Genomic DNA, 140,250 nt, shown 5'->3' with positions numbered 1-140,250 from the left:
CTTCCCCACTGTAAACCCATCAACTGAATTTGGGTGCATTTTTCCCCCTTTTGGAAGACCATCCAAGTAGTTTAGTACATGTACATCAGGGGCTAAAGCCACAGCCACCAGGAGACCAGGGAAGGCAGAGTCCATGGGGGACAGCAGGGAGGCTTTTTTCCTTCTCTGGGTTCTCACCCCAGGGTTGGTGCTGCTACCCCTCCCTGTGTGCCTCCTGGCCTCCAGTGAGCACCTGGGTGACCTGTATGGCTCCATGGCCACCATGCCACCGTGACTCTACACTGCAGTCCTCAGTGCTTTTGGCCACACCTGCACTCAGCACCCCCTTCCCTCCCACAGGACCAGGTAGGACAGTGACTTAGGCACTTGTGCCCAGCAGAGATATAAAAATTTGAACCTCTCCTCTTTGAAAATACCCCAGGAACTTCCCTGGTGGTCCAGTGGTAAAGAATCCGCCTTACAGTGCAGGGGATGCGGGCTCAATCCCCAGTCAGGGAACTAGATCCTACATGCCGTGGGGCAACTAAGTCCACGTGCTGCAACTACTGAGCTTGTGCGCCTCAACTAGAGAGCCTGCGTGCCGCAAACTACAGAGCCCACACACTCTGGAACCTGCACGCCACAACTAGAGAGAAGCCCGCACACTGCAATGAGCCTGTGCGCTGCAACGGAAGATCCCGCATGCCTCAGTGAAGACCACATGTGCCGCAACTAAGCCCCGACGCAGCCCCCCCAAAAAAAATTAATAATAAATAAATTAATAAATCTAAAAAAAAAGAAAATATCCCAGCTTACTTGAACAGCATGTGGCCTTTGGTCCCCCTTGGGGACAGGGAAGCTTGGTCCCTCCTGGAAGCAGCTGCAGTTGGGATAAAGAGGAAAGGAATGTGGAGAATGCTGCTCTGTGCCAGTATTTCTCGCTTTGCATTTCTCACTTTTTTTTTTTTTTTTTTTTTTTTTTGCGGGGCCTCTCACTGCTGTGGCCTCTCCCGTTGCGGAGCACAGGCTCCGGACGCGCAGGCTCAGTGGCCATGGCTCATGGGCCCAGCCGCTCCGCGGCATGTGGGATCCTCCCAGACCGGGGCACGAACCCGTGTCCCCTGCATCGGCAGACGGACTCTCAACCACTGCGCCACCAGGGAAGCCCCAGCATTTCTCACTTTTAAGTGGCTGCCTCATGGTTCAACCAAAGGAACTTTGGTTTCTGAGTGTTTTCACTCCTCAGAAAGTTCTGTCTTCTTTGCTGACATTTACTTCAGCTTTGCAGACCGCTTGGCTAAGGATCACCTTTCAGCTTGACTGCAGAGCTGTCTGTCCCATTGTCAGAGCATTCTCCCCTTGTCTCCTGGAAGAAAGTAAGCAACAATCAAGGCCACATCTAGGGGCTTGTTACAATCCTACCTCTCACCAGTCAGCCTATAAATTTTTATCAAGAGGTAGGACAGTGGGGCCCCACTGGGCGAGAACATTTTCTGATAGATCCCAGTACCATATCCCTGGAACTGGCCTATGGGATCCTTTGCCCTTCTTCCAGAAAGCCATGTCTTTATCACAGCATCACATCCTCATTGCCAAAGGAACATTTAGAGGGATGCTTAGGACTCATGGTGGATTGTCCACAAGTAAAGAAGAGAGACAAGGAAAAAATCCAAATATATGATGTTGGTAACAAGAACAACCAGTCTTTTGTAGGTGAAGAAATCAGAAACGTAGATAATTTGCCCATGTTCACACAACTAATAAGGGGTGGTACTTGGATTCAGCTTGGTATTCAGGAATAAGGATTCCAGGGTAGCATACTGAAGGTTTCCAAGGTGGAAACCTCTGTGATAGGGCACTGCAGAAATAGCACCTGGCAAAAATTTGTGCTTTCTGTGCCTAGAAAGGCCCTTTCCTTATTACTGGGGGTGGGAGGGGCATGGAGGAGGAAAGGGGGAGATCCTTTAGCCAAAGAGCATCACAGGAAGCATACACTGAAATAATGCTATGACTAACTGGGTCATTTGGGGCTTGTCATGGTGGTGGACCACCAGGAAAGCGAAGAGCTATCATATGTAAGTAATCAACCTTGATCATCATGAGTTGCTGACATTGCTTCTCCCCAAGGGGAAGGGAAGAGTACATCTGATCCCAGGGGATTCTCTGATGTGCTTCATACCCAGGGATAATCTTCAGTGGACCCTCACAGCAGTCAACTCTTACATCAGGGTGAAACATGTAAGGGATCAGACGGTTTAGAGATAAAGGTCTGTGTTTCCCCAGTATATAAGCATCTTAGACCTGTAAGTGCTGACTCCGGGGAGAGGAATTATAATATGGTTGGTAAAGGATGGAGATAATAAGAATCAGTTATGACCTCATGTCTAGTTGCAGTAGTGGGAAATGGCGGGGGGGTTCCCCACTAATCGGCTTATGTTGTGTATTAAATAGAGATTGTGGCTCACCAGCATCTTGCCTGGCTCTGAGATATGCTGAGCTACACGTAGACCAAAGCATGAACAGGGAAGGATGGCCTTGGACAACTTGTATACTCCATTTCTTGGCCACATCCTTACCATGGCTGTTGCTGAACCCAGGTGAAATCAGAGAGCTCCTTAAGTCCATTTCTCTTGTGTTCATCCCAGGAGCTTCTCTACTGATGTGGTGCAGGAAGCCTTTCTGGCAATACGCAGATTTGGACCTGCAGGGGAGTTCAGTCTTCCTGTGGAAATGCTTAACAATGGATGATGGAAACCAGTGGGCAGGTCCCCAGCTTCTTGGTCTCTGATGGGAGGGAGAGGACTTCCAGCTAGATAAGAGGCCAGTTGTCCGCAGTGGTGACCACCTCAGTACCCCTTTCTTGGGTTGGCTTTCTCTTCGCTGTTTTACTCTCCCAGTGCCTCCACTCTTATTTTCTGAGATCACTTCCCAGAATAAACTAGCTACATATAAGCCCTCATTTCCTGCTATGCTGTTATTTCAGGAGAAAAAAAGGCCACTCAACTGTGGCTACACTGCCAGTAACCCAGTTACCACCCAGTCTTCCATAATAGTACCTTTGTAGCGACAGGCAAAGCTGAAAGAGGAGAAAGACTCCATGAAAGTCTCATCTTGTCCACAGTTCCCAGGCCTGTGAGTTAAAAATCTTAAACCACTAACTACATGACCAACCCCCCCCCACCCCCGCCCAGCCCACCTGCTTATGCAAAATGCTCTGAGAGAGACAGGAGGAGCCAGTTACTCCCAGGACCCCAAATAAGTGTGTAGCTCTTGATGCCCACATGGAAGAGACTTATCTCTGTTTGTGAGAAAACTTTGGACCACAGAGGTTTATATATAACATGCTTTTCAGAGGGACTCAATCACATGAGGATTGTGGCTTCTACTTCTAGGGGGAAAACTGCTGGAATTTCTCAACTTCCATCACTTTTTTTTTTTTTTTTTGTACACGGGCCTCTCACTGTTGTGGCCTCTCCCATTGCGGAGCACAGGCTCCGGACATGCAGGCTCAGCGGCCATGGCTCACGGGCCCAGCCCCTCCGCGGCATGTGGGATCTTCCTGGACCAGGGCACGAACCCGCGTCCCCTGCATCGGCAGGCGGACTCTCAACCACTGCGCCACCAGGGAAGCCCCATCACTCTTGATTTAACTCACTAACGTGTTTCCTTAAGCCTCCAGCCCAGCTCATTTGAGCCACACACCCTCCCTGCCCTACCCTGCCCTCTGCTCCTTTGGAAACCTTCTTCCTCGGTCATCCAGGCTTCTCACTGTGAGAGACTCAAGCAGTCTTGGTCCTCCAACCCTGAATCCTAGCTTTGTACTCCACTGAGCTGGGCTTCTGTCTGAGCTGTCAAAGGGCCTATTTTATTTTGTTAATGCGTTCAATGAATCAAAGTTCTATTTCTGCTAGACTAATATTACAGTCACTTTTATAAGAAATCAGTCGTGTACTTTGGCCATGGTGCCGTTTCTGTGTTCTACATTCCCTACAGAGGACAGGAATGCTTACTTTAACCTCAGCATAAAGAGTGTGAGATCAACTTACGTGATTACATTTGGTTTCAACTGCTCTTGGTAAAGTGGTAACTAGAATTGTGTCCTACCCTAATCATAATCTATCAGCTATCTCTACGCATTACCTAAGTTTATATATGAGAAAGCCACTTTTAACTGTACAGTCTTGTCAAAAACATTGTCAGTAATTAAATGTGCTAAAATAGACAAAGGAAAATAGTGTGAGATTAAGTCATACACTGAGAGGTGTGATTAACTTAACTCTTTCTATCTGAAATCCAAAGAAAGAGAAGAAGAGATCATTTAAATTGTCATTTATTGAGATCTTGGGTTTTTGACCTTATGTGCATGAGTTAGTTTAATCCTCACAGTAACTCTGAAAGTTAAGTATGACTTTCTCATTTAACAACTGAATTGAGTGGAGACAAATATAGCTAAAGTCACATAGCTAGAAAGTGATAGAACCAGGATTTGAATTCCGATCTGTCACCAAAGCTCCAGCTTCTAATCCCTGCACCTCCTTTCCAAACAACTTGAGAGGAAACACTGTGTTCACCCACACATTCTACCTTTCAAATAACTCAGAACACCCTCACCCCAACCACAATCTCCAAACTGCCGACCTGTTCATTCGTATCTTCTTGTGCACACAGGTTTGCCACCAAGTGGGAACCCTCCATTGTCCTCTCTGTCCATTTGTTTTTTGTGTCCAGTTTAATCCTTGGATGATTGTGTCAACTATTTACTTGCTAAGACTAAATATTCCTTGTCCCTTTGATCTTTCACCAAGCCTGCTCATGAAATCCCTGATCTTGGATGATTCCACCAATTGCACATTTCATGGCTGCAACTCACCACAACACATGACAAGGCATGCAACTCATATTCCAAATACAGGGTCACAGAGTTCTTAATTTGCCCTCAGAAATGCCTCGTAATTCTATGTCTCATGAGTCAGTTCCCTTTCCCATGCTTCATAAGTATTATTTCAAACCTTTTCATGCTTTATGAATTTCATCTTTCCCCTCACTTTCAATAGATGGCTTTGACTCCTGTTTGACAAATGAAAGAGATATTGCTGAAGAAAGAGCCAACATCCCCACAATGAAACATGCAAGCATTCCTATGCCTCTCTCCTATAGTGAAGGAGGAGCTATCTTTAATTCCAAAATTGACCTTTTCCTCTAAAGTGTGTTTGCGTCCTAGTCCCTCCTGCTTCTCAGGAATTTTAATGATTCTAAATTATATTTATTGTAAACCAATCCGTCTCTAATGACTCTACTTCCTTAGCATTTAAGCATGTTCAAATTATTACTATTCTGAAAAATTCTCTTCTAATCCCATTTTCTTTCCATCTACTGTATCTCTTAACAGACTTGGAAGTAATCCCCATTTATCCACTCTTTCATCCCAAACACTTCTCAGTCCTCTCCACTCTTTTCTGCACCCACCATTTAGTGGACACTGTTGTTGGAGCCCAGCAATATTTTTTAATCCCCCTTTTTGCTCAGTCTTCATTTCTCTTGCAGCCTCAGCAGAATTTGATTACCTTTTTCTTATTCCTATCCTCTCCCCACACTCCTTCAACTGTTTTCCAGCTTCTGTGGTCACCCTAAGCCTTTTGTAGGGTACTTCACCACCACATGCTAGATTGTTTCAGTCCCAGCATTCTCCTGCCTCCCCTCCACTCTGTGCACTCTGTTTGCCAGTCACATCCATTCCCTTCACTTAAATCTCTAGTCATTTCACTCTACTCAGTCACCAAGGATGTCTTCTCTACAATGGCCATATAAGTGGGGACTGAGGGGCACGTGGAGCAAGAAATATTCACAGGTACAGAGCTTTAAGGATTAGATATGAAAAATGGAGGGAAGGAGAGTGCTTCTTCTGGCTGCTTACCGATAGCTGGGGCTCCTGATCAGTCTCTCTTGTCAGTTTGCCTGGTGTTTTCAGCTGGCCTTTGGTTAGCTTTGGGGGGAGAATGCCGCCACTAAAATATCCCACATGTTGCAACTAAAAAGGACCTGCATGCTACAACTAAAGATTCCACATGCCACAACTAAGACCCGGCACAGCCTAGATAGATAGATATTTAAAAAGAAGAAGAAAAAGAAACCAACCAGTCTCCTCTTGAATGGTGAATGTGCACGCCATACCGTAATGGGCTGCTGAGAAAATGGGGGTGAGCCTGTCAGTGCAGACAACTGATATGGACTTGTCTGTACAGAGATGAAGAAACAGGTAGCCAAAGGGGAAAATGAGGTTAAAATGATTTTGAAAAATGGGAGACACCAAAACATGTTTGAATTCAAAGGGGAAGGACTCAGTGGAGAAGGGTAAAAGTGCAGTAAAGACTAGACAACCAAAAAAGCAAGGAGATGGGATTCAGAGCAACATGGAAGGACTGGCTTAACAGGAAGCAGGACCCATCCTATGTTGTAACAGGAAGATAGAAGAAGATGGGAGCATATGTAGACATACACTTACAGATTCAGTTGTAAGAAGATTCTCTAAGACTCCTAGGTATCCCACTCTAAACCCACAGGTAGTACGACAGTTATAAATGCTTCAACCCACTGTCTTCCACACAAAGTAAGCTCCCTACCACTCCAGAGCTGCCGCTCTTGCCAAGGTCACAGCGATCTCCATGCTGCCATACTTAGGGGGTACTTTAAGGGCTTCATTATTCTGGACTTCTCAACAGCATTCAACATTGCTTCATTATCTAAACACTCTTTTCTCTTGACTTTCCTGATCCACACACCCTCGGTTTTTTCCTTCCTTCTCTGGCTATTTCTTCATCTCCTTTGTTGGCTTGTGCAAGTATTTGTTTTCATAAGTTCTATATAAATTCAAGGCTCCTCACTACTTTCAGTTTGTAGATTGTCATGGTAATGGCCCCCAATGATTCATACCTCCCACTGTCCATGCCCTATGTGTGGATTCTGGGCTTGGCCATGTGACTTGGCCTTTGTCAATGGGATATCAGCAAACATGACACAAGCAGAAGCGTGATGAGCTTGTGAATGGGGGCCTGCTCTCTTGGAACCTTGAAACAACCATGCTATGAAGCAGCTCAGGATGAAAGACCACATTGGACCCAAATGCTGAATGCAGCCATGTGAGTGAGTCCCAGTGAGCCCAGCAGAATCACCCAGCCAATCCACAGACACATAAGAATGAATCGTTGTTATTGTTGATGTTTTTTAATATTTATTTATCTGTTTATTTTTGGCTGTGTCAGGTCTTAGTTGTGGCACATGGGATCTTTCACTGCGGCACGCGGGCTCTTTGTTATAGCGCATGGGCTTCTCTCTAGTTGTGGTGTGTGGGCTCTGTAGTTGTGGAGCACGGGCTCCAGAGCACATGGGCTCTGTAGTTTGTGGCACATGGGCTCTCTAGTTGTGGCGCATGGGCTCGGTAGTTGGGGTGCGCGGGCTTAATTGCTGCATGGCATGTGGGATCTTAGTTCCCCGACCAGGGATCAAACCCATCTCCCCTGCATTGGAAGGCAGATTCTTAACCACTGGACCACAGTGACATCTCTAAGTCATTGTTTTAAGCCACAAAATCTTGAGGTGATTTGTCATGCAGCAATAGATAACTGTCATCCTCAGCTACAGCAGAGACATGGCTAGCTTTAGTGGCTTTGTGCAAATCAGAAAAAAAAGTGAGTCATAACAATATGCCTCTACTGGGCAGACATACTTTTGTTCAAACGAAAGGTGCCCCTTCTTCCAGGATGCAGCCCTGTGCCAGGTGCACAGCATGGATTTGAGCCCACAGTCAGCTCCGTCACTGGGTGCCTCATGCACTACATAAGCTGCACACTGTGTGTGAACCTCCTGGGAGATTTCTTCACGATTCTCCCTTTTTTTAAAAAAATTAATTTATTTTATTTATTTATTTTTGGCTGCGTTGGGTCTTCGTTGCTGTGCGCAGGCTTTCTCTAGTTGCAGCGAGCGGGGGCTACTCTTCGTTGCAGTGCACAGGCTTCTCATTGTGGTGGCTTCATCTTGTTGTAGAGCACAGGCTCTAGGCGCGTGGACTTCAGTAGTTGTGGCATGTGGGCTCAGTAGTTGTGGTTCGCGGGCTCTAGAGCACAGGCTCAGTAATTGTGGCGCACGGGCTTAGTTGCTCCGCAGCATGTGGCATCTTCCCGCACCAGGGCTCGAACCTGTGTCCCCTGCGTTGGCAGGCGGATTCTTAACCACTGTGCTACTAGGCAAGTCCCACAATTCTCTCTTTACTTAGCATAGACCAGAAACTTGACTTCAGGACAGATTTAATTATTCCAGTTAGGGATAGAGAGACAGTACATAGAGTAGTGCTCCCAGCCTGCAGGATTCAGTAGAATACTGACTTTTATTAAGGAAAATAGACCAAATGTTGCTAATACGGTCACTGCATTTTTCAGGCAAGTCAGTTAGGCAAGCCCCTCCTTGAAAAAGGATGAACAGTTCTCAGAAAAAAAGGAGCCATCATTCCTCTGAACCACCCATGAACATTCCAGAGAAGAGGTAGATAGAGAGTTAGATTCTAGAAGAGGTAGCAGTGAGGAGCTAGGCTCTTATGCAGGTGGCGGTGCCCAGCAGAGATGGCACAATAAGCCCCAGGCCTCCCTGGTCCTAGGAGAATGCTCTGGACCAGAGGTCTGCGAGAAAAGGCTGGGCAACACCATCACTCTTCACAGACCAACAGGCCTGCGTCAGGTTGGCCCTGGGCCTCCTGTTCCAGCTGCAAAGTGGATGCCTCCCTCTGGATTGTAGTGCACAGGGCCACAGCGCAACTGGGGCTCCTCTTCCTCATACCAGCGCTGTTCACTGAAGTCGGGAAAGAAGGCTGCGATCTCTCTACTGGCTGAAACCACAGAGTCTGTAAGGGGAGGTAAAAAAGAGAAGGGGTTCTCATAGGGAGTTTAGGATGGAGGCAAGAGGCAATCATAATCAGGTTCAGAAACCAGAGCCTATACTTCTCCTGCCCCTAAGTCCTGGGGCCGCATCTGCTGAGGTGGCCACAAAGGGCCAGAAACACAACTGGGAAGAAAGCTCACTGAGGGACCTGGCTCTCAACCCCACCATATGCCTGCCCACCAATCTCAAACCAGCTTCGCTTATTAAATACAGTGGACACAGGAGGCAGACTCACCTGAGCCATGGGTTGTATTACGGGTGTCAGTGAGGCCGAAACTCCCACGAATTGAATCTGGGGCCACGTGGCGTGCTCGAAACACTCTGGTGGGTCCCATCACTGTCCTCCAGAGCTGGATGGCATCCTTGTGGGCGAGGATGTAGGCTCGGATTGGCCCACTGTGAATAAATGGAGCACACGTCAGGAATCTGGCTATCGGGTCCAGGAGGGCATACCATGAGTAGAGCACAAATAAAGGCACACTGGACATCCTGAGAGTCTCCTTGCCTTTCTAGTTGAGTGCCAATACTGCTTCAAATAAAAGGTGATGGAAGGCCACTGCGGATGATCAAGAAAGGCCACAGGGATCAGAAGAGTTGCTAGGCAGCATTCAACAATACTCTTCTACAGCCCCTGGAGCAGTTAACTACCATGGGACAAGTGGCCACAAGGTCAGTGTTGGCCCAAGCCCATGTTTCTTCAGACACTTGACACTGGTTACAAGTTTAAAGAGTGGCAAATAAAATTAACAAATCTATTTAGGGGGCAGGGGAAATAAGTCTCAGTGGATGAAGATGTTATAACCAAAATGAGAAATACCTGGCCATGAACTCCACCAGCCGCTGATAGAAAAAACGCCCTGCAAAGAGAGTACCTTCATCAAGACACTGGTGCCAAGAGAACTCTTTATACTTCTGACTCCCTATTTGGAATGATAAAAACTGTTTTAGAGAAAAGAACAAGGACCTTGGCGTCTGACATACCTGGGTCTGAATCCAGGCTCTCCAACTTGCAACCTGTGTAGTTTCGGGTAAATCATTAACTTCCCTAATTTAGTTTTCTAATTTGTGTGCTGGGGACATAACAATACCTACTTCATGGGGTTGCTGGGGAATTAAAAGAAATCATGAGCCTTTGGACAATGTCTGACAGAGTAAATTGGTAACTAGTGATAGTATCAGGACATAAAACTAAGTTACTTGTTGGGACCATGACGTAGAACCCTCCTAGAAAACATTTAAAAAATACTGATAATCATGAAAAGTTTGTGTATAAACCAAGATTTTAGAAGACTGGCTGCAATTTTACGGTTCGTAGGTCAGAGAGAGCCTGACATTGTGTGGCCAGGTAAAATCTCTCTTGTGATAGAGAAGCCTCCCACTCAAGAGGACTGTTGGTCCTACCTTCATGCTCTTGGTAAAACTTCTGGCAATCTTCCTTTCTCCACAGAAGCTCTCTCATTCGTACAATAAGGAACTTGTTGCTCAGAATCTGCTGATGAACAGCCTGGATAAACACCACCCCAAAGATAAAAGTCAGTCAGAGGGACCATTTGAGTGAATGGGAGACCCAGGCAGACCAAAAGAACCCTGAGGACCCTTCAGAGCCTAGGACTTGAGGGTCTGTCCCATTGGTGGGTCAGAAGAAAAGAGACGCCCTGTTGCTGTCTTGAAGACGGAGTGAGCCATGTGATGAGGAATGTGAGTGGACTCTAAAAATGGTAGGCCCCACCTGAAGGCCGGCAAGGACATGGGGGTCTATCTCAGTCCTATAACCACAGAAACCAAATTCTGCCAACCTGAATGAGTATCAAAGTGGATTCTTCCCCAGACCCTTTAGATAAGGGCCCAGTCAGCCGATACCTGGAATTTGGCTTTGTGAAACTCTAAGGAGAGAACCCAGCCCTCAGCCAAACCTACTGGACCTCTAAATTCTAGAACTGTGAGATAATGAGTGTTGTTTTAAGCTGCTAAGTTTGTGGTAATTTGTTACACATTAGTAGAGAACTAATATACGTACACTGTCTTGAGGTTTGGTTTTTATTATTGTATTGGATCCTTTCTTATATTTTATATCTGTCCCAGTTCTCCAGTAGATTTTTAATGTATATTTTTGGCTGTGTTGGGTCTTCGTTTCTGTGTGAGGGCTTTCTCTAGTTGTGGCAAGCGGGGGCCACTCACTAATCGCGGCCTCTCTTGTTGCGGAGCACAGGCTCCAAACACGCAGGCTCAGTAGTTGTGGCTCACGGGCCCAGTTGCTCCGCGGCATGTGGGATCTTCCCGGACCAGGGCTCGAACCCGTGTCCCCTGCATTGGCAGGCAGATTCTCAACCACTGCGCCACCAGGGAAGCCCTCCAGTAGATTTTTAATCTCCTTATGGTCAGAGTCATGGCTTCTAACTTTGCCTCCACACCATCTAGCACAGGACTGTGTTGTCAGTCTTCGCAAATGGCCCTATGGCACCTGAAACAAAAGCAATGCCTCCGACATACAGTAGAGTCTTAGGACTTGTTCTTACCTCCAGAATCAGTGGGTGAGCAACTGCATCAGGCTTGATCAGAGCCAGAGTAAGCTGGAGAGCCTGAGGGCTCCGTAATATCGAGGTCATCTCCCTCCTGCCATCAGAGAGTCAGATAAGAGACCCGTCAGTGCTGCACTCCCCACCCTTCCTATTCTGGAGCCGAGCAGTTTTGCAAGTCAACCAGGGCTCTCACTCTTACACTGATGAAGCACACGACAGTTACTTAGTATTTAATTTGCCCATTTGGGTTCATGGAGCTGAGGGAAGGGAGTGGTAGAGGGGCCATTCAAGTTGCCCAGTGGAGCACATAATCTGGTTAGTGCAACTGTAAACCTGTGAAAGAGTGACCCATTCAGAAGTTCAAGTTTAAACACGACCTGTCTCTGGCGATACTCCTGTCCCTTCCTTTCTTTTGTGTTTTACTGAGGATTTACAATTTACATTCCTAAAGAGCAGCCACAAGGGTACAATAACTGTTCCCACAGTGCCCTTCCATCAATTATAGAATTTGAAGATTGGATGGACAAGAATTGGGATCTTGCCAGGATACACCCCAAAAAGTCTGCTGGATACATACCATTTCTTACCTAATCTTACAGATAAGTCAGGATCTATCACGCCCAAATCAAACCCTTTAATACACTCAGCTGTCCTCAATGGCAGGGTTTGCAGACATGCAACTCCAAGGTCAAAGACAAGTTGTAATCATTTTGTATCTGAAGCAGCTAAAACTGCGTGGCACAAAGGTGCTTAATCAATTTTATTGACTAAATGAACATATACAGTCTTATTCTATTCATCTTCAGAGAAAAGAACAAGACACTATTTCTAGTGTCTAATCATGATGGTGTAAGAGCTCAATAAATAATTGTGAAGATGATATAAAGAACATAAAAGTATTTTATAAACTGGACTAAGAAAACTTGAGATCTCTTCCAACTTTGAAATTCTATTTACATGTAAGAAATTGATCATCTCTGCAGGACTAAGGTGTCAAAGATTATCTGGTGGAACCCCTAAATTTGCCAACAAATACAGAGAAGGCTTCCATGAACACACAGGGACAGAGTCTGGACAACTGTCTCTTTATTCTTAGCCCGAAAGTAGCCTGACAATCACATTAAAAGCAGTGCTAGGGGGCTTCCCTGGTGGCGCAGTGGTTGAGAGTCCGCCTGCCGATGCAGGGGACACGGGTTCGTGCCCCGGTCCGGGAAGATCCCACATTCCGCGGAGCGGCTAGGCCCGTGAGCTATGGCCGCTGAGCCTGCGCGTCCGGAGCCTGTGCTCCGCAATGGGAGGGGCCACAACAGTGAGAGGCCCGCGTACCGCAAAGAAAAAAAAAAAAAAGCAGTGCTAGGGTCTGGCCCAAACGGAGAAACTGTGCCAAGGTCTCTCCTATTCATGTCCCTTCTACAGCATTCAGCTTGATGCTCTACTCAATCCACAAAGCTAAGCACAGTCTAACCAGTACAAGATCAGCCAACCCAGTTTCCCTAACATCCCAGGTGGTGAGTAACCCAAAAGCGAGCAGAATCTTTGCCATATATCTAGGGAGCGACACCCTTGGCACCTCCCCTTCCTCACCCTCCATATCCATGATATCACTGAGTTCTGGCAATTTTACCTAGCCAGTGTATCTCAAATCCATACAATTCTCTCCTTCTTAACTGCCACCACCACAGTCCAAGACATCATCAACCCCCTCTGGACTTCTGCAACAGCCTCTTCAGTAGTCTCCCAGTTTCTACTCTTGCTACCCTCTACAATCTGTTCTCCACATAGCAGCCACAGTGAACTAAAAATGCAAATCTAGTCATATCATTTCCCTCCTTAACCCTTCAAAGTGTACCCTGCTTTTATGATAAAACCCCAGAGCCTTATCATGTCCTACTAGGCTTTGCATGATCTTATCCCTGCATACCTCTCTAGCCTCATCTGGAACTCCACACTCCTTAACTTGCTTTTGCTCCAGCCTCACGGGCCTTACAGCTCCAAGACATTCTGGCCTGACAGCCTTTGCCTGAGAAGTTTTCACAGTCCAGAAAGTGCTTCCTCTGGTTACCTCCTAGTCACCCACTAGATCTTAGTTCACTTCCCCTGTTATACATTCTCATGGCTCCTTTCACGTTTTCTTCAGTTAGCTCTTCCCAACTAGAAGGTCAGCTCTATGAAAGCAGGGATCTGTTTCGCTCACCATCGTATCCTCTGTACTTATGCAGAGTGCCTAGCACATAGATGGTTCTCAACAGTATTTGCTGAATGAATCAATGAATGAATCTGATTCAGCTATTCCAAGACCAGAATGCTAGGGGCTATCCAGCGGAGGACATGGTTCCTTTCCTAATGCCAGCTAAGTTATGCCTGTCTTGGACCTTGGTTTACAACAAATGTTAACAGGTCGAGAAACTTGCTCAACATAAAAGTCACTCGATTAGAGAATTATAAATTTTAGAAATTGCCTGGGCGTTTGCCCCCACAACAGAGGCGCCTATTCTGCTTCCTGGAAGGCGCCAGTCATGCCTCTCATCCTCCCAAGCGTGTCGGAGACCTGCAACCCGTCAACTCGGCTTTCTGCTTCCAACACCTGAAGCCCCGCCCCCCAGACTCACAGCCTCAGCTCTAGATACCGCCCTTTTCCCCACCCTGCTCTTCCATTTCTCTGGGCCTGCAGCTGCGCGACCCAGGCCCCTTGTACCGAGACCTAAGGCCACGCTAGATTCTGAGCTATTCGGAGCCCCAGTGTGCTGGAGTTCGGGTCCGAGTCACCTGATCCTCCCGCCGCGCAGGCCGGCCACCAGGCACTGCGATAGCTAGCCTTCGGTACTAGCGGGGTCCTTCAGGCATTCGGCCGGGCAGCCTGCCTCAGGGTCCTTGCCCGGTGAGGCGGAGTGCCCCCCAATCCAGGAGGCCCTGCAGCAGGAAGGCCCGCCTTCTGGTGGCCCTTGCTTCTCTCCCGCACTTGGTCCGAGCCTGGCTCAGGCGCCCCCAGGCGGAAGGGAGGGCCAGGCCTGCGGCCCTGCTCGGGGAGGTGGCTCAGAGAGGACAGGATGGGCGTTTCAAGGTGGCAGCCCGGTAGAGAACATGCGCGCCAGCGGGGCCGCCGGAGTGGGCCTGGCCCCACTCGATCTCTCTTTTATTATTTATCTGGGGTAGTGCCTGGCATATGGTTGGTGCCCAGTATTTGTCGGAGGGACGCGGGAGACAAAAAACTTGTGTGCGCTGAATCACAAGTTCAGAGGCAGCCATTGAATCCTCTTGCACTGTTGGTGGGAATGTAAATTGATACATCCACTATGGAGAACAGCATGGAGGTTCCTTAAAAAAATCAAAATAGAACCACCATACGACCCAGCAATCCCACTACTGGGCATATACCCTGAGAAAACCATAATTCAAAAAGAGTCATGTACCAAAATGTTCATTGCAGCTCTGTTTACAATAGCCAGGACATGGAAGCAACCTAAGTGTCCATCAACAGATGAACGGATAAAGAAGATGTGGCACATATATACAATGGAATATTACTCAACCATAAAAAGAAACAAAATTGAGTTATTTGTAGTGAGGTGAATGGACCTAGAGTCTGTCATATAGAATGAAGTTAAGTCAGAAAGAGAAAAACAAATACTGTATGCTAACACATATATATAGAATCCCCCCCCCCAAAAAAAATGGTCATGAAGAACCTAGGGGCAAGACGAGAATAAAGACGCAGACCTACTAGATTTGAGGATACGGGGAGGGGGAATGGTAAGCTGGGACAAAGTGAGAGAGTGGCATGGACATATATACACTACCAAACGTAAAATAGATAGCTAGTGGGAAGCAGCCGCATAGCACAGGGAGATCAGCTCGGTGCTTTGTGACCACCTAGAGGGGTGGGATAGGGAGGATGGGAGGGAGGATGGGAGGGAGGGAGACGCAAGAGGGAAGAGGTATGGGGACATATGTATATGTATAACCGATTCACTTTGTTATAAAGCAGAAACTAACACACCATTGTAAAGCAAGTATACTCCAATAAAGATGTTTTAAAAAGTCTTTGAGCACAGAGGGATATGTGGATGCGAAGGAGCATAGCTAATATGGGGGTGGTGAGGGAGGATTCTTGGTTGGAAAGCAGGTGTACATAGAGCATGAGGGAAACTAGTCATAAGGCCCTTGAACATGTCGCTAAGGAATTTGGGGTAGGGTGTGGGATGGGGTTACCATGGAGTCCACTGAAGCAGTCCAGGGTGAGGGGATGAGAACTGAGGGTATTCGTGGTGTGTTGTATAATGTATGGAGAGGGTGATGACAGTGGGTATGGAGAAGGGACAGTGTGGCAGGTTGAATAAGGGTGGTACTTTTTTTTTCTTGGAGAGAATCACTGAATTTGAGAAGAGTGAAAACAAACTATAAATGTCATCAATTAAAAAACATTTTTTTAAACTGATTTTGTGCCTGCATGTACATGTGTTGCACTCCTGGAATGTTGGAAGGAGGGTCTGTGGTTCTGGCAGCTTGTTTCCACAAGGTGTCTTTGGGAGAGTCCATTTCTTACCTGTCTGGCTGGTGAAGAAGGCACATGTCCATTGCTGCCTTCAGAGGATGAGAGTAAACTTACCAAGTCCCACTAACCCAACATTTAGTTTTAGCCTTTTTTCCCAAATGCACAGGGTCCAACTTTGTTTCCCACCTTGATCTTCATTTACATGCCTTTGGGCTATAGAGATTTTGCTGATTTTTAGGCCATGGCCATTAATTCACCTTTGTGTCTCTCTGTCTTACACACACTGTAGAAGGTTTTAGTTCCATATTTTATAGTTGCTTTGACCATCCTCAAGAGTAAGCCTATGTTATGAAAGTACGGGCAGATGTGATTTTAGGGGGAGACTCAATAAATAACACCCTTTTTCTAAACCGGGGCTCATAACTAACGGAAATAGAGGAACGGCAGGCAGGTGGAGACTAAATGTCAACTTTATACTGATGGAGCTGTTGAAGAATATAACTTAGTGTGAGAACCTAATGCACCTGCCTTCTAACCGTGTGCTACCCAAGTTCAATACCTAGTCTCTTATAAGCCTCACTTAAAACAACAGCAACAACAAAATCTAAATAGTTGACAGGACCTATAAAATTATCACAGCATTCCCTCACATTCACAAAATTACTCCCCAGCTCCTAGCAGATATAGCAGGGAAAATTTTGTCCCTAGAAACCTGTCAAAAGATACTCAGTTATATCTGTGGGAAGGTGAATAAGCTGGAAAATTCTTGATTCAGTTTTGCTGGGACTGAAGTAATTCTGTACCAGTTATGACTCTGAACTTGTAAGTTTGAACTCAGTTGGGAGAATCACCCATTAAGAGGTTAATTATGACTTACGTTCATTGTATCCAGAGGGACATCTACCTGTGTCTAGTCTTGTCTCTAGATAGTGGTATTTAAGACAATGCTGCCTTCGTGCAGTGTTAATTTACAGTCGTAGCAGCAGCCCCAACCAGGTCTTCTTTGAGATTTTTGAGATGTCTTTCTTTTTCATCCAGCATATTTAAATTACTTAATACCATTTCCCCTTTGGGTCCTGTGTTTCTGGCACCCCAGGACTGCCTTGAGGGTGGGCTCTAATGACACAGCTTCCCTAGCCCCCTGTGAGCAGTCCTCAGGGGCCACTGCCTTCTGCTGTGGAGTAGCTCATGCCCAGGACACCTGTCTCCTGTGGGGGGCTGGGGGGTGGAGTTCCTTTATCCGGCATGTTTCAGTTGAGACTCATTCTCAGCAGGTTTTTTTTTTTTTTACCTGAATCTGCTGTCCTGAAGTTTGTTCTTCCAGGGACCCAGTGAGAATCAAAACCTTTGCTATGTTTTCCTCAAGATACTGTCCTCATCTTCTGAATGTGTCAGGTGAGGAGTAGCATTGCTTATAGGCACTTCTCTTTGAGGGTTTTTCTCTCTACTGTCCCTGTACTCCTTTCCAGAAGGCTCATTGAGTTTCTAACATTTTATTGTTGGAGAGAAGGAAGACCCATAGGGCTGGCCCTTTGCTGGACTGTGGATGGTGGGGAGGAAATGCAATTTGCCTCTCAGCTGTTTTCCGAGATGTCAACTTTCTCTTAAGAAAATATCTCTTCCATTGTTTTCATTCTTGCACTGCTCCTAATCTGATATGGCAGGTTTCTAAAGCTCTGCCTTTCTTCCTGAACATATGTGATTCTTTGAGACAATGTTCAGGCCTAGGTTTTTCTCATTATCTTTTCAACTTCTGTGGCTATAGTCATCTCACTGAATGTTTTTTCTACTTTAGTCTAAGAAGATGGCATGTTTTGGTGGTAACAGGGCACTGTTTCTTTTTTGTTATAAATAAAACCTACCACTCTTTTACAATTGAAGCTGCAGTGTAAATCTCAGAACTGTAAAACCATGGCCAGAGTTTTTGAAAAACAGACCATCAGGCGGGGAGTGACCCTTAATCCATGTAGGAAAAAAATGCATGCGTTCCTCCAATTTTGTCCTTTGGCCTTGAGTATGGCTGAGAACATAAGGGATGGAATCTGGGACAACCTTTCCATGCTGCCTGCTAGGCTGGTACTAAAGTTCGGAGCTTACACACTTGTGTTCTTAGCATATGTGGAACTTAATTGTGACTTAAAGCCCCTGGCCTGTCAAACCAGCTAAAAATCATAGTAAAGGGCCAAATAATTGTTTTGCCTCTGATGTCTAAAAGGCCTGTAGAGGGAAAGACTTCCCCACAGTCAAATCTGTGCCTCAGCAAGGCTGCTTCACTGAGATCCCCTCTGGTGCTCAGGGTCTGCAGATGCCCCACAAGGCTATGGGTGTGTGCTAATGAAACCGTGTGAAACCGTGCACCTCAGATTGGGACTTGAACCCACGTGCTGGGACTCAAACCCAGCCTAAATCCAGAATGGGACATGCGGCCAGGACTCGAACCCGGCCAAAACCCTGATTGGGACTTGAACCCATGCAGCCGGCCAAAACCCACAGTCTTCCAACTGAGATCACACACCTGGTTTCAGGACTTAATGAAGCTCAGGTTCTTGATGTCTCATCGCAGAAAGAATTCAGTGAGAGACAAAATGATAGGTAATAAGTGGATTTATTTAGAGAGAAACACTCCACGGACAAGAGTGTGGGCCATCTCAGAAGGTGAGAAAGGCACCAGACTATGGGGTTGTCAGTTTTTATAGGGGTGGGTAATTTCATAGGCTAATGAGTGGGAGGAATATTCCAGCTATTTCAGGAAGGGGTGGGGATTTCCAGGAATTGGGCCACGCCCACTTTTTGATCCTTTTGGTGGGTCTTGGAACTGTCGTGGCACCTGTGGGTGTGTCATTTAGCTTGCTGCTGTGTTACAGTGAGCATACTCAGAGGCTCAAGGTCCAGTGGAAGTTGACTTGCCCTCCATCTTGGACCCATTTGGCTCTAATCAGTTTATGTCATGTCCTCGGGCTATGTCATTCTTTTGAAGGTTGTGCCCTGCCTCCTTCCCTCCTGTTTCACTAAGGCCAAGGCCAGTGTTGGCCTTACATTCAACATGGCTAACTTGAAAAGCATTTGAAGTGCCTCAAATACTGGTCCCATCATAGCCTCAACTTACATGTGATGTTGTGATCCCCACATTTCCTTACCTGGTCTATGTTTTTTACATTCTCTGCCAAATCATCAGATCCTAACATTCCTTTGAATAAATCTTATTCCTCCACCCCTGCCACGGGCAGCGCCTACTCCTGTAAAACTTGCGACACAGAGTAGCAGAATCTGTGGCTAAGTGGTCCTCGAAATAAGGGAGGAGGAAGGAGCCATGCTACAATTGCCTGGCTCTCTGTCCCTGAAGCTTCAGCCAGGAGAGCAGAGGTGTGCCAAGAGGCCAGGAGTGTTCAGGGGAAATCCTTCCTCGTGGACCCAGGGGATCAGGCCAAGAAGCATTTATTTTCTAATAGTAATAGTATGAAAATAACATACAGACAAGTTGCAACCGGTATGTTTGGGAATTAGTCAAAAGCTTGACTTCAAGAAGAAAATAATTTCAGTTTGGGATGTGGTGAGTTTGCAGTGATAGTACATTCAAGCAGAACTAGCTTGTTGGTGATTGAGTAAGGTTAGGTTTAGGAGTTGTCAAAGAGGGGATGGTTGGAAATATGTGTGGACTTAAAAATTATTCACAACCTAAAAGTTATGTTTCATTCGGTAGGAATTTTTAGGACCTCAAGCCCAGGAGGCAGCATCTCAAGTAACCCTGAGAAAACTGCTCCAAGGAGGCGAGGCAGGGAGCCAGGTTATATAGACGTTTTGTAACAAAGGGCAGGTAGTCAGGAAAATCAAAACATTATTGTTAATTAAAGAAAACCAGATATCCCAAGTTAAGGAATTTAGCGCTTTTCTATGTACAGGAAGATGCAAGAGTCTGGGCTCACTGAAATCATACCTGTGATACGCACCTCAGCTATCTGGGGCTAGTATCCTGTATTTTCACATCCTGAGTTCCCTCAGAGCTCACCAGCTCTCAGGAGGGCTGCAAGTGCAGATGACTGTGACATCCTTTGTTTACTGATATGGCAGGAAATATTCCATTTCTCATATGTCTGAAGAATTGACCATGGGAGAAAATGCAGACAGAAAACAGAAGGCCAAGAACCAATCCTCCCCTTGTCATAGAATAATTGTAAAACTTTTACTTTATACAAGGGAAAACGATTGATTGATTGATTGATTTAATCCAGCAAAAGCGAAAACAGGATTTCTATAAGAGAAAAAGTAGAGAGGGAAGAAGGAAAATTGCATATAGTGTTACCAAGTCCAAGCTCCGTCTGCTCGCCACACGACAGGCCAATAAATCGGAGAGGTGTTGAGGCAAGAAATACGACTTTATTCAGAAAGCCAGCAGAGGGTTTTGGATGCCAGTTTCTTTTCTAGCACAGAGAGGGGGAGGAGATGAGGAAGTAAAGTAAAAAGACATACGTTTTGCAAATATCCCCTGTAATGGCCAGCCTCAGGGAGGGGATGTGTTAATTTCTTCTTTCTTGCAGCCATCCACAGGTGGAACAGGGTCCGGATGTTTCCCTGAACAAAGGCACTTTGGTTTAACATTCAGGCAGAGGGGCAGGGTTCCTGAGTCAGGCCATTATGTATAGACAGTATACTTTTAGTGAACAAAAGTAATGAGAAGCAAAGGTTAAACTAAAAGAAACAGATTCAACATGTTGTCAGACTTGTCTCTTCCTTGTTACAGTAGTTTGAAAATTGTGGCTTTTGTTTTCTGCGGATAAGCTGCTGATTAGCTAGCAGCCAACAAAGAAGCCAGTTACAGTATTCTGCCCTGGAGCAAGTGGATGGATTACTAAATAATACAGCTTCACTTGGTTGTAGTTTCTCCAGAAGACCTTAGAAGATTGGCTCAAGTGTATGTGTCAGGCAGTCTCTGGATAAATACTGTCTATCAATATGCTTTGTAAGCACCTTCATCATAGTTCTGCCAGGTCTGTACTATTTCCCTTATCAGAATTTCTGAACTTCTGCCTTTTAGTCAGCTTCAGCTCTAATCCAAATTGGCCCTGAGGACTTCGTGTCCTTCTGAGGCAGTAACATGAATTGAATGTTGTGTGAGGGGAATGGCTGTTTAACAGTATTTAGACCCCTGAATATTAAACAGCAGAAGATGGCAAAAAGAGCAAGGGAATCCTAAATACTGTTCAACATATTTGGAACCCATTTCATATCCAGCTTACTCATTGATCTGTGTAATCAGGAGAATAAGTCCCAAGGATTGGTTTAGTCAAGTTTAGCTAATGAAGTGGCTTGCTTTCTCAATTGATTGATTGTTTTACTTCTGTAATATAAACGCTGGTATTAAAAAAATGTTAGCAGTTGCACAGTCCGCATTTTAGCAGGTCAGTATGTAGTTGAAGACTGTCCTAGCCAGTGAATTTATTGTAGTCTATTGGGCCTCCAAGGTTTGAAATACCTTAATTTGCTAGGGGTTTTTTTTTGTTTCTGGTTTTTTTTGGCCACGCCATGTGGCATGTGGGATCTTAGTTCCCCAACCAGGGATCGAACCCACGCCCCCTTCAGTGGAAGCGCGGAGTCTTAACCACTGGACCGCTGGGGAAGTCCCTTAATTTTCTGTTTGAATCATAGTTGAATTATGAGTCACCTAGCCAGGGTAAAAGGTCTTTGTACAAATCAGTGAAATCCAGTGTCTTTGGTCCCTTTTGATGAGTAACCGTGTTGGTCTCTCAGTAACATGAGAGTAACTGAGGGTTTTGTTTTGAGTACTTGGAAAAGCTAGATAATAAATTGAAGAGTTGGAAATTGGCAGTGAAGGACAAAAAAATTAACATAAAAGGAAAGAGAAAAGAAAAGGAGGAAGAGACAAATAATAAAATATAAGGGAGGAAACTGTCTACCAATAGTATTATCTTCTTGATTGGTAAAATAGCAAAAGGAAACTGTCTGCTTCTAGAAGCCATCTGCTTCTGGAGGCCCTTTAGTGAGCCTCAAAGTTGGATCACTACGTGTTTAAACTAGGAAGCTTATATCCTTGGTTGTATGTCTAATAGCTTAAGAACAGTATTTGTGATTAAGAGCACCTGAAATAGTCCTTTCCAGTGAGGTTCTAAGACTGACTGATTGTTCCTAAGTGTTCCCACCTTATCAAAGAAGAGACACTGATGTATCTTAGTGTGTTTGTGTCCTCCTGTTTCTAATAGGCCAGCCTCTACCCAAGGTGGCCAAAGCAGACATCTCAGTAGCACTCCCAGGGGAGCCAGATGCTAAATGGGACTTAGCCTTTTATAAAATAGGTGTTACAGCCAGCCCCAATCTAACAGGTCTAACGGCATTAAATCTTTCTCACTGCATCTATAGAAAAGACAAAGCTTTAAAACTTAAGTTGTTCAAGAGTAATTTTTTGCTTCTTACCTTATAACCTAGTCACCAAGGCCATTAAATTTTTAGGTAAAATTTTTTTCCTGATTTCTAGCTTTAGGAAAAAATAATCCTAAAGAGCCAACATTAAGAAATTTTAAATTTTTTAATATATATGTAAAAATATACATATGTGTGTATATGTGAACACTTAATACAGCAATATTCTTTCTAAAAGACAATTAGAATAAGATCTTATTCCATTAGATTTTAAGATACCTCCTAATCTTATTTATTAATTCCCTTCAGAGGCAGACAAGGAGTATTTGTTTATTTGCTCCAAATTTTTGTATTTATAAAGTGGAAAGTTTTATCAACTTCTGAACAAGTTAGAATAGTTCACTGTGACAAGAGCAGAATCTGTAGAAATAAGTTCTGTTATCTACCTCAAATGCTGATTACGTACATCGCAGTCAGGTCCTTCTGAGTGGTTTTATGGTTGTATTCTGAATTTGGCACAAAGTGTGTACTGTCAGCAGGACTTCTGTGTCAGATTCATACATCACCAAGATCACACTACACAGTGCTTAGATTGCACCACCGGAATGAGAAAGAGACATCATCATGTAAAACATGCTGGGACTTTTTTTTTTTTTTTTTAATGTTTATAGACTTTGTATTTGAAATCTCACCATACAGCTTCAAGGTGATATTAATGTAATTCTAGAATTAATTCATATTAGAATATTTCAAATGCAAAGGAGCAAAGCTGAATTTACTTGTTGGCACTGTGCTTAGTTTGAGTTCACTGTATAAATAGTACCTTAGATAAACTGGTGAGCGAACCTTATTTCCAAGGCAACTCCACCAGAGTGAACCTAGAATAGGAGAATTATTTGAGAGTCAGTGATGCTTTTGTTTAAATGTTTTGACTAGTTGTTAGGAGACATAGTCCACTATGGGCCCTGAGCATCCCTGTACATTCTGGTTGAGTGTTCCCGACTGCAAGGCTGACCCATTTCTGCTACTGAGAAGTACCTGTCGTGGGTCATATAGGCAACTAAGTAGGTCAGAGTGACCACCACATAACTGCTCGTTTCCAGGGGAGGGATTCTGACTGACTGACTGCTTGCTGCAGTGTTTGCTGCTTGCTCAAAAGAGCTGTGCCCTTGTCCCTGGGTTCCTCTCTTGTAATGGAACCCACGGTGTGTGTAGCTGTTACCTGGTCCTCCACATTGCCCTGTGGGAATCGGGGCTTAAGGAACCAGAGCAAATAACCTGACATTCTGGATATTACTTTTGCTGAGAGTAATAAACTCTTATCTCTGATTCAGTTTTGTGACTTAACGTCAGTATTTTTGAAACTAGGGTAAAATCCATGGCTCTTCACAATTCTTGACAATAGTTACCCTGAAAGTAGGAAAGGGGAAGATTAAAATAGAGGAAATGGCATGAATATTCACACAATGAATAGATAATAAGCCCCTGATTGAGAGAGATTATTTGTTTTAAAAACACTAATAGACATTTCTGTCTAGCTTTGAATCACCATCTCTGCTGACAACTGCTAAAACAAATATTTTCTGCGGAAAAAAAAAAGTACACTTACAATACCTTCACACTCACGTTTTTTTTTTTAATTAATTAATTAATGGCTGTGTTGGGACTTCGCTACTGCACACGGGCTTTCTCTAGTTGCGGTGTGTGGGCTTCTCATTGCGGTGGCTTCTCTTATTGTGGAGAACAGGCTCTAGGCACACGGGCTCAGTAGTTGTGGGTTGCGGGCTCTAGAGTGCAGGCTCAGTAGTTGTGGCGCATGGGCTTAGTTGCTCCGTGGCATGTAGGATCTTCCCGGACCAGGGCTCGAACCCGTGACCCCTGCATTGGCAGGCAGATTCTTAACCACTGCGCCAGCAGGGAAGTCCCCCACACTCACTTTTTAGATGAAATGTATATTGTTTTCTTTTGCCGTTAATGTTGTAAACTGAACTTCTGATCCCTTGAACTCAACTCCTGTCATTAGCCGTCAAATTTTCCAAAAGACTCAGGCATAATTCTTGGTTCCTTTCTTTGCTTCATTCCCCTCAACAATCTGTTAGCCAACCTTTTGGTTTTAACCTTCAACTGTATCCTGAATCTCATCCCTTCTTACCATTTCCTAGCCCAAGTCAGCCTCATCTCTACATGGATTATCTATTCTTACCCTTCTGTGGCTTATTTTTCATACAACCACCAGATTCACCTTTTTAATGCATAAAGCAGTTCACATCACTCCTCTGCCTAAAGAAACTGCTGTGTTTTCCCATTCTACTGAGAACAAATCCAAACTTCTCACCATGGCCCTTAAAATACTGTGTGACTTGGCCTTTGCTGACCTGTGTGCCTTCACAAACCACTCTCCCCTCACTCCTACCGTTCCACTACCTTGTTCCCACCTCAAGGCCCCCGCAGGAAGTGCTCACTGCCTGAAAGCTCATCTCCCCAATATTTGCTTGATTCACTCCTTGGCCTTGTGTCATCTCCTCAGAGAGGCCTGGCCAGACTTTACTATCTAAAGCAACACCCTTTCTCATCATCCTCTTTCCCATTACCCTTTTCTGTTTTTATTCTGAGGACTTGCACCTAACTTTGTTGCTTTAGCCCACCCTTTCTTCTGGCCTTACTAAAGAAGAGAGCAGAATCTGGCTAGCAACCCTCTAGCCGTATCACTAGCTTCCTCTCTATATGTGTGGATGTGTGTGTGGATATATGACTAGAAATCTACTGAACACAATTAGTAAGATTGCAGAGTGCTTCAGAGGAGAAATGGTGGTTTCCCTGAGCCAAGTAAAGAGGACCCCAAGAGCCCGACTTGCAGATACAGGATAGTGCCTGCAGGAGAGGGAGATTGGCATATCCCTCCCCTACTGATTCCTTGAATCTCAGGGCCTGGTGTTGTCCTGGTCAAAAGGGGCGTGCAATTAGAGAGTTGGCGTGAAACCTTGACATGTTATCTCCTGGAATTTGGGGCTTATGTGACCATAGAACCTGCTGCCTTCTGTCTACTTGGAGAACCTGCCCAAAGCAAGGAAAAAGAGGGAGTTACCCTCACCCTGCCTCCCTAACTGTAACAAATCCCAACCCTAGTCCCTAACCTTACCCTAAATCTTATTTCCTAAGCCCCTAACCCTATCACTGACAGTGATCTAACTTATTTGACTTGTAACCTAACCCTAGCTCATCAGACCCTGACCCTGACTCATTCTCTTCTGAAGCTGACGTTGAAACCATGATGCTTGTCCTTAAACTCAAGTCCTAAACCTTAGGCCCTTGGTGCTGCTCTAGCATCTAACCCCACCCCAGTCCCTAACCACCACCCAAATATCTGACCCTTGATTTGGACACTTTTGATCCCTGACCACCACTCTAACCTTAATATCTCTGATACAAATTTCCAACCCTAACCCAAGCCCTAGCCCCTAAACTCATAACCCTTTAACCCCTAGATTTTGTTTCTAGATTCTGAGCCACTGATATCCTCTAACCTCCTAATCCCAACCTCTAATCCCTAAACACCAACCCATAAATTCTAACCTCTGATTCTGGAATCCTAGACTCCCAACCCTGACTCCACAAATGACAAGCCAGTACTTCACTCAGCTATGAGCCACAGACAAGGGGAGTTGTAGCAACTCAGATTATGCACAAGTCAGATGACACAGTGAGTGAAGGCCAGCAAATTAATCCACCCAACACTGAACATGAGACAATAGGAACCCTAGTAAGCCAGAAAAACTTCCCCAAATACAGGATATGATGGATAACAGCAAGCCTGAACAAACCTCCAAGTCTCAGAAGACGGGCAATGAAAGTCCCAGTCATTGTGGCCACACCTCTATGTCCCAACACAGCAACCTCACTCAGCAAGTCATCCCAACCTTCCCAAGATGGAAGAGAATAGTCCTTAGTAAGTTGCAAAGCTCTCAGTCATGAGATGGGTGGCTCAGTAAAGCCCTGCCCGAGGGCACAGCAAAAGAAACCTCAGCAACACAGTAACCACCATGACCCAGGAAATAAGTTAGGCAGCATGGCCACCGCCACCCCGTCTCCCTCGCACAATCATGTGGACTCCAGGAGAAGCCCTAGCAGACCAGCTAGCAACCCAGCTGAACAGGAGACAGGAACCCTATGTGAAACGAGCTCCTTCCCCAACTCATTAGGGAAAATAAAACAGTCCAATTTTACAATGGGCAAAGGACCTGAATAGACATTTATTTTAATTTTTAAGTTTTACTTTAATACATACATATTTTTATTACAAAGATGTGATCAATAAAATGTTTTTCAAACATAAAAAGTATTACATTTGGATAACATTTTATGGGGAAGTGGAACATAAATATAAGTTATAAAAGAACAGTGTAGAATTACCGAATTTTAAAGAGCTCATTCATATAATTTTATTTTTTTGAATTTTTGAATTTTAATTAATTAATTTTTTATACAGCAAGAATAGACATTTTTCCAAAGAAGATATATGAATGGTCAACAGGTACATGAAAAGATGTTCAACATCACTAATCATAAGGGAAGGGCAAATCAAAACAACAATGAAATATCGTCTCACACCTGTTAGAATAGCTGTTATTGAAAAGATAAGCGATAATAAATGCTGGCAAGGATGTAGAGAAAAGGGAACCCTTGTGCACTGTTAGTGGGATGGTAAATTGGTATAGCCACTATAGAAAACAATGTGAATATTCCTCAGAGAGTTAATAGAACTATCGTATAATCTAACAATTCTGCTTCTGTGAATATTTGCAAAGGAAACGAAAACACTATGTTATACAGATATCTGCATCCCCATGTTCATAGCAGCATTATTTACAATAGCCAAGACATCATGGAAACAACCTAAGTGTCCATTGATGAATGAATGGATAAAGAAGTTGTGAGACCGTGTGTGTGTGTGTGTGTGTGTGTGTGTGTGTGTGTGTGTGTGTATGAATAATTCAGCCATAAAAAAAGAAGGGAACCCTCCCATTTGCAACAACATGGATGGACCTTGAGGACATTATGCTAAGTGAAATAGGTCAGACAGAGAAAGACAAATACTGAATGATCTCATATGTGAGATCTAAAAAACAAACACACACAACAAATTCATAGAAAAAGAGAATCATTTACTGAAGAAGCAAATCAGTGAGTTTGATCATAGCTATTGGTTCCCTCCAGCACTAGCATTCTCCTCTAAAGGGATATAAAGGCAGTCGTGTTTCACTTGATCATCTGGGGATTCAGTAAGTTCTTTAACGGTAAGTTCAGGATTTTTCCTGCAAGGGAAATATGTGCTTAGATAAATTAAATTTGGGGAAATTAAGAGAAAAACTACCATACTGGTAACTATACCCATAGTCCATCAAGAGGAATGCTGAGCAATTATTCTATGAATTAAGGCAGTCTAGAGACATCCTAGACATTGAAGAAGAACAAAAGCACAAAATGGAATGGAATGAGAAGAGTAGAGCTATGTATGTGGATGCTTATGTGATTCTTTGGACCCCAGAAGAGCCTATAGGAAATTCCATGGGGCAGAAAAGGTGGAGGGTAGACAGTGGAGTTGACATGAAGCAGAGTCTGGTCAGAGGCACATAGACTGTTATTTGAGGCATAGAAAGTGGTGTAAAAGAATAGAGTCTAGAACTGACCCTCCAGGTTCAAGACTCAGCCCTGCCAGTCCCTGGCTCTGTGGCCTTGGGTAAGTCACATCTCCCTCTTGACCTCTGCATCTCTGAATATGAAATGCAACTAACAGCAACATCTGCCTCATGGTGGGGGCTGTGAGAAACACAGGAGAGGAGGTGCAGGCAAAGCATGTGACAGTGCAGGACACATGGTTGACTATCAGTCAGTGATACTTGTTAGTCCCCCTGTGGGAGATACCATATTCTTTATGATCTTGTCAAGAACAGAGTTTCTGGGGGAGGGCGGGGAGGGATAAATTGGGGGATTGGGATTGACGCATACACACTACTATATATAAAATTGATAACTAATAAGGACCTACCATATAGCACAGGGAACTCTGCTCAATACTCTGTAATGGCCTATATGGGAGAAGAATCTAAAAAAGAGTGGATATATGTATATGTATAACAGATTCACTTTGCTGTACACCTGAAACTAACACAACATTGTAAAGCAACTATACTCCAATAAAAATTAAAAAAAAAAAATAAACAGAAACTGGAAAAAAAAGAGTTTCTGTTCTGCTTTGGTGAAGGACTGTGGGGAGGGGCTGCTATTCATTTGTTCATTCATTCATTCATTCCCTTTCTCCTTACACCATAGCCAGCCATTTTAATGATTTCAGTGCATATCATTTTGTTTACATGTGTTTGTGCAAAATATATATTTGTGTTTGTTTATTTTTAACTTACGTTACAATGTTGTGTTACTTGTATTAGTCCGTCCCTTGCTTTTTCTCTCAGTGCAATGTTTTGATATCTACCATATTGCTAAGTATACATCTGATTTATTCTGAAAGCTGCATAGAACTCTATACAGCTCTAACCTTGATTTCTTGACTAGTCTCACCCAGGCTGCCCCCGAACCTGCCGCCTGCCGCCATGAATAACTGCGGTAAACAAGTATGTCACTTTACAAGTATGAGAGAATTTCTTTGTGGTAAATGCTAGACCATCAGATACATATATATTTAATTACTTACTTTGCATCGGAAGTGGTAGATTGCTCCTCAGAGTGACTGTAACAGTCTTCCCTATTACCACAGATAGTGAGAGTACAGATATTTTCAACGCATCACCAGCATTGGACATTACCCAGCCTTTTGATTTTTGCTATAACAGGTGCAAATTGGTATCTCATTGTTTTAGTTTGAATTTGTCTGGTTATCCATATTTTGAACATCCTTCATATGCTAATTAGTCTTTTATCTTTATTATTCTATAAAACCATGGCCTCTGCCTATTTTTCTATTGGTTTATTGTGTATTTTCTTATTGCTTTTTTGCATATACATTCCACATACTAGCTTGTTGTTTTTAGGTGTGGCAAATATCTCCTCTTGTTCTGCCAGCTGTCTACTAACTTATCCATAGTGTCCTTCATTTATCAAAGATCTTCAATCCAACTGCAATATTGATTGGGAATGAAATGAACTTTTAGAAGAGTATAGAAACTAGCATAGTCATAATACTTAAGTTATAATCTAGGAGCATGGACTGTCCATTTATTCATATATTTTCTCTTTGGAAATCTTGAATATTCTTATTCTTTTGATTTATTTATTTATTTTTGGCTGCATTGGATCTTTGTTCCTGCGCGCGGGCTTTCTCTAGTTGCAGCGAACAGAGGCTGCTCTTCGTTATGTTGCACAGGCTTCTCATTGCAGTGGCTTCTCTTGTTGCAGAGCACGGGCTCTAGGCGAGCGGGCTTCAGTAGTTGTGGCACATGGGCTCAGTAGTTGTGGCTCGTGGGCTCTAGAGCGCAGGGTCAGTTAGTTGTGGCACACGGGCTTAGTTGCTCCGCGGCATGTGGGATCTTCCTGGACCAGGGCTTAAATCCATTTCCCCTGCATTGGCAGGCGGATTCTTAACCACTGTGCCAACAGGGAAGTCCCAGGAAAAGAGTCCTTTGAATCCCAAACTTTTACAGGCAATAAGCAGACTTCAAAAACTACTCAGCTGGGCTTCCCTGGTGGCGCGGTGGTTGGGAGTCCGCCTGCCGATGCAGGGGACACGGGTTCGTGCCCCGGTCCGGGAAGATCCCACATGCCGCGGAGCGGCTGGGCCCGTGAGCCATGGCTGCTGAGCCTGCGCTTCCGGAGCCTGTGCTCTGCGACGGGAGAGGCCATAACAGTGAGAGGCCCGCGTACCGCAAAAAAAAAGAGAAAAAAACAAAACAAAAAACTACTCAGCTACAAAATTGGGCTACCATATATGGAAAAGGAAAGATGACTCAGAAGACAGAACCAAAAGCCTAGAGTGAAGCCAAGAGTCATGAAGAATCTTTCCCAGGCCTTTACTCCTAATAATGCCAGCATGTTCTCTATTGGATTTCAAATTTTCTGTGTAGAGGTGATTCCTTGGTGTTTCCCACCACCCCAAACCACCTAATTTTTCCACTTTCTCCTTTTTGAATGTGAGTGTCTATAATGTTATCCTGTGCCTGCCCTACCGTTGTATTTCGGGAATGTAGGGGACAAAAATTCGAATACTTAGTTCTAAGATTTTCACATCAAGATGAACTGAATCTAAAGAGCCTCACCTAGGCCTAGATCCTATATTTTGAATGATGTTGTAATGGTATGAGATACTTGGGGGTATTGGGAAATAGTGAGTGTATTTTTTTTTTTTTTTTTTTTTTTTTAGCGAGTGTATTTTGAATGTGGGAGAGAGGTAAATCATTGGGGGTACAGGGGGTACTATGTCAGCCAGCCTTTAAGATGGCCCTCAATATTCCTTGTCCTATAGTATTCATGATCTTATATAGTCCACTCCTGCGTTGAATAGGGCTGACTTTTGTAACCAATACAATATTGTGGAAATGATGGTGCATAACTTCTGAAGCTAAATCATAAAACACTCCTTCTCAAGTCATTGGCTCATAGAAAGCCAGCCACAATGTTAGGACACTCGAGAAGCCCTACAGATAGGTCTGTGTGGTGAAGTACTGAGGACTCCTGCAGTAGCCAGCACACATTCGCCGGCCTTATGAGTGAACCATCTTGAAATTGGAACTTGGCTTCAGCCTCACAGGAGACTGAGCCAGAACTACCTAGCCAAGCTGCACCTGAACTTCTAACTACCAGAGATAACAAAAGCTTGAGATAACAAAAGCTTGTTGTTGTTTTAAGCCACCCAATATCGGAATGATTTATTATACAACAGTAGATAATACTACACAGGCAAACTGTTACAGTGTTAGGAATCAAAATAGTGATTACATTGGAAGGTTGGGAGAGTTAGTAAATAGAGCAAGAACAAGAAGACTTAGAAGCAGTTATATTGATCACTTTGTAATAATTTATTGAACTTTGTTCTTTGCTCTTGTACGATATACTTCACAATTTTTAAAAGGCTAAAGAAAAGTCTAGAAGGGAAACTCTTCTGTCTTGATTGCAATGTACAAGGTTGTTGACAGAATAACAATTATAATAGTTGATGACTTTGAACTCTTACAGTGTACCTGGCAGAATTCTAAGTATGTTTCATGTGTTGTGAAATGTAATACAACAGCTCTGTAAGAAGCCACAGGGGTAACTTGGGGAATATCACACTGCTAGTAAGAGGCAGAACTGATTTGAGCCCAGGTAGTCTGATGGTTCTTTATATCAATCATGTAGTGAGTTCCTGCCTTGGAATATATTGCATAGTTCCTTTTCCATGTTCACTACCTCTTAAATAATTGAGATGTTTAAGAGAACTGTCTGCTTCTTTTCCCAGAAGCAAGAAATGGATCTAATTTGGAAGAGGCTTCCAAATAAACAGTGGCAGGTACTACCAAAAGCAATCCTACAGGTTTAATGTGATCCTTATCAAATGACCCATGACATTTTTCACAGAGCTAGAAGAAATAATCCTAAAATTCATATGGAACCATAAAAGATCCAGAATTGCCAAAGCAATCCTGAAGAAAAAGAACAAAGCAGGAGGCATAACCCTCCCAGGCTTCAGACAATATTACAAGCTATAGTAATCAAAACGGCCTGGTATTGGCACAAAAACAGACATATGGATCAATGGAACAGAATAGAGAGCCCAGAGATAAACCCACACACCTACGGTCAATTAATCTTCAACAAACAAGGCAAGAATATACAATGGGAAAAAGACAGTCTCTTCAGCAAGTGGCGCTGGGAAAGTTGGACAGCCGTGTGTAAACCAGTGAAGTTAGAATACACCCTCTCACCATACACAAAAATAAACTCAAAATGGCTTAAAGACTTAAACTTAAGACATGACATTATAAAACTCCTAGAAGAGATCATAGGAAGAACATTCTCTGACATAAATCATACCAATGTTTTCTTAGGTCAGTCTCCCAAGGCAATAGAAATAAAAACAAAAATAAACAAATGGGACCTAATTAAACTTACAAGCCTTTGCACAGCAAAGGAAACCATAAACAAAACAAAAAGACGACCTACAGAATGGGAGAAAATATTTGCAAACGATGCGACTGACAAGGGCTTAATTTCCAAAGTATACAGACAGCTCATACAACTCAACAACAAAAAACCCAACATCTGAATCCAAAAATGGGCAGAAGACCCTAAATAGACATTTCTCCAAAGTAGACATACAGATGGCCAATAGGCACATTAGAAGATGCTCAACATCACTAATTATTAGAGAAATGTAAATCAAAACTACAATGAGGTACCATCTCACACCAGTCAGAATGGCCGTCAGTAAAGAGTCTACAAATAACAAATGCTGAAAAGGGTGTGGGAAAAAGGGAACCCTCCTACAATGTTGGTGGGAATGTAAGTTGGTGCAGCCACTATACTGGAAAACAGCATGGATGTTCCTCAGAAAACTAAAAATAGAATTAACATATGATCCAGCAAGCCCACTCCTGAGCATATATCCAGACAAAACTATAATTCAAAAAGATACATGCACCCCTATGTTCATAGCAGCACTATTCACAGTAGCCAAGATATGGAAAAAACCTAAACATCCATCGACAGAGGAATAGGTAATGAAGATGTGATACATTTATACAATGGAATACTACTCTGCTATAAAAAAAAGAATGAAATAATGCCATTTTTAGCAACATGGATGTAACTAGGGATTATCATACTAAGTGAAGTAAGTCAGAAAGAGAATGACAAATACCATATTATGTCACTTATATGTGGAATCTAAAATATGATAAATGAGCCTATCTATGAAACAGAAACAGAATCATGGACATAGAGAACAGACTGATAGTTGCCAAGGGAGAGGGCGTTGGGGGAGGGATGGGGTGGGAGGTTGGGGTTAGCAGACGTAACTATTATATATAGAATGGATAAACATCAATGTCCTACTATATAACACAGGGAACTATATTCAATATCCTATGATAGGGACTTCCCTGGTGGCGCAGTGGTTAAGAATCCGCCTGCCAATGCAGGGGACACGGGTTCGATCTCTGGTCCAGGAAGATCCCACATGCCGGGGAGCAACTAAGCCCATGCACCACAACTACTGAGCCTGCACTCTAGAGCCCGCGAGCCACAACTACTGAGCCCACATGCCACAACTACTGAAGACCGCGTGCCTAGAGCCTGTGCTCCACAACAAGAGAAGCCACCGCAGTGAGAAGCCCATGCACCACAATGAAGAGTAGACCCCGCTTGCTGCAACTAGAGAAAGCCCGTGTGCAGCAATGAAGACCCAACACAACCAAAAATAAATAAATAAATTTATTAAAAAATATATATATCCTATGATAAACTGTAATGGAAAAGAATATTTAAAAATATATATGTATAGGGCTTCCCTGGTGGCGCAGTGGTTGAGAGTCTGCCTGCCGATGCAGGGGATATGGGTTCGTGCCCCAGTCCGGGAAGATCTCACATGCCGCGGAGCGGCTGGGCCCGTGAGCCATGGCTGCTGAGCCTGCGCGTCCGGAGCCTGTTGCTCCGCAACAGAAGAGGCCACAACAGTGAGAGGCCCACGTACCGCAAAAAATATATATAGATATGTATAACTGAATAACTTGGTTGTACAGCAGAAATTAACACAGCATTGTAAGTCAAGTATACTTCATTAAAAAAAAACACTTGCAGAATGAAACAATGGCAGTAGGTGTGAAGAGTTCTTTGAACACGTGAAGTGTTACTCTCATTCTTTAGGGTACTATGATCTGGTCAAGCCCAGCAGTCTAGTATCATGCATCTGGTGACCCTCCTTCAGATGCATCTTGCATTCATGGTGGATTTGGAGGGAAGTGTCAAAGTGTGGAATTGTTGGGATGAGGATGTTCTGGAGATCCTCACCCTGCCTCAGGCCTGTTTTTCCCTGGAAGCCTTTCTCACAAATTATGGCCCATTGCTGATGGTAAGTGAACCCTGCATCCTGAGGGGGCCCACAAAACAAAATGCCTGCTGCGTTGACAAACGTTGTGGCCCTATTACATCACAATCTGTCTTCTTTGAGTTATTCTTATCACATACCCTGAGGGTCACAGTATACCAATGAATGTTGGCCATGCAAACCTCCATACCATCTTGGCCTCTGATCTGCTTCAAGTACATTTCCCCAGTCATTCTTCTAAAAAACATTTTCTCTGAATTATTTCATACCTATGTCTCTTCTTTCAAGTGTGCATTATTGTATAGTACATGAACTTGGACATGGACTATGTGTGGACAAGGCAGTATGGTTTTGGGGACACTCTGAGATAAAACAATAGTATTGATGTAACAATGAGTGAGTAATTATCCTTGAGAAGAGTGCTTTGGTGCTTAGAAAGTATTATTTCTTGGGATTATCCCAACAACTTTGTGAGGCAGGCTGGTCAGAGTTGTTTTTTTGTTTTTTTTGTTTTTGGCGGCATTGGGTCTTCTTTGTTGCACGTGGGCTTTCTCTAGTTGCAGCAAGCGGGGGCTACTCTTCGTTGTGGTGCACGGGCTTCTGCATGGTGGTGGCTTCTCTTGTTGCAGAGCATGGGCTCTAGGCACGCGGGCTTCAGTAGTTGTGGCACCTAGGTTCAGTAGTTGTGGCGCACGGGCTCTAGGACGTGCAGGCTTCAGTAGTTGTGGCGCACAGGCTTTGTTGCTCTGTGGCATGTGGGATTTTCGTGGGCCAGGGATCGAACCCATGTCCCCTGCATTGGCAGGCAGATTCTTAACCACTGCGCCACCAGGGAAGTCCCTGGTCAGAGATTTTAATCTCCATTGTGTGATTAAAGAAATAGTAGCATATCTTGCAGCTGACAGTACTGTCTCCTGTATAGTTTAGGATTTCATGTCTCTTTCCATTGACATGATAGTGATGCTTTGGTTTCAGGTAGGCAATTGTGAAGGTGACATCTACACATGGACAGGGCCTGAGTTAAGGAAAGTTTCTAAAGTTAATGCATTTAGGGACTTCCCTGGTGGCGCAGTGGTTAAGAATCCGCCTCCCAGTGCAGGAGACACGGGTTTGATCCCTGGTCGGGGAACTAGATCCCACATGCATGCCGCAACTAAGAGTTCACATGCCGCAACTGAGGAGCCCTCGAGCCGCAACTGAGGAGCATACATGCTGCATGCAACTAAGACCCAGCACAACCAAAATAAATAAATAAAATAAATTTTTAAAAATACCTTGGTTGTTTAGTGCAGCATTAGTTGTAATTGCTGTTTAAATTACTAGGGTATAGCCACATAATGGACTATTGTGCAACTGGATTTTTTTTTTTTTTGAACATGGGCGAATTCTGATTAGAAAAGAAGTTATTTCCAGTGTTTTTGAGGCAAAATAAAGTTTTTAAATATACATAATTAATATATAATTAAGCTTAGCAGATTTTCTTTCATATTAAAAAAATAAATTTATTTATTTGTTTTATTTTTGGCTGTGTTGGGTCTTTGTTGCTATGCGTGGGCTTTCTCTAGTTGCAGCAAGTGGGGGCTACTCTTCGATGCAGTGTGCGGGCTTCTCATTGTCATGGCGTCTCTTGCTGCAGAACATGGGCTCTAGGCGTGCGGACTTCAGTAGTTGTGGCACGCGGGCTCTAGAGCGCAGGCTTAGTAGCTGTGGTGCATGGGCTTAATTGCTCCACGGCATGTGGGATCTTCCCAGGCCAGAGATCGAACCTGTGTCCGCTGCATTGGCAGGCAGATTCTTAACCACTGCACCACCAGGGAAGCCCTCTTTCATATTTTTTGCTCTCTGATTCATATGTAATAAAACTTAGACTACTCTGAAACATAAAGACCTATTTCCTTTCAATAATTTTATATTTTTCCATTTATATAAAAGTCTTTTAAAATCAATTTTCTAAATTGAAGTGCAGTTGATTTACAACGTTGTGTTAATTTCTGCTGTACAGCAAAGTGATTCAGTTATACATATATATAGATTCTTAATATTCTTTTCCATTATGGTTTTTTTTTTTTTTTTGGCTGCGTTGGGTCTTCATTGCTGTGCACAGGCTTTCTCTAGTTGCAACGAGTGGGGGTTACTCTTCGTTGTGGCAGGTGGGCTTTTCATTGCAGTGGCTTCTCTTGTTGCGGAGCACAGGCTCTACGCACGTGGGCTTCAGTAGTTGTGGCACATGGGCTCAGTAGTTGTGGCTCGCAGGCTCTAGAGCGCAGACTCAGTAGTTGTGGCACATGGGCTCAGTTGCTCTGTGGCATGTGGGATCTTCACGGACCAGGGCACGAACCTGTGTCCCTTGCATTGACAGGCGGATTCTTAGCCACTGTGCCACCAGGGAAGTCCCTCCATTATGGTTTATCGTAGGATATTGAATACAGTACCCTATGCTATATAGTAGGACCTTGTTGTTCATTCATTCTATGTATAATAGCTTTAAAGTGCTAAACCCTACCTCCCACTATATCCCTCCCCCAATCCTCTGACACTTGGCAACCACCAGTCTGTTCTCTATGTCCATGATTCTGTATCTATTTCATAAATAGGTTCATGTGTGTCATATTTTATATTCTACCTATAAGTGATAACATATGGTATTTGTCTTTCTCTTTCTGGCTTACTTCACTTAGTATGATAATCTCTACTTGGATCCATGTTGCTGAAAATGGCATTATTTCATTCTTTTTTATGGCAGAGTAGTATTCTATTGTATATATGTACCATGTCTTCTTCATCCATTCCTCCATTGATGGACATTTCTGTTGTTTCTATGTCTTGCCTATTCTGAATAGTACTGCTGTTAACATAGGGGTGCATGTATCTTTTTGAATTATAGTTTTGTCTGAATATATGCGTAGGACTGGGCTTGCTGGATCATAAGGTAATTCTGTTTTTAGTTTTCTAAGGAATGTAAACACTGTTTTCCATACTGATTTCCAATATAGTTGCTGGAACAACTTACATTCCCACTAACATTGAAGGAGGGTTACCTTATCTCCACACCCTCTCTAGCAATTGTTATTTGTAGACTTTTAAAAATGGCCATTCTTTCCGGTATGTGTTGGTACCTCATTGCAGTTTTGATTTGCATTATCCTAGTAATTATCGACCTAGAGTATCTTTGGTAAACTTTTGTTTTCAACAGGGCTAGTAAACTTAACCTTTAGAAATTCGTTTCTTGAAGGTTGGTCCTCTTTTGAATTCCTTTTCGATTACCTGCCCCAGGACATTTCTTAAGGGCAGGCGTCATTTACAGCCCCACAGGCCTTGTGAATATTAAGGGCACAGTAGGCACCGGTTTTCAAGTTGCTGTTACAAGAAATGGCCACAAGGTGGCAGCATTTCTTCCTGCCCAACTCGTAACTCGGGCAACCAGAGCCTTAGGGAAAAGTCCTGTACCTGGGTTGTAAATTAGAGTGGGCTGTGCCAGAACAAACACCCCAGGGCTTGTGTCTCTTCACATCTTTCCCCTTAGCCTTCACCCTCCAGGCAAACCCCCACCCCTGAAAAACCGCCTCACTGAGGGTGCTGTCATCCGTAGGTGGGGCAACTCAAAGGAAGGAGGCTGGAGGTGGGAACCGCTCACCAGGAGACGTGAAACCAAGAGACACTATTGCTGCCCAGAGGGTCCACTGTCCTTTGGGTGCACTAGGCTTCATGTAGCTGTTGGAGGGTCCGGCTGGATCTGGAGACTGTGGTCCCATACAGAGGGGACCAGGCACTTCAGGTGCAGGGGGGGCGCTTTTGCTGGCACATCCTCCCCAGCTTCCCAGACAGTCCAGCACTGGGACCCAAGACTGCTCTGGCTCCAGGCATGTGACACCAATCCAGTTCAACGAGGGCTGATGGGCATATAATACGCTCTTCTTTCCTTCTTTTCTTTTTTTTTTTGTTGTTGTCGTTGTATTCTTTAATTGAATTTTTATCTTATATTGGCATATAGAGGATTTCCTGTATTGTGTGTGTTTTCAGTGTGCAGCAACATGATCATGTATACCCATACATGTGTCTGTTATTTTTCCACATTCGTTTCCCACACATGTAAAGGTTATTGCAGATGCTGAAAGGGCTCCTCGTGCTCTACAATAGGTCCCTGTTGGTTATCTGGTTTACCTATCTTAGTGTGTGTATGTTAACCTTAGCCTCCCAATTTATCCCTCCTCATCCCAACTTTCCCCTTTGGTAACCATAGTTTGTTTTCTAAGTCTCTGAGTCTGTTTCTGTTGTGTAAATTAGTTCATTTCTATCAATTTTTAGATACCACGTCTAAGTGATATCCTGTGATGTTGGTCTTTCTGTGTTGGACTCAACTCAGTTAGTATGATTATGTCTGCCTCCATCCATGTTGCTGCAAATGGCATGATTTCATTCTTTTTGATGGCTGATTAATCTTCCGTTGTATACATGTACCACATCCTGTGTATCCATTCATCTGTCGGTGGACATCTTGATGGCTCCCGTGTTTTGGCTATTGTACATATGCTACACTGAACATTGGCGGGCATGGGTGTTTTCGAGGGCTTCTTTTCTCCAGGTATATGCCTAGGAGTGGGACTGCCAGATCATATGGTAGCTCTCTTTTTGATTTGGCAAGGAACCTCCACACTGTTCTCCATAGTGCCTGCGACCAGTCTCCATTCCCAGCAACAGCGCTGGAGGATCCCTTTTCTCCACGCCCTCTCCCGCAATCATTCTTTGTAGACTTTTGATGAAAGCCATTGTCACTAGTGTGAGGTGATACCTCGTTGTACTTTTGATTTGCCTTTCTCTACTTATTAGCGATCTTGAGCATCTTTTCCTATGCTTTTGTTTTCAACAGTGGGAGTAAAATTGCCCTCTTGGAATTGGCTTCTAGAAAGTTGGCCCTGCTTTGAATTGTTTTTTGATTACCTACCGCAGGACGTTTCTTTCTTTCTTTCTTTCTTTTTTTAGGTTTTTTTATTATTATTTTGAATATTTGAATTTTATTTTTTTATACAGCAGGTTCTTATTAGTTATCTATTTTATACATATTAGTGTATATATGTCAATCCCAATCTCCCAATTCATCACACCACCCCCCACTCCCCCCGCCACTTTCCCCCCTTGGTGTCCATACATTTGTTCTCTACATCTGTGCTGCAGGACGTTTCTTGAGGGCAGGTGTCATTTACAGCTGCTCAGTCCTTGTGAATATTGAGTGTCCTATAGGCACCTGCTGTCAAGTTGTTGTTATGGGAAATAGCCACAAGGTGGCAGCATTTCTTGGTGCTCAACTCTGGTAACTCGGGCAATCGGGGCCCTATGGAAAAGTCCTGTTTCTCGGTTGTAAATTAGAGTGGGCTGGGTGAGAACAAACACTCCAATGCTTGTGTCCCTTGCCATCTTTCCCCTTACCCTTCACCCTCCAGACAAACCCCAATCCCTGGAAAACCACCTCGCACAGAGTGTTGTCATTTTTAGGTGGGGAAACTCTAAGGAAGGAGGCTGGAGGTGGGAACCCCTCGCCAGGAGATGTGAGACAAGGAGACCCTCTTGTAGCCCAGAGGGTCCACCGTCCTTTGGGTGCACTAGGCTCTGTTTAGCTGTTGGAGGGCCCGCCTGGATCTGGAGATTGTGGTCCCATACAGAGGGGACCAGGCACTCCAGGTAAAAGGGGTTCTCATTTGCTGGCACATCCTGCCCAGCTCCCCGACAGTTTGGCCTTTGGACCCAAGACTGCTCACGCTCCAGGCATGTGACACCATTCTGGTCACCGAGGCCTGCCCAGAATATAGTAGACACTTCTTTTTCTTGTCTTTAATTGAATTTTTATCTTATATTTGAGTATAGAGGATTTCCAATGTTTTGTTTGTTTTTGGTGTGCAGCACCTTGATTCAGCTATACCCATACATGTGTCTGTTGTTTTGTGGATCTTTTTCCCACATATATCAAGGTTATTTCAGAGTGTCAACAGGGGTCCCCGTGCTATACAATAGGTCCATGTTGATATATCTAGTTTACCTTAGTGTGTATATGTTAATATTAGCCTCCCAATTTATACCTCCTCACCTCCTCAACTTTCCCTTTTTTTAACCATAATTTGTTTTCTATGTCTGTGAATTTGTTTCTGTTTTGTAAATTAATTCATTTTATTTCAGTTTTTAGATACCACCTCTATGTGATATTGTGTGATATTTTTCTGTTTCTGCCTCACTCCACTTAGTATGATAATGTCCAGGTCCTTCCATGTTGCTGCAAATGGCATGATTTCATTTTTTTTTCCAGCTGATTAATCTTCCACTGTATACATGTACCACATCTTTATCAATTCATCTGTCGGTGGACATTTTGGTGGTTCCTGTGTCTTGGCTATTTTACATTGTGTTGCAGTAAACGTTGGGGGCATCGGTGTTTTGGAGTGATGGTTTTCTCCAGGTATATGCCCAGGAATGGGACTGCCGGATCATATGGTAGCTCTCAATTTTTAATTCTTTAAAGAACTTTCATAATGTTCCTTATCGTGGCAGTACCAATTTTCTTCCCCACCAACAGCGTAGGAGGGTTCCCATTTCCCCATGCCCCCTCTGGCATTTAATGTTTGGAGAGTTTTGGATAATGGCCATCTTTCTAGTGTTATGTGATATCTCGTTGTTTTATTTTGCATGTCTCTTACAGCAATTTGAACATCGTTTCATATGCCTGTGTCTATCTCTATGTCTCTTTTGGAGAAATGTCTATTTCTGTCTTCTGCCCATTTTTTGATTGAGTTGCTGTTTGGTTTTTTTTGCTTGTTTGTTTGGTTTGTTTTTAATTGAGCAGTATGTGCTATTTGTAAATTTTTGATATTAATCCTTTGTGTTCGAATCATTTTCAAATATTTTCTCCCATTCTGTGGGTTTTGAATTTAATTCGGTCCCATTTGATTTTTTTGTTGTTGTTGTTCCCATTAATCTAAGAGATGGATCAAAAACCTTATTGCTGTGATTTCTTTCAAAGTGTTCTGCGTATGTTTTCCTCTACGAGTTTTATAGTATCTCATCTTACATCTAGGTTTTTAATCTATTTTATTTTTTTTGTATGGCGTTAAAGAAATTCTGATTTCATCGTTTTACATGTAGCTGTCTTGTTTTCCCAGCACAAATTATTGAAGATACTGTCACGTCGCCATTGTATATTCTTGCCTTCTTTTCCTAGATACATAGACCATATGTGTATGAGTTTATTTTTGGGCTTCCTATCCTATTCCAATGATGTACATTTCTGTTTTTGTGGCAGTACTATACTCTCTTGATTACTTTAGCTTTGTAGTATTGTTGAAGTCAAGGACCCTGATTGCTCCAGCTCCCTATTTTTTTCTGAGGATTGCTTTGGAAATTCTGGGCATTTTGTGGCTCCATGTAAATTTTAGGATTCTTTGTTCTAGTTTTCTGAAAAATGTTATGGGTAATTTGATAAGGATCGAAATAAGTCTGTAGATGGTTTGGGTAGCATGGAAATTTTAACAGTATTCAATCTTCCAATTGAAGAGTATGGGATATCTGTCCATTCCTTTGAATCATCTTCAGTTTACAGTGTTTTATACTTCTCAGCATCTAAGTGTTTCACCTCCTTGATCAAGTTTTTCCTAAGTACTTTTGAATGCAATTTTAAAAGGGAATTTTTTTTAACTTTTTCTTTCTGATATTTTTAGTGTAAAAAATGCATTAGATTTCTGTATGTTAATCTTGTATCCTGCTACCTTAATGAATTCGTTTATCAGTTCTAATTGTTTTTGCAAGGAGTCTTTTGGGTTTTCTATATAGCATATCATGTCATTTTCATATAATGACAATTTTACCTCTTCCCTTTTAATTTGGATACCTTTTATTTTTTTCTTATCTGATTGCTGAGGCTAGGGGTTCTACTACTATGTTGAATAGAAGTGATTAGAGTGAACATTTTTGTCCTGTTCCAGCTTTTAGGCAGAAGACTTTCAGGTTTTCACCACTGAGTATTATGTTGGCTGTGGGTTTGTCCTAAATGTCTTTTATTATGCTGAGATATGTTTCCTCTATACCCACTTTGGTGAGTTTTTATCATGAATGGATGAATTTTATCAAATACATTTTCTGTATCTATTGAGATAATCATGTGGTTTTTGTCTTTTCTTTTGTTGATGTGCTGTATCACTTTGATTGCTTTGCGTTTGTTGACACTGGGATGGATCCAACTTGATCATGGTGTATGATCATTTTTATGTGTTGTTGGATTTGTTTTGCTAATTTTTGTTTAGGATTTTTGCATCTATATTCATCAAAGATATTGGCCAGTAATATTCTTTTATGATAGTGTCTTTGTCTTGTTTTGGTATCAGGGTGATTGTGGCTTAATAGAATGACTTTGTCTGTGTTCCCTCCCCTTCAGTCTTTTTGAAGAGTTTGCTAAAGATCAGTATAAGTTCTTCTTTGTATGTTTGATAGGATTTCCCAGTGAAGCCATCTAGTCCTGGACTTTTGTTTGAAGGGAGTTTTTTAAATTACGGATTCTGTTTCACTTCTAGTGATTGGTCTGTTCAAATTATCTATTCTTTTTTAAAAATAAATTTATTTATTCATTTATTTAATTTTTTGGCTGCATTGGGTCCTCGCCGCTGCACACAGGTTTTCTCTAGTTGCTGAGAGTGCGGACTTCTCATTGCAGCAGCTTCTCTTGTTGCGGAGCACGGGCTCTAGGTGCACAGGCTCAGTAGTTGTGGTGCATGGGCTTAGTTGCCTCAGGGCCTGCGGGATCTTCCTGGACCAGGGCTCAAACCTGTGTACCCTGCATTGGCAGGCGGATTCTTAACCACTGCGCCACCAGGGAAGCCCCTATCTATTTCTTCTTGATTTAGTTTTGGTGGGCTGTATATTTCTAGAAACTTGTGCATTTCTTCTAGGTTTTCCAATCTGTTGGCATATTACTGTTCATAGTATTTTCTTACAATTTTTTTTTTGTTTTGTATCTGAGGTGTTGGTTGTTATTTCTCCTCTTTTATTTCTTATTTTGTTTATTTCAGTCCTCTCTCTTTCCTTCTTTGTTAGCCTGGCCAGAAGCTTGTTAATTTTTTTTTATTCTTTCCAAAAACAAGCTCTTGGTTTTATTGATTTTTTATTGTTTTTTATGTCTATTTTATTTATTTCCTCTGATCTTTACTATTTCCTTCCTTCTGCTTTTAGGTTTTGTTTGTTCTACTTTTACTAATTCTTTTAGGTGGTAGGTTAGGTTAGGTTAGGTTTTTCTCATTTTTTGAGGAAGGCCTATAATGCTATGAACTCCCCTCTAAGAACTACTTTTGCCGCATCCCATAGATTTTGTATGGTTGTGTTCTCATTGTCAGTTGTCTCAGGTATTTTTAAATTTCCTCTGGTTTCATCGTTGACCCATTGGTTTTTTAGTAGCATGTTGTTTAGTCTCCATGTAATCCTTTTCCTCCTTTCTCTTTCTGTGGTTGATTTCTAGTTTCATGCTGTTGTCATTAGAAAAGGTGCTTGAAATAATTTCTATCCTCTTAAATTTGTTGAGGCTTGTTTTGTCACCTAGTAGGTGGTCTGTCCTAGTGCACTTGAAAAGACTGTGTATTCTAGCTTTTGGATGTATTGTCCTGAAACTATCAATTAACTCTAACAGTTCTATTGTGTCATTTAGGGTCTCTGTTGCCTTATTTTTTTTATATAAATTTATTTATTTTTATTTTTGGCTGTGTTGGGTGTTCGTTTCTGTGCGAGGGCTTTCTTTAGTTGTGGCAAGTGGGGGCCACTCTTCATTGCGGTGTGCAGGCCTCTCACTGTCGTAGCCTCTCTTGTTGTGGAGCACAGGCTGCAGACGCGCAGGCTCAGTAGTTGTGGCCCATGGGCCCAGTTGCTCTATGTGGGATCTTCCCAGACCAGGGCTCGAACCCATGTCCCCTGCATTGGCAGGCAGATTCTCAACCCCTGCGCCACCAGGGAAGCCCTCTGTTGCCTTATTTTCTATCTGGAGGATTTCTCCACTGATGTCAGTGGGATGTTTTGGTCTCCTACTATTACTGTGTTCCCATCAATGTTTCCCTTTATGTCTGTTACTCTTTGTTTTATGAATTTAGGTGCTCCTATATTGGGTGCATATGTGTTAATGAGTGTAATATCCTCTTCTTTTATTGATCCTTTTTTATCATTATATAATGTCCTTCGTTATCTTTTTTTATGGCTTTTGTTTTAAAGTCTTTTGTCTGGCATGATTATTGCAACCCCCAGTTTCTTGCCATTTCCATTTGCATGAAATATCTTTTTCCATCCCCTCACTTTCAACCTACCTGTCTCCTTTGCCCTAAAGTGGGTCTCTTGTAGGAAGCATATTGTAGGTTCTTGTTTTATTATCCAGTCCACCACTCTGTTTTTTGATCAGAGCATTTAGTCCATTGAGATTTGAGGTAATTATTGATAGGTATGTATTTATTAAACCTTGTTTTCTAGTTGATTTATTTCTTCTTTTCTTTTTCTTGTTTTTCCTTTTGTGATTTGATGGTTTTCTTTTGTATTACACTTGAGTTCTCTTCTTTTTCGTGTTTGTGCATCTTCTGTAGGTTTTTGATTTGTGGTTACCCTGGTTTTCGACTATGTTAACTCATTACTTTATGTACTTGCTTTAGACTGATAGTCATATAAGCTCAAACACAGTCTAAAAAACATCTATATTTTCTTACTCCCCTCCCCCACATTTTATGATTTTGATGCATTGTTTTACATCTTTGTGTTTATCCTTTTGCAGTTTATTATAGTTATAATCATTTTCATAATCTTTGATTTTTTTAAATTTAGGTACTGGCTTATTTAAGTGATCTACAATCCTTTAATATATTTGCTTTTCCTATTGTGATTTTTCCTTTCCTATCGGTTCTTGCTTCTTTTCTATTTAGAGAAGACCTTTCAATATTTCTCTTAGGAGAAGTTTAGTATTGCTGTATTCTTTTAGTTTTTGCTTGTCTGAGAAATTATTTATCTCTCCTTCTATTCTAAATGATAATCTTGCTGGGTAGAGTATTGTAGGTTACAGGTTTTTCCGTTTTAGGACTTTGAATATATCTTGCCACTCCCTTCTGGCCTGCAACGGTTCTGTAGAGAAATCAGCTGATAACCCTATGGGGATTTCCTTGTAACTAACTCTCTGTATTTCTCTTGCTGCCTCTAGAACCCTCTTTATCTTTAATTTGCCATTTTAATCATAACATATCTTGGTGTGGGTCTGTTTGGGTTCATCTTGTTTGTGACCCTCTGTGCTTCCTGTACCTGGATATCTCTTTCCTTCTTTAGGTTTGGGAAGATTTTAGCCATAATTTCTTCAAATCCACTTTTGATCCCCTTTTCACTTTCTTCTCTTTCTGGGATCCCAATTATGATTGGCACCTTTTACGTTATCCTATAGGTCTTGTATATTGCTTTCATTTTTTAAATTTGTCTTTGTCTGCTCTTCTGATTGATTTCTATTGTTCTTTTTTCCAGAACACTTATTGATTTTTCTGCATTATTTAGTTTGCTGTTTATTGCCTTTAGCTTGGTTTTCATGTAGGCAACTGAGTTGTCTAATTTTGATTGGCTCCTTTTTACAGTTTCTACCTTCCTATTATAGGAACTGCATTTCTATTGATAGCCCTTCTTAATTCCTTCAGCATTTTTATTGCCTCCCTTTTGAACTTGAGGTCTAATAGACTGGAGGAATCTGTTTCATTGTTCTTTCAGGGGATTTTTCTTGTTCTTTTAATTGGGAGTGGTTTCTCTGCTGCTTCATCTTACTTCTATTTCTGACTCTGTGAATTTAGGAGAAATAGTTATCTGTGGTCTCAGAGGGCTATTTTTATGTGGGAGTGTCCCTGTGTAGCCTGCATGAGTCGAATGTGTTTGATGTGAGGGCTGTCCTCGGTATGGATGCCTGCCATATATTTCTTAAGGGCGTGCTAGCCATTATCCTCTTGATAGGGTGTGTGACTGTTGTTGTGCTGACCAGAGCTTGCACAGGATATTGGGTGCGGGCAACTCTTTGCTCTGTGGTTGTCACAGCCCTCTTGGGGGTAGGGTTTTCTCCCCAGTTGTTGGCATACAAGCCCCCAGATCTGGTTCTAAACTGTAGTTTGAGGTAGGCAGGACTGGAGCACTCCCATTGGGAAAGGAGCCATGAGTACTCCCCTGCAGGAGCTGTCCACCAGGGAGTGCTCTCTGAGATGTTGCCTGTCACCCAGAGTGCACACTCTTGTTGGCATGCCCTTAGCCCCGCCTCAGCTGTGGGAAAGCTGGCAAGGACGTCCCTTGGGCACTATGCTCACAAAGCTGCCAGGGTAAATCCCCAGAAGCAAGCATCCACTGGGAATAGGCTCAGATTGCGGCCCCACCTCCGCGTGTGGACAACCCACCTTGCGTGCTCCCAGAGCTCAAAGAGGCAGAGCTGTGCCCACTGTGAGCAGAATGAGTCTGCTGTGGTGGGCCCCGCCCCTCCCTTCATGCATGCTTTTGACAATGTGGCTCCTATGGCGGACCCAGGCTCTGTTGTGCACACACCCCTAATTGTGACCCAGACCATTCTCCAGGCCCTTCAGGCTGTCTCCACGCAGCCAGACCTAGTCCTCACACTGGGTCTGCCCGCTGAAGCCTGAGTTTCAGCACCCAGCCCGTGCGCTCCAGCAGACATGCATCTCAGGCTGGGGAGTGCAGCGAGGGGGCCAGAACCTCTGGGCTGGTCTCTCTGTCCTGCCTGCAGGAATCCAGCTGCTGCACTCTCCTCTGAGCCTCTGAGGCTGCCTATCTGTCTGGGCTGATCTCCCAGCTGGTGAAGAGGGAATATTCCCCCTTTCACAGCTCCCTCCCAGGGGCACAGGTCCCATCCCCAATTCTTTTTCTTTTTTCCTTTTGTCCTACCGGTTACATGGTGATCTTTCTTGCAGCTTTGATTGTATGAGATCTTCTGCCAGTGTTCTGTAGGTATTCTGTGAGAATTGTTCCACATGTAGGTGTATTTTTGATGTCTTTGTGGGGAGAGGTAAGCCCTGTGTTCTTCTATTCTGCTATCTTGATCCAATAAATTCTTACTATATCAGTAAGTGAAATCATGGAGGGATAACTGGAACCAGCACAGTGCAGAAGAGTCATAGTGAGGGTGAGAGTGTGAAGTCAGATATTAGAAAAAGAGCACCAAAGAGGGGAAAGTGTAGAAGAGGGCGTGTCAGGAGTGGAGAGAGAGCTAAAGAAGCGAATTTGATGGAAATGTGTGAGGAGAGAGTAAAAAAGGAAATACAAGAAGAAGAGATTTTTTTCACAGTTAAAATGAAATGAGACACAAAGTGAGGCAGCTGTAGCTAAGATTAAAAGCAACGCAGGAGTAAATGAATAAGAAGAAGGAAGAGTTGATTCAAAGAATTAGAGGTGGGGGAAGGAATTTTGTGATAGAAAATATGCTAAGGTGAGGGAAGCGAGAGGAGACAAAAATAATAGAACAGCATCAGAAAAGGAATGTGAGAGGAAATGGGTGTGTAAAGTCACGGAGGCAAGAAGACAAGACAGGAGGAGGCCTTTGTAAGGAAATTCAGCCAGTTTACTGATAAGCAGGCACACGTGGATGGGAAACAGGGCAAGGAAAAGAGAGGGATGTGCAGCAGCTGGCACTGCAGTGATGCATTAAGTAGACCTGATGACATTAACGTATGAGACAAGAAGTGAGAACAGGCGCATTAAACCGAACCTCCATAATTTCTAAGCATAGGAAAAGCTGGAAATGGGAACAGAGCAAAGTGAGTACAGAGCCTAGGACAACGTAAGGAAAGAAAGCAATGGATGGTAAGGATACGGGCGGAGAGAGGGGCAGGCTCAGGGGAAGGACAGAGGAGGGGGGACAGGACAGGAGCTGAGCAATAAAGAATCAATGTCAAGCAAAGACAATATAGCCACCCCTGCACTTTTGCTGTTGGCTGGTGCTGCTCAGGCAGTTGACCTGCATCGGGTGATTTCGGCCTCCAGAGGCCGGTCTTTGGGAGGAGAGGCAAAAGCCCTCACCACGGTCAGGCACGTGGGTGGAGGCAGAGCTGGTTGAACCTGGGGATTCTGACGACAGCAACGTTGACCAAATTGCTATATAACCCCTCAGAAAGCATCTATGACAACTAGAATAAATAGAGGTCAGAGAGCAAAGGTGGAACAATTTACAAAGTTTCAAGAGTAGGATGGCTTTAGAAAACAGGAAAAGAAATAAAAAGAATGCAATGGTCTTAGTAGGAAAAGAGAAGAATGGTTAAGAAAAGGTAGTGAGAATAAAAATTGACATGGGTTAAACAAAGAGAACAATGAGAAAAATAGAAAGTAAGATAATACGTGAGAAAGATGACAGAGAATACTCAAATGGAAGGAGAATGAAGAGAACATTTTCAAAGGTTTTGAAAGAGAAATGAGAGAAGGGGCTTCCCCAGAAGTGTATCCCCAGATCTCCAGCTCAGGCCTGAGAAGAGAGACTTGGCTGGCTGGTGTCCCTGAAGCTGAGAATGCTATGGAGAGTGATCACATGGTCTGGGGGACAGGAGGGCAACCTCATCCCACAGTGGGATGTGATTATTGTGTCACCCAAAGTGGATCTTACCAGATCATGGTAAGGTCTCTAACATCGCGTCAAATTAGCCTAGGGTGAATTAGCCTGCCAAAAAGCCTACTGTGAGATATAGAAGCTAATTACATTTTGGGGACACCACCTTTTCCAGATGTGCATGTTGTGTGAATGAAAACTCTGATATAAACTCAGGATATAAGTCTATTCTGTTGAAGTAATACGTTACAAGTCAACTTGATGAAATACAATATACAATTTTTAAAAATGATTAGCTAACTTCTGCAAATATATGAACTATTTAAAGGAAAATGAAATAGATTCTAGTATGGCATTTAAATATCTACCACAATTATTTAAAGGAATATTCATTTATGGTATACATATAGGTATAACTGAATCACTTTGCTGTACAGCAGAAATTAACACAATGTTGTAAATCAACTATACTTCAATAAGAAAATTGCACAAGGAGAATATTCGTGTATGTGGATAATGACAGAAAAATGTAAACAAGATAATATTGGAGTGGGGAATCCATAAGTTTGTCGACTTATTTTTTTTTTATAAATTTATTTATTTTATATTTTATTTTTGGCTACGTTGGGTTTTCGTTGCTGCACGCAAGCTTTCTCTAGTTGCGGCAAGCAGGGGCTACTCTTCATTGTTGTGCGTGGGCTTCTCATTGCAGTGCCTTCTCTTGTTGCCTAAGCATGGGCTCTAGGCACTCTGGCTTCAGTAGTTGTGGCTTGCGGGCTCTATGGCACAGGCTCAGTAGTTGTGGCATGCGAGCTTAGTTGCTCCGCAGCATGTGGGATCTTCCCAGACCAGGGCTCGAACCCATGTCCCCTGCATTGGCAGGCGGATTCTTAACCACTGCACCACCAGGGAAGTCCCGATACTATAGTTTTTAAACTATAGTTGATTTACAATGTTCTGTTAGTTTCAGGTGTACAGCAAAGTGATTCAGTTATATATGTGTGTGTGTGTGTGTGTGTGTGTGTATATATATATATATATATATAAAAATATGTGTATACATACACACACACACCTTTTCAGACTCTTTTCTATTTATTAGAAGATATTGAATATGGTTTCCTGTGCTATACAGTAGGCCCTTGTTCTTTTTTTTATATATAGTAGTGTATATATTTTAATCCCAAACTCCTAATTTATACGCCTTCCCCTTTCCCCTTTGGTAACCATAAGTTTGTTTTTGATGTCTGTGAATCTACGTCTGTTTTGTTAAAGAGTTCATTTGTATCACTGTTTTCAATTCCACATATAAGTGATATCCTAGGATATTTGTCTTTCTCTGACTTACTTGACTTAGTGTGATCATCTCCAGGTCCATCCATATTGCTACAAATGGCATGATTTCATTCTTTTTTATGGCTGAGTAATATTCCATTGTGTGTGTGTGTGTGTGTGTGTGTGTGTGTGTGATATATGTATGTATATGTCATCTTCTATATCCATTCATCTGTTGATAAACATTTAGGTCACTTCCATGTATGCACTATTGTAAACAGTGCTGCCATGTATGTTGGGGTGCACGTATCTTTTCCAATTAGAGTTTTCCAAACATGATCAGGAGTGGGATTGCTAGATCATATGGCAGTTCTACTTTTTTTTTTTTTTTTTGCGTTACACGGGCCTCTCACTGTTGCGGCCTCTCCCATTGTGGAGCACAGGCTCCAGACGCACAGGCTCAGCGGCCATGGTCATGGGCCCAGCCTGTCCGCGGCATGTGGGATCTTCCCAGACCGGGGCACGAACCCGTGTCCCCTGCATCGGCAGGCAGACTCTCAACCACTGCACCACCAGGGAAGCCCCTAATTTTACATTTTAAGGAACCTCCATACTGTTCTCTATTGTGGCCATTACCAATTACATTCCCATCAACAGGGTAGGAGGGTTTGCTTTAATGATATTGTATCTTTAATTAAAAGAAATAATGGAGGTTAAAAACTCATTCAAATAAATTTATATAATACTCTTACCAGAATATTGCTTTCAGGAGAATTAACATTTTTCTTTCTTGATGTTGTAAAATGTACCTCAGATTAATTGACATAAACTTGATAAGTAGAATAAAATGAAATATTTAAAAAACATAATTTTACAAAATTGAGTTATTTGTAGCAAGGTGGATGGACCTAGAGACTGTCATACAGAGTGAAGTAAGTCAGAAAGAGAAAACAAATACCATATGCTAACACATACACATGGAATCTAAAAAAAAAAAAGTTCTGAAGAACCTCGGGGCAGGACAGGAATAAAGGAATAAAGACGCAGACATAGAGAATGGACTTGAAGACATGGGAGGGCGGAAGGGTAAGCTGGGATGAAGTGAGAGAGTGGCATGGACATATATACACTACCAAATGTAAAACAGATAGCTAGTAGGAAGCAGCCGCATAGCACAGGGAGATCAGCTCATGCTCTGTGACCACCTAGAGGGGTGGGATAGGGAGGGTGGGAGGGAGACGCAAGAGGGAGGAGATATGGGGATGTATGTATATGTATAGGTGATTCACTTTGTTATACAGCAGAAATTAACACACCAGTGTAAAGCAATTATACTCCAATAAATATGTTAAAAAATAAAACAAAATAAAATAAAAACCATAGATTTAAAAGTAGTAAAATCTGTTAATATGGAAATGAATATGTTTCCGGAGTTACAATGACTTCTAAAAAGAAAAGAAACTGTAGAAAATGTGTGACTTGCTGATAAGAAGGACAAAACCATTCACTCAGAAGCCCAGCTTTTAACTGTACCTCACTAACTCCTTAAAGGAAATTATCACTTGATAATTTACACAATAGATGTTGAAAGGTATTCAAATAGACTTTAAGGGAGGAAGTTATTACTAGAAATAAAATGTTCAAAATGATAAAATGATCAAAACAGAAAGATATACAAATTGTAAATATTTATAACTCGTTTCAAATATGTGAACCAAAACTTGACAGAAATAAAGGAGAAATACATGAAGCTACTGAAGGGGCGAGGAGTAGAAAGGAAACCACAGGACTGAATGAAGTACAAGGAGATGGTGGAAGAAGCAAGAAGCACAGAAGGACCCGCACTGGGCCACCCAAAACTGCTCCAGTAATGGAGACAGGAAAGCACAGGGGCCCAGACCACATGCACGAGCCTGAGCACAGGTACACTCATAGGGAAATGGTAAGCGTGGAGGAGAAGGAGAGGCAGTAAATGGTATCTGCCCTCCTGAAGCCAACTACAAGAGGTAAATTTTACACCACCACGTTAAAAAAAAAAGGACATGAAAAGATCTTCAGCATCCTAATTCTTAGAAAAATGCACACCAAAACGACCACAAGGTATGATCGGGCACTAGTCATCATAAAGTCTACAAACAAAATGCTGGAGAGGGTGTGGAGAAAAGCAAACCCTCCTCTGCTGCTGCTGGGAACGGAAATGGCTACCAGCCACTATGGAGTACACTATGGAGGTTTTATAAGACACTAAAAATAGAGCGATTATAAGATCTGGCAATCCCACTCCTGGGTTTATGCCACGAGAAAACCATCCTTCGAAAAGACACCTGCAGACTTCCCTGGTGGTGCAGTGGTTAAGAATCCACCTGACAATGCAGGGCACACGGGTTCGATCCCTGGTCTGGGAAGATCCTACATGCTGCAGAGCACCTAAGCCCATGCGCCACAACTACTGAGCCTGAGCACCTAGAGAGCCCGTGCTCTGCAACAAGAGAAGGCACCGCAGTGAGAAGCCCACGCACTGCAATGAAGCCCCAATGCAGCCAAAAATAAATAATAACAACATAAAAAAAGAGAGAGAGAAAATTAACCCTTTGAAAAGAAGAAAAAGACACCCACAACCAACATTCATTGCAGCACTATTTAAAATACCCGAAGCATGGAAGCACCCAAAATGTCCATCGACATAGGTATGGCTACACAAGACATGCTACATATATAAAATGGAATATTTCTCAACCCTAAGAAAGAATGAAATCATGCCATTTGCAGCAACATGGATGGACCTAGAGATGATCCCACTAAGTCCCACAGAGAAAGACAAATATCATATGATATCACTTATAGGTGCAAACTAAAACTTGATACCAAGGAACTAATTAACCAAACAGAAACAGACTCCCAGACGTAGAAAACTAACTTAGCGTGACCATAAGGCAAGTTGGGGTTGGGGGGGAGATAAATTAGGAGGTGTGGATTAAAACATACACCCTAATATATGGGATAATCAACAAGGACCTACTAGACAGCAAAGGGAACTCTCCTCAACACTCTCTAATAACCTGGAATGGGAACAGAATCCGAAAAGGAATAGAAACATGTATAACTGAATCAGTTGCTGTACACCTCAAACAAACACAGCATTGTAAACCAACTGTACTTCAATAGAAGATACAAATTACATTAGAAGAGAAAAATGAAAACAAGTGCCTACTCTAGTCCCCTCAGGCCTCAGCGGTCTGGGCTGGTGTCACATCCCCGGAACCTGAGCAGGCCTGGGTCCCAAGGCTGGACTGTCGTCGGGCTGAGGGGACTGGGGAGGATGTGCCAGCAAATGAGCCCCCCCGGGGACCTGCAGTGTCTGGTCCACTCGAAATGGGACCACAATCTCCAGATCCAGGCAGGCCCTCCTATAGCTCAACCAAGCCTAGTGCACCCAAAGGGGGGTGGATCCTCTGGGCTGCAAGAGCTTTGAAACGTCACCTGGTCTCCACATCTCCTGGCGTTGGGGTTTCCACTTCCAGCCTCCTTCCTTAGAGTCGCTCCAACTACCTAGGACATCACCCTCAGCACAGCACTTTTGCAGGGGTTGGGATTTGACTGGGAGGGTGAAGGGTAAGGGGGAAGAAGTAAAGAGGCACAAGCCCTCGTGTGTTTCTTCTGGCACTTTGCACTCTGATTTTCAACCTGGGAACATGACTTTTGCTAGGCTCAGGTTGCCCGAGTTACCAGAGTCGGGCATGAAGAAATGCTGCCGCCTTGTGGCCGTTTTCCGTAACAACAACCTTAAAACCAGTACTTAGGGGAACTTAATATTCACAAGGCCTGTGGGGCTCTAAATGACCCCTGCCTTCGAGAGATATCGCGCGGTAGGTAATAGAAAAAGAATTCAAAACAGGGCCGACTTTAAGAAGCCAGTTTCAAGAGGTAAAATTATATTCACATTAAAAAAAAAACCCACATGAAATGATCTCAGCATCGCTAGTTGTTAGAGAAATGCAAATCAAAACGACAACGAGGTATCATTGGGCACCAATCATCACAAAGTCTACAAACAATAAATGCTGGAGAGGGCGTGGAGAAAAGACATGCCTCCTCCGCTGCCGCTGGGAATGGAAATTGCTACCAGCCACTATGGAGGTTTTATAAAACACTAAAAATAGAGAAATCATGAGATCCGGCAATCCCACTCCTGGGTGTATGCCCGGAGAAAACCATCCTTCGAAAAGACATCTGCACCCCAACATTCACTGCAGCACTATTTACAATACCCAAAGCATGGAAGCACCCAAAATGTCCATCGACATAGGTATGGCTACACAAGATGTGCTACATATATACAATGGAATATTTCTTAACCCTAAGAAAGAATGAAATCATGCCATTTGCAGCAACATGGATGGACCTGGAGATGATCCCACTAAGTCAAGTAGGGTCACATAGAGAAAGACGAATATCATATGATATCACTGATAGGTGCAATCTAAAACATGATACCAATGAACTAATTAACCAAAACAGAAACAGACTCCCAGACTTAGAAAACTAACTTATCATGACCAAAGGGGGAAAGTTCGGGTGGGGGGAGTGATAAGTTAGGAGGTTGGGATTAATACACACACACACACACACACACACACACACACACACACACACAGAGATATATGATAATCAAGAAGGACCTACTGGATAGCACAGGGAACTCTACTTGATAATCTGTCCTAATCTATAAGAGAAAAGAATCTGAAAAATAATGGATATACAAATATGTATAATGAATCATTTGTTGTATACCTGAAACTAGCACAACATTGTATATCAACTATACTCCAATAACATTTTAAAATTTTAAAAATAGGTAAGCTTGGGGCTTCCCTGGTGGCGCAGTGGTTGAGAGTCCGCCTGCCGATGCAGGGGACACGGGTTCATGCCCCGGTCCGGGAAGATCCCACATGCTGTGGAGCAGCTGGGCCCATGAGCCATGGCCGTTGAGCCTGCGTGTCCGGAGCCTGTGCTCCACAACGGGAGAGGCCACAACAGTGAGAGGCTCGCGTACCGCAAAAAAAAAAAAAAGTAAGCTTAAACACTTTTGTACAGCAAAACGTCCATAAACGAAACAAGACACCATATGGTTTCGGAGAAATTATTTGCATATGATGGAAATTTGAGGGATTAATTCCCAAAATATACAAAGAACTCATACAGCTCAACGTCAAAAAAACAAACAACCCAATTAAAAAATATGCAGAAGACTTAAGTAACATTTCTCCAAGGAAGATATCCTAATTACCAGCAGGCACATGAAAAGATGGCCAGCATCACTGATTATTAGAGAAATGCAAATCAAATCCACAATTGATGTATCACCTCATACTCGTCAGAATGACCATCGCCAAAAATTCTACGAATAGGGACTTGCCTTGTGGTCCAGTGGTAAAGAATCTGCCTTACAATGCAGGGGACGCGGGTTCGACCCCTGGTCAGGGAAATAGGATCCCACATGCCTCAGGGCAACTAAGCCCTCGCACCGCAACTACTAAGCTTGTGCACCTCAACTGGAGCGGGCGTGCAGCAAACTACAGAACCCACGTGCTCTGGAACCCACGCACCACAATTACAGAGCCCACACACCCTGGAGCCTGCACGCCACAACTAGAGAAAGCCTGCACGCCACAACTAGAGCAAAGCTCACGTGCCACATGATCCTGCATGCCTCAGTGAAGATCCCGCATGCCACAACTAAGACCTGACACAGCCAAAAATTAAATAAATAAATAAATAATACATCTTAAAAAAAAGTCTACAAATAATAAATGCGAGAGGGGGTGTGAGGAAAACAGAACCCTCCTGTACTCTTGGTGGAAATGTAAATTGGTGCAGCCACTATGGGGAATGGTATGGAGGTTCCTTAAAAAAGTAAAATAGAGTTACCATATTTTCCAGCAATCCCACTCCTAGGCATACATCCAAAAAAGATGAAAACTGTAATTCAAAAAGATACACCCACCCTAGTGTTCATAGCAGCACTATTTACAATAACCAAGAAATGTCCATGGACAGATGAATGGATAAAGAACATGTGGTATATGTATACAATGGAATATTACTCAGCCATGAAAAAGAATAAAATAATGCCATTTACAGCAACATGGATGGACCCAGAGATTATCATGCCGAGAGAAGTGAGTCAGACAAAGACAAATATCATATATCGCTTATATGTGGAATCTAAAAAAGTGATACAAATGAACTTATTTACAAAACTGAAATAGACTCTAGACATAGAAAACAAACTTACGGTTACCAAAGTGGAAAGGAGGGAGGGATAAATTAGGAATTGGGGATTAACAGATGCATACTACTACATATAAAATAAACTGAAAGGACTTACTGTATAGTGCAGGCAACTATATTTAGTATCTTGCAATAACCTATAATGGAAAGAATCTGGAAAAAAAAAAACATCAGTTACTTTGCTGTACACCTGAAACACTGTAAGTCAACTATACTTCACTTAAAAAAAAAAAAAAAAAGATACGGAGCTCCTGGTCCTCTAACTGGATAATTACTCCGATATTTAAGTTGGTGAAAGTTCACTTAATGAAGCAAGTCACTCCCTAATCTCTTTAAGGTGTCCCCAGTGATGAGAAACGAAGGTCCTTTGCATACTAACATGTTTTATGGGTAATGTAGTAGGTGAGGGCACTCTGCAGTCTTGATCAGAATAAGATTGATCAACCTGAATGACAAAATGTCCTACACTGAAATTGTGGCCAAGACCCAATTAGAATCCTTAAGTTCTGTCAGGTTTAGAATCTCCACTGGCAGCTGTGGTGTTTGAAGACTTGTAAGTTCCTGTCTTACTGCGCAGGTTTGTGTTCTTTGTATCTTTTACTAGAACAACATTCTGTGAGGGCTGAGACATGATAGTGAATGACTCAACATGTTCAATAGTCACAGCTGCCAGGCGTGCAGGTACATGGTTTTCCTCTCCCCAGAGCCCTCACCTACCCTGTTATAGGCCTCCTAGGACCTGTAGGGGCCTGAGCCCTGAACAGAGGCACGAGTCTTTCACGGCCCCTGTGGTGTCAACCAGGCTCCCTCCCTCTCTGGGCCTGCTCGACGTCCACTCCAAACTGAATTCCCCATTAGCCCTGCTCCCTGAGACTGTCACAATGGGGGATCAACTCCATGGTTTGGCCAGAAGGAGTCAGACCCATTCTGAGCCACTACAAAGACCTGGCAGGAGCACGCATTTGAAGTACTAAAGCTCACACACCGGAATGACAGTGCCTCACTGCTGGCTGACCTGCCTCTGACTGTGGTCTGGACATCAGGCAGAAATGAGGAGGGAAGGACATTAGAGCAGAGAATAGCAGTGGTTACTACAGTGGGCATGGACACACCAATGTGGCTCCTGCCATCTTAGGGACGAGGACCTTGAGAAGGCATTATTTAGGGCCAATAAGAGGGAGGGAAGAGGACTCTTCCTGGACTCATATCAGCCTGTGTCTCTTCAAACCCCCAATGAAGACCCCTAAGTTGGGAGGTGGGGCCTCTGTGTCAGAGGGGAAGGAAGGCTAGGGGGTCTCTGGGCTATAAGCAGAGAGCCATGGGGGAGAACCTTGTGAGGACCTGAAGGCTGGAGGGCCATGGACTCACCTCTGTTCAGTAGGCTCACCTCCTGTGGAGGCCAAGGGTGGTCTCAGTCAAGGGGGCATCAACCCCCAGCCGTGTAGACCCAGCCAGCAATACAAGATCCAGCTGAGACAGTCTCGAAGCTCACCTCCAGCTACAAATCAGGAAACCCAAACAAGGTGGCCTTGACGCAGGCAGACATTTGGGTTATCTGCACCCAAAATACCTTGACTTAGAAGACAACCCAGTAACCAGAAGCCCCTCAGAACAGCCCAGGCTACAGGGGTTCAGGGCGTCTAGAAACTACTGAGGAAAAGGGCCCCAAGATCCACACCACCTGGAGCAGTGATGCCATCCTTTCCCAGTTCCTTTCAAAACAAGTGCAACAGGAATGGAGAAATTTGAACACTCAAATTGCCGATAAGGCAGACCTTGAAGAAACCACAGACCCCTGCACCTTGGGTTTCAGGCCCGCCAGCCCCATCCTGGATGGGGTTCTCACTTCCTTCACAGCAGCTTTGACGCCAGCAAGCCCCGTGCAGGAGTCAAGGAGAACCCAGCCAGCCCTGTGATCTGGAGCATTCTGTGGGTGCCATGAGACCTCCCAGAGGCTGCAGATCCCATCTCCCCATGGTGCCTGCCAGGCACAGCTGCCACCCTCCAGCTAAGGGAGGGCTGGGCCAAGCCCACATCTCAGACACCAGACAGTGTGTTATCCTTTAATGAAGAGCCAGGTCAGTAGGGCCACCATTCTCCCCGAGGCCCCCCTGCAGCAGACACCCCTCACTCCTGGCTGCCTCGGTGGCAGGGTGGCCCTGAAGCAGCCAGCCCTGCTGAGAGGTCAGTTTGCAGCAGCCTAGGAAAGGCATTCATCTCTCGGACCTAGGAAAATGGCAGCAGCAACATGGCCAGTGGCGGCTAATGAGGTCAGGGATGGTGGAGGAGGAGGGCGGGACAGGAAGTGGGGGCTCTCCTCCTTCCTCTCTGAATCCCCTGGGATAAAGGCCAGTGTTCAGGAGCAGTACAGTCTCCCCAGGGGCTGGAGGCCCTTCCAGCCACTCTCTGGAAGCCCTTAGTCCCCAGTTTCCCTCAGACTAACATCACACAGAAAGTAGCCCGCAGGGTCACTGGCCTCAGGGTCACCACTCCATCAGCCTCAAGGCCCCACGCCTGCGAGATGTCCAGCAGGGCCCAGGCCAGAGCCACCAGGAGACTTGGAGCCACCTTCCACTAACTCCGCTGGGCAGGCACTACAGGCATCTAAGAAGGTGGTCTCTCCCTCGTGGTTCCGGGGCTGCCCAGGCGGGGCTGAGGCACAGCAGGCCAGGGGCTCTCCAAGTCCCTACAGATCTGTGACCTTGTTTTCTACAGCCGCTGCGATCTGCTGGAGCCGATAGCCCAGCTGCATCTTCTGGGCCGTGCCATCTTCCTCCAGGGCAGTGATGATCTGAAACACAGAGACCAACTCAGCAGGGGGAGACCGTCAGCCTGCCGTCTCGTCTGCCTTTGCCACAGACTTCAATAGGCCTCCACAGCTACTGCAGCAGGTGTGGGTAGGGGCCCGAGAAACCCTGTGAGCTGCCGCACTCACTTCCTCAGGGCCCCCTCGGGGAGGGGATGATGACAGCAGAGTCACTGTGGGGTCTTAAGGATTAGTGAGGTAGGGAATGAAGTACTTTACTCAGTACCTAGCACTCACGGTAATGCATATCACCTCCCCAGTAAAATCGTTTGAGGCCAATTTCACCCACCATGCTGGTCTTCTCCGCCACAAACCCCCTGGAAGCCCTGCTCCACCCATCCTGGCTCCCCCGCCCACCAGGCAACAAGCAGTTCCTAAATTCCTACATGCCGGGTGCTGGACAAGGAGCAGGGACCCAGCAGTGATGACAGGTACGATCCCTGCCCTCGTGGGGCTCACTGGATGGGAGACAGGTATTGACCAAACACGGACAACTACATAACCACAAGGGGGGCTGCCACAGAGGGAAGGGTGGGAACAGGAGGGGCTTGCCGGCCACGCCTCCACAAGGGGACAGCTGTGTCACACAGCCCCGCCTCCCCCACACCGGCACCCACACTGTTTGGAGCAAGGCACCTGGACTTCACGCTTGCGCATCACTCCTGTGTCAAATGCCTGTCCCCACTCCAGGCCTGAGCCATGAGGCAGGGCCCTCATCGCTCAACAGCAACGGCCACATCCCTGGGGCCACGCAAACATCTGGGTAGATGATTCCAGCAGGCACTCAGTGGGTTGATCGGTGGGCGCTCTGATCCTGAGGCCCAGCCCAGGAATCCCCCAGAAAGCCCCCTTACCGGCTCTGTTGTGCCCTCATCTGCCCCAGACCCTGTGCCCAGACCCTCCTCTCTGGCAGCGCATGCAGCCCAGCCAGGCCCACCCCCCCCAGAGATGGCCTGCACAGCACACTGCCACATGTGGTCTCAGGTAGGGCTCTGAGGGAGCACAAGGTCGGGGCACAGGTGGCCGCTGTGTGTTCCTCCCAGCACATCCTGCACACCATCTCCAGGCCCTGGTAGATCCCCAGCCATCCATCACCACCACCATGCCCAGGAGCCCGGCTGAGGAGCCCGGATGGGAAGGGCGGCAGCAGGTAAGAGCCGGGCCACTACCAGGAAGCACACCTGAAGAACACTTCCCGAGCACAGGGCTCAGCCCCCCTCCACCACTCTGTGCCTGGGGGAGACCCGAAGGCCCCACACTTGCGTCACAGAGCCAGTCACCCTCTCGCATCGTCCTGACCATGCCCAGGTTCTGCCCACCTGGTCATAGTATTTGTTGATATACTTGTAGAGTTCGTGCAGGGCCACTCGCACCCCCAGGTCTCCAGAGTAGTTCTAGGGAGGAGAGACAAGAGGTTACAGAGATAGGGGGTGCTGCCAGCCACCAGAGGAGGCCCAGGACCCCAGGCAAGGGGAGTGGGGAAGAGGGGGCTGGGAGGTAGAGGAAGGAACAGGGCCCTGCATTGGGAAGCAGAGCCCCTCCACAGACAGGGGATGCCAGGCTAGACGTGCTAAGCTGGGGACAGGATAGGACCAAAGGGCCTCCTTGGTGGAGAGAGCCTGGATCTGTAGTTTCACCATGGCCTGGGGTCTCCACTGGGGCTCGGCCTCTCTCCCCCTCCAGGCTCCAGCTGGGACCCTCTGGCATCCCAGGCAATTGCAGAGCCAGGCAGAATAGGTGCTGCTCACAGGCTGTGACCCAGCATAGTTCTGCTGTGATCTCAAGTCTTTCCTGAGGTCACACCCAGGTCCCTCCATGGGGACATCTCTGAACCTCAACCTCTTCAGGACAATGGAGTTGATATCACCTAACTTGTAGAGCTTTAATGGGAATCAAATGAGAAGTAATCAAAGCCCCCACGCACGGCAACACCCCAAAACTGTAGCTGCTATTGTTATTGTGGTTGTGGTCATCATCATCGTGGTTTCAGATTTACATTGTTTATAAATTCCCCGGACTGGACTGTTTGGAGGCTGTTTTAGGAGTAGGTGGGGGCATGTCTATAGTGCCAAGGAAAGCAGAGCAGTAGGAAGACGTGGACAGGCTGACCCAGGCAGTCCTGGGGCTGAATCCCTGCCACCTCGCTGCATTGGAACTATGGTCCACAGACCCCGAGGGGCTGCAGAGGGGCTGCAGACATCTAAACACCTGGCTGAGTCAGGCTCAGTGGCAGCTGCCAGGACAAGGCCCCTGCTGCTCTCTGATGAGACACTGGGAGCCCTGGTCTTTTACAGAGGCAGCGGGAACACTGTGCTGAGGCCCCCAGGGCTTCCCTGCAAAGGAGCAGCGTGAAGGGGGCAGGACCCTTGCGGCAGAAGGCCTATGCCCAACCCAAGAAGCAGAAGGAGGGCCATACCCGGGACAGCTCGGCCAGGATGGAGTTCATCTCTTGATCACTGGCGGGGATGGTCTGTCTGATGTCTGCATAGTACCTGCCAGAGATCATGGGTCCGGCAGCCGCTGGGGAAACAAACCCCTCTTCACCCCACCAGGCCCACCCCTGGGCCTCAGCTGTAAACACCCACCAATCCGTCCAGCCATTATCCCCCAGATGCAATCCCTTTCCCTCGTACCTTTCCACCATCCGTTTGTACCGGGGAATATCCCGAGCATACAGAAGTTTGTTGATGGGAGAGTCCTGGGTGCCAGCAGGTGAACAGTGAAAGGAAAAGAAGGATAAGAGCTCCTGTTAGGGTGACCAGCTGTCCCAATTTTCCCAGCACTGTTTCAGTTTTAAAACTAAGTCCTGAATTGCAGGAAACCTCCTCAGTCCCAGACAACCCAGATGGTTGGTCACCCCACCTCATTCCTTCTGTCACCCCTCCCCCAGTGTCCCATCTCTGCTGTCATCACCTTGAGCTTCCCCCCATCTCACTCCAAGGTCATCTCTCAGCTCCACGTGCCTCCACCCGGACCTGGCATGCAGGGTGGGAAGGGTGCAGTGCCGTGTGGAGCCCTAATACTGCTTCTCCAAGTGCTATTCATTCCCCATGTAATCATTTTAAAAATCAGGAAACTAACCCCGAAATTTAATTAAATTGCCCCAGACCACCTCACTCCTGTGTGGCTGAGCTGGGATTTGAAGCAGGTCTCTCAGACCAGGGCCCACAATCTAACACAGCCAATACATCCTCTACCACCGAACCGGGCTCCAATCCCAGCTCTGTCCCAGTGGCTGTGGGCAGCACACTTCCATTCTCTGGACCTGCTGCCTCATCCTACAGCTGCTGGGAGGGTGAGGCAAGACTGCACTGCCCCCTGTGAGCAAGGGGGTGAGTGCTGGGCCTGAGGCAGGATGCCTGCTTCTCAGCAACTCTCCATGGGTGGCCCTTGGCATCCTGGTTTGCACTATTCCTGAGCTACCCAGGAAGCATCTGCAGTGCTGCTGGGAAGGGGAAGCAGTGTGAAGATCAGGCAGAAGAACCCAGCTACCATACAGCACACACCCTGGAGGTGACCCCTGGGTCCTGGTGTGGCTCTGTGGTTCTCAGCTCATCGCAGGCAGAGTAATGAGCGCAGGCAGAGGAAAAATGGCTTACAAAAGACAGCACTACAGAGTGGAACTTTCCATCTTGTTTCCCCATGGAGAACTCTCAAGAGGTCCCAGGCCCAGGGGTCGAGGCTAAGCAGAGTCCGTTACGCAGAGCCACGACAGCCCTGCCTGCTGGGTGCCTGAGCAGTCATAGTGGTGACCCCATATCTGTCACAGGACTCCCTGGGTCCTGACCACTGTGACAACATACCTCCCCCTCTCTGTGCCACCAGGCAGCCCTGACCACCTCTCCTCCATGCTTCCCAGCTCCCCTGTCAGCACATCCCTCCTCGCCTGGTCCTCCCCTGGACTCTGCTCCCTGTACTGCACGGGCTGGCAGACACTTCCACTGCCCTTGGGAATCAAATCTGGGAGGCAGCCTGGAGCTGCTCTGTGATTGTAGAATCCAGGGGCTCACCTCCTCCAAGTCTCAGCTCACCACCGCCAGAGGCCCGGGGTGCGTAAGGAACCCCTCCCTCTTCCTCACCCCCACATCCATCCAACCCACAGCTTCTGCCTGCCCTGTACCCTCTAGTCCCAGCATGAACCTGGCCACCGCTCGTCCCAGGGACAACACAGCTTCCTCTCTGGACGCCAGGCTCCAGTCCATCCACTGCATGATTGCCAGGAGGCTCCACCTAACTCTCAGGTCTGACCACCCCCTTTGCCCTCAGGGTGAGCCCTTGCCAAGTGGCCCTGGCCTCCTGCCGCACCGCCAGCACTCTTTGCTCCACTTAACCCTGTGAATCAGCACACGTGCCCCCTGCCCTTGCTCATCCCTGAAGGCTGAGGCACGGCCACCTTCTAGGGAGGCCAGGGACAAAGCCTGTCCCCGGGCCTGCGGTCAAAGGCCTCCTATATCCTCCTCCTTGACATCCTCAAGAAGGCCTGGAGTCTGTGCACCACAGCACTCTCCATCCCCGGCTACGCTGCCCCACCCACCTAGACCCTCCCGGTCCACCCCAGCCAGCTCACCCGGCCCAGCTTGTGGTCAGCCAGGGTGCAGGCATCCATGAAGGTCTGTGCAATGACCAGGAACACTGCATCCATGTTATCAGATGTCTGCACGTCGAACACAAACTGCGGGTTTTTTATGATATTGATCCAGAACCTCAGCGGCAAGCTGTGGGCGGGGCAGGTGTGGCCAGTGAGTGTGCTGGGGAGACAGGAGAGAAGACCCCGCACATGGTAGGCCCGCCCCGCCCCACCCCCACCTGTTGGTCTTCCATATATGGACGGTGTCCTGGTCCGAGATGCCATGCTGCTGGGCCTGCTCATCCAGCAGGTCAAAGAAGTACTTCACAGCTAGCGGCACGGGACGGCTGGTGCTGAGAATCACCTGGAACAGGTCATCCACAAACTTCTGCAGGGTGCCCTGCGGACGAGGGGAAGCACAAGAGATGCAGTCAGCAAGGGGACCTCAGCCCAGCCCAGCCCAGCCTCAGATGCCTCGTGACACCAGGCCTGTGCGAGCCCCACATACTCCCAAATCCCACTACCTGTCTCGTCCCTGCCCCCAGCCCCACCTTCATGGACAGCAGGCGGGTCAGGTAGATCTCAGGGATGGCCTTGGCTCGCTCCCGCTCCCCGCCCCGGAGGCTGCCCCTCCGAGGCCTGGGCGGCTCCGGCTCCTCGCTTGGCTTCACCAGGTGCCAGGGCCGGATGCCCCCCTCGTCCACATCCTCCAGCATTGGGGTCCCTGTACCAAGACCTTACAGCTTGTCACCCCTCATCAGGTGCCCCCTGCCCTAGACCCCCGGGGTCCTGCCAAAACCTGGGAGTGGGGGCACCCGGTTAAGGGCTTCTCTGGGTGGAAGGGAAGTAGACACAAGCCCACCCTGAAGTCCAGAGGACCTTACCCCGTTACTGGAGACTGGGCAAAGCAAGGGTAGAGGACTGCGATGGCAGGGGTGGGGCGGGGGGGAGGGTAAGTACTCACTCTCTCCAGGGACGTAATCCTGGCTTTCCCGGAGGACATGCTTGGTGAGGCAGGGGACGAGGGCCACAGTTGCTCCGTCTGGGACCTGTGGACCACAGTTGGTGACCCCTCCACCAGCCCACCCCACCACAGCCTCCCCCCAGCTCCCACCCCTCCCACCTTATAATGCTGCAGGGTGTTCAGGCGCCTCCACAGACCCTGGACCTCAGAAGTCACGTCCTCGTCAGAAAGAATGAGATGCCCGGCCACCCCAGACCGCCATTCTGCAAGGACAAGGTGGGCTTGGTCCAGGGCTTTCAGAATACCCTCCCTGCACTGGAACCTGTCCCCTCTTCTACAAGGACACTGGCCCCTCCATCGGGGCCACCTCACCCAACTTCTCTGAAGTCCAGAAACAGGGGCCCCTCACCAGGTGACAGGTCGTCCCTGTAGAGGTGTTCCAGAGCCCACCTCCCCTGGGTGATAAGCTGACCCCGCAGAGCTGGTTTAGGGCCAGCCTAGCCCTGAGGGTCCCCAGACCACCCTTCCCCTCTGCCCTCACCGACGTCCAGGGTGCGGGGGTCTGGCCGCTGGGCAAGAGGCACTCCTTTATAAAGCTGGTCCAACATCTTTTCCTTGGCCTGGGAGATGGTGTCACAGTCCAGGACCTTCACAGGCACGCCCTGGGCTTCTCCCGCTCCAGGCCCCACAGCCAGTAGTGCATTCAAGGTCTATGCACGATACATGGGAGCAGTCAGGGCTCATGCCACATGTGGGATGACCAAGATGCAAGGCCAAGGCCAGGGACAACCCATAAGGAAGCCACTGCCTCTGACCTCCAAGCACCAAACAATCACTCCTTGTCTCTTCACCCGCCTGCCTCCCCAGGGACAGCAGCTCCCTCCACTCTGTGGCCCCAGCACCTGGCACAGAGCACTAATGTCTGCTGGGTGAATGGCAGAAAAAATGGCAGAGCACAAGTCCCTCTGAACTCTGATCCTCAGGCTCCCGGCGCAGACAGGCTGAGGCACCTGAGGAAGCCCGCATAAGAAGTGGGGTCTCCACTAGCCAGAGGAGCAGGCCTGGCGGAGCCTGAATGGGATTTTCCCAAAGGACCTCCACGTGGGCCACAAAGGGGAAAGTTTCCCAGAGGGAAACAATGGGCAGGTCTGCCAGGGTGACTCCCAGCTTGGTGGGCACAACCATGCCCCTGGCAGGATGCTAAGACCATGATCAGGCAGACACTCAGGTCCTGACACAGCAAGGACCCGGACGGGCCCCGGGCAGGGTTGGCTGCTCCCTAGACTCTGGATGTGGCCACCCTGACCCCACCCCAAACCTGGGGAACCTCTGAGGTCCTATCTTCAAGATCTGGCCCTCAAGCCTCTATCCTGCAGCCAGCTGGAGGTTAGGCTGGCTCAAACCAGATGCAGACAGCCACACAATCATACGTGGTCACCCTCCTCACCTTCATGGGAGACTGACTCACCAGCAGGTTCTCTCTCTCCCCCCTCCCTCCCCCCCCCTCTTCCCCCCTCACCAGGGGACGGTACTCCACGTCCTCTCGGAGCAGGCGGTTGTCATTCAGGGTGTATTTGGCTTTGCCAGTCACGCTGTCTACCGGCCCCTTGTCCACTTGATGCTTAATTCCACGGAAAAGCATGTACAGAGGCTCCCCTACCGAGTCCTGGGAGAGTGGCGGGCAGTTAGGACACCCAGGGCAGGGGACAAGCATGGGATGGAGGTGCTGGGGGAGGGGACAGGATGCTGGCCGCAGAAGGCTTAAGGTGGCTGAGGACATACTGGGCAGGGGTGCCCAAGCTGTGCTGGGACAAGAAGCTGCGTGGTTCAGAGTCCTGACTCTCCCTGGAGGGGAGCCTCACCCACCTCTGCCTCACTCACCCTCACGAAAGTGTAGAGGCAGATAGACATCCAGTTGGTGAGCAGCTTCTCCACCACGGTCTCTGTCCTGGGATGACAGGAAAGAGCGGGCAGAGTCAGCAGGTGGGGACCCAGGGCTTTCTATTCTTCAGACCCCAGGCCCCAGAGGGCCTGACTCAGGTCTTGGCTCCAGCTGTCCACAGCCACCTGGCCCCCGTAGCGTCTTACGGGCATACAGACCTGCGCAGCATCAGCTTGGGGTTCTTGGCCACGTACTGGGCCACCAGGTCACTGAGCAGGGTGCGCAGGATGTCAGTGAAGTACTCAAGCTTCCCGTGCAGTGCCACGGTGAGCAGAGATGCCACGTAGGCGCGGTCCCGAGCTGAGAAGGTGCGCTGGCTCTCCAGGGTGTGGATGAACTGGCGCCAGGGAGAGGGGATGGGTGGGTGTGGAGGGCAGATTCAGAAACGGAGGGACTGAGAAGGGATGGGGCTGGAGGGTAGGGGGACCCCCTCCCCACCCCTGGAGGGCCCAGATAGGGGGTGGGGCCGGCACCTTGATGAGGAAGAGCTTGCTGTTAAGCAGGTTGGAGAGCTGCCCCAGCCCTTGTTCCACAGTGGGTCGCCTGCTCTCAGGCACGCCCAAGTCCCGGTGCAAGGGTGACTCCTGGTGCCCAGGGAAGAAGACCCTCTCGGCATACACCTTGTAGTCGAGGAAGGGGATGCCGCTGCCCAGAAGGTCACTGGTAAGATCGGTCATCTCGGTCATAAGGTCTGTTGAGCAGAAGAAGCCAGGTTTGGGCGCAGATCCCAAGGTGATGGGAGCAGGCTTGGGCAGAGCCCTGGAGCGTGGGGTCTTCGCAGCCTCACCTGTGAACTCCTTCTTGCAGCGGTCCCGCACGCTGCTCTCCAGATTCTCCAGCTGGATCTGCACCTTCTTATAGTCCCTCAGAGCCTGCTTGCTCTTCCTCCTGCTCAGCACCAAGGTCAGGGCAGGGAAGGCCAGAGGAGGCCCGAGCCCTTGCTGGGTCCCACCGGGCCCAGGCCTGCCCAGGCCAGCACAGTCTAACCCTGCCATGCCCAGCCAAGCCAGGGCCTAGTCAATAATTCAGCCTGTCCCATCCCAGGCAAGTCATACCCACCCACGACTCATCTAGCCCAGCCTAGCCCAGGGATCAGCAAACTATAACACGGCCAAATCTGGCCCCTGGCCTGTTTTTATAAATAAAGATTTGTTGGAAGACAGCCATGCTCATGTGTTTATATGTTGTCCGTGGCTGCCGCTGGGCTATAATAGCGGAGCTGAGTCACTGCCACCCAGACAGCCTGGCCCACAAAGCCCGAAATAGTTACTCTCCTGCCCTTTAATAGGAAGTGTTTGCCTATCCCTGGTCTAGTCTACCCCTTCCCAATCCAGCCACACCTACTACCTGCCCAACCCAGCCACATCTGGCTGCACCCACCTGTACATGAGGACAATGATGATGACACCCAGAGCCAGAAGAGAGGTGCCCACCCCCAAGCCCACCTGGGCTGCCATGGGAAAAGCCACAGGGCTCTCGCCATCGTACTGCACGTGGCCCAAGGAGAAGCGTAGGTTCCCCATCTGCACCTGCACAGGGAGCCACATGTGAGCAAGAGGTCAGCGCACGCCGGATGCCTGCCCCGGCCCAGAGCCTGCCCACTGACCGTGAACTCAGGCAAAGCATCAGGCACCTCCCGGAGGGCATGGTGCCGGGGTAGGGGCTGCTCCACGGGGGGCTCGCAGTACAGGTGGTGCCGGGTCAGCGTCTTCACCATGCAGGGGCCGTCCCCTATCATGGCCACCACCTCCTCCTTGGACATTGCAAGGTCCAGATTCTCCCCCTGGAACATGGGGTCACTGATTGATCATTCAGAACTCTTCCTTGAGGGGAGGAGCTGATGGCCACTCAGATCCTATCTCCCCAAATGTGAGACGGATGGTCCTGAGACCCACCCCCAGGAGCAGTGCTGATGGTGCCTCAGCACCTCTTGTCCTGCACATGGGGTGACAGCCCCATGGATGTTTCCCAAGCTGCCCCCTGATCCTTTTCTGCCCCTCCCGATCCTTCTTCCTTGAGTCTTAACTTCTCCGGAGCTAAAAATCTGGAGAATATAAAGCTGTCCCCAAATCCTACGCAGTGACCTTACAAAGCAGAGCCCCTGCTACTGCGTGTGTCAGTACACACGCCAAGTATGTGTCCACATGAGACAGCCTGCCAAATGGGCATCAGCCCAGGCGCCTATTGTGTACCTCGCCGCCACTGCGTGTGCCAAACTATTTACATATCGTTATTCAGACACCTGCCATAGGGTATGTCAGGACCCAGACCACAGGACCTAAGCCCCGGCCAGGTGTGTCTGGCTAGGCACCCCGCCGCCAGCCCCCTCAGCACTCGCCATGTCCATCCACTGGCCCTTACTTTGCAGTCATGCCCCCTGTGCCACACACAGCAGTACCATCCGGCAAAGTGAAGGGTCTTGGGGCCCTGCCAGATCCCACTAGGAGCAGTACCTCCACAGAGAGCACACTCCCAGGCTTGTGCCGGAATGGTGCTGTGGGGTCCTCGGGGTTGAGCGGCTGCAGAGTGGGGTCGGCCTCATAGGAGAAGGGTGTGGGGTTCAGTGTTGCAAAGTCAAAGACCAGGTTTTCAAGGATGAATTCCACACGGACCCAGGGGTCCTCAGGCAGGCCTGGGAGGGCCGGCGTGCGGCACGTGATGAGCTGGGAGGAGTTCACGTGGCAAGGCTCCTCAAACTAGGGCAGAGGGAGGGAGGACAGGGAGGGCCTGCTGAGGGTGCACAAGGGGGGCGTCCAGCAAAGATGGGGACATAGCCTCCACTGGTACCCGCCACCCACAGCTGTCTAGGGGTGGGGGAGGGATGAGGGGCAAGGTGGGCGATGGCTAGCCCAGTGCAGGCAGGGGATGCCCTTGGGGCTCCTACGTGCAGGCCGCCACAGGAGGCTCCGGGGGAGCACGCCGTCTCTGGGATCACGCGGTGTCTCCACCCAAGCCCCTGGCCTGGTCCTGGAGCTCTCGTGGCCACAGTCACTCGGATTCTTGGTGTCTGCACCACGTCCAAATTCTGGCCACGGACCCATATCTCACGTCCTCCACTGAAAACACAGCCCATGAGCCACTTATGGCTTATGTGAACAAGGCTTTAAAGCACAGCCCAGTCCCTGATGTTAGGTCAGCTCCAACCCAAAGCCCCACGGCCCCTCTCCCCACCAGCAGCATAGGAGTCGAAGCCCCCCACATAGAGCCCTACAAACCCCCATATACTGGAGCTGCAAAGACCTCCCAACCGCATGCCATGCAGCCATGCCCTCGGCCCAGCACCTGAGGAAGCTCTTGGCGGGGCCAGCAGAGGTGACATTGGGATCTGATGTGTACTCGAACTGGCTGTGATGAAGCCTCCGCTCAGCAGCCCCAAACCACACAGCCACGGGGAGTGTGGCAGGCGTGGGGTGTGGGCTGGTCTCACACCGCAGTTGCTCCGCCTGCTGCTCCAGCAGCCTGAGAAGGGAGGGAGAAGTGGCAGGCAGGCCCGACTGGGCCAGAGGGGCACAGGAAGGGGAAAGGGGTGATTCCAGGACACGGGACCCACTCGGGCCACAGCTCACTTCCCCCTTCAGTGCTGATTGCAGTCTCCACAAGTGACCCTGGAGGCTGCACTCCCAAGAAAGCCCCAGCTTCGAGAGGGGCTGGCCACTTTTTGATGGAGCAGACTTGGCCCTCTCCCCATTTCTGCTCTCCCTAGTATCCCACCCCTCCATCTTCTCCCCAGAGCTCAAGGATTTTTGCAGAATGAGGAAGCGTCCCTCACAGGTGACAAGGCTGGTCTCCAACTACCACTCGGATGTCCTCCAGCCGCCCGGTCAGAAGCTTGGAGCCATGCAGGGTGAGGTTGGTGCCCCCGGCTCTGGGGCCTCGGGCCGGGAAGATGGAATGCACCTTTGGGTCCTGTGGGAAGGGGACAGGGAGAAACAGACAGGCATCAGGCCAAGAACAGGGAGGCAGGGGGAGCAGACAAGGAGGCCCTGGGGTGGGGAGCCCCAGGGAGGTGAACCAATGGGCTGGGAGGAGCCACCTAAGGGGGTGGCCCATGGGTAGCTGGTGGGGACTCAACAGTCAGGCACCTGGTAGGCAAAGTCATGCTCTGAGACGCCGCGTCCTCTTCCTGGCACCTCCACCGTCACAGCGCCTGCCACCTCCTCCCCGCTGGCCCCAGTGATACACACAAGGCTGTGGGCACAGGGCAAGCTGGGGTGCTGGGCCACACTAAGGGCCCTTCAAACTGACCCGGCCGCCCCCTCCCTGCCCCACTACATCACGTGTTCTCCCTGGCTCCCAAGATTGACAGAGATCCTCTTGCTTTGGAAGGAATTCCTTAATGACTCACCAGGAGGCTTTGGCCTCTGAGAATTAATATCTGTGGTTCAATCGTTCAAGTCCACCCCCAGAGGCCCCTGACAAGAATTTCTCTCTCTGTGGGGCACCAGCCCTGGTAAGGCTGGTGGCAGGGGTGGGTTGCTGAGCTAATGAGTGGGCCTAACCGGCCACCATCACCGTGGGCACAGCACCAGTTACAAGGTGGTGGAAACTTGATTTCCTCATGAAAAAACGTTCCCGAAAGCCTCTGGTCAGGTCTGGGGATGGACGTGAAGGGAAAGTGAGCAATCTAAGAAATGCTGGTTCTTAGCCAGGAAACAGAAGCTTGGGGCAAATTAATCTCCAGAATGTGAAGCCTGCAGTGGTTCGACTCTTTGTGACATTGTCACGGTCACTGCAAACACCCCCAGAAAACAGAACAAGCGAAGTGTGAACTACCCGGGAGAGGCTTCAGCTGGAATGTATTTTAATCACTTTATAAATCAGTTCAGAAAGTACTTTAGTCTCACGGTTCTAGAATCATTAACACTCACCTAAAGTTCTCAGTCATAATACATTCGGGGGAAACAACATGCTCTAGCAGAGTCTTGTTGAAAATAAGACTGCAGGGTACTTGCCTGGTGGTGCAGTGGTTAAGAATCCGCCTGCCAATGCCGGGGACATGGGTTCAAGCCCTCGTCCGGGAAGATCCCACATGCCACAGAGCAACTAAGCCTGTACTGAGCCTGCACTCTAGAGCCCACATGCCACAACTACTGAAGCCCGCGCGCCTAGAGCCCGAGCTCCGCAACAAGAGAAGCCACCGCAATGAGAAGCCCGCGCACCGCAACAAAGAGTAGCCCCTGCTCGCCGCAACTAGAGAAAGCCTGCACGTAGCAACAAAGACCCAATACAGCCAAAAATAAATAAATAAATACATTTTTTAAAAGAAACAAAATAAGACTGTGGGACCCCAACACGGGCCTACAGATCCAGACCTCTGCAGGAAGTGGAGGGAGGTGGTCTAAGGATCTGCTCTGGGGGGTTTTGAACCAACTCTCCAGGTAACCCTGACATTCGGCGGGTTGGAGACCTGCTGCTTGTGGATGTCTCCTTCGCTGTGTTCTGCGTGTGCACATTTGGGACCCTGCAACTGCCAGCCTTGTAAGCCACAAGCCTTGGGAAAGTGGGAGGGGTCCCAGGGACTGGACAGAGGGGCCTGACACTCAGCAGGTGTGTCATAAGTCTATCCCCGTGAGGAGCCTGCCCAGGGCAGTGCTTGGGGAAGAAGGGTCAGCAGGTGGGAAGGTCAGCCGCAGAGCACAGCTGTCTGGGATCCAAGGAGCCTGCTACCACAACTATGCCCGTGGTCACTTGGAAAGCCGGGTGAGCACACCTAGGCAGTGCCAGGAAGCAGAGCCGCCTATCAGCTCTGAGCAGTGACTAGACCCAGGCCAGAAACCTGCAGGTCTGTGCACAAAGCCAAGGCCTTGATAGTAACCCCAGCCCTGAGACACTGTGATCAGAACCAAGGAGAGGGGGAGGGGGAGGGGGAGGGGGAGGGCAGACGAGTAGTGGGTGGATGGCCCTAAGCAGGAAAGCCAGCTGTGAAGCCCGCGGGGTGCCCCCTGCTCCTGTCAGTCCAGCCCACTCACCTGCTGGACACCTCGTACTCCTGAGCGTCCACAGCACAGGGCACTCCAGCCACCCTGACCGTGTCCTGCACGTCCTGCACGTGTTGGCCCAGGTTGGAGCCCCTGATGGTGACACGGGTGCCTCCGTCTACAGGCCCAGTCAGTGGCTCCACCTGTTCCAGGACAAGGATGGCTCACCTCCACGCACCTGTTGACCTTTGGCAGCCTGGAGAGACAGCCCCAGCCTCCCACCTTTTGGGACACTGAACCCATAGCACCCCGAACCCCTTGAAGGGATGCTCCAGCATTTCAACACACCGAGTGGATGAGGGGTGCTGGGCACTGGGTGACCACAGCCTCAGCCTCGCCACAGGCCTCCTGGGCCACACAGCGTGGATGCTTCCCCTTGCACCACACACAGCCGTACTGGGGCATGGCAGTTTGGCAGCGGCTGCAGTCCTCGTGTCCCACGGAACAATCATACAGCACCACTAGGGGCGGAGAGACGAATGTGAGAGGCAGGCCAGGAAGAGCCCTGTTGCCACCAGCCAGTCCCAGCAGCCCCGGGTCACTCACCGTGCAGCCCATCCACACTGTCCACACGCAGATGGCCAGCCCGACGCAGAAACAGCCCCACGCGGAGCTCTGGCTGTAGAGCCTCATAGCTGAGCTGGAGAAATGGGAGTGGGGTCAGAGCCCAGGGTTAGGGGAGGCGTCAGGCCTGGGGAGACGGTGGTCAGAGAAAGGACCAAAATGACTCATGGGAACACAAAGCCAGAGGCCAGAGCTGGGATACAGGACCCCATGGGGCACAAGGTCAGAGGTCAGAGCTGGGGTACTAGGACTCCCTCGGGGTCACTCAGTCAGAGAATGGGCTGGGATGAGTGCGGTGCAGCCAGCTAAGCTTGGTAGCCAGCCTGTGGCTAGTGCGCCCTTGCCCACCCAGGACTCGGGATCTGTACCTGGTGCTGCTGGCAGGTGACATGGCACCGGGTATCTGGAGGCAGCTCGCATTCGACCCGGGCCTCAACCACCACCTCGTGGCCCTCCAGCTCCATCACACACTCATGGTCGCCTGGGCTGTCCTGGGGACAGAGGACACAGCTACGGGGGCAGCTTCAGAAGCCAGGCCTGGTAAGCCCCACAGGGCCCCAGCACAGTCCCCGGGTTGGGGACCTGAGGCCGTGCCCTCCCCTGCTCCCCGGGACTCGCGCATAGTTTGCCAACAGCCAAGGAGGCCACAGCAACAGCTGCAAAGAGGACACACTCACCTGGAAGAGGCGCAGGTTCCTGCCCAGCAGTCGCACTTCTCGCTGCACGTGGACCGGCATCAGGCTGGAGCCCTGCACACTCTCCACACAAGGGCAGGAGCCTGCCCCCAAGGTCATCTCCTCCTGCAGGCACCAAGCGCCAGGCAGTCTATGGAGCCCACCTGCCGCCTCATCCCTTTCCCAGGCACAACCCCGGGGCCAGGCCAGCGTGAGGCAGCGGACGCCCCCCTCCCCTCCATCCTTCCCCTGCAGAATCGCAAGGTGGCCAAGAGGCTGCATCTGTCCCGATCCCCTCCCCTGAGGCCTCCTTCCTGGGCCGGGTCTCACCAGCTCCCAGAGCCCAGGGGTGTCGTACTGGTAGTCAAGGCTGGACAGGAGGATGAGGGGGGCGGGAGGGCCCTCGTGCTCAGCAGAGTCTCCATCACCTGAGAGGAGGGTGGAAGTGGAGAAGGCGGGCGTGTCACCCCCTGTCCACTCATCCGCCTCGGGCAGCTCGCCGCCTTCTCTCATGAGCCAGTCCAGAGCAGGCTTCGTGGAGCCAGCGGCCCCTGGGAAAGTGGTGGCTGGAGCCGTGCTGGGGGGCTGGTCCAGGGGTACCGCAGAGGGGAGAGCCTCGGGGCCAGGCTCTGCAAGGGCGGGGGGCAGTGCTGCTGCATCTGAGGGCGATGGGTGGGAGGCCAAGAGGTCCTCGGCGGTGGCCATGGGTCCGAAGGCTGTAGGGGCAGGGACAGTGGTTCCAGGCCTCTGGCGGGGGCTGGGAGGAGGAGGGGCCTCGTGGAGAGGTGAGCCCGTGGAAGCCGAGGCAGGTGTGGGGCCGGGACCTGCCCACGGCCCCCGGGGGCTGAGCAGGGAAGGCCTGGCCCCGAGGGGGACATCCAAGGCTGTGGCTGTGGAAGGAGTGTCCACAGGAAGGGCGTCAGGAGTCAGGGCGACCGTGGCCCTGGGGGCTGTGGGTGGGAAGGAGGTGGGTGCGTCTCTTGCAGGAGGGGCTGGGGAGAGGGGCGGGCTCTGAAGGGGGAGGCAGAGAAAGACAGGAAGGGCCACTCAGCAGGCAGGTGCGGGAGCGGGCAGCAGGCAGGCAAAGGGTGTGTTAAGAGAAAAGGAGACCAAGGAAAAGAGAAACAAAAACAGCCCATTAATTCTCCAGAGGGGAAGGGGAGGGCGCGCTCTAGGGGCGTCTATGGCATCTGTGCCAAGGTGGGGCACGAGGCCAGACCTCCCCTCCTCTCAGCTACAGACGTCCTCTCCCGAAACAGGTGGGACGTTGACAGCCGTCCTCCAGTGAGTCCGTCACACACAGCAGGTCAGGTGCTCACGACAGAGCACCCGGGGCAGGCAGACATACAGACCCCAGGCCATGAGAGAAACCCTCACAATGGGGAGCCCGAACCCCCCCTGGGGCCCGGTCAGGAGTTGGGCTCACCTGTCGGCTGACCACCATGGGCCCAGCATCACAAAAGGCCTTGTGCGTGCACAGGTGCTGCCAGACGCACCAGTTACACCCCCAGAGGCTTCTCACGCAGGCCTGGCACCTGCACAGAGCACAGCCATGGGGTGCGGATCGCCACAGGGCAGCCCAGGGGCTGGGGGTCGGGGTGAGGAACTCACTGTGCAGACGGGCGGAGCAAGGTGACGGCCATGCAGTCATAGAAGGAGAGGGAAGCCTCGGCAATCACGACGGTGCCAAACCTGAGCTCCAGGCTCACGGAGACGTGGTCTGCAGAGGGAGGAGCGAGCTGGGCTGAGGAGCAGGAAGGGGCACTCAGACCCCGAGCTGACGTCCCAGACCACACAGGGTGGGTTTAGCACTCTGACCAGGAAGGGGTGCCCAGGGTCGGGAACACAGTCCACAGGGTAGAAAACAGGGACTGCAGGGATTGGGGACCAGAGGGGACCTCAGAGAAAGGCATTGCTGCAGGACCCTTTGCCTGGATTCACACCTCATCCTGATCACACCCCTTGGAGCAAGATGGGAGGAGAGCGGGGCTCCCAGGCCCCGGGCTGGCTCCTTCTCTCACCCACCAGCTTCTCTCGGCAGCTCTGGAGCCTCACTAGGGTCTGGGGAGGGGCACATCACACCAGAACTGGTAAGCAGGGCAGGACTCTGGTATTCCCCAAAGTGGCAGGAGTAAGACTCCCCTGGCCACAGGGGTGGCAGATCGGGTACCGACAAGAAAACCTGCGAAGAGAGGCCAGGACATGCTGTTGGAGCCACTGGGCAACAGATCAGGGCTCCGTTTACAGGCTTCCAATGTGGGCAGGCACCAGCGGCCACCAGCCCCCAGTGACCACAAATACCCTCCAGCCTGGGTTAGTAACAGATGGAGAAAGCGGAGCCCCAAGAGAAGCGACTTGGGCAAGGCCATATGGTACTTAAAATTCAAGGTTGCAACCCATCACCAGAGCTCCCCCCGGCCAGGGCTCTGCCTGCTCTGGTCTTCACCTCCCTCCTCTCCTCACGGCTGATGTTAGCAGGACTCAAGGTTGCCACTTGCAGACAGCCCACCTCAGGCTGGAAGCTCCACAGCCACCGCTCTAAGCCCTGGCCCCGAGAGCACTCGGAATGGCGACTGCACCTGGGCAAGAATGACCAGTGTCCACCTGTGACCCTCACAGGGCCACTGGCAGTTCATGGGGCAGGGACACCTACAATCCTACGGACCTGGGCAGGATCCTCAAGTGGGCCACGACAGGCCTGGCAAGTCAGGGTGGAGGATAGGGGTGAGAGTAGGGCGTTGGGGCATCCAGGGGTCAAGGGTTGAGAGTCAAGGGCCAAGGACCAGGAACCCTGGACAGGGCAGGAGAATTGAGGGCATGGGGCTGGGGTTGGGGTGGGGCTGGGGAAGGGGCCAGGGTCGGGGGAGCGCTGACCTGCCGAGGAGCACACACCACCCACAGTACGGGTCCCTGTGAGCCAGGCAAGATGCACAGTCCAGGTGCTGAGCACAGGAGGCCACAGGAACCTTGAGAAGCTACAGCAGCAAAGAGGACTTGAGGTCAACAATCCAAGCACCAGTGGCTCTCCACATATGGGCCCCCAGCTCCCCCGAGGCCCCTCCCAGCAGTCATGCCCTCCCTGGCTGGCGCGTGGCACTCACCGTGCTCTGGGTCATGACGTACAGGTGCTCGAAGGCCCCATCAAAGATGAGGTCTCTGCTCACCGCAGACCCCTGCTGGATGATCCGTGTGGAGTACGGGTGGCCATCACTCCCTGGGCCCAAGTAGACCTGAGATCAGAGACCACAAGATCTGAGGCCCAAGGCCCTCCCCTCTCGCCCCAGTAAAATAATTTACAGAATTTCCTCCTAGAGAGTACATGTCATACCACCCGTCCCCAGAAAGAGGAGCACAGGTCATCTCTCCCAGCCAGGGCCAGGGGCACATCACATATCTCACATCGCAGCCCCAGGGGTCTCAGGCGTAGCTCTGCCCAGCCTGGGTCCCCAGCAGCCTGTCGCCTCCAGATCCTGGGGCAGGGCCCAGTACCTCCTGTGGACTCACCTTATGCAGCTGCCCTTGACTGTCACCCAGGAAAGCAATGGTGTGTCCATCTTCCACAGTGATCGCCACGGCTGTTAGCTGAACCCCTGGCCACTCCAGAACTGGCGTGGCTTCCAGGGGGACACGGCTGGCCATGGGGCTGGGCGTGTGGTCTGAGCCACAAGGGTAAGCATCCAGGGTGTCCTACAGGCAGCAAGAAGCACAAATAAGGCCCTCCCTGGATAACGTCCACTGGCCCCTCCTCCCTGGACAACCCCACCCCTTCTCACCATCTCTGCCAGCTCTTGGCTCTCCCACAGCTGCGTTCTTAGCCTTGCCTCAGTGGCTTACCTCCACAGTCTGCAGCGGCTCCGTCCCCCTCTTTTGATCCCCACATGCCTGGGGCCCCACCTTCTCCCATCCCTGGCCTGGGAGCTGCTTCCTCCAGTTCATGTACTCAGCCTTCTCCTGGACCACTTTTCCAAAGCCTCTCCAGCTTGCATCCTCCTCTCCAGGTCTACTAACCTGGGTCTCCTCCCACCTCTCACTGACTCAGTCCCCCTATATGTGGCTTCTACCCTTTTCATCCATCCTGAGACTAGAGCCAAACAAGTCTCAACCTCACCTGCCTCTCTCGCTCAAGAACCTAAAACAATAGATTCCATCCCCTTTACATTCTGGGTCCCTGCCCCATTCCCAAGAACCTCAAATGCCCTTTCAGTCCACCTACACAAATGCCATCCCTTCAGCGCCTGGTCCAAACCCACCCCTGCACAGCTGGCTCTCTGTCTCCCTGAATGCCACTCTTACCATAAGGTACCCATCCATCACCCAGACACAAAGGAATCACTTAACATCCATTGACCTGATCAGTAAATGCCTGGCCAGTGGCCTCAGAGACAGGGAAGGGCTGGGCGGTGCCAGGACTCACCACGGGCAGCTGAGCACAGTCGGAATTGACATCATACTCAATGTAGGCCACCTCGGCCCCATCCTCAGCGCGGCCCTCCCGAGTGTAGCAGGCATCACGTGTGCGATTAGCAAGGCGATCCACCTCATCCAGAGGGAAGGCACAGAGGGCAGAGGCTCCAGATGCCCCGGCAGCTGCCAACGGGGGCCGGCCCACAGTGGGGGGAGCGGCCGAGGAGAAGGCTGCAAAGAGCACCTCCCCCCGGGCCACCTCCGCGGACATGGCGACAGCCGCAGCCTGGATCAGCCCGTAGCGGCTCCCCTGACAGGCCAGAGGCAACTCCACGTAGGAGTAGTAGTGCTGGTCCCGGAGGCACACACGGGACACATAGGCACGGAAAGCTCGAGACTGAGCCTGCAGGTCCCGCCGGAGAAACAGGAAGTAGGCACTGGCCCCGCGTGCAAAGGCGCTCACAAAGTGGTGGCTGTACTCGGAGAGGCGGCCCACAGCTAGCTTGGCCGTCTCCTCGTAAGAGAAGGCAGCCTGGGGGTCCAGCGGCCTTAAGGCGCGGGTAGTGATGGGAGGGATGCCTCCCCCCACACCCCTGCTGGTGTAGCCCCGCCCCACAAAGAGGAGGGGCTCCTCAGCCAAGCCCTGGGCCACCAGTCCCACCGTGGTGACGGCAGGGTCGTTGGCAGCCACATACTGGGTGTCCCCAGGTCGCTCTGGCCGCAGCAACAGCTGCCCGAGCTGCCCCAGGCGCCGCTGTTCACAGACCCCCTGGTGCACACTGCCACACACCACCAGGGCCCCAGGGCTCACCAGGAGCAGCTGGTTTGGGTTGTTCGTGGGCTGGGCCTGAGGGCACTCATCAGGTGTCACAGGTGGCAGACAGTCCCTGCTGTCTAGCACAGGGCCAGTGGACACAGTGGCCTCCAGCTGCAGTTCAGGGCTCAGCTGGAACAGGAAGTTGGTGGCTCCTAGGTAGAGGGTGCCTGAGGTGGGATCCCGCGCCAGGTGCTGCAGATGCGTACCATTGGGAGTGAAAGCAGTCGGTGGAGGGGGCTGGAGGGTGAGGACCCACCCGGCCCAGAGTGCCTGGAGAAGAGCTGGGCCGAGGGCAGGCATGGTCACCTGGTAGGGAGAGAGGTTGAGCGGGGCTCATGTGGCCGCCTGAGCACCGTGAGACCACTGGTGAGGAGTAGGACTGTGATGCTGCCAAGATGCCCCTCCTAACTCAGGGAGGACCAGGCTTAGATGGCACTGTGGTTAGGATGACCCCAGGACCACACACTAGCAAGGGGTCAGGAGACATTTTCCTGGAAACTTCAACGCTGCCCATTCTCTGTAAGCACTACTCTCTCAGGAGACCTGCACCCCACACCCCTCACCCTGCCCTGCCCTATGTCATAACAGGGTCCAAGGGTAAGAGGCTAAAGGGGCAGAGACATGGGAAACATCCCATTCCCAGGGACTAGGGCCTGGAAGGGGCAGGAGGGCAAGGGATGGGAAGAAGGGACCCAGAACCCCAAAGAGAGAAAGGCACCCTCTGCATGGATGTCAGTTTCCTGGGCAGAAAAAGGGAGGGCAAGGTCTCATGGGCCACCTGCATGTTAGAGTATGGTAAGAATTGGATGAAGGGCCTTTCAGGCTAGGAATCCAGAAGGGTAATAACCACAGAACCAAAGGGCCAGAGAGATGAGGGGGGTTAAGGCTGCCAGGGAGGGCTTCCCTGGTGGCTCAGTGGTTAAGAATCCGCCTGCCAATGCAGGGGACGCGGGTTCGAGCCCTGGTCCGGGAAGACCCCACAGGCCGCAGAGCAACTAAGCCCGTGAGCCATAACTACTGAGCCTGCGCTCTAAAGCCCGCAAGCCACAACTACTGAGCCCACATGCCACAACTACTGAAGCCCGCGTGCCTAGAGCCCATGCTCCGCAACAAGAGAAGCAACTGCAGTGAGAAGGCTGCACACCGCAACGAAGAGTAGCCCCTGCTCTCCGCAACTAGAGAAAGCCCACGCACAGCAATGAAGACCAAACACAGCCAAAATAAATAATTTTTTTAAAAAAAAGGCTGCCAGGGATAGGGCCTAAAAGGCTAGCTAGACCCCACCTTGGAGAGCCCTCAGCAGAGGTGGGAGTCACACTGCTCCCAGACACCTAGGTGTGAGGTCAGGCTCACCTGGCAAGGCCAGCTGGATCAGGAGACAACAGCATGCCCCGTGTGAGAGTCACCTAGCCAGGGAGAAAGCAGAGCATGAAGCTGGGGGTTGGGCTGCAGGCATTTGGGCTCCCCACCATGGAGGCAGCACAAAGGTACCTCTCCCGGCTGCCCAGTCTGCTGGTGGAGCTGGGCCCAGCCTGGCCCTCGGCCACCAAACACATTCCACAGGGACGCCTCCTCAGAGCCCACAGAGAGGGGGAGGGCAGCAGAACCAAGCACCCTCAGGGCCTGGGAAAGGGCAGCTAGGAAGGAGCTGCGCGGCTGGCAGGGCCCAGTCAGGCCCCCACTTTAGTCCTGTGCCCCCTGCAGCCCGTTCTCGGCACTCTCCCATCCTCATCCTCTGCCCAAACTCCCCTATCAGGGTACCCTGGTACATACCCTCCACACAGGCCCGGAGCTAGCCTAGGCCCAAACCACCACCAGCACATAAGCAGACACATGCTCGCACACACCAAGAAGCATACATACCACCCACCCTGGATGCACACACCCACACACAAACACATGAGCACGAGCACACACACAGATGCATGCACATACTGCCTGTGCATAGCGCACGGAGTCACATACCCAGAAATACAGGCAAACGTCCCACACAGACACGCTACCCACCTGCACTTAGACACCTGCACAAAGACACGTCCACATAGACAAACTTTTTACACAAAGAAACATGCACTCCACACAGGCACATCACATGCACCCACCCACCCAAGACATACACACCACCACCCACTTTCAGACCCCACACACACAGACTCACACACACTTCCCTGGTTTGAGCCCTAAGTCCTAGAGGGCTGCAGAAGCCAGGCCATCTCTTGCTATCTCCTCTCCTGCAGGGCAGAGCAGAGCAGGGCTGGAGGGTGGGGAGCAGGGGGAATTGTCCTAAAGGAAGTCACCATACTAGATGTGCCCCACATCCCCCAGGACCTTCACAGACCTTGAGTGCCTGCTCTCCTCACAGACCCATCCTTGCAGGCTCCACCTGAAGCCAGGTGAGACCAGCCACCTTTCCCAGACCTGGATGGTCTCCAGCCAGGAGCACCAAGATTGGTAAAGCACAGAGGACAGGGCATGCATCCCAAGCTGAGACACTTCCCCTACTTGCCTGTGCCCAGGCGGCATGGCCCAGCCCCTCCCACCACCCAGCTGCCAGTCTGCCTGTTCACTCTGTTCCCAGAGCTTCCCAGGGTCCAGGTTGGCTCCTTCCAGCCAAGGCTCCCGGCAGGGTGCTCCTGAGGCTGGCCCAGAGTGAGCAGGGCTGGGCGTAAGGCTTGGAGGAGGGTCCAGCAGCCCGGTGGAAGCAGAGTACTGTGGCCACGGCCTGGCTGGGCAGTGCTCCCAAAATAGCTTGGGGGTTTCCATTTTTAGTGTGCAGAGAACAGGGCAGCTCTATGGGAGCAGGAACAAGGCAGCCTCTGTTTGCCACTGAGGGGGTAGGAGGAGGGGGCCGGCAGGGAGAGTCGTGAACCCGGCGAGAAGCCCAGGACTGTGGCAAGGCCAGGCTTCCCAGGAACCCCCCACCTTGTTTCCAAGGGATAGGGGGAGAAAGTTTCTTCCTCTGGGAAGACAGGGTCTGCCTGAGGATGGGCAGAGGCCATCTCCCATGCTCAGCCACTGCTCAGTCCCTCCTACCACCTCCCGCCTAGGGATGTGCCTTGGGCAGAGGGTCTGACCCAGCATTCGCTTACAAACATTTGCTCAGCGCCTACTTCAAGCCAAAGTTCTCCAGCCCTCAAAGGGCAGCAACCAGGACAATCCCTAAATGTAAAATCCCAGCTGGGTTGAGTGGCCCACAGGAAGCGGATGGGCAGGATCAGAACAGCTCCTGGCAAGGCCACATAGGATACTGGAGACCGACTCACGCTGGGAAAAGTGTCAGGCTTCTTCAATCACTGCCACAGGGCCGAGCAACCCTCGCCCTTCCCCACATACCATGGGTAGGAGGAGGACAAAAAGAAGAAGGGCACATATTTCACTTAACCTCTGCCACCGGCCATAGAGCAGCTCCCAGCCCCTCCAGCTTACCCCCTCCCACCTCAGGGGAACTTCAAGCGATGTATCGGAGTACATCCCTCCTTCCAGAGTCTTTGGGGCACCCCAGGGGCTGGAGTATAAAGGTCAAGCCCTCCAGTCCACATGCTCTCCTGTGCGATCCATGCCAGTGCTCCCCCGCACATGCTCTTCGTTCCTGCCAGCCTGAACTGCAGGCTGTTTCACACTCCTCCGTGCCCACTCCCTCTCTATCCCATTAGCTCTGGTGCCCAACCATCACCTCCCAGGGAAGCCTTCCCTGTCTCCCCATGCTCCTGAGGAGCCCACTACACATGGCCAGTGGACATCCCCAGCCACCACCCTCGTGTATATTGCAGCTCTGCCTTGGGCTCTCTAAGCTTCAGGTTTCCTATCTGGAGAATGGGAGGCGGGACTGCTCTGACCATTAAACGTGATATGGTGTGTGCCTAGCATTAGAGGCACCAACCAAGGCCACTCTTCTCCTTGTTCCACACTCCCACTCTTGAAACTCCTTAAAGGCAGGGAATGTGACTTTTGATTCAGAGGCTCCAGTAACCAGGACAAACGTTAGCACAGAGCAGGTGCTCCTTACATGTTGAAAGAACCCTCATTTCACAGCCAAGAAAACCCAGCCAACAGGGGAGATATGGAACCCACAATCCTCTCCAAGCCACCTGGCTTCTTGAAGGATGACACAGGGTCAGCCCCACTTTTATTAATGACGAGGCCAGAGCAGGCTGAAAAGGCTGGTTTGGAGCTAGGCCTCAGGTCCCCAACTTACACAGCTAGGATCTCTTGCCCATTCCCCAGATCTCAAACCCCAGCCAGAGTCACAGCCAAAGCCTAGCTCTTCTGGGCCCACCTTTCTCTGGACCGCTTCAGCAGGGCCCAAGGCTGCCTAACTTCTGTCTGCAAAGAGCAAGCACCTCTCCCCGCCCTCCTGGGGCTGTCCTCACCAACCAAGAGGGCTTATAAACTCTGCCCTTCAAACTGGGAGAGGGTTCACATCCCAGCCCTCATTTACCGAGTCGCGGGGATTAGAGTGGGAAACCGGCCTTTCCTTTCTGCCCTCGCTCTGCTCCCAGGGTCCACCCAAGTTACTAATTGACAGCGCAAGAGTGCACAGTGCTTACCCTGTTGTTTGTGTCGAGGTGGGGTGGGGGTGGGGGTGAGGGTCCACCATTTACCGGTGAGGACTCAAGGAGTGCTCATCAGTCACCCACCGTCAGTATATATACGGCGGATGGGGGGCTGGGGCTTCCCCTCTGGGGGTGCGTGGCAGGGGGATCACAGGCTGCCTTTTGTCAGTTGCGCCGAGCGCAGCCTGGAAGGGCTGTTACTACGTAGGGGAAGCCTCGACCTCCCCGTCAACTTTTCCCCGACCCTCCTCCCTCCTCCCCGACCAGAGCAAGGACCCCACCAGTGGTCCTGGGAGGGCGGGGAAGAGGCCGGCCGGTCCCGGGCTGAGGCGGCTGCGGCGGCGTTGGCGAGGAGGGGGCGCGGAGGAGCAGCTCCACCTCCTCTGTCTCCCAATCGCGTTACAGGCGGAGCCGCCAGAGTTTCCCTCCGCGCGGAGAAGTATGGTCCCAACTCTCAGGACCGAAGCCGACCACCATTCACACGGGCTGCCCAGGCCCGGCGGCATCGAAGCTCCAGGCCCTTCCATCCCGGGGATGCGCCGCCTCGCCCCGGTCCCACCGCCCCGGCCCCGGGCCCCGCACTCACCACCCGGCCGGGCCCCGCAGGACTAGCACGCCGAGGCGGGCGCCGGCCGTTCCGGGCTCGAGATCTGCGCGCGCGGCGGCGGCGGCCTTCCCCCCCCCCGCCCCCCGCCGGAGGTGGGTCTGGCGGAGCCGCAGCTGTTACCCGGAGACCGAGGGGCGGAAAACTGCGGCCGCTGCCCGCCCCTCCCGCCGCGGCGCTGCCACCGCTGGGAACAAAGGAGACAAAGCCGCGTCGGCCGGGCCCGGCTCCGCTCCTTCCCCCCCCTCGCCCGCCGGGCCGCCCTCCCCCCGCCCGCCGCCCAGGCCAGGCCGGAAGCAGCCGGGAGAGCCAGGCGCGCGGCCCCAAGCCGCCCGGGACCCCGCATTCCAGCCCGCCCGGCTCTGCACTTGCCGAGGGCGGGGGACTACACCCCTCCTTCGCGGGGGCGGGGGGGGCGGCGGGGGCGGGCTGCACCACGGCGGTAGCCAGGGCAACGCGGACGGCGGCGGGAGGAGGGTGAGGGGCGGGAGCCCCAAGGACCAGCTGCCCCACCCCGCCCAGTCCCGCCGGGCCTCACCTGCGTGCCGCGCTGGAACCGGAATTGGGAGGCCTTGGGGATGGGAGGTGCCGGACTGGGGGTCGCGCTCTGCACCGCGCCCCGGCCTCTGCCTACCTGCCTGCCAGCGCCGGGTGGGACCCACGCCCCTCACCTGCCCCGCCTGTTCGCTAACCACCACCCCCGCTGTGCGGCGCCGCGAGCTCCCTCTTACCTGTCCAATACCTGGTTCCTGTGGTCGTCCTCCTCCAACTTGAACTCCTAGGCGCCTGGTTTCTCCCCACCGCACCAGGTCTGCCCACCGGCTCTACTCCCAGGACTCCCAAACAGCCGGCGTCTCCTTCCGGCCCCCACCTCTGGCTGTGCGGGAAGAGCGCAGGCTGTGGGGTTGGGCCTGGGCTTGCGCCATCACTAAGCCAAGTAACCTGACCCCTGCCCCCCAAACACACACGCCTATTTACTGACCGCCAAGTGGAGGTGATACCACACCTAGGCCGGCTGTTAAAGGAGGGCACACCGCTGCAAAAGTGCACAAGCAAGGGCACATTTCCTTCCAGACCTGCACCTGGGCCCGCCCCAAGCTAAGAAGCCTTGGGCAAGTCTGGACTCCCTCACCTGCAAATACTTGGGCCTTCCAAAGGAGGTACACTTGGGTTCTCTCCTGAGGCCCAGGTGTGCCCTCTGCTGGGCCCTCCATACCTTGCCCTGCCCACTGCAAAAACTCAGGAGCCAGGACCTAGTCCATCCTATTAGGACTTCTGGAGAGCTTTGGCTCATGGCCATTGGGACAGCCTCTTGGGAGGCAAAATTTGTCACACAGAGATCACTCTGGAAGCCCCCAGAGCCTCCACAGGCTTGGGGGAGCCTCAATCAGAAGGTTCTGGTCATCCATACTGGCTGCTGTCAGAAGAGCTAAATCACAGGCACCCTCTTCCCACCTGCCACCCATCAAGAGTCATCATTCTCATATACCCGACTCTGCCTTCCAAATTCTCCCTCCCCAACTCCTCGGCTCGCTCCCTTCCCTCCACCTTCTTTTCCAACACCTGGGTCCATGACTCAGCACCTTGTCCCCACCAGGATGGCACCCCTTCCCTGGTTCCCTCGTCCCTGGCCTCTGGACATCAGAGTGGCCCTCTGGGTCCTCCACTTCATTCCCTAACTTTATGCTCCACAACTCCCCAACACCCATCACCACCTCAGCCAAGCTGCTATGCTTCAAGGCCCTCACCCACCTTGCCTCTCCTGGCTGTGCAGCTTGTGGGGGGCCCCCTCCATGTGCCTGGAATCCTCCCCTCCCCAGACCCATTCACTCAAGTGCACACCCTTTAGGACCTACGTCACCCCAGAGGGGGACCTAGGACTTCCAAACCCCACAACACCCCTCACCTATACACAGACAAGTCACCTCCTACCCATCAGGAGGGTGAACATCCCAAGTGCAGAGGTCATTTCATCCCACGCCCTCCTGGGGAATCTATTACAAAAAGAAAACAATGCTGTGGACAGAGTGACCAAATGATCAAGGGACCAGGGGCTCAGAGGTTCACATCACCCATGGGGCCACTTGGGCCATGCCCACTGCCCAGGCCTGAGCACAGGCTCCCAAGAGGGAGGGCATCTCATGGAAGCACTTCTGGCTCCACAGGCCTCTGCTGTGAGTCAGCTCTGCCCAGCCCACAGAAGCCCCTACCTGCAGACCCTGCACACAACCTCAGTGCACCCTGAGAGGGTGGGTTCTCCAGACCCACAGTGCAAGCCGAGTGCCTCCCCACTGCTCCTGTTTAGTCAAGGACACACAAGGCCACCCATGGCCATTTATCCCAGGAGGTCAAAGGTTGCTGTTCTCCACTGAAAAGGAAGAGGTAAAGGGTTCTCAGGGCACTCTGCCTCCATGCCCCCCCAACTGTACCTCCCACCTCTGGGAGGTCCCTCCCCATCACTGCCTCACCATTCACACTGCTGGTGGGCTGAACTCTGCCCAAGGCTGTAGAGGTCAGCCCTAGGCTGTGTGTGGGACGACACCAGCCCAAGTGGTGCTGCCCAAAGCATTCTCTGCACCAGGGAACCAGACTGGCCACCAATCCCTGTAATTATGTCCCCAGCAATATTTACCAACCATTCCCCCAGTCTCTCTTCCCTGCTCTCCTCTGATCATTCCTCCAGTGTTAGAAACAGGAAGTTCTCCCCAACATGGCAGAGAAAGTGATCCCGAAGAGGGGCAGTAACCATGGTCACCAATGGGTGGGAAGCAGGTTAGGTTTTACTCACTGGAAATCATGGGCCACGTGACACAGGAGGGCTGGGCAAGTGGAGGACAGGCCAGGAAATCCAAAATGAAAATCCAGGCCTCAAGTGGTAAGTACATCCAAAATGATCCTGAACTGGGGGCAAGACCAAGAGATGAGAGAGGAACTAAAAGGGGGCGATTACCCTACTTCCAGGCCCAACCCTCGAGTCCCAAATCTCAATTTTCAATGGACAAAACCCAGTCTAACAAATTACTTTAAATAAGACAAACTTAAAGACACTTTAATTGGACGTTAGCACAAATTTTCGATAGTTAATGTAAATGAGTGTTGCCTAAAAAGCAAAGTATGTCTGCTGGTGAGCCACACAGACTCAGGCTGAGGTTGAGTGCACCCCTGAAGGCTCACTTCATTGCTTCATTCTCTAACTAAATCCACATCCATACCTCCTCCCTCTGGAGGTGGGTCCAGGGGCTAGCTGGCCCTGAACAGCATATACAGCACAGGCAGGATGGCCACAAATGTCACGCAGGTGACCAGTGTGCCATAGATGGTGTTCCTGTTGACCTGGGCTTCTAGCCTCTGCTCCATGTCTGACAGCCCCAAGATCATGCTCCCCTGTTCCAGCAAGGACCCAGACAGGGCCCCATCTGCCGGCTCCACCAGGCCTGGGTGCGCTGCAGCCTTTGCAAGCTGAAGCACCCCAGCCACTTGGCCCAAAGTCTCTTCCAGGCCATCAAGCTGCTCTCGTAAACCCTCTAGACATGAGTGGACCTGCCTGGAATGGCTGAGCTGCTCTCTCAAGGCAGCTGAAAGGACCTCTGTGTCTCTGTCTCGGGTGGGGGAAGTACCTGCCTGGGACAAAGAGCTCTGCCCAGGCCCAGCTTGCACCAGGCCCCTCAGGTCTGCCATGAGGTCATGGAGGTCCCTCTGCTGGAGGGAGTAGCTGGACGCCTGTTCTCGGATGGCTTCCTGGAGGCTCACAGGCCCCTTCTGAGCCTCCAGAAGCAAGACCTTCAGCTCCTGTAGCCGCACACGGTTCACGTAGGTGGAGCCAGCCACACCAATCAAGGCCCCCAGGACTGACCCAATGAGGGACCAGTTCTTGGTCCTCTCAGCCCGAGTGCGCTCCTTCTCATGACTTTCCCGCACAGCTGCAGAGAAGAGGGAGAACTTCTCTCGCTCGGAGTCTTCGGCACGCAGATAGGTCATACGAAGCCTCTTCTCCTCCTGCAGAAGCAAAGCTGTCATATAGCAGCAACCTGGCCCAGCAGCCACCAGCAGATGTCCCACTACCATGTCCCTGGGGCTCAGCTTCACGTCTGGCACAGATTACATGTTCCATAAACACGTTGAATGAGTAAAGGTAGCATAAGCCTGGTCAGGAGGGAGGAGCAAAGGAACTGGGGGTGGTCAAGGTGAGTGGCACTATCCTCCCCAAGCAGTCTTGGGTCTGGCCGGACATGCAGTGGTGTCTACAGAATGTGTCTAACAGAAAGGAAGTGTCCGGCGCTCTCTGGGCCAGACCCCTGCATGGTGCTCCCTCCTCAGTAATCTGGGGTCCAGATTATACTGTCCTGGACCACTGATCCCAGTATTCCAGGAGGAAGTGCGTGGAGAAGCTCTGGAAGCCTGGGGCCCAGTCCCTCCACAGGGGCTTCTGGTTTACCTCCTCACCAGGTGTCTGACCCCCTAACTAGTCAGGGCTCCCACCTCACCCCTCCATGACCTGCCAGGCTAGGGTCCCTCTCCAGATGAGGAAGGGGCCTACCTGCAACATCCTGTGCTCCAGAGTAGCCAGTTCCAGGTACTGGTTATCGTCTCTGGAGATGCGGTCCAAGCGGTCCCTCACCTCCTTCAGCTTGGCCTGCTGACCTTCCAAGTCCTCCCGAGCCTCCCGGACAAGCCCTCGAGCCACCATGAACACTTTCTCTGCCTGCAGAGAGAACAACAGAGGCCATTTGCCCCTTCTCTCCATGCCCACACAGCCTCAGCTCCATTCTCAACAAGACTGGGCGGAGAAGAGGTCAGTGGGGTGTCAGTACAAAGGGTGGAAAGAGAGTCCCTCAGACACATAATCCTGGCTCACCCAGTGGTCCTCAAAGTGTAGCCCCGGGCCCTGCCCAGCAGAATCACCGGATTTGTCCGTTCAAGTGGAAATAACATGCCCCTGAGAAACCTGAAAACAGCTAAAGATGCATACAATCTGTGTCCACCAAACCCAGCTGACTCTAGTCTGACAAACCAGAGCAAGGCCCTTATGCTCTTAATCGGCTTCATGTGTGTTACCTTAGCTACAACCTCCCAACAACGCCAAACGCCATGACAGGCATTGCCCTGGCCTCCATTCAAGAGACAGAGAAACCCCGGCTCAGCCAAAGTGATGGCCTCCAAGGGGAGAGACAGCACTGTGCCTCAAAACCTCCGGCTAAACCCCAGGTTCTTCCCACCCCACTACACTGGTCTGCGCCTAGGTGGGAGTGGGAACAGAGATGGCGGAACGCATTTCCACTGCCACAAAGGACTTGACAACCAGAGGCAGCTCTTCCCACCTCACAGTCTGATGTTTCCCAGGGCCTCTACTTTCACGAGGGATGCTTTAATCACACATGGGGCTTTGAGGACACTGTAATGCAGCAACCCTCCAGGTAACTCTCACCACCAACCCCCAAGCAGTCAATGAAGGAAGTGCTTGCTGTCCTCACAGAAAGGATGTTAATGGCCCGGGACTCACTGGTACAGAGCATACACAACAACTTGTTTACATGGGGGAGAGGAGGGCCCTTCACCCCGGTAGTATCAAAGCCAGGCTGTCGTGTGAGAAACGAGTCAGATCCCTCTCCTAGTGGTATGTGTTCAAGAAAAGGCAAATCTGGACGTGGCCTCCCAGCATCTGTGGCTGGTAATTTACTTGTCAGGAGCCTCCAGGCCACATTGCCCAAGTCAGAGGGCAGGGCCAACCACCCCAGCTCCCCTCCTCACCTCAGTCACGTTTCCCTGGGCCTCTCGAACCTCACTGAGTCCAACAAACTCTTCATATCTGTCCCACCAAGTCTTGGCCATGGAGGACGCCCGTTGCTGAATGCTGTGCCCCAGGGCTCCTCCCAGCGCTGTGAGGCGGTGGTACAGCCCGAGGGCCACCTCCTCAGGTCTTTTCTCTCTGGGCTGGCTGGGGCCTGGGCTGCAGAGAGTCCTGGTCATAAAGAGGTCCCTTCCAAGGAGGCCTCTCCGCACCAGTACGGGAGACACACCCACGACGTGCCGCATGGCCAACACAGGGCTGCACCCTGTCATCGGGAGATCTGTGGGGGGATGCCAGAGAGATCAGCTCACAGCCGAGAAAGGCTGGGCTTAAGTCAGATCTCAAGTCCTAGGGACAGTTCTGAACTGAACAGTTTCCATTAGAAAGTCCAAACTGTGCACCACTCTGTTGGGCCCAGAGGTGGCAGCCACCAGGGTCAGGCTTCACCAGGTGCCCCCAGACAATGGAGCATGTCAGGGAAGAGCATATTTAGGAGCTCAGGCCTTCCATCTCTCTCCGTGATGCCACATGAACCCAGATCCTCCCATTCCACCCACCTTCCCACAACCCCAGGTCTCTGTTGTGATCTGCATGAGAATCCTGGTGTCCAGTTTTCTGATAATCTCAAAGAAAATTCTTAAACCTGCGTTGTGTCCATGCTAACAGAGCCCCACAAAGATTCCCAAAGACTCCTAGGGAAACTGTGGAACTGACTGAGGGGATTCGGGGGAAAGATTTCTATAAATGACTATCAAAACCAGCTTCCCAGACTCCCTGAGGGCTGCCTCAACTCTGGCGAAGCAGTTTCGCTTCTGTTCTGGGACACAGGTCGTTCGTGTCCCAAGGCAGAAAACTCTCTCCTCAGCTCTCCTCTGAAAAGACAATTCCAGGGGAAAACAAAGCAAAACAAAACAACCCAGATTTCTTCATAGAGGACAGCTTTTTTAGGTTTACACCAACTTTCCTTCTGCCCTTCAAGCCCAGACATTCCGGATGACCAACTCCCAGTCTCACATTTCTCACTTTCCATAAGCTTTCTTCCTTCTTTCCAACCTCAGTAACTGCCCAACAGGTTAAGTTTCTTTCATCTTTCCCTTTTCAACCTTGCTTTGATGTTTGGGCCCCAACAATCCTACTTCTCTGTTACCTGAACAGCACAGGGAGTCTCCCATCATCCAGTCAGGCCTTGCCTGAGCCCAGGAGCAGCAGTGAATTCCGAGGACCCCAAAGAGAGGGCCAGGTGACCCATGCTCCCGGGGCAAACCTGGGCCAGAGCACTCTGGTCTGGCCAAACCACCCCTGCCCCCAAGTACTGACTCTGGCTGTCAGAGTGACACCTGGTAGCCAAAAGACCAGGCCAGAGAGAGAGGTAAGCAAAGGGAGCGGGGGACAGGAAGACTGACTAGAAGAGCTCCAGTTACAAAGAAGGGACCTCCCTGATGTAAGGCGATGAGCATCCCAGACTCCTCCCCATGGTGCCATGCTTGGAGAAGCTCAGACCCTCTTGAAAACAAAGTTGCTTGGGTAGGGACATGCCTCCTGGCAAAAGCCTGAGCTGAGCACCACAGAAGGGGACATCTCTGTGACAGTGGTTCCAAGCTGGTGCTGTACCCAAACCCCTGTGCCCCTTGCCTAAGGCCCAAGGGAGCACACGCTACCCATGGCCCAGCAGTCGGGCCAGCCTCCTAGGCCTCAAGGCCAGTGACCACTGCACACAAGCTGTGGCCTCACAACAATCCTGCAGGTGTACCCCTCATCAAAGCAGAGCACCCACCCTCCTCAGCAACGCTCAGCAGAAAGGTGTCCCCCTTGTCTATCACTACTTCTTCAGCCCTCTTCTCTCTTGATCCCATTCGACCACCAAGGTTGCTCTCCTGAAGCCCTGCAAAACTCCCACCTTGTCAGATCCAGCAGGTGCTACTCAGATTTCTTCTCCAATACCTCTGCAGCTTTCAACACCCTCTCATTTTGAAATCACCACTCCCCTCAGCCTCCTCCTCTATCAGCAGCCCAATCTTGGACCCTAGGAAGGTCACTCATCCCTGGCACAGAAGACAGCTAAAGCCTCCTACACAGTCACGGCTTCCTCCCCTGCCCCTCAGAGCCGTTCTTCACATGGCAAACAGAGGCTCTGTTACCTCCCAAGTCAGATCACATCCCTCGGTGCAAAACCCCCTGACAGCTCCCCTATCACCTGGCATGCACACCAGTCCTGCCATTGGCCAACAAGCCCCGGTCCTCTCAGCCCTCATCCCCTTCCTTCTCTCCATCCCTGTACGTACTCCACTCCAGCATCCTCACCACGCTAAGCACAATCCTGCCACAGGGTCTGTGCCCTGCCATGTCCTCTGCCTGGACCGCTCTTCCTCCACAAGTCCAGTCACCTCACACTTACGTCTTTGTTCATACATCACCTCTTGATAAGGCCTGTCCTGACCACTCCCTCCTTGGCCACCTTACCAGCTTTCTTTTTCTCCACCAGACACACATATTGCCTTCTTCATGTACTGCCTCGCCCCTCACTAGAACATAAGCTTGGAGACAGCAGGGACTTGGCTTCGTGACGGGACACACCAACGAATCCCAAGTTGTTCCCCCACTCTAGTCCCTCCTCTCAGCCTCCCACCCAGCCTGTCTCCTGGCTCCTCCCCACTTAGATGTCTCACAGGCCCATCAACCAGCAAACGGAAGATGTTCCTGGCACAGAGACAAAGTGGAACAGTGCTTGCAGTTGTCTAAAATCTGAAGGATGACCTGTGCAGCAGAGAGGAGAGTGGGTGGAGAGGCTGGACAGGTGGACAGAGACCAAAATGAGCCCTGGGCCAAGTTCAGGACGCTGCCCCTCCACATCCATTCTCCTACTCCATCCAGATGACTATCTCCTACCAACTGCCCTTTTCGCAAACCTCCATCACCAGTACCTCATCCTCACTTGTATAGCTGATGGTTTGCTTCATTTTTCACCAAGAAAATATTTTAAAATTGGAAGAGAACTTCCATAAACTCCTACCACACCTTCCCACCTGCCAATGTCTGTCTCATCGCCACCTTCTCTTGTTCCTCAGGATGAATAATTCCTGCTCTAGGAAAGGCCAAGCTGTGCCCCAGGTCCCATATCCTCTCCCCTCCTCAGACACTGGTCCCATATCCTCTCCCCTCCTCAGGCACTAACTGATTTGACACTCCCTCCAGCAACTGCCCCACTTCTCTGCTCCTCTTTACTCCTTGACAAAGTGCCTGCACTAGCTGTCTCCAGTGCCTCTTCTCCCATTCTCATTCAGCCCCCCTCTGTTCTGGCCTTCACACCCACCAGGACACTTGAACTGCTCCTGTCCAGGTCATGTCCACGTGGCTAAACCCAATGATCAGTTCCATCCTCATCTTGCTTGCCTTGTCAGCAGCCTGTGCCTCGTGATAGCTCCCTCCTTCTTGAACCACCTTCTCCTCTTGGCTTCCAGTCCCCACTCCCTTCCACAACCTCTCCACACAGTGCCCCAGAGCTCTGTCCTCAGGCTCCTCTCTTATCCAGTCCTGTGGCTTGAAAAATCATCTACAAAAAAGTTCTAAACTTGATTGTAGGGATAGCTGCACAACACTGTAAATATACTAAAACCACTGAATGGTACACATTAAGGAGATGAATTGTGTGGTATGTAAATCATATCTCAATAAAGCTATTACTAAAAAACAAACAGACAGAATTCTCTGGCAGTCCAGTGGTTAAGACTTGGTGCTTTCACTGCCAGGGCCGGGTTCAATCCCTGGTAAGGGAACTAAGATCCTGCAAGCCATGTGGCGTGGCCAAAAATAAATAAATAAATAAAACCCAAACAAACTATAATCGGACCTCTCCAGCCCACACCTCTCCTCTGAATTCCAGGCTCATTTATCGAACTGCTCACTCCATGTCTCTGCTTGGAAGGCTGATGGGGATCTTATCTTCCTCTCCCAAACTTGCCTTTCCCACAGCCTTCTCCATCTTGGTTGATGGAAACCAATCAGGCCCAAACTCTCATATCATCCCTGACTCTGCTTTCTCTCGCTCCTCACATCCAGTCCGTTAACAAATGCCACCTCCACCTCTGAAACTAAATCCAGAATCCCTCTTCCTCTTGCCTCTGTCACTGTTATCACCTGGTCCCAACGACTGACATCTTTTGTCTGGATTATCCTAAGAGCCTCTGACAAGTCTCCCTGCTTCTACTCTAGCCCCTACTGTCAATAGAGCAGGCAGTGGTGCTTTCAAAACATGGTCAGACCATGTCTCTCTCTGCTCAAAGCCTGCAACCGTTCCCCATTTCTCTCAAGGTAAAAGCAAAAATCCTTTCCATGACCTACAGGGCATCCACCTCCTGGCTCTCATTCTTCTCTCCTCTCACCAGTCTCCTTTTCCTCACTCTGCTCCAGTCACATGGACCTTTTCCCCCGGTCTTTTTTTTTGACATAAAATTGACACACAACATTGTAAAAGTTTAAGGTGTACAATGTGATGACTTCACAAATGTATATACTGCTAAATGTTTACCATAACAAGGTTAGCTAACATATCTTTCACTTCATATAACTCCCAGCTTCTTTATGTTGCTGGAACATGCTAGGCTATTCCCACCTCAGGGGCTTCATACCACCTGTTTCCTATCTGTACTGCTTGCTCCCTTCTCTTTTTCAAGTCCTGCTCAAATGTCATAGCTGTCCACTCGCACCCCAGGACACCTTAACCACTTTGCTTTATTTTTCCCCAGGCACATATCACATGACCCGTGGTATGCATTTCACTTATTTACTTATAGTCTCACCCACCAGAACGGCCGCTCTGCCCGGGCAGGCACTGTTTTGTTCACTGCTGCATCCTCAGTGCCTAAAGTACACACATATAGCACACACTCAACAAAAATGTACTGGATGAATTAACAGAATTTGCAAAAATATCGCATCCCGGGCTATATTATAAAACCCCAACTCCTTCCGGTGGCCTCCAAAGCTCTAGAAACAGGTGGTCTAGCCCCCGCCCATTTCTGCTGCCTCCCTCGCATCTCCCACCAGCCACACTGTAAAGAATGCGCCGAGATTCAAGGCCTTTGCACAAGCCCTTCCCTTTACTTACAGTCCTTTCCCCATGCACAGTCCCAGGCTTAGCGCTTGCGGTTAAAAACCGCTCGCGGCTTCTGGATCCTCCCCGGGCAAGACACCCCACCTCCCCAGTACCTGGTGGGTTTTGCGCCGGAGCCGCAAACCCAAACGTGCGCCAGTCACTCAGTTGATCTCTGACCCTTTAGTGCCCGCCTCCGGACCGCTTCCGGCAGCGGGAGCGCAACTTCCGAACCAGGAGCCAATCTGCGGGCCCGCATGGAGGTATAGGCTCAGGGGGTGGGACGAAGAGCCCAGCATCCGGTGGAGGGTCTGGGGAAGGGGCGGCAGGCGCCATGTCGGGTCGCGGAGGTAAGTGTGCGGGGACGATGGGGTGGGGCGGGGCGGAGAGGGACGGGACCCGGCGGGGGCCAGGCTGAGCGTGCTCGTGTCGCACGCAGGTGGCAAGAAGAAGCCCCTGAAGCAGCCCAAGAAGCAAGCCAAGGAGATGGACGAGGTGAGGGCTGGCGCAGAGGCGTGGGCGGGCGCGGAGGGTCTGAGAAATCCGCCGGGAGTGAATCCGCTCTCCCTCTCCGTAGGAAGATAAGGCATTCAAGCAGAAACAGAAGGAGGAGCAAAAGAAACTCGAGGAGCTAAAAGCGAAGGCCGCGGGGAAAGGCCCCCTGGGTAAGTGAGGGCTGGGTAGAGCTCAAGCCGGACAAACGCCTGAGCATCAGTCTGGTTACGGGCCCGAGCATGTCCGTGTCCTGCCTCGTTGGTGAGTTGCGAGGTCCCTTTTGCTGGTGTCCGCTGTAGTGGACGGCCCTAGCCAGGCTTGGTTTCGCAGCAGCGGGAGAGGGGGCGGGAGTCAGACCCAGTATGGGCTTCTCTTGCTTAGGGAAGTGGCAGAAATGGAAATACAGAAATTTATATATCTCAGACACAAGTTAGTACAGTTGAGTTTCCAGATATCCTCTACAGTTTCTTGCTCCAAATTCGTATTTCACTGCTTCTTTGTTGCTTGTAACATTTCTTAATTTACTAATCGTATTGTTAAAACTCTAGCAAAATACTTTTGCATCCTGAGCCTTTTCACTGCTGGATGCGCCTAGTCTAATGGATAAAGTCCAAGTCTGTTGGCATACTATTGTGCTATATGTTTTTTAACTTAATTCTCTACCATTCTGCCTCTTTTTTGTCTTTGTGTAAGAGGAATTGATTACATATCAAAAGATTTTTTTAAAACCCGTCAGTCATTGTACTTTGTGCTTCTTAAATCCTGTTTACATTCATCAAAATAGGATTATTTTCTCAACAGTTACCTATACCCTATTGGATCACTGAGCCACCCTAGGGACAACGAAGGCTGGGATGGTGGGAGTGTCATTCAGCGTTTCCCAAGACCTCTATTCTAGTGGGTTTGAGTCATTTTTGTGTACCCACACAGCGCTGAGATTGTAGATATTGAGATTCCTTTTTGGAATGATGTGAGGTATCTTGCACCTTCCCTTAATCTGTGATTATGTATGGGGAGAAGCCCAACCCTTAGTGAAATCCTGTACTACTTGTTTCTATTGAGCATCATCTACTTTTTTTTTAAGGTTTATTTTGTCACAGCCCTTTAGGACTTCCATTTCTATATTAGGCATACTTAATTCTATAATTGTTTGTTAAATTACCTACCCTGTGCCAAATACAGTCATTTGTAAATTGGGTAAAATAAAGGTAGTGAGTAAATCAGATCCCAGGATCGTAATACAGAAGGTGATGTGTGATATGACACTTAAGAGTATGGACTTGGAAGTCAGGCTACCCAGCTTGGAATCCTGGCTTTGTCACATACCAGTTTATAACTTTGAACAACACCTAACACTGAGACTTTGTTATTTGTAAAATGGGTTGATAGGGGATGAGGATTAAGTGAGCCAGTCTGAAATACACAACACACTTGAGATCCAGACCAGTGCACAGCCATTACTCGTGCCCTGCCTTATTCTCATTCTACTTTTGCCCAGAATAGATAATACTGGGAGAGCCCTGTGCATGCTTGTGTCCAAAAAAATGCCCAGTACAAAGAGCTGGACCTTATTAGGATCCTTATCAGGCCCCTGGGGCTTCAGCCATAGAACTGTCTTTTTCCCTGGATGAGACTTTTTTTTTTCCTTTTGCAGCAACAGGCGGAATTAAGAAATCTGGCAAAAAGTAAGCTGTTCCTTATGCCTGAGGCAATGATGATCCTTAGTTCCATTCCTGTTTAAACATCTGGATTCCCTGCCATAACATCTGTTGCCACCTATAGCTAGAATGAAGTGTTGTCTTGGAACCTATTGTACATTTAAGAATAAACTTTTGTAAAAAAAAAAAAAAATCATACAGTGGTTCATCTTGTCTTTAGTTCTTCTCAGCCATTTCTACCTTAGCTGTGAGATCCGCATAAACCTAGCCCAGAATCCTGCCAAAGTGTGTTCTTAAGTCCTTGTTCTATCCTGAATTCTGTACCACCTGGAATTAAACCAACTCATTTGAAATGGCTGTTGTTTTCTGTGTGGTTATATACCCAACAGAATATATTACATGAGATTAGTGGAAGAATTTATACTTTGGGAAGAAAATCTATTCTTTCTGTTACGACATCCATTACTATTTGTTTTAATGGGGTTTTTCATCTGTTCATGTAAGGAGTCTTGCTTGTGCAAGCCGGGCATGCACCAGTGAACAATTCCTCTTGCCAAGGAACTTCTCTATTGTTGGAGGGGAGCAGGACAAATACATATGATATGTGTTATGAAGGGCAAAAAGACTGGAGAAAGGAGAGATTCCTAAAAGTCTGTAAGAACTAAGCTTACTCTGAAGCCCCCAGGTCTGCATTTCCACTAGGGCTTCAGAAAGGTCCTTGCTAGGTTCCCATTTCTTATACTCTACGTTCAACCCATCAGCAAAATCAAATCTGAACCCTTCATATTTACTCTTATACCACCGGACCTTCATTCTGACCCTAAAATCCCTCACCTAAATTATTGTAGTCACATCCAAATTTGTCTTCCTGCCGCTACCCTTGCTTCCATACAGTCTAATCCTTATTTAGGACCCAGAGTGATCTCTAAACCATAAAGTTAACATTTTGTCTCTCCCTGGCTGAGAATTCTTCAGTGGCTTCTTAGTGCAAAAAAAACACAAGTCCCTACAATGACCAGTGAGGCACTAAGGGATCTGGATGCCACTCCCTACCCTCTGGTGTCTAGCATTCATCCTCCTGATCAATCATAAGCCACAGTGGCCTACATTCCAGTCAAGCTCCTGCCTCACTGTTATCACCAACTGGAAACTCCCTTCCTTTAGAGAACGAAATGTCACATTAGTGAGCTCTTTCCTGACTGTAGTGGCAGTCCCAGTGTCTCTTAACCCTGTTGCCTTTTTCTCTCCTGACATTTGTTATCTACCACTTTTGACTCCAGGAAGAGTAAATTCCTGATACAACTATGGGAATAATGCGAATAACACTTAGCTTTCTCTGAGAATGTGTTTTCAAAAAGGGCTCTAGAACTAGTCTGAGATTTTGCTGAGTCAAAACTGGAAAAGGTTTTGATAGATTGAAGCCTGTATTATCATTCTAATGTACTTGATATTAGTAGAAAAAGAAAAACAGCCCACTTTGCTTCTCTCCCGGAAAGTTGCACAGCCAGCAGCATCTTTGGACTTAAGGGATTCCCTGTTGGACCTTGCCAGCTCGCACCCATCCCTGTGCTACTGAGAATAACCCTTCAGAGAGCCAGTGCCAGCACACCACCCCTGAGATTAAGCTACTGCTGTTTTATTTGGTAGAACCTAATCAGCATTAACACATGGAAGTATAATCCTGTCCCTTTACGGGACCAGAGTCTTGGAGCAATTAAGACAAGCATTCAACATTTGGGCAGCTGTCTGAGGGAACCTACCAATTACCTCAAAAAACTAAAGCCAGGTATTCAAGACCCTCTAGGCCCTGACAACCACTTCCCTTTCATTTACTGCCTTCACAAACATTCACAGGACACTCACAGGCCAAGTTTGGCACTGAGCATTCAAGGATGAAAAGTCTTGCCTCAGTTACTCTCCAACACCCTGTTCCTGCTAACTGTTGTGCACATGACTGCTGCCCGGTAAAATCCTGTCAGCTACTCAAGCCCAGCTTGAATCCTTGCTCCTCTCTAAAGCCTTACCTTCTCTCTCTGCCATCGATAATTCCTACCTGGCACTTGTGTGGCGTCCATTTCAGTGTTGTGTTCTTGTCTGAGTAGTCTTGGTGCCATCCTCCTTGGTAACTCTTTTCTTTTTTTTTAATTATTTATTTTTGGTTGCATTGGGTCTGTTGCTGCGTGCGGGCTTTCTTTCGTTGCGGCAAGCGGGGGCTACTCATCGTTGCGGTGCACGGGCTTCTCACTGCGGTGGCTTCTCTTGTTGTGGAGCACAGGCTCTAGGTGCATGAGCTTCAGTAGTTGTGGCATGCGGGCTCATTAGTTGTGGCTTGTGGGCTCTGCAGAGTGCAGGCTGGGCTCTATAGAGCTCAAGCTCAGTAGTTGCGGCACACGGGCTTAGTTGCTCCGCAGCATGTGGGATCTTCCTGGACCAGGGCTCGAACCGTGTCCCCTGTATTGGCAGGCGGGTTCTTAACCACTACGCCACCAGGGAAGCCCTCCTTGGTAACTCTTGATAGCTTCCACTCAACCTGTAGGACAGCCCAGGTGCTACTTCCAAGGGGCCTTCCTTAACTTCCTGAGTTTCATTCATTTCTAAACTGTGACCGTCGCTTGGGCCAAAAACACTCAAGAGCTCTCAGAGAAATGAACGAATATTAACAGCCTGAGCAGTTAGTTCCCACCCCCTCCAACACAGGCACACCATTCTCAGGATCACCCCTTCTCAGGCCTTTCTTTCTCCAGACCTACCTCAAAGGTACACATTCAAAGCATTTACTGTTCTCAAAGATGTGTGCTCACAACAGCTCTAGTCATAACTTCCGCCCAGTCCCACTCTCCCAGACTCCTCCCCAAGAGAGCCTTGGGGTATATGAGAAGTGGGTCTAGCTGGAGAACAGCGAGCTCACAAAGACCAAACCCCTGAATGCTCCCTGACTCGATTCACATGTGCACTTGTGAAAATCAGGGCGAGCTCCTCCAAGCCCAGCTGTGTACCCTAAGTGATGCCAGAGAGCGGGCGCAGAGCTACCTGCGCGGTGGGGCTGGTGAGTTAGCCCAGGTAACTCGGTTCTCTCCTCTTAGACCACCCGCCTACTGGGGTCCCAGCCGTCGGTACGAAAGCGCCAGGCGGGGTGATGCCCAGAAGGGCTGGGAGCGACGGAGCTCCCCAGGCACCCAGTTGAGCTCCGCGGCGCGGTCTGATTACGTCATTCATCCCCGCCCACCGACTGGAAGGTGATTGGCTTGTTGGCTAGGGGGCGCGGCCCCAGCGGCTGAGGCGAGCGGCAGCGCGCGATCGGTTGGTCCAGCCCTCCGGCCTCGAGGTTACAGGCCGGACTCGGTGCCTTCGGATACCGGCTGGCGGCAGGCATGGCTGGAATCCCCGCGCCAGGCAGCAGGAGAAGGAGCGGGCCCCAGGCACCCAGTTCTGGCCCGCCGTCCAGCATCCAGCACCCTCCGAGCAAGCGGGCCCGGGGCTTCCTCGCGGCCGCCCCCCCAGACCCAGAAGACCCATTCGGCGCGCACGGGGATTTCACCGCCGACGACCTGGAGGAGCTCGACACCCTCGCGTCACAGGCCCTGAGCCAGTGCCCGAACGCGGCTCCGGACGTGTCCAGTGAGTGCGCCTTTTCCCCGAGGGTGGTGCAGACCTCGCTAGACCCACTAGATGGCTGTGGCTTAAGAACCCCACGACCGCTGTTCCGGTGTCTTGAACTCACACTGCCACTTCACCTTTTAAAAATATAGAAACAGTTTGATTTAAGCAGCGGCGTGTCCCAAAAGGTCCTTTGATTTGGGGGAGAAATGTATCAGGAGTGTCAAACAGCCGATTTGGAATACCGAAAGCTAGGTTAACATTTTACTTTAGTTTCTATACTTTGGACCAGTAAGGTTCTTAGTTCTTAACAGAGATCCTTGCAACACGACTACCACCACCAGCAGAATCATCACTACCTACACATGGGGACCCATCATTATGACAGGTTTGGGAGGCTTTAGATCTAATGAAGACCACCTTTTCCCTTGGGCCGCATGAACATAAGAGGGGCCTGGCAGAGGCAAGAGATAAAAGAGATTCATTCTTTTATACAACCAATAAATCGTACTTAGGTGCCCAAACATTAGGAGCTGCAGACATTTAGCAATAAACAAAAGACAAAAGCCCCCTCCTTCATGGAGCTTACCCTCATTCTAGTGAAGTCTTGTGGGGCTCCCAGGAAGAGAAATCTCTACATGGATGTCTTACATGCATCTTATATTCCACACAATCATTTCCTGGAAACCCAGTCATCCACCAGTATCTCCAGCATGGTGCCTGGCGAAGCATTCAGAAAACACTCAGAACATTTGATAACCAAATGTTCTGCATGGCAATGACTAGCACCACTCTCAATCATGTAGCACAAGGCAGGCAACAGCTCCCTTTCCTTGACCATGGATCTGATTCCTTTCCAAATCCTGTAACTTTACCTTCTTCATCCATCTCTGGAATCCATCCTCTCTGCATCATCTCTGCCATCTCCCTGATCTGTGTTACCATCACCCCTCTCCAGACAATAGTCTGCTAAATTGTTCCCACATTTCCAGTTATGACTCAAGTCAGAGTTTATACCACAGCCAGAGTGATCTTTTCAAAACTAGAATCTCCGTGTCACACACAGATACACGTGAACATCCCTACTGAAAGCCTTTAATGACTTCACACTACTTCTAGTATAAAGATCAAAATCCTTAACATGGCCAGCAAGGCCCAGCATGGCCTGTCCCTTTCCCTCTCCTTCTTTGGGTTCTAGCCACACTAACCTTCCTTCATTCCTTGAATTCTCCCTGCTTCCTTACAATACAGAAACTGCACATTGCTGTTTCTTACACACTGAGTGTTCTTTCCATCTATTCCCCATCGCCACTCACCTGGTTAGTTCCTGCCTGTTCTTCAGCTCTCCATTCAGTCATCACTTACCTGGGGAAGCCTTCTATTCATCCCGTTGGATCAAAGCCCCTATTATAGGCTTTCCTATATTTGCTCTTCTCTGCAGCTCTTATAACAGTTGAAATTTTACATTTATTCTTGTGTTTTTGAGTGTCATGTAAGCTCCATGAGTGTAAGGACTGTATCCATTTTGCTCACCATTGTACCTTTCTTTAGAGGCTAAAGCCTGGCATATTTTAGGTGCTCAGTAAATATCGTTGAATAATAGATCACTGAGTTCTGACCAGTGAGATTCCCACAGCACCTTTCAGCCTTTAGATGAGACTCTTAAAACTGGGTGCAGAATGGGGAGAGGGTGACAGCTTCTGTTATTTCCTGAGGATTGATTCATGTTCTTATGTTGTAAAATACCTGTAGTGCTTACTAGATCTTTCTCTAATTTGCTTTCAAAAGTGATTGTCTGGCTAAAGTGGGAAAATGTTGGGTCCTAAAAAGTATACGGGAACTGCTTTTTACAGATGTTCATAAGGTCCCCAGATTAGATGGGATGTCAAAAAATCCTTCAAGGAAAAACAGAGAAAATGTTCCAGTTAAAGATAATTTTGAATTAGAGTTACTTCAGGCACAGTACAAAGAGCTTAAAGAAAAGGTAAGTGATTTAACTTGTGGCTTTTGTAGTTAATTCATTCACTTACGCATGTGTTATAAAGCATTATACAATAAAATATATAGAAGTTTTAAAACAAGAGTCCAGATTCATCCCCATGAATTGGGGGAAAGAAAGCCAGAAAATTTTGGTTGAAACTAAATCCTGAGATTCCTAACAACTAGGGCAAGAAAGGAAACACTGTAAACCATATACAAAAAGAGATACAAACTTTCTGTTGTAGCACTGAGATAAATTTATAGCCTATGTCTTATATAAGAAACAACATCATAATGGTTGCTATTTTCATTAGCAGTTTTGCAAAAAAGCAAACATTCTTCATATGACTATCTATAGGTCCCTAGAAAAACCAAGAACATAATGTAGAATTTTAGTTCTGTGAAGTGTGTGACCCAGATTGTTTAATACCTCTTAGAGCCTATAGAATCTGCATGCAGAAGTGACAAGTGTGTCCTTAAGGTATCTTGCTGAATATCCACTGTCCCAGGAATGGGCCTAGCAGATCACGGTGATGTCTGATTGGTACAGATATATTTTGAGCACTCTGGTCTGTTGGACATGTTTTAAATGTGTTTCTTCATCTCCCCAGCTACATGTTGAAACATGTACATATATAATTTTCCCTTACAAACTTTTCACAACATCAATTTGGGATTTACAGATGAAGGCAATGGAAGAAGAAGTGCTCATTAAAAGTGGAGAAATTAAAATTTTACGGGACTCACTGCATCAGACAGAATCCATTCTAGAGGAACAGAGAAGATCACATTTCCTTCTTGAGCAAGAGAAAACTCAAGCACTCAGTGACAAAGAAAAAGAATTCTACAAAAAGGTGACCCAGAGCATTTGTTTTGCTTGTATGGACATCAGCTTTGCCTGCTCAATGAGTTCCTTTAGAAGCAATGACTAAAGTTGCTTATAGATCTTCCAGGAAGATTTCAACAGTTGTTTGTCTTAAATACTTTCACTACCAACTAATTGCATGCACTTTTCTCCAGGCTCTGAGGTTTGGAAAAGGACTTAGATGAAACTCTGCTTTGCTGTGGTAGTCTAAGTTACTAGCTCACACTTTGCAGAAACAGCTAAAATTAGTGGGTTTTTTGTTGTGTGTTTTTTTTTGTTTTTTGGCAGATCAGAAACCCAGTTAACCTAGCTTAGGCCAAAAGAAAATGTATTGGCTTCCATAACTAGGTCTGGGAAAACAGGTGTGCTGGGGCCTCAAAAGACTCAAGATTTGCCACGACTCATCTTTATTCTCTGTACTATTGATAGGCTCCATCCTTATGGTAGAGGATGTGTTCTCCAGGGGCTCCTGGGCTCATATTTCATAGCTCCAGAGCAGACTGAAGACCTAGGGTTCTTTATCTCCAAGTTTTAAAATTCTGGGGAAGGGCTTCCCCGGTGGCGCAGTGGTTGAGAGTCCGCCTGCTGATGCAGGGGACGTGGGTTCGTGCCCCGGTCTGGGAGGATCCCACATGCCGCGGAGCGGCTGGGCCCGTGAGCCATGGCCGCTGAGCCTGCGCGTCTGGAGCCTGTGCTCCACAACGGGAGAGGTCACAGCAGCGAGAGGCCCGCGTAACGCAAAAAAAAAAAAAAAAAAAAAAAAAATTCTGGGGAAGGCTCTAATTGGTCTAACCTGAGTCAGGTGCCTGCCTCTGAACTAGTCACTGTAATCAAAGAGATAATAGCTCCCATTCAAATCACATATTCAAAGGTAGGAAAATGATGTTTCTTAAGGGAGGGAGATACTGTTCTGGGGAGAAAAACAGTGGGTGTCCAGTATATACCACTTTCCTTCACTTCCCAAGGCTTCAAACTTAAGAACGTGGGCCTTATTCTGCCGTTACTTCATTCAGCAAACTTGGCAGTCTTTAAAGAAGCACTGACCTGTGCCCAAGACTAACAGCAGTAGTTGCCTTTCCATATACATGATGAAGAGCAATGGGTTTGCAATCAGACAAACCAGAGTTTGAATCTAGGCTTTATCATATTCAAGCGGTGACCTCAGGGTGATGACTTATGCTCTATGACTCATTTCCCTTATCTGTTCCAGAAAATAACCAGAAGGGCTGTCGTGAGACTTAAATGGTCCCGCCCTTGTGTCTGGTGCTGTGCCTGGGAATGGCAGCAGTTACCATTGGCCAGAACAGCAGGTCTCCCCACACTGTACAAGGTTTTGGTAAAACTCTTCTAAATACTCAGCCCAGACCTTCAGGAAGACTTGGATTGTGCACCACTATATTCACTAAAAGGTCTACATGTTACCGTGAGATATGGTACCTTGTCAAGCTCTGTGCTGGGCATTTTACATTCACCATTCTTACTTAATACCCCCAACCAGGAAGACAGGTACTTATGTTACAGATAAGCTGGAGTTCAGAGAGGCTGAGTAAATGGTATTTGAACCCTCACAAACTAACCAGCTATAGTTCAGGTCAAAATATCTTTCTAGAATACCATGTCATCTTTCAGGAAGAAGGTTAAAGCTTGATATTTTAGGACATTTATGTCACAGCAGAATTTTATACTATCTCTCATTGCTTGTTTTTCCTTTACTATCCTGAGATTTTGAAGCCCAGAGCTGTTTCTGTATATGTGATGAGGCCTCTATAAGTATGCTTCTTTTGCCTTCCAGCTCCAGTCATTGCAGTCTGAACTCCAGTTTAAAGATGCAGAGATGAATGAATTAAGGACAAAGCTTCAAAGCAGTGAACGAGCTAATAAACTAGCTGCTCCCTCCATTTCCCATGTCAGGTAATGATGGTGCTAGAGGGAAAATACAGTTTTGTATCGTTTAGTAAAAAGTCTGAATAACAATGTCAGGCTAGTCCTGAACAAAGGTCGTTTAGACTCTGCCACTGGGGCATAGATGCTCTTTCCTGAAGGCCTCAAAGATGGTTTGGATGAGACTAGAATGGTTTGGGGCATCATAGCATAAAGGCCCCGCACTCTAGAAGTGCTTCCTCCCTGTAGACTTTATAAACACAACACAGCTCCTCGGGATGAAAAGAGGCTGGAAAGATGCTCTCCAAACTTTTGGAGTGGACCAGTCTTCATTTTTATGTAATTTGTTTCAAATAAATGATTTTGCCCCAACTGTATTTCAGTCCCAACTGCTTGGAATATTTTTTCTCATTTGCTGTCCAGCAGTCCCCACCTTTCCTGCAGATGTGATCAGTTTGTTAATGGTCCGTCCTGTCCCCTGCCTGCCAAAGAAGTCTGGCACACTGTCAGGATCACCCTTGAAATTTGAACAGTGTGGGTCAGGTCGTCTTTTCCTGGTATTAAACATTCTGCTGCCTTTGCTTATAATGGGCAGGGTGTGAAATTGAACTTTTCTTGCCTTGCGTAGCCCAGGTAAGACAGGAGAGCAGAGGGAGTCCATCCTCACCTCTTTACACCAACAGGAGTGCCTCAGCATTGTCTGATCCAATCAGAGGGTTAAGACTGCTTCTCTAACATAAAGACCCTGGCACTAAGGCACTGGCTCAGTTTCCAAGTTGCAAGACACAATACACCTTTTTCTAGACCCTCTTTCTCCTGAAAATCTTTTCATTCAGTCCCTGACTATTATAAAAGAGGTTGTTCCAAACTAGTGGTTACCAGGAGGGAGAGGAAATGGGAAAAAGGCAATATAGAGGGATAGGGGAGTAAGAGGTATAAACTATTAAAGTATAAAATAAACTACAAGGATATATTGTACAACAAAGGGAATATAGCCAATATTTTATAATAACTATAAATGGAGTATAACCTTTAAAAATTATGAATCAGGGCTTCCCTGGTGGCGCAGTGCTTGAGAGTCCACCTGCCGATGCAGGGGACACGGGTTCGTGCCCCAGTCTGGGAGGATCCCACATGCCGCGGAGTGGCTGGGCCCGTGAGCCATGGCCGCTGGGCCTGCGCATCCGGAGCCTGTGCTCTGCAACGGGAGAGGCCACAACAGTGAGAGGCCCGCGTACCGCAAAAAAAAAAATTATGAATCACTATAGCATTTGCTTATAACTTATATAACATTATATAGCAACTATATTTCAATTAAAACAATGAGGTTGCAAACTGAAAAGATGTTTTGGTGGAACTGGAAATAGTAATGGAGTTATAGCCAATTCTTTTGGGTGATTGGAAGAAGGTGGAAGCAAATGAAAGATTTTTTTTTTCAACAATTTGAATCAAAATGCCTTGAATTTTGCATTGCTGTCCTGACAAAGAATAACAAACGTGTAATAGATAAAATTTTTGGTCAAATCACCTAGATAGGAAAAGTTTAAAGTTTGTTAGAAGTTTTATAACCAGGTATTTTACATGGTGTTAGCAGAATCATTACTTTGCTTTCATAGTTAACTTTTTCCAGTCCTAGGAAAAGCCCTTCTGTGGTTATAAAGCCAGAAGCATGTTCTCCACAACTTGGAAAACCATCTTTCCCTACAAAGGAGTCTTTTAGTGCTAACATGTCCCTTCCCCACCCCTGCCAGACCGATCCAGGATATAAGTCCCTGATGGGCAAAGAGGGTAAGTCAGTCTATCCATCATCTATTGCTCTATATCAGACTACTCGGACTTGAGCCTTGAAACATTTGAGTATTTATTTTCTCCTCGTTTCTGTGGGTCAGCAGTTCTGATAGCACAGTGGGGATGGTTTGTCTCTGTGGGCACTGAAGCCTTGTAGGGGGCTGGAGGATCTATTTCAAGGTGGCTCACTCACATGTCTGGCAGTGGAATTCCTTTCCACATGTGGGCCTTTCCACAGGGCTACTTGGCTGATCTCATAACCTGGTAGATGGCTTCCTCTAGAGCTAGCAAACCCAGAGAGATAGGTGGAAGCTATCCTTTTTATGGCCTAGCCTCAAAAGTCACATAGCATCACTTCTGCCACATTCTGTTTGTTAGAAGTGAGTCATTGAGTCTGGGCCAGGTTCAAGGGGAAGAAAACTAGGCTGCACCCTTTGAGGAGAAGTGTGTCAAAGAATTTGCAGGCATATTTTAAAACCTCCAGTCAGCATCCATTGCCATGCCAGAAACACAGCTAGTATGCAGGAATATGTGCTCCTTTCATCGCCCAGCTGAGTCCAGACTGAGGGAAGGCCACTGCTTTCTAGAGAGACAATCTAGCATCAGTAGGTTTTCACTCTGAGACTGTGCTATGCCAGTTTATCTTACAATTCAGATACATTGCCTTTCTCCTACCATCAACCCTTTCAAGTCATTAGCATCATGCCACCCCTGAGAACTACAGCTACTAACATTTTTGATATTTAGCAACTTCAGGAGAGGTTATCGGGTGGTGTTATGAGCAGGCAGTGGAGCCCACCAGCCTGGCCGAGAGTCCCAGTCACACTGCTTACTGGCTTGTATGATTTGAGCAAGTCCCTTAACCTCTGTGCATCAGTTTTCCCATATGTAAAACAGAGCCAATGATAACACCTCCTGGTTGGGTTGCTGTGAGGAACAAGAGAGCTAGCATGTATAAAGCTCTTAGAACAGTGTCTGGCACATAATAAGAATCATATAAAATGCTTTTATGTTTATTGCCTGATTTTGAAGTGGGGCAAACAATTTAATTTTCTTTTCCTTTCCTTTCCTTATGCAAGTTCCTGTTTTATATGAGGAAGGCAAAGATGTGAAGGTTCTTGAGTTGCTTTGGCTCTTGTTTTGATCCAAAGTTGAAGAAGTAGAACAATGTATGTTTTAAACTCATTACATTTAAGAGTTTCTGATATACTTGTGCTTTTGTGTTCCAGTTTTGATTAACATATTATCTGTTATTCAGAGAATAAGACCCACAGTCTGGGAGATGACCCGATAAAGCAAGAACAATCCCAGAAAAGGCTTATTGACAGCTGGATGCAGAGATCAAACACTCAAGGTACCAGAATGCCTGCTCCTTCTGCAGGAGGCCTTCCTGGGTCCGATCATCCTCTGTGATGCTGCAGTGGAATTGCCTAGGGAACTGTCCTGGGCTCAATCAGTACCCCAGGCAGTGCTTTAGAGGGTCCAAGGGAGTAGTAGTCTGTGGCTTAAGCAGAAGACTATAAAATGGAAGGGGCCAAGAGCAAGTATGCCTCCGAGCCTTCAGTACCCACAGGCGTCTCAAGGGAACTTAGTGGCAGTTTAGAGGATAGCTGGCATCACAGAAAAGCACTCTCATGTCAGAACCTTCTACAGTCACCTTGTCTTCTGCAGGCTCCATTTTGATAAACCTTCTCCTGAAGCAGCCTTTGATCCCAGGGTCATCCCTAGGTCTGTGCCACCTCCTGAGCAGTTGTTCTGAGGCTCCTACCGGCACCCTGTTCCAGCTACCCGGGCTTGGCAGGTAAGCATAAGACTCCTAAAAAGCTTGTTTGGAAGAAGTTTCCAGGAAGCAAGTCCCTATCTGGTCCTGACCGGCCTAGGAGGTCTGCTTTGGGCAGGAAAACTAGAGAATTTAGCAGGCAGGTTGTTTGGGTCCCTTGACCTTATCTCCCTCTCACACTTGTGTGTTTTCTTTTGTGTCTGTTGCTAGTACCTTGACTGGGATTTCAAGCCTGAGGACCACAGGTTCTTGTGATGGGTCATTTCCCCTCTTGGCCCTGAGAGAAGCACAGACCCTGGCACTTACTGGACTGAATCTGGTGGCCAGGAATGAAGGCTCCTGTGACAGAGACCCAGCAGAGGGAGGCGGAAGGGCCTTCCCACTCTGCCAGCTTCCTGGAGCTGTGCACCTCCTCCCCCTGGTACAGTTCTTTATCGGCTTACACTGCCAGGCTCTGCAGGATTTGGCAGCAGCCAAGAGAAGCGGAGCGCCTGCGGACTCACCGACACATCCCTCCTGTGTGAGCTCTGGGGTAGAGGCCAGCCCCGAGGACTCACTTTGCAACCTGGAAGGCTTCTCTGTGGCTTCACTAAGCGTTCTTCAGCACCTGGTGTGCCACAGCGGAGCAGTCATTTGCCTGTTACTATCAGGAGCAGGCGCCGATTCTGCTGCTAGGGAAGGAGACCAGAGCCTGGTTGACGGACATGGTCGTGGGGATGTGACCTCAGCCCCAGGGAGGCTTGCTGGTGACCAAGGCCAGCATCCACTATTGAAGATGCTTCTTCAACTTTTGGCTTTCTCTTCTGCAGCAACAGGTCACCTTAAAGCCAGTGTCCTCAGCCAGTGCCTTAAGGTTTTGGTGAAATTAGCTGAAAATGCTTCCTTTGATTTCCTGCCCAGGTATAACGCAGCATGGGAGTCATGATTCCTTGTGGGTCTTACCCGGCCTCTTGAGGTCTGTCCTGTGGCCCCTGTACTTGTTCCCATCTTGACTCGTCCATACTGCTCAGCTCTAAGCCTTGGTTTAGGTTCTTAGCTAGAGTTCTGAAGTGATGGGAAGTGGGGCCAGGGGTTAGAAGAACCAAGGAAGTGGTTTATTTGGCTTAGTTCTGCCTCTGGATAGTAGGTAAGCAAAAGACACATGTGATAAAAGAAGGCTGCTAGTCACTATGGAAGAGTGTCCTGCCCCCGAAACAGACAAAGGTTGAATCAAGAGGCCTTTGAACCTGGGACATGGATCAGGTGAAGACTAGATTTCACAGCCACATTGAAGTTTAGTTTGGTGGGGTTCCCTGAAGAAGCAGAGGGTGTGTGGAGGGTCTGCAGCTACAAGCTGACCTTGCTGGGCATCTGCCCATCATCATGGTGTCCACCACTGGCATGAGCCACAGGTTACTTGCTCTTCTTAAGGTTTGTTGCGAAACACTGTTGTCATAAATTCCTAGCTTGGGATTCCAGACCCTCAACACTGGGAGGGTAAACACCACCCAGCCAATCCCCTCGTCCTGTCATCCCATCTCCCCCTCAGCATTCCGCCAAGAGGCCAGTTCCTCTGTTGGATGTCTCTTAAGCCTTTTTGTCTCTGAACTCAGAATACCTGTTTGCTAAAAACACTTCTGGATCCTGGTTTCCATATGAATATATTCTGGCTTGTCTGGTGCATCCTAAAGGTGGTGCTTAGAGCTAGACACAGTGTACTGCAGAGTAGTGTGAGCAGCAAGGTAGGCGTGTTACCATCACCCAGGTGCCTGGCAGGGGGCCCAGCTCATGGTGGCTGATTGCTTCTTTTTTTATTATTGAGTCTTCTCTTTCCTTTTATTTTTTTTAATTCCGTAGTGCTTTACAGTTTCCAAAAGTTTCACACACGATTTCATATAATCCCATAACAATGCTTTTTTTAAATCCCCTACCGCTATATTGCCCTTCCTCCCTTCCCTCTCCCCACTGGTAACCACTAGTTTGTTTTCTGTGTCTGTAAGCCTGTTTCTTTTTTGTTTTGTTCACTAGTTTGCTGTATTTTTTAGATTCCACATACGATATCATACAGTATTTGCCTTTCTGTCTGACTTACTTCACTTAGCATAATGCCCCCCAAGGCCATCCATGTTGCTGCAAATGGCAAAATTTTGTTCTTTTTTATGGCTGAGTAGTATTCCAGTGTGTGTGTGTGTGTGTGTGTGTGTGTGTGTACGTGTACCACATCTTCTCTATCCATTCATCTGTTGATGGTTGCTTCCATACCTTGGCAATTGTAGATGACGCTGCTATGAACATTGGGGTGCATGTTTCTTTTCAAAGTAGTGTTTTTGGTTTTTTTCAGATATATACCCGGGAGTGGAATTGCTGGGTCACATGGTACTTCTACTTTTAATTTTTTGAGAAACCGCTATACTGTTTTCCACAGTGGCTGCACCAGTTTACATTCTGCCAACAGTGTAGGATGGTTCCCTTTTCTTCACATTTGTTGTGTTCTTTTTGATGATAGCCATTCTGACTGGTGTGAGGTGATATCTCATTGTGGTTTTGATTTGCATTTTCCTGATGATGAGTGATATTGAGCGTCTTTTCATGTGCCTGTTGGCCATCTGGATGTCCTCTTTGGAAAAATGTCTTTTCAGTTCTGCCCATTTTTTGATTGGGTTGTTTGTTTGATGTTGAGTTGTATGAGCTGTTTGTATATGTTGGATATTAACCCCTTATCGGTCATATCACTTACAGTTATCTTCTCCCATTCAACAGGTTGTGTTTTCATTTTGTCGATGGTTTCCTTTGTTGTGCAAAAGGTTTTAAATTTAATTAGGTCCCATTTGTTTATTTTTGCTTTTGTTTCCTTTGCTTTAGGAGATGGATCCAAAAAAAAAAAATTTGCTGCTATTTATGTCAAAGAGTGTTCTGCCTATGTTTTCCTCTAGGAGTTTGATAGTAGCTGGTCTTCCCTTTAGGTCTTTAATCCATTTTGAGTTTATTTCTGTATATGGTGTTAGAGAATGTTCTAATTTCATTGTCTTACAAGTAGCTGTCCAGTTTTCCCAGCACCACTTATTGAATAGACTGTCTTTTCTCCACTGTATAGTCTTGCCTCCTTTGTTACAGATTAAATGACCTTAGGTATGTAGGTTTATTTCTGGGCTCTCTATTCAGTTCCGTTGATCTATGTGTCTGTTTTTGCACCAGTACCATACTGTTTTGACTACTGTAGCGCTGTAGTATAGTCTGAAGTCAGGGAGTATGATTCCGCCAGCTCTGTTCTTCTTTTTCAAGATTATTTTGGCTGTTTCAGGGTCTTTCATGTTTCCATATAAATTTAAAATTTTATTCTAGGTTCTGTGAAAAATGCCATTGGTAACTTGATAACAATTGCACTGAATCTGTAGATTGCCTTGGGTAGTATAGGCATTTTGACAGTATTGATTCTTCCAATCCAAGAACAGGGTATATCTTTCCGTTTATGTCGTCTTCAATTCCTTTCATCAGTGTCTTATAGTTTTTGGAGTACAGGCCTTTTGCCTCCTTAGGTAGGTTTATTCTTAGGTGTTTTATTCTTTTTGATGCGATGGTAAATGGGATTGTTTCCTTAATTTCTCTTTCTGATAGCTCATTGCTAGTGTATAGAAATGCAACAGATTTCCGTATATTAATTTTGTATCCTGCAACTTTACCAAATTCATTGATGAGCTCTAGTAGTTTTCTGGTGGCACCTGTAGGATTTATGTATAGTATAATGTCATCTGCAGACAGTGACAGTTTTATTTCTTCCTTGCCAATTTGGATTCCTTTTTATTTCTTTTTCTTCTGATTGCTGTGGTTAGGACTTCCAAAACTATGTTGAATAAAAGTGGTGAGAGTGCTCATCCTTGTCTTCTTCCTGATCTTAGAGGAAATGCTTTCAGCTTTTCACCAATGAGTATGATTTTTTTTAATTTGATTTATTTATTTGGGCTGCATTGGGTCTTAGTTGTGGTATGTGAGATCTTCGTTGAGGCATGCGAGATCTTTAGTTGCAACGCATGGTCTCTTCATTGTGGCACACGGGCTTCTCTCTAGTTGTGGCATGTGGGTTTTCTCTTCTCTAGTTGTGCGTGCAGGGTCCAGAGTGTGTGGACTCTGTAGTTGTGGCGCGCAGGCTCCAGAGTGTGTGGGCTCTGTAATTTGCAGCATGTGAGCTCTCTGAGGCACACAAGCTTAGTTGCCCCGAGGCACATGGGATCTTAGTTCCCCGACCAGGGATCAAACCTGCGTCCCCTGCTTTGGAAGGTGGATTCTTTACCACTGGACCACCAGGAAAGTCCCTACCAATATGATGTTAGCTGTGGGTTTTTCATATATGGCCTTCATTATGTTGAGGTATGTTCCCCTCTATGCCTACTTTCTGGAGTTTTTCTCTTAAATGGATGTTGAACTTTGTCAAAAGCTTTTTCTGCATCTATTGAGATGATCACATGGTGTTTATTCTTCAGTTTGTTAATGTGGTATATCACATTGATTGATATGTGGATATTGAAAAATCTTTGCATCCGTTTCTTTTTAAATGAATGAATTCCAGGAACCACATTTTTAGCAGTTCTCTTGGTAGATATATCATCATTCTATTCCTGTTGAGCTTGTCCACAATAACATCAAAAAACAGCCATTTAATGGGTGCTTACTGCAGGCCAGACACAGATGCCTTCTGTTCACTAGCTTGGATGGCACCCTCAGAGCCCTGTTGTCTTCACGCCCAGTACAGAGCCTGGCTCACTGTGAGCACTCAGTGTTTGTTGAATGAATAAACCCCATGTTGAGGTAGGGAAACTTGTCTGAAACCCCAGATGGAGTATGCTAGATCAGCCAGTTAGGCTCCTGAATCATTGTTCTTGATCACTGTCTGATGCCACCTCCCACACAGTGCTTCTCTGAATTCCTTCGTGCTTGCAGGCTGAACCCCATTACCACACAGCTTCTTGTTCACCTTGAAGTAAAAGCCAGGGACAGGTGCTCCCAAGGCTCCATAGCAGTATACGATACAACATGAGCAGCCAGGCAGGCTGTGATCTCCTATGAAAGGCACCACTGCCCACCCAGGCTTGAGGGCACATCATCCCCTCAGACTCTTGTCTTCCCACTGCATCTGTTTTAGGGGTAGGTCCAGCGTAGCTCCCCAGGTACTGGCATGGCAGGCGCTTTTGAACAAAAAGTTCTCATCCCCAGCTCAGCCAGGGCAGCATGACGTATTTATTGTGCATTTAGGGGCTGTGCCAAAAAAATTTTTTCATTTAAAAAGGCGCATCTGATGCTGTCAAAAATAATTTGGAAACCACTGTGTTGTATATAAAGATGGATTTTTTTAGTTTCAGGGGCCACTTCTGGCCTAATAATGAAATTAGGTAGTAACTGGTTAAATTCCAGTTTCCCACAAAGTTCCACACTCCCTGGTGACTAGAAACATTCAGCTTGTCTCTCATACAGGATTTGCTCTAAAATGAGTTCGCCCCAAAAACACCTTGCTTCCTAATGGTGTACAAGGAATATTCTTAACCCTCGGTGCCGTGCGCATGAAAAGGGACATACCCGCAGAACTGCCCCTCCCCCCACCCATGAGGCTGTGTGGGTTGAGCAAAAAGCAGTGCTTGTCTTTGGACTCGGTTCCTTGGTAATGAATGCGCCATCCCTTTGCCCCCAAGACCAGGGGGAGAGTGCCCAAGCCCCTCACCATGCACACCCTGAGTGTGTACCTTCTCATACGTGGCGGCAGAGGAGCTGGTGTTTCCCGACAAGTGGGGAAAATGAAGTCTTCCTTGCCCAGCGAGTGGTCTCATAAGATCCAACCATAGCCAAGTCCACATTGTTGCTGCTGATGCCTGGCCAGTCCTCTGGTGGTGGGCACAGGACGTTTCTCTCACACTCAAGTTGAACCTGCCTCCCTGTTTGGGAGCAGAGGCAGGAAGGAGCCCAAGAGTAGTGCAGAGGGCCGGCACCCGAGGTCCAGGGGGGCACCTCGTATTTGCTGGGTGGCACTGTGCCAGGTAAGGGCCTGTCATCTCTAAGGGATGACAGGCCCTGTCCCTCACAGCAGTCCCACAGTGAAGGGTAGTACCCACTCGTTCACCTGAAACAAGTATCAGCAAGTAGGGTGGCATTTGAACTCAGGTCTGTCTGAATCGAGTCTCCTTTTTACTGGCCTCTTCAATTTCCTGTTGCCTATCGTGAAAGGTGAGGGTGAGTTATGGGATTGGTTTGGAGGTGTCACATCTCTCTGGGGCCCTGTGTTTCAGGTTCCAGTGCGTGTTCCGGGTGCTGCCACAGTGCCTGCGCCCAGAGACACCCCTGCCTAGTGTGCTGCTGACTATTGAGCTCCTGTCCCTCCTGGTGGACCATGAGAAGCTTGCACCTCAGCTCTGCTCCCACCCGGGTAAAGCAGGCCAGGGGCGTGCGTCTGGACTCCTGCAGCTTGGAGGGAAGGGTGGTGGCAGGGGCAGGTCCAGGGCCTCCTGAGGGCTTCTGCAGCTTGTACCTCAGGCACTGGGTGAGAAGGCGGATCCTGAGTGAGAGGTGGTGTGTCCTTTCCAGAAGGCTGCCTCCTGCTGCTGCTGTACATGTACATCACATCGAGGCCTGACAAAGCCGCCTCGGAGACACAGTGGCTTCAGCTGGAACAAGAGGTAAAGACACCAGAGCCCCTTTTGTGCTGCTCACCAACCCACCCCACCCCACTCCATCCCATGTAAGAGCCACTCTTCTCCTTCCTCTGGGAATTAAAGGAAGCTTTAATTCATTTTGGTAACACGTTGAGCCACTAGCAAGGTAAACTCATTTGGGGGGCTCCATACTACACAGATACAGTACAGTCGGAGCCCAGGGTATCCTGGGACTTGGCAAAGTTGCCTGGTGGCTGGAGGTGGGCACGGAGGCAGGTGGGTCAGTGGTGAGACACAGGTGTTGGTCCTGAGTGTCTCCTGGGAAGGTCCCAAAACACTACCACCTCTTGGATCCCATTAGTGCAGACAAGCAGTTGCTGAGGCAACTGGAGCTCTTGTAGAAGGCTGAGAAAGCCCTCCCTGTGACCAGGGCCTCACTGTGCCATGGATGGGACAGTCTGTTCTTGTTCTAGGCTGTGTGGCTCCTGGCTAAGCTTGCTGTGCAGAGCCCCTCCTCCCCAGTCACTGGTTCCAGCTGCCAGTGCAACGTGGAGGTGAGTGCCGGGGGCAGGCAGGGGCCGACAGTGGGCAGCTCTGCTGGTGAATGACAGGGCCCCGTGAAAGCATCCCATGCTCCTTCACCAGGGCTAGACCCTGGTGCCACTGTTCAGAACCTTCCTCACCCGGGTGGCTAGGAAAGATGCTGCCCAGCTAAGCAGGTTGTCAGGGTGCAGGGACCACCTGACCTGACCTCAGCCTGTGCCCTCCCTCAGGTAGTCAGAGCACTCACGGTGATGCTGCACAGACAGTGGCTGACTGTGCGGAGGGCAGGGGGGCCCCCGAGGACTGACCAGCAGAAGCGGACGGTGCGGTGTCTGCGAGATACAGTGCTGCTGCTGCACAGTCTGTCCCAAAAGGACAAGCTTTTCACTGTGCACTGCGTGGAGGTCCTGCATCAGTACGACCAGGTGATGCCAGGGGTCAGCATGCTGATTCGAGGGCTTCCTGACGTGACAGGCTGTGAAGGTGAGCCTGCAGGAGGGCCCCTCCCTGCCCCAGCCCACATGTGGAGTTTGCCCTGAAGTTCATGGACAAATCAGACTACCTGGCCTTAGGTCAGCAGTGCTCCATCCACACAGCCTTTGCCGGCACGGGGGCCATTTTTTTTCTTCCCTGTCCGGTTCTTCTCTCAGCATATCAGCCTGCCTTTTGCTCATACCTACTGAGTCGGCCTGGCAGAGCCACGGTTTTTCCAGAAACATCCCTGTCTGAATTGCCTTTGTATTATTTTGCTTGCAGTAGCTGAGGGAGCAAGGCCTGGGCGTGGAAGGGACTGCTTAGTTCCTGTGGGCCTGGTGGGGAGGAGAGGTGGGACCTCCCCCAGTCCCAGCACCTTCAGGCAGGACTTCACCACAGAACCCTCTTGTTTTTGGCTCAGAGGCAGCCCTGGATGATCTCTGTGCCGCGGAGGCTGATGTGGACGACCCCGAGATGGACTGTGGCTGAGGCCTGTGAGCATCGAGCCACATGGTGGCACCAACACCACCACTTTCCGTACCTCATCCCCTGATTAAAAGCAGTGACTGGCTGTTAAAGAAAAGGCCAGCCTTATGTTTCCTGAGTCTGATCTGTGTCGGCTAAGTGGGAGGGACAGAGCAGGAGGAGGACCCAGGGAAGGCTGAGATCCTTCTTCCTGTTCCTGGCCAGCAGCCCCACGGTAATGAATCTGCTTTGAGGAAGGAGCCCTGCCTTGCCCTGCCCTGCCTTGCCCTGCCCTGCCTGTGGAATTGTCCTGAGTCATCACTTTCGCCTGAGGCCATGGGAAGAAACCATTGTGTGGCAGGGAAGAAGGTGGCCCTCAGCCCAGGCCTAAACCAGGGAGGCAGGGAAGAAGGTGGCCCTCAGCCCAGGCCTAAACCAGGGAGGCCTGGGAAAATGGGGCCAAGGGGTGGGTGCAAAATGGCCACGGCAGGGACTCCCAGCAGGCTCAAGTCCTGGAGCTAGCCTGCCCCATAGCCCTGTCCTCCCGGTTTGAGGGCGGGAGGGCCCTGGTGCATTGTGCCAGCCAGCAGGCCCACAGCGAGAGGTCTGAGGAGGCCTTTGGGGATAGCACTGTGGGTGCCTGGGGAGGGACAGGTGTTGGCAGGAGGGACAGCCCAGGCAGGCTGACAAGCGGGGCGGGCCTTGCTCACACCAGCCGCTGGGCGGGCTCAGGCCGAGTTTCACTTCCCGCCACTGCTGCCAGCAGCAAGAACCAGCTGGAGAGCGTGCAGCACCCTGAGTCATTGCTGCCTGCCTGCTACTCGGTAAGTGAGGACCCCCGAGGGGAGGGGGTAGGGTGGGAGGGCGTGGGTACCTGCCCCACCAACCCTCACCAGACTAAGCGGGCACTAGGGGGAGGAGCCAAGCCTTCCCCTGAACAGAAAACAGTGTGCTGGTCCCACTAAGAAAGCCACCCCACCCTCCCTGGCTTCCTGCCCTGGAAATGGGTCCTGGAGCTCAGCAACAGTGCCTCCCCATGCAGGGAAGGCCAGAGGGGTGCTCCTGCCCACCCCACCCCACTTGCCTTACCTCTTATCACTGGGCATTCACACACCCACCACCCACCCCATGCTCCTCCCCAGGCTCAGCGGCAGATACCCACCATGGGCTCGCAGGCCTTGCCCCCGGGTCCTGTGCAGACCCTCATCTTCTTGGACCTGGAGGCCACTGGCCTGCCCTTCTCCCAGCCCAAGGTCACAGAGCTATGCCTGCTGGCCATCCACAGATGGGCCCTGGAGAGACTTCCTACCCCTCAGGGGCCTCCTTCAACAGTGCCCCCACCACCCCGGGTGCTGGACAAGCTCTCCCTGTGCGTGGCTCCGGGGAAGGCCTGTAGCCCTGCAGCCAGTGAGATCACAGGCCTGAGCACACCTGTGCTGGCTGCACACGGGCGTCAATGCTTCGATGCCAACCTGGCCAACATGCTCCGAGCCTTCCTGCAGCGCCAACCACAGCCCTGGTGCCTTGTGGCACACAACGGTGACCGCTACGACTTCCCCCTGCTCCAGGCAGAGCTGGCTGTGCTGGGGCTTGCCAGTGCTCTGGAGGGCGCCTTCTGTGTGGATAGCATTGCTGCCCTGAAGGCCCTGGAGCAAGCTGACAGCCCCTCAGAGCACGGCCCAAGGAAGAGCTACAGCCTGGGCAGCATCTACATGCGCCTGTACGGGCAGGCCCCACCAGACTCACACACAGCCGAGGGTGACGTCCTCGCCCTGCTCAGCATCTGTCAGTGGAGGCCACGAGCCCTGCTGCGGTGGGTAGATGCTCACGCCAGGCCCTTCAGCACCGTCAAGCCGATGTATGTGGTCACAGCCTCGACTGGAACCAGCCCAAGGCCATCTGCTGCTACGGCCACGGTACCCCTGGCCAGAGCCAGGGGCACCAGCCCCAACCGTGGTGGAAACAGGAACCCTAAGCCCCTTTCCCCAGTGAAGAGCCCTGGAGCCCCACCCAGGGAGGGACTGCTGGCCCCACTGGGCCTGCTGGCCTTCCTGACCTTGGCAGTAGCCACGCTGTATAGGCTGTCCTTGGCCATACCCGGGCAGTAGGCCAAGAAGGAAATTCTGACTAATAAAGACCCTCCACAGCACCGAGTGATCACTCACTTCTACCCACCGTGGCAGCCTGAGAGCCTCCCGCACTTCTGCCCACACTGAGACACCTGGGGCCGGGGGCACAGGAAGTGGCAGTCTTTGTCCATCACCCTCCCTAGCAGGATGGTCAGACGTCTGAGCTCAATAAAAGTAGGGAAAACAAGGAACTTCAAATACTGGATGGAAATGATACCTAGCCTAAAACCCAATCCCAGCAGCCAAGAAAGGAGACAGCAGCTCCAAATAGTTGGATTTATTATAAACAAGGGTGCAGACCCTAGACTCCAAAACACATCAACAGGTACAAAGCTACTATGTGGTGAGACGTTAACGGAGGGATAGGGAACAGCGAGGTATGTGTCTGGGCCAAGAGCAGCCACCAAGGGTCCCCTCCACCTTTGGTCCAAAAGACACCTTGGCCCAGGTGTCCCCACTGCCAAGACAAACTGTGGCCTGGGGTACAGGAGCTGGAAAGCCTGTGAGGCTGGCGCTGGGGAAGCAGGGACTATCAGACATCAGAGTTCCTCTGCTCTCTGGGGCAATTTTCCTCCAGGACCCAGGGGTTTCAGCCTCACAGCAACTATTACACACATTTTGAAACAGAAAACAGGCAAAATACTTAGCTAAAAGTAAAACAAAAACACTGCAGGGAGGACACCTGAGTGTGTAGGTGGACAGAGGCCGCCCTGCCCACTTAAGGTGGCGGCCAGAGCCAACCAGGGCAGCCAGACCGAGGGTAAATGTGGGCCTCCAGGTGGTCCCAGGAGGGATGCAAGAACACAGACCAGGCACACAGCGCTCAGGGGAGGGTGGGGTTCTGCCTGAGGCGTTTTGATATCAGGAGGCTGCCCACCCTCCACTGGGCATGGCACAGGCTCAGGGAGCTATGGGTAAGGGTTGAGACTCACCTGTAGCCAGTTCCCAAGCCTCACCCACCTGCCTGCATCATCCTCGGGTTCTTCAAAGACAAGCCTGGGGACGAGCCATGGCCTTGAGCAATGGCTAGCCATTCTGCAGAAACTGGAACACGTGTGCATCCTGCCGGCAAAAGTCTGTACTATCCTAGTGTGACAAGCCCCACTTGCTCTCCCTGGGGTGGTCTAGAAAAGAACTGTTCTTTGAATTTTGCTTGAGATTTCAGGAAGCATAATTTCGAGTGAGGAAGGCAACAGAGTGTGGTCCCAGCAACTCTGGCAAGAATTGTTCCCAGCCCCTCATTGGCATCACAAGAAGCCTCATGTACAAACAGGACACACACACCACGCACAGGGAGAAAAGGACCGTGCCTGCATACCCATTCACACACACATGACAGATCAAGTGGCAGCCAGAGATGCAATGTTGTGCTCAGGGGGCCGCCTTCGGGGGGTCCATGTAGGCTGGATTGTAAGGAGGCTGGCTTGCAGGGTAGGGCATGGCTGCACCTCCTGAAAATAGAGAGGACACTGGTTGGCGGTGGGCATGGCTGCAGGGGGTCCGGCACAGTTGGAGTCGGTAGGGGTACTCACCAGCCACTGTCTCATGGTAGGCGGGGGGGCCCGTGGGCTGGGCCAGGTAGGGTGGTGGGTACTGTGTGGGGTACGGCGCTGCTGGCATCCCTGGCTGGGGGGGCATGGGGTGGTAGCCCTGGTACGTTGGTCCGGGGTAGCTGGGCGGCACACTTGGAGCTTGCGAGTAAGGGGTGTGCACTACTGTGGTGGCTGTGGTGGTAGTCACGACCGCTGAAAAGAGAGTCCCAGTTAGGACCCTCAGGCCTGCCACCCCTCCCTCCAGCTCAGCTCCGTCAGGCCCCTGGTAAACCATGCCCACCACCCGGGGTCGGCACCCTCACACAAGGGGTCACAGTGGGGCAGGTGGGCTGGAGATGCTTACGACGCGGTCGGCGGCACATCTTGTACAAATAACAGCAGGAGCAGGTGAAGCAGATGATGATAGTGACAACGGAGAGCACAAAGATGGTCAGTCCGACGGCCACAGTCGTTCCAAACCTGCCAAAAAGCCAGTCAAGGCCCAGGGCCTCTCTCCCCTACCTAGGACCAGCAGTCCACACCACACCCATGCCCAAGGTGCACCCCTCTTGCCAGAGGAGACTCTGGGCAACACAGATAGAGCAACCTCTGGGGTATGTAGCTTGAACCTGTTTCAGCCTCAGGTGTTTCCTCAAGTGTAAAATGGGGTTGACTGAGAGTCACCCAGGGGGGGCCCCCTGGCCACACCCTCAGGAGCACGGGAGAGAGTTCTTCAGGTGCCTCCCCCATACACACATCTTGTCTACCCCCACCGAGCCAGCGGCAGATGCCCATCGAGTACATGCCACAAGCCAGGCACTGTGTGGCTTGAACCAAAAACTCAAGAGGTGGGCAAGACAGACCAACTCATGGCCTCTGGGAGCCCACAGATTATTAGAGGAGGCAGGTGTTGAAGGGAAAATGACTCAGGAAGCACAGGTAACGAAAACGGGGAGAAGTTCCAGGAAAGGGGAGGCTGGTGTGGCCAGGACAGTGAAGTGAGGCACGCAGTGAGCCCAGGGTAGGGCTGCTGGCCCCCGGAGTGACGGTGAGCTTGCTGGGTGCCAAGCACTGTGCCAGGTGTCCACATTCACCCTCGCTCTGACCAGAAGGGCAGGTGGGTAAACTAAGAGCCAGGCGGGGCTGGAGGGGCCCTGCCTTCTGAAGAGGCCGCCTCCCTGCCCACGCAGGCCCCTCAGCAAGGACCAGGACCAAGTGGAGAGCCCGCCCCCTGAGAACGCAGGCCGTGGTGCGGAAGTTCACCAAAGCCGACCTTCAAGGGCACAGCCACAGCCCCAAGCTGTCCTCCCCTGTTCCCCGAGGCCAAGCAGTGTGCCAGTAAAAGGCAACTGCACCAAGCACATCAAAACGTGGAAGGGGCTTGGTGAGCTTTAGGCATTCGCCTCCCCTGAGGCCTGGGGGAAGGCTGGGCACCCCCCTTCACCCCGCCTTGGGTGGAGGGTCTTCCATCTCGCAGCCCAGACGGGCAGCACAAGCTCAGCAAGGCCCGGTGCACAGCTTTGGGACAGACTAAGGACAGACCCTTCACACTCCAGACTCAAAATACCTGACTGCGTTCGTAAAATAGGAGCCATTGGCCACTGTGAGGCCCAGAACAAGGCCCCAAGACAGGACCGTCAGGAGGTACCTTCCTGCCGAACCAGAGGAGCCTGTCACTGCTCCTCACCCACAGGCTCCTCCCAGACCCTCCACTGACCCAGGGATGTAGACACGCACACCCACGTTCACACGCAATCAATAGCACTCAACTGTAGGGCCACCACCACCGATCTCTAATCTCTCTTTCTCTCTCTTCTGTCTCTGTCTCTGACACACAGTATGGCGCCCAAGCTCACCCCATGTTAGCCTCCACCTTCACTTAGGGGCCTCCTGCACCCCCGGACTTCCCCTTTCCATCATGAGGCCACTCGGTTTCAATCTCCTCCCCTTTCCAGGAAAAGTAAAGCAAATCTCCTCGGCCCTCCCCTACCCCTGACGTCAGAGGCAGGAAGGAGAGATGTGGGGCCTCTTAAAGACACAGTGCGGCTGGCGGGCGACCCAGCTGCTCCCAGCTGCGCTCCAAACTGGGGCCAGGAGTGGGGAGGGAAGTGCTCGGCTGTCTTCCCGGAGCTGCCTCCTCAGCCCTGCCTGCCCAGGCCCAGCTTCTCCACCCCACTGTCCAGGAGAGCACTACCACGGGGTCCAAGACATGCCCCGCCTAGGGTCCCCAAACCACGCTCCTGCTCCGCCCAGCTCAGCCGGCCAGCCCTGTTCCAGCGGTCCCCTCGATGGGCTCCTTCAGCCATCTAAGCCTACCAGCAGACCCGGGGGCCCGCCGGCCCGTCCCCTCAGCTCCTCCTCTCCCACCAGCACATGCTCCAAGCCACAAACCTGCCTGAACCTGAACCTGCCTCACCAGGAAGATGCAGATGCCTCCCCAAGTCCCCTTGGCCACCCTGTCAGGTCTTATCTTGTCACTCCTGCTCGAAAGCCTAGTATGGCTCCTGTAGCTCCTGGGGTCACACAGGAATTTGCTTTATAATTTACTTGTTAAACTTCGTGTGATGTGTGTGTGTATCTGTACTTTTCTCTGTGTGTGTGTGTATACATATATAAATACATATATAATAGTTGATAATAAAAGGAAAAAAATCTAGGATTTGTCTTATCAGATAGTAACACTTACAATAGGTAAATGTTAATCTTAATTAAAAGTCTAAATAAGATAAAACTTGTGTGGCCTGGGACTCCCAGCCTCCCTCCTGTGTGCTCCAGCCACATCACCCTCCTTTTCAGCTTTTGAAAGCACCATGCTGTGTCCTACCTCAGGGCCTTTGCACACGCATTTCCTCCCGCCCAACTGCCCCGTCTGCTCTTCTCTTCCTCCCACCCCTACACAAAGTGACCCCTTGGTCACTTTTCAGACCTCAGCTCAAAACATCACTTCCTCAGGGACACCTTCCCTGACCATGCAGATGAGGTAAGGCTCCTCGATAAGTGCTCTTACAAATCAAATTCTTGTCTACCTCAGTTTATAAACACACACTCCTTTGTGTGAGCGTTTGACTAATGTGCATCTTACCTCCAGCCTGTGGATTCATGGATGCACAGACTGCACCAGCTCTGGACCATCACTGTATCTCCAGTGACTGGACATACAGGAGGTGCTCAATAAGTATTTAACAAATGAATAAATTCACTCAGGGACCCCATGGGCAGCACCTAGTAGGACAGCAAGGCACATTGCCCTGAGGAACAGCAATATTTGAGGGGTGGTTGCAGAGTGGGGCAGGGGCCTGTGGCCACAACAGGCCACGACACTAATGGAACCACACCTCCGAGAGGAAGCAATGGGGCTTCCCAAGGCTGAGGCTACCTCCCAGATCAAGGAGCCCAAAGGCCAAGTTCACAAGGCAGAGTTGGCCTAGGCAGGAAGGGACAGAAGGCCAGGGGAACAAGAGCCCAGGCAAGGAGCTTGCAGCGGGGCTGAATGGGACGGTCCCTAGGAGGCCAAAGACTTCCAACGTCCAGACACCGAGAGGGCCGTCTCTGGAACTGAAACACCAGCACTCTCACCGCGACGCTGGCCAGGCAGCACGCGGCCGTGACACACTGGGTGAGAGAGCTGCGGAAGGAGCGCAGTGAGGGCTGAGAACTGACACAGGTTGGCGATGCCCACACCTCACCTAGTGGACCTCCCTGCCCTCCCCCTGCACCATCACAGCAGAGTCAGCGCAGAGGGTCAGCAGTGACCTGCCTGGAGCCTGGAGCCAGCAGTTCCACCACTTGGGTGCTTCAAGACACACCATTCCTGCCTGATCATCCCATGAGTGAAAGGAGCTAGGAAGGGACAATGAAATCAGGACCCAAAAGAACCATGACAGGGAACCAAGGAAGCTCTGGGGAGAGAACCAGCCACTGACCATCAACAGGGCAGGACAGGAGTCACCTGCCAAAGCGGAGAGTGGGTGGAAGACCCACAGGTAACATGGCCACACCATGGGGAGCATGGAGCCCAGGCCATGACAGGCAGATGTGGTCTCATCTGCATCGCTGTGCTCTGAACTGGTGCCTCGTTCTTGGAGAACCCAAGGAGTCACCCAGAGGAAGAGCGGGGGTAGGGGGGTGAAGTCCAAGAATGAAGCGGGAGGGGTCGGAGGTGGGGAGGGGGGCAGAGCTGGCACAGGCCCCCTCAGCACATAGGGTCCTTTCCCTGTCGAGTGTCCCCCGAGCTTCCAACCAGGGCTGGACCCCACCAAGGAACCAACGCTCCAATGGACAAACAACAGTGCCCTTGGCCAAGGGGGCATCCCACGAATGCTCACAGGAGAGGATGTCTCTCTGGGGCCCAGGGGGGCGACCACCTGGGGGCATCCACAGAAGACGTGTCACTGATGACCCCATCCCTCCACCCTCCCAGAACCTACTCCTGGAGCCCTAAACCTTTGTAAGGCAGGTGCTGTGCACCACGCTGGGGCTCTGCTCAGAAGCAGAGGAGAGATGGGGCAGGATGGGGTGGGGGCCCAAGGGGGTTGAGCAGCATCTGCACTCCCAGCAGATGGGCAAGATGGCCTGGTGGGGAGGCAGCAGGACACTCACACCTCCACATCTGCAGGAGGTGGGGGGAGATGCTCCTGAGCTGGCCCCGGGAAGCCACTTCTCCTCTGCCTCCTGGGGGACCTTGTTCTGCAGTGTGGAACCCACATTTCTCACACAGTGCTCAGTACTCACTCACAAACCAGGCCACCTTCCACGTTCCTTCCCCCTCTCTGAACCCTCTCAGCTCCTCATGCAGCTGACCCTCAACACACTCAATCCCACCCAAATCCGAGCCCTTCATCCGAAACCCACTCCTCCTCTGTCCTGTATCTCCCCATGCAGGGCAGAGAGCAGGACACCACACCGCGGCCCCTTCCCTGGCAACCTTCCTAGCAAGCAGCCTCACCTCACCTCACCCCGCCAGCCCAGCCTCTCTCTGGCCTACAACACCTGGACCAGGAAGCCATGGTCCAGGTTCCCCGCCAGCTGCTGACATACTCCGGGGAGCAGCCAGAGTGGTCTTCATCCTAAAACACCATTCAGACCCCAGCACTGCCCAGAGCCCTCCATGGTGCCTGCCCAGGACGAGGCCCACACTGACTGGACATCAGACCCCCATGTGGGGCCAACTGAAAGCCCACAGCCTCGGGCCTCAGCAACGGGGTGCTCCCTGCATGTAGAGGGAGTGGCGCTTCCAGGTCTCAGTCTCTGACCAACATAGGGAACAGGATCAGCGGGCAGAACAGAGGGAGGAGGCCCAGCCACGGTTGCCTAGGAGCAAAGCTGCACCTCTTCCCCTCCCCCACTCACAGGAGCCCTGCCCCAATTCCTCTGCAGTCAAAGAGGCCCACACTCACCCAGGCCCACAGGGCAAGATGGGACAGGACAAGAACCTGGACCCCACTACACAGGCCCAGAGCCCAAAGTCTCTTCCTCCAAAGGGGCAACCAGGCCTAGGTGGACCTTCTCAGAGGGGCTTCTAGATCCACCGAGGTAGAGGGCAGATGGCACGTGGAACAGACTCCGCCAGGAAAACACACAAGCAGCTGCACGCTCATTCCATCCACGCGAAATGTGCATCACAACACCCGTCACGGTGGCAACAAGACAGCGCAGGAACCTGGCCAAGGGGACTGGAGTTTGGGCAATTGGGGTATTCCCCGGCCCCCTGAAGGGAAGGCCCTGACAATAACCATGACCCACAAACCCTGACACAGACTGTGCATCATCAGTTATTCCAGCATCTTTACTACACAATAATCACCCCATCACTATGCACCCTGCACCACCATTGCCCCTGTCACTTTCATCACTGCCACCATTACCCCAACACCAATACCCACCACCAGCATCCTTATCACATCTCCCTGTCACTGTCCCCCATCACCACCATCACCTACCATCATACACCTGCCTGTCACCCCATTACATAGCCCCACCATAGCCCCCATTACCATCAGCCTCTACACCATCAACACGCACTACTCCCCCATTACCACACACCCACCATCATCTACCATCACCCTATCCCGGACCAGGAAGCCAGATGTGATAGGGATGCTGGTGGTGGGTACTGGTGTTGGGGTAATGGTGGCAGTGGTGACAGTGATGCGGGCAATGGTGGTGCGGGGTACAGAGTGATGGGGTGATTATTGTGGGGTAAAGATGCTGGGATAACTGATGATACACCGTCTCTGTGTCAGGGTTTGTGGGTCGTGGTTATTGTCAGGGCCTCTCCCCACCACCACTGCACCCAGCACCACCACTGTACCATCACCACACACTCAGCATTGTAGCCCCCATCATCTCATCCCTGCCACCACTGCCGCATCACTATCACCTTTTGCCACTATCATCCCCATCACCTACATCCATAGGTCACCTGTGCCCACACCATCACCTAGGTCAATATGAACACCCACATCTGGCCTTTCCATCGTGAACCCCCAACCACAGTCTCCCCCATCCCTGGCACAGTGATGAAGACACCCAACACAAGGATCAAAGGTCCTGGAGGTCAGATATGGTGACAGCTTCCCTGAGGCTCTAGGCCAAGGACTCTGTGCCATTCCAGTCCCCACAGCCCTCCTGAGCCCCCTTGTCACCTCTTCCAGGAAGATGTACCCAGACTGCAGGTTTTATTTACCCAGACATGGGGTCGCTGTCCAGGCTAAAGCGAAACTTCAGTGTTGAGCCCAGCTGTTCCGGTGGCTCCACGTTGGTGGGGACGCTGCAAAAAGGAAACCTCACAATTAACATGCCTGCGCCCCACCCAGCACACCGAGAACGAACAAACACTAACTTAGCACACACACAGAACATGCATGAAAGCCAGCCCCATACTGGGCCAGAGAAGTAGCCCTGGGGGCCTCTGGAGGACGGATATCACACACACCAAGATCTCAGGCTACAAAGCCACACATCCTTCTAAAGTGCACATCGAACGTTCTCTAGGACAGACCACATGTGAGGCCACAAAACCAGTCTCAAGAGATCTGAAAAGACAGTTATCATACAAAGTATCTTCAATCACAATGGGATGAAGTTATAAATCAGTAACAAAAGACACACGCTACAAAATTAAAGAAAAAAATCCTAAAAAAAACCCCTCATACCTTGGGAAACTAACATATTACAACAACAACAGCAACAAAAGAGCTGTGGCTTAAATAAGAAATCATAGAGGAAATTAAGAAATCTGTAAAACTGAATGATAATAAAAATACCACTGGTCAAAATTTGTGAAACACAGCTAAAGGGTTCTTAGAGGGAAATTATAGCTTTAATACTGAGATGGTAGTAAACTGAAGAAGATGGGAAAAATGTAATAGAACAAACCCCCCAAATAAGGAAGGAATTAATAAAGATAACTGCAAAAATAAAAGAGAATAGCAGCCGTGGAAAATAAGAGAAGATTAACAGAACCAAAGCTGGTGGACCTCTGGCAAGACTAATCAAGAAAAGGAGAAAAGACGCAAAAAGATAAAAATACAGAAGGAAAAGGGGTAAACTATAGACACAAGAGAGATTTTAAAAATAATAACTGTCTGGGAATTCTCTGGTGGTCCAGTCACTAGGACTTGGCGCTCTCACTGCCGAGGCCTGGGTCCAATCCCTGGTCAGAGAGCTAAGATCCCACAAGCCTCATGGTGCGGCCCCCCTCCCCAAAATGATAATAACTGTTTGAATTGAACAAACCACCTGTGAAAAGGCATTTTTTGAAACAAATGGAGACAACTGAAGACAGACTAGTACAGAAAGCTATTAATGAACTGCTGTTAATTGTGCCAAGTGTGTTCCTGATATATAATTATATTTCTTTTTAAAGGACTCACTTCTGCAGATAACTAATATTTAAGGAGAAATTTTTATGCCTGGGATGGGTTTTAAAATAATCCAGAAAACAAAAGTAGTGGGAGGTATATGGAACACTAATGTTAGAGTATTGATAACTATGGGAGCAGGTGATGGATATATGGATTTATTATTCTCTCTGCTTTTGTATGTATTTGAAAATTCTCAAAATAAATTCTCAACAAATTAACAAAATAAAATGCAAGAAACAAAGAAAAAAATGCAAGAGCATTAGGAACAACTATACCGTACTAAATTTGAAGGACAAGTAAAGCTGAGAAGAAAATATTCTTTAAAACTTCAGTGTGTGTGCTTTGGCAAGCAATAACAAGAGTAAAGCACACCAAGCTGGGATGCAGGGAGGGCGGGGGGAGTGTGTGGCTGGGAAGAGACTTCCATGGAGGTGGGCCTGGCATCTGAAGCCCCTTTTCTCCTGGGGGCATTAGCCTATTTCAGAGGGGCAGCTGAGAGCAGCATTTCTGAAAGCCTCAGGTGGCAGAAATTATATCCAGAGGCCAGCAGGTGGGCAAGCCCTGATGATTCCCACTCACTTGGGCTGGGTCCTGAAAAGCAAGGAGAAACTCAGCATGAGTTTCTCAGCTCAGCTCTGCAATTAGGCCAAGGTGACCTTAGAGTGCTCATGTCCCTGGCAAAAGCAGTATCAATCCTCCCTGGAGGAAGTCCTAAGGTCCAAATGTCTACAATCAATTTTGCAAATGCAATGTTTGGCACACAACTGAAGATTTTCAGGAACACTAGGACACTAGACAACATGACTAGAAAACAACAGAAACAACTGAAATATCCACAAGGGCTTTAAATATTGAAGTTATCACACCCTGACATTAAAACAAAACATACTTTAAGATAACTAATAAGAACCTGCTTTATAAAAATGAAATTAAGTTTAAAAAAAAATACTTTGGGGGCTTCCCTGGTGGCGCAGTGGTTGAGAGTCCGCCTGCCGATGCAGGGGACACGGGTTTGTGCCCCGGTCCGGGAAGATCCCACATGCCGCAGAGCGGCTGGGCCCGTGAGCCATGGCCGCTGAGCCTGCGCGTCCGGAGCGAGAGGCCCGCGTACCGGAAAACAAAACAAAACAAAAAAATACTTTGGGACTTCCCTGGTGGCACAGTGGATAAGATTCTGTGCTCTCAATGCAGGAGGCCCTCATCAGGGAACTAGATCCCACACGCATGCTACAACTAAGAGTTTGCATGCCACAACTAAGGAGCCAGCGAGCTGCAACTAAGTAGCCCACCTGCCACAACTAAGACCCAGTGCAACCAAATAAGTAAATAAATATTAAAAAACAAAACAAAATATACTTTGTTCAAGGAGATGAAAGGAAAAAAATTAAGCAGTTTAGGAGAACTTGAAATATAAAAAAGAAACAAAAATTCTAGAACTAAAAAATTACACAAAAAAATAGTAATTTATGGGCTTCCCTGGTGGCACAGTGGTTGAGAGTCTGCCTGCCGATGCAGGGGACGCAGGTTCGTGCCCCGGTCCGGGAAGATCCCACATGCTGCGGAGCGACTGGGCCCGTGAGCCATGGCCGCTGAGCCTGCGCGTCCAGAGCCTGTACTCCGCAACAGGAGAGGCCACAACAGTGAGAGGCCCGCGTACCGCAAAAAATAATAATAATAAAATAAAATAATAATAATAATTTATTAGACACAGTGCAAGATATAATTAAACAACTGGAGGATAGGCCCAAACAAATATATGTACACTAAAGCCTGGAGACACAAAAAGATGGTAAATGTAAATACAAAAGAGAGTAGGTGAAATACGGAATACAATTTACAAAAGGTCTTACATGTGTGTAATTAGAGTCCTAGAGGGAGAAGTGTGAGAGTGGGGCAGAAGCAATATTTAAAAAGATGATGGCTGGAGTTACTCAGTTTTCCTGGATATCTCCCATAAATGCAGGAGATATACATGCTATTAAAATTGTTTGTTTTTCTCCTAGCAAAAACAAAAACAAAAAAAAAAAGCCAACAATTCCAGAAGTACTGTGAACCCCAAGCAGCAAAACTTCAAAGAAAAGCACACTTAGGCACATCATAGTAAAACTGCTGAAAACCAAATACAAAGAGGAAAAACTTAAAAATTAGTCAGAGAAAAGATATGTTGCTTACAAAGGAGCAATAATAAAGCCATCAGCTGATTACTCAACAGAAACAACAGACACCAGGAGTTAATGGAATGAGGGAACTTCTCTTGTGGTCCAGTGGCTAAGACTCTGCCTTCCCAATGCAGAAGGCCTGGTCAGGGAACTACATCCCATGCCACAACTAAAAGATCCCACACGCCACAATGAACACCCGACGCAGCCAAATAAATAAATAAATAAATTTTTTTAAAAAAAAAAGAAGACAATGGAATGAAAGCTGCAAAGTGCTGAACTTTGGGGCTTCCCTGGTGGTGCAGTGGTTAAGAATCTGCCTGCCAATTCAGGGTACATGGGTTTGAGCCCTGGTCCGGGAAGATCCCACATGCCACAGAGCAACTAAGCCTGTGTGCCACAAATACTAAGCCTGCACTCTAGAGCCCGCGAGCCACAACTACTGAGCCTGCACGCCTAGAACCCATGCTCCACAACAAGAGAAGCCACCGTAATGAGAAGCCCACAGACTGCAACGAAGAGTAGCCCCCGCTCACCACAACTAGAGAAAGCCCGTGCGCAGCAACGAAGACCCAATGCCGCCAAAAATAAATAAATAAATTTATAAAAAACAAATAAATAAATTGATCTTTAAAAAAAATGCTGAAATTTGATAACTTCAAAGTGCTGAAAGTTAATAACTGCCAACCTAGAAATCTATAACGAGGAAAAATATCCTTTAAGAAAGAATGTAGGACTTCTCTGGTGACTCAGTGATTAAGAATCCGCCTGCCAGGGCTTCCTTGGTGGCGCAGTGGTTAAGAATCCTCCTGTCAATGCAGGGGACACGGGTTCGAGCCCTGGTCCGGGAAGATCCCACATGCCGCAGAGCAACTAAGCCTGGGCACCACAACTACTGAGCCTGAGCTTTAGAGCCCGAAAGCCACAACTACTGAAGCTTGTATGCCTAGAGCCTGTGCTCCGCAACAAGAGAAGCCACCGCAACGAGAAGCCCGCGCACCACAATGAAGAGTAGCCCTGGCTCGCCGCAACTAGAGAAAGCCCACGCGCAGCAACGAAGACCCAATGCAGCCAAAAATAAATTAATTAGTTAATTTTTTTTTAAATCACTTAGACAATATTGAAGAATATCAAAGATTATTATAAAGACACAGTAATTGAGTCTGCTTTAGCCCAGGGATAGACAAACAGACCAATGTAACATAATAGAGAACCTAGAGACAGACACGCATATGTGGACACTCAATCTGTAACAAACTTGGCACTGTAGAGTGACAGAAAAAAAGGATAGTTTTCTCAATAAGTGGCGCTGGGTCAACTGAATACCCAAATTAAAAAATGAAATTTGATCTCTACTTACATGCACTACTACTACTAGGCATACTTAAAAGAAATCCATATACATGTGCACTAAAAGATATGTACAAAGATGCTCAAAGCAGCATTATTTGTTATAGCGAAAGGAAGGAAGGAAGGAAGGGAGGGAGGGAGGGAGGGAGGGAGGGAGGGAGGGAGGAAAAGAAGAAACAATCCAGATGTCCATCAACATTAAAATGGATCAACTGTGGTATAAAACTTAACATACACCAATGGAAATGAACAGACAACACAACATGGATGAAACTCACATGTTGAGAGAAAGAAACCAGATAGGAAATAGATGTATGACGTCATGTGTATGTCTGTGTGTGTGTGTGTGTGTGTGTGTTTAACAGGTATAGCAGTTTAATGGTTACCTTTGGGGATAACAGAGGGAATACTGATTGGTAAGTAACATGAGGGGGCTTCTGGGATGCTGTGATGTGCTAATTCTTGCCCTGGATAGGTGGTGGTTACATGGATGTGGATGTGTTTACTCTGCAGTAATTCACTGAACTGTACACTTTATATTTGTGTACTTTTATGTATGTATGATATATACTGCCCCCAATCCCAATAAAAAAACTAAACTATAGAACTTAGGGATGCATGTTTGGGTATTACAGCTCTAAAGAAAAGCAAGGCTATATAAAAGTTAAGAATTATCACTATCAAAAAAAAAAAAAAAAGAATTATCACTATCTTAGTGGGATGAGAGGAGAGACAGTGATTGGGAGTAAGCTCAACAGGACTTCTGATGTCTTGACCTGCAGAGTGGTCATGCAGATATTTGCTTTGTGATAAATCGCTGAGTTGTACATTTATTTTAATGCAGTTTTCTGTATGTGAATTATATGTTACAACATAACAGAACAAAAAACAATTTCAAGGAATGAGTTTAACAGCAGATTAGACACTTGAAGAATTGAATGAACTGAAAGGTTAGAAGACATTATCCAGAATGCAGCCGAGAGATGAAAATATGGAAGAGAGACTAGGAGATGTGGACACTGGAGGAGAAGATGCAGCATGTATAAATGGAGTCCCAGAAGGAAAGGAGAAGGAGGAAGGGCAATACTTAAAGAATAGCAGAGTATTTTCTAGAACTGATGAAAGTCACTAAACCACAGACTTAAGAAGCTCAAACATAACATCATAAATTTTTAAAAACCTATACCTAGATATATCATAGTGTAACTGAAGAATACCAAAGACAAGAAAAGAAAAATCTTAAAAAGCTCTCACAAGGAAAGAAAAAGATTTCTTTTAAATGATGGACAACTGACTATTGAGCTGATGTCTCAACAGAGATAATGGAAGTCAGAGAAAATAACCATCAACTTAAGTCCTGCTCAGATAAAATATTCTTTAAGAATGAGATCAATATAATTTACCATATTAACAGAATAAAAATAGAAAAATCATCCAATTATCTCTAAAGATGCAGGAAAAATATTTGACAAAATTCAAGATCCCTTCATGATTAAAACTCCAAGCAAACTGGGAACAGAAGGGAACTTCCTCAACCCAATAAAGGGCACCTATGAAAAAGCTACAGCTAACATCATACCTAATAGTGAATGCTTTCTCCCTAAAATTGAGAACAAGACAGGGATGTCTGTTCTCACCATTTCTATTCATCATTATACTGGAGGTTCTGGCCAGTGTGATGAGACAAGAAAAAATAAAACTATACAGATTGAAAAAGAAGTAAACATGGGACTTCCCTGGTGGTGCAGTCATTAAGAATCTGCCTGTATGACTGATTCACTTTGTTGTAAAGCAGAGGCTAACACACCATTGTAGAGCAATTATACCCCAATAAAGATGTTAAAAACAAAACAAAACAAACAAAAACAAAAAAACAACAAAAAAAAGAATCTGCCTGCCAATGCAGGGGACACGGGTTCAAGCCCTGGTCCAAGAAGATCCCACATGCCTCAGAGCAACTAAGCCCGTGGGCCACAACTACTGAGCCTGCGGTCTAGAGCCCACAAGCCACAACTACTGAGCCCACATGCCACAACTACTGAAGCCCATGCACCTAGAGCCCGTGCTTCACAACAAGAGAAGCCACCGCAATGAGAAGCCCGCAAACCTCAAAGAAGAGCAGCCCCCACGTGCCGCAACTAAAGAAAGCTCACACGCAGCAACAAAGACCCAATGCAGCCAATAAATAAAGAAAGAAAAAGAAGTAAACAACAGAAGAAAAAAATGGAATGAAAACAATACAGTAAGTGAAAAAGAAAGAAATATAGAACAAGAGAGACAAATATAAAGCACAAAACAAGATAGCAAATATTGAATGTAATCCCAGAAATACCAATAATTACATTAAACTTAAATGGAATAAATCCTCCTGTTTTTTAAAGCTACCAGAATAAATTTTTTAAAAAAAAAGAAAGAAAGAAGACACTTATAAAATGTAAAGACAGCAAAAGTGTAGCAGTAAAACGGTAGAATATGATCCATCAGGCATACAGCCTGGTGTCGCCATTCCCCAGAGAACTTTGCAACTCCTTAGTCAGTAACTACATGCATGTCTCTGACCTGGCAATTCACTCCACTGTACTTGGCAAGAAATTCTCACATGGCTCTGTAAAGGAGGAAGTATATGAGGATGCCCACCACAGTAATCTATGACAGCAAGTTTTGGACTCACACCACAAAGAATACATGGCAGTGATGGGCACAGGCCAGGTGTACACACAGCAATGTGGATGCGTCTTACAAACACTGCACTGACTGCAAAAAGTAAGAGGGTTCACTGTGCCCACAGAATATAAACTTTGCAACACAAATAATCGAAAGAATACAACAGACTGGTTGCCTACAGAATAAGAGGGGAATGGAATGGTCATGGGAGATTAAAATAACATGGTGTAAGATGGTGGAGGGCTGGTCTTGCCCAGACCAATGATGGTCACCTGCCATGAGCTGAGCAGTGTGACTACCTCAACCCTCTATACCTGTGGCCGAACACAAACAAAACACACAGTGTGGCAAAGGGAGACACACACAGGGTCCTAGAACCTTGGTTCCAGCCTATGAAACAGTTTAAACCCAAGATGCAGTGTAAATCCACGTGCCATGGCAAGAGGACACAGGCATGGCCCACAGTGGGCTACACACCCGTGCACTATGCCCTCCAGGGTCCACAAGATGATACCTGCACAAATCACATACAACCCCCCACCAGGTGCACACACACACTGCGAGGTACACTCATGCCAAGGTGTCCACCCTGAGGACACGTTGGTACAAGTACACACCCAGGGGTGGGCCACAGTGCCCGCCGAGGCCACCAACCCCTGAGAAACCAGCTCAGCCCTCGAGAGTGGGGGAGAGAGGAACAAGGGACTACCGGAGCAGGGTCTGGGGAGTCCAGCCCAGGACAAGGACTCCCCAGTCCCCCACCCTCAGTGATCTGCCACCATCTCGAGAGGGCTGAGAGGAAAGATGGGCAGGCTCAGGCTGCCTACCTTGTGACCTCCGATGCACCCACCTGGCCTCCGGAACACCACATTCTTCCCCATTCCACACAAATTTCTTCAGCACATCAGAGCAGCAGTATTGGTCATAACAGGTGCCACAGCAGAAATCAGGACAGAACTTGGGGAAGAGGTTGTGTCCAGCGGAAACCATACACACCTCACTGTGGGCTGAAACAGAGAAACACACCGTTCATCTGTGGCCATGGGGCCAGGCCTCCGCCCTGTCCCAGCCAATACAGCCCCTTCCCCAGCAAGGCCAGCAGGTCCCAGCACGCCAAGCCATCTCTGAGCCATCCCACTCATTGGCCACCTCTGGCCACTGCCCCAACCAGCCTTTCCCTCTCCCCTGGGCCACAGCAGAGGTGCCAACCTGGGCTCCCTCCCTCTCCCACCAGTCAGTCCACTTGCCCTCCAGATGGGACAGTGAACTTTCTACGTGTGAGTCTGACTGGGTCACTCCCCACTCTCAGGCCATGGGATCAAGCCCAGAGTCCACAAAGCAGGGTCCAGACTACAAAGGACCTTGAAGGTCACCCCCTTCTCTGCCCGTATTCTACCTGTTTCCCATCCTCCACCTTCAAATCTACCTACCCATCAAGGCCTTACTCCAGGCCCCCTCCTACAGAAGCCACCCAAGCCCAGCAGTCCCAGCTGCTGGGGACCAGGCCCTGGACTGACCCGTTCTTTTTATTTTTTTTGGCCACACTGCATGGCATGCGGGATCTTAGTTCCCCCCTACATTGGGAGCGCGAAGTGGACTGACCCGTTCTTTTTTTTTTAATATTGTTTTTATTAATTTATTTTATTTACTATTTTTTATTTTTGGTTGCATTGGGTCTTTGTTGCTGTGCACGGGCTTTCTCTAGTTGCGATGAGCGGGGGCTACGCTTCATTGCAGTGTGCGGACTTACTGTGGTGCCTTCTCTTGTGGAGCACGGGCTACAGAAGCACAGGCTTCAGTAGTTGTGGCTCGCGGGCTCAGTAGTTGTGGCTTGAGGGTTCTAGAGTGCAGGCTCAGTAGTTGTGGCGCACGGGCTTAGTTGCTCCACGGCATGTGGGATCTTCCCGGACCAGGGCTCGAGCCCATGTCCCCTGCATTGGCAGGTGGGCTCTTAACCACTGCGCCACCAGGCGAGCCCAGACTGACCCATTCTTTTATTTATTTTTTTTTTTTTTTGGCGGTACACGGGTCTCTCACTGCTGTGGTCTCTCCCGTTGCGGAGCACAGGCTCCGGACGCGCAGGCTCAGCGGCCATGGCTCACGGGCCCAGAAGCTCCGCGGCATGTGGGATCTTCCTGGACCGGGGCACGAACCCGCGTCCCCTGCATTGGCAGGCAGACTCTCAACCACTGCGCCACCAGGGAAGCCCCAGACTGACCCATTCTTAATCCTCACTCCCTGTCCCTACCGCTCAGCCGCAGCAGCCTCAGTCCCTGCTGGACACTACGACTTCAGGAGCCGGCCCTCACAGACTATAGCTTTACAGCAGGCTGCCTCCTGACCAATTCACCATGGGCCACAGTCACTCCCGCCACAGAAGTGTCCATGCGGTACTTAGCCCTGGGCTGGGCCTGCAGTAGGAGCCCCAGAACCATCACAAGGCTCTTAGTCAGAGGTGGGGTCTAAGTATACCTGGCTGACAAGTGTGGAAAATGATCACAAAGTTTGCAAGCTTCCAGGAAGATGTTACGGCCAAATGTTCCCACGCATCCTTTGGCTACATTAGCACAGATCTAGTGCCCACCAGCAGGACAGAATGGTCCTGGATTCTGCCTAGACAGGCCCCAGATGGAACACCCAGTCCAGGAAGGCCCAGATGACTATGGTAGGCTGGGGATAGTCCTGATAAACCCTGAGGTACAAAGTCCTGGCACAGCACTGGGACTCTAAAGACCCAGCCTGGTCATGCCCCCAGGGCAGTGGGCAGTGTCTAGAGACCCAGCCTGGTTGGTATATTGAAAGGGAAAATTTGTCACCCCTAAATATTTCTCTTTGGGGACTTCCCTGGCAGTCCGCTGTTAAGACTTCGCCTTCCAATGCAGGGGTGTGGGTTCGATCCCTGATCGGGGAGCTAAGATCCTACAGGCCTCGTGGCCAAAAAACCAACACACGAAACAGAAGCAATATTGTAACAAATTCAATAAAGACTTTAAAATTGGTCCACATCCAAATAAATAACTAAATAAATATTCCTCTTTGGCCTAAGGATTATTTTAAGCAGATTATTTTTAAGAAACTGCAGACATAGGAGAAGCTCTGAAAACTAAGAAGTTACCCTATTGTAATAGACATTTGTAAGTATAAAGGAAATCTCCATTTGTAAGTGTATCTCCCTCGCTGTACTAGGAAGAGGGGGTTGACCTCATCTCTAGAATCAATGCTGAAGGCATCGTTTTAAATCTACATAACAACCTTACCCTTGTTTACTGGGCTTTTCCCGGTTACTTCCCATAACTGACCCCCAACATCCTCTTTTGCCTTTAGTTCAAGATGGTATTTAAGGTGAGGGCTTCCACCATTTGGGGGAATTACTCAGTTTTCCTGTGTCTCTCTCATGTATACAGGAGGTATGCAGTTAAACTTTTGTTTTTCTCCTGTTAATCTGTCTTACATCAATTTAATTATTAGACCAGTCAAAGAACCTAGATGGCAAGAAGGGAAAATTTTTCCTCCCCCACAGTATCATGCACCCTGGAGCCACTGGCAGAGCAAGGTCCGAAGGCAGAGGCACTGACCTCCTTGAGAAGGGACAACTAGGTGGGGGAGATGCTTTATTCCTGGCAGCTCCAGGCAGAACCCTGCTCTGGGCAAAGCTGCAGGGCAGAGGATGGGACCACCAACAGGCCCAATGTAGCCAGCTGTCCACCTGCCAGCAGGTACGCTCAGCATAGCCCATGCTACTGGGAGGCTCGGGCAACCTACCTCCAGCAGGGCCATTACAGGCTTTACAGCCACAGCCCAGCCCAAGCGTCTAAGCTGGGCCTGAAGACACACACAGGTGAGTCTGTTTGAGCCAAAAGCCCATGACACAAATGTTCTTCTGATGCCCAGACGCTCTGAACCAGGCTGTCCAGACCTCCCTGGACCAGAGAACAGGGCTCTACCTTCTCACTTTCCCAGGTCCTCCAGATTCGTCCACAGTCCCAAGGAAATAAAGTCCTTCCCTTGGAGGAAACCACCCACCCCAGAAGGATTTTTGGCTTCCTATGGAGGTGGGTGGGGGCAGTGCGCTTTTCCAATCCCTACCCCTGAAAGGCCCCCAGCCTTGCTTCCGCCGTCTGTGATTCATCCGTCTACAATCAACACACACAGTGTGTCTCCTCCAACCCTGGGGGCCAGCTTCAGCAGTCTCCAGGAATACCAGGGCCATGGAGGCAGAGTGTGGAGGTTCCCAGCCAATAAACAGAGGCTGAGGGAAGGCCTCTGATGGAGGGGCCAGGCCTCCCTGCTGCCACCATGCCCCGCTAAGGCCAGGCAGGGAATCCTACCCAGCCCCTTGGAACACTCTAGGACAGACACCCCCACCCTCCCCATTCTAGGACAGAACAATGATGGCAGCTGCCTGGGGTCTGGGCAGTGTCAGTGCTGACGGGAGGGAGGCTGGAGTGGAGGAGAGACCAGTCGTCGGGTCCGTTAACTGCCTCGAAGTTATTAGGGCTCGTTTGGGGTCACTGCGGGGACGGCGCTGCCCGGGCTCCTACCAGGGACGGCGCGGACGTGGCCACCCCCCATGCCTGCCAGGGATAAACTCCCCCACCGCCAAGACTCACCACCCGGAGGCGCTGGTAGCAGCAACAGCAACAGCAGCAGGATCCGAGGCGCTGGGGCCGGCGCGGCCATGGCTGGGCGGGTGGGCGGACGGACTGACGGTCGTAGCGCGGCCGTAGCCTCAGCGACCCCCGCAGCCACCCGATTCCTCGCCTCGCCTCGCCTCGCCTCGCCCCGCCCCGCCCCGCCCCTGCCCGGCCCGGCCGTTCCGGGAACCCCGCCCGGGAAGGAGAGGAGGGGAGGGGGAGGGCGAGAGAGGGCAAGCGGACGCCCCTCCCAGCCTCGGGGCTAGGCACTGTCCGGTGTCGGCTCCTCGGGACCGGCTCTCAGACACAGGCGACCACCGAAGTTGACTTCGACTCTCGGGGCCCTGTCCGCCCACAACCCCAGTCCCCACCCTGGGGCCCGGAGGGGGTCTCTGAGGGGATCTGCTTCCTAGCACTTGAGTGCCTGTTGGGTCCTGCTGGCAGGCGGGACACAGCCCCTCCCCACTCCTAGGGTTCCTCACTTGCCCCGGGCATCCTCACTCCCCGGGAGGTACCCGAGGACCAAGTGGGGTGGCTGGGGGACAGCGCCCAGAGCAGACCTCCGCACACAGTAGGC

General features: G+C 49.3%; 7 protein-coding genes across 14 annotated transcripts; 3 read left to right on the top strand and 4 right to left on the bottom strand.

Moving 5' to 3' along the window:
* Positions 1–8,224: 8,224 nt before the first annotated feature.
* On the bottom strand, positions 8,225–13,594 carry NME6 (NME/NM23 nucleoside diphosphate kinase 6). Its single transcript, XM_082848113.1, has 6 exons — positions 13,500–13,594; positions 11,424–11,520; positions 10,309–10,411; positions 9,725–9,764; positions 9,143–9,303; positions 8,225–8,869 (listed from the first exon to the last, which is right to left on the bottom strand). Exons 1-6 carry the CDS (start codon positions 13,538–13,540, stop codon positions 8,703–8,705), a joined length of 609 nt encoding a protein of 202 aa, XP_082704239.1. The 5' UTR covers positions 13,541–13,594; the 3' UTR covers positions 8,225–8,702.
* Positions 13,595–58,186: 44,592 nt separating this feature from the next.
* Positions 58,187–85,179, bottom strand: PLXNB1 (plexin B1). Its single transcript, XM_082847273.1, has 38 exons — positions 85,055–85,179; positions 80,520–80,572; positions 78,360–79,472; positions 77,450–77,632; positions 77,047–77,175; positions 76,820–76,920; positions 76,392–76,524; positions 75,971–76,127; positions 75,557–75,665; positions 75,372–75,480; positions 74,276–74,956; positions 73,949–74,071; positions 73,640–73,762; positions 73,254–73,347; positions 72,996–73,168; positions 72,699–72,850; positions 70,812–70,917; positions 70,499–70,635; positions 70,012–70,188; positions 69,614–69,785; positions 69,183–69,425; positions 68,336–68,512; positions 68,110–68,258; positions 67,517–67,617; positions 67,203–67,420; positions 66,888–67,066; positions 66,669–66,735; positions 66,307–66,453; positions 65,329–65,497; positions 64,947–65,050; positions 64,788–64,872; positions 64,375–64,547; positions 64,063–64,223; positions 63,824–63,971; positions 61,890–61,954; positions 61,673–61,748; positions 60,576–60,650; positions 58,187–59,241 (listed from the first exon to the last, which is right to left on the bottom strand). Exons 3-38 carry the CDS (start codon positions 79,464–79,466, stop codon positions 59,137–59,139), a joined length of 6,408 nt encoding a protein of 2,135 aa, XP_082703399.1. The 5' UTR covers positions 79,467–79,472; positions 80,520–80,572; positions 85,055–85,179; the 3' UTR covers positions 58,187–59,136.
* Positions 85,180–87,374: 2,195 nt separating this feature from the next.
* CCDC51 (coiled-coil domain containing 51) lies at positions 87,375–99,672 on the bottom strand. 6 transcript variants are annotated; one of them, XM_082847142.1, is made up of 5 exons: positions 95,317–95,374; positions 94,912–94,969; positions 90,072–90,391; positions 88,861–89,025; positions 87,375–88,319 (listed from the first exon to the last, which is right to left on the bottom strand). In XM_082847142.1, exons 3-5 carry the CDS (start codon positions 90,381–90,383, stop codon positions 87,564–87,566), a joined length of 1,233 nt encoding a protein of 410 aa, XP_082703268.1. In that variant the 5' UTR covers positions 90,384–90,391; positions 94,912–94,969; positions 95,317–95,374; the 3' UTR covers positions 87,375–87,563. The 6 variants fall into 6 exon arrangements, with proteins under 6 accessions (XP_082703268.1, XP_082703267.1, XP_082703272.1 ...); XM_082847141.1 differs by lacking the exons at positions 94,912–94,969; positions 95,317–95,374 and adding an exon at positions 99,407–99,672; XM_082847146.1 differs by lacking the exon at positions 90,072–90,391.
* Positions 95,451–97,727, top strand: TMA7 (translation machinery associated 7 homolog). The gene is made up of 4 exons (XM_082847147.1): positions 95,451–95,550; positions 95,640–95,695; positions 95,778–95,865; positions 97,350–97,727. Exons 1-4 carry the CDS (start codon positions 95,535–95,537, stop codon positions 97,382–97,384), a joined length of 195 nt encoding a protein of 64 aa, XP_082703273.1. The 5' UTR covers positions 95,451–95,534; the 3' UTR covers positions 97,385–97,727.
* Positions 99,673–100,724: 1,052 nt separating the features above from the next.
* ATRIP (ATR interacting protein) lies at positions 100,725–117,427 on the top strand (the record flags this gene model as incomplete). The annotated part of the gene is made up of 13 exons (XM_082847915.1): positions 100,725–100,971; positions 102,804–102,934; positions 103,614–103,784; positions 105,588–105,706; positions 107,307–107,464; positions 108,723–108,818; positions 109,136–109,265; positions 109,455–110,144; positions 115,496–115,632; positions 115,791–115,882; positions 116,332–116,412; positions 116,632–116,884; positions 117,297–117,427. 13 exons carry the CDS (start codon positions 100,725–100,727, stop codon positions 117,362–117,364), a joined length of 2,373 nt encoding a protein of 790 aa, XP_082704041.1. The 3' UTR covers positions 117,365–117,427.
* A 700-nt stretch (positions 117,428–118,127) lies between these two features.
* TREX1 (three prime repair exonuclease 1) lies at positions 118,128–119,450 on the top strand. Its single transcript, XM_082847695.1, has 2 exons — positions 118,128–118,164; positions 118,483–119,450. The coding sequence occupies exon 2, from the start codon at positions 118,504–118,506 to the stop codon at positions 119,446–119,448; it is 945 nt and encodes a 314-aa protein (XP_082703821.1). The 5' UTR covers positions 118,128–118,164; positions 118,483–118,503; the 3' UTR covers positions 119,449–119,450.
* A 281-nt stretch (positions 119,451–119,731) lies between these two features.
* Positions 119,732–139,788, bottom strand: SHISA5 (shisa family member 5). Of its 3 annotated transcripts, XM_082848706.1 has the most exons (6): positions 139,650–139,788; positions 135,890–136,046; positions 127,687–127,770; positions 121,366–121,481; positions 121,002–121,214; positions 119,732–120,920 (listed from the first exon to the last, which is right to left on the bottom strand). In XM_082848706.1, the coding sequence occupies exons 1-6, from the start codon at positions 139,717–139,719 to the stop codon at positions 120,841–120,843; spliced, it is 720 nt and encodes a 239-aa protein (XP_082704832.1). In that variant the 5' UTR covers positions 139,720–139,788; the 3' UTR covers positions 119,732–120,840. The 3 variants fall into 3 exon arrangements, with proteins under 3 accessions (XP_082704832.1, XP_082704833.1, XP_082704834.1); XM_082848707.1 differs by lacking the exon at positions 127,687–127,770; XM_082848708.1 differs by lacking the exons at positions 127,687–127,770; positions 135,890–136,046; positions 139,650–139,788 and adding an exon at positions 122,858–122,932.
* Between the last annotated feature and the right edge of the window lie 462 nt (positions 139,789–140,250).

This window comes from Leucopleurus acutus (assembly GCF_964270905.1).
Source record: "Leucopleurus acutus genome assembly, chromosome: 10".
NCBI lineage: Eukaryota > Metazoa > Chordata > Mammalia > Artiodactyla > Delphinidae > Leucopleurus > Leucopleurus acutus.
Note: the sequence above shows the minus strand (reverse complement) of the source record. Positions and strands in the feature narration are given on the sequence as shown.

Bases quoted from the DNA above. Each gene is read 5' to 3' on its own strand.
- NME6 (XM_082848113.1), bottom strand. From the start codon at position 13,540: ATGAGAATGTATAACAGGGGAAGTGAACTAAGATCTAGTGG. The intron at 10,412-11,423 runs GTAAGAACAAGT...GTGTTTATCCAG, and splicing joins CTCACCCACTGATTCTGGAG to GCTGTTCATCAGCAGATTCT. The intron at 9,304-9,724 runs GTATTTCTCATT...ATTTATTCACAG, and splicing joins CTGGTGGAGTTCATGGCCAG to TGGGCCAATCCGAGCCTACA.
- PLXNB1 (XM_082847273.1), bottom strand. From the start codon at position 79,466: ATGCCTGCCCTCGGCCCAGCTCTTCTCCAGGCACTCTGGGCCGGGTGG. The intron at 76,525-76,819 runs GTCAGCGCTCCC...ATTCTTGCCCAG, and splicing joins TGGTGTGTGCTCCTCGGCAG to GTGCAGTCGCCATTCCGAGT. The intron at 66,454-66,668 runs GTGAGTGAGGCA...CCACTCTCCCAG, and splicing joins GCCTCTACACTTTCGTGAGG to GACTCGGTAGGGGAGCCTCT.
- TMA7 (XM_082847147.1), top strand. The intron at 95,696-95,777 runs GTGAGGGCTGGC...CCCTCTCCGTAG, and splicing joins AAGCCAAGGAGATGGACGAG to GAAGATAAGGCATTCAAGCA. The intron at 95,866-97,349 runs GTAAGTGAGGGC...TTCCTTTTGCAG, and splicing joins CGCGGGGAAAGGCCCCCTGG to CAACAGGCGGAATTAAGAAA.
- CCDC51 (XM_082847141.1), bottom strand. From the start codon at position 99,467: ATGGCACCAAGACTACTCAGACAAGAACACAACACTGAAATGGACGCC. The intron at 90,392-99,406 runs GTAGGAATTATC...ATCCCCCCACAG, and splicing joins GGACGCCACACAAGTGCCAG to ATCTCCCGATGACAGGGTGC. The intron at 89,026-90,071 runs GTGAGGAGGGGA...TTCTCTCTGCAG, and splicing joins CCCAGGGAAACGTGACTGAG to GCAGAGAAAGTGTTCATGGT.
- TREX1 (XM_082847695.1), top strand. From the start codon at position 118,504: ATGGGCTCGCAGGCCTTGCCCCCGGGTCCTGTGCAGACCCTCATCTTC.
- SHISA5 (XM_082848706.1), bottom strand. From the start codon at position 139,719: ATGGCCGCGCCGGCCCCAGCGCCTCGGATCCTGCTGCTGTTGCTGTTG. The intron at 127,771-135,889 runs GTGGGTGCATCG...TCCTTTTTGCAG, and splicing joins TGTGGTGTTCCGGAGGCCAG to CGTCCCCACCAACGTGGAGC. The intron at 121,215-121,365 runs GTAAGCATCTCC...CTCTCTTTTCAG, and splicing joins GATGTGCCGCCGACCGCGTC to CGGTCGTGACTACCACCACA.